At 38.8% G+C, this 116,401-nt stretch overlaps 4 protein-coding genes and 3 long non-coding RNA genes across 10 annotated transcripts; 5 read left to right on the top strand and 2 right to left on the bottom strand.

Moving 5' to 3' along the window:
• The first annotated feature begins 8,930 nt into the window (after positions 1–8,930).
• Positions 8,931–18,081, top strand: LOC134285284 (uncharacterized). The gene is made up of 2 exons (XR_009996265.1): positions 8,931–10,483; positions 10,552–18,081. It is a non-coding gene; the product is annotated as an uncharacterized LOC134285284 (long non-coding RNA).
• On the bottom strand, positions 17,776–45,949 carry LOC115266712 (V-type proton ATPase 116 kDa subunit a 1). 3 transcript variants are annotated; one of them, XM_029873239.2, is made up of 6 exons: positions 45,807–45,949; positions 21,912–22,066; positions 21,155–21,676; positions 18,512–20,099; positions 18,281–18,452; positions 17,776–18,120 (listed from the first exon to the last, which is right to left on the bottom strand). In XM_029873239.2, exons 1-6 carry the CDS (start codon positions 45,811–45,813, stop codon positions 18,024–18,026), a joined length of 2,541 nt encoding a protein of 846 aa, XP_029729099.1. In that variant the 5' UTR covers positions 45,814–45,949; the 3' UTR covers positions 17,776–18,023. The 3 variants fall into 3 exon arrangements, with proteins under 3 accessions (XP_029729099.1, XP_019546779.1, XP_019546778.1); XM_019691234.3 differs by lacking the exon at positions 45,807–45,949 and adding an exon at positions 34,167–34,402 and having other exon boundaries at positions 21,912–22,060; XM_019691233.3 differs by lacking the exon at positions 45,807–45,949 and adding an exon at positions 34,167–34,401.
• Positions 45,950–46,251: 302 nt separating this feature from the next.
• Positions 46,252–49,628, top strand: LOC134285285 (uncharacterized). The gene is made up of 2 exons (XR_009996266.1): positions 46,252–48,302; positions 48,426–49,628. It is a non-coding gene; the product is annotated as an uncharacterized LOC134285285 (long non-coding RNA).
• Positions 49,629–53,090: 3,462 nt separating this feature from the next.
• LOC109417110 (CUE domain-containing protein 2) lies at positions 53,091–73,065 on the top strand. The gene is made up of 6 exons (XM_019691236.3): positions 53,091–53,392; positions 53,608–53,773; positions 57,911–58,058; positions 58,118–58,343; positions 58,416–58,585; positions 68,797–73,065. The coding sequence occupies exons 2-6, from the start codon at positions 53,608–53,610 to the stop codon at positions 68,987–68,989; spliced, it is 903 nt and encodes a 300-aa protein (XP_019546781.1). The 5' UTR covers positions 53,091–53,392; the 3' UTR covers positions 68,990–73,065.
• A 12,853-nt stretch (positions 73,066–85,918) lies between these two features.
• LOC109417111 (deoxynucleoside kinase) lies at positions 85,919–103,734 on the bottom strand. Of its 2 annotated transcripts, none has more exons than XM_029872788.2 (5): positions 103,478–103,734; positions 102,538–102,880; positions 93,166–93,284; positions 92,946–93,097; positions 85,919–92,883 (listed from the first exon to the last, which is right to left on the bottom strand). In XM_029872788.2, the coding sequence occupies exons 1-5, from the start codon at positions 103,497–103,499 to the stop codon at positions 92,731–92,733; spliced, it is 789 nt and encodes a 262-aa protein (XP_029728648.1). In that variant the 5' UTR covers positions 103,500–103,734; the 3' UTR covers positions 85,919–92,730. The 2 variants fall into 2 exon arrangements, with proteins under 2 accessions (XP_029728648.1, XP_029728649.1); XM_029872789.2 differs by lacking the exon at positions 103,478–103,734 and adding an exon at positions 102,951–103,408.
• On the top strand, positions 93,294–101,585 carry LOC134288234 (uncharacterized). The gene is made up of 2 exons (XR_009997835.1): positions 93,294–98,942; positions 100,434–101,585. It is a non-coding gene; the product is annotated as an uncharacterized LOC134288234 (long non-coding RNA).
• Positions 103,735–107,200: 3,466 nt separating the features above from the next.
• LOC109417113 (U1 small nuclear ribonucleoprotein C) lies at positions 107,201–107,869 on the top strand. The gene has a single exon (XM_062847684.1). It carries the CDS (start codon positions 107,329–107,331, stop codon positions 107,761–107,763), a length of 435 nt encoding a protein of 144 aa, XP_062703668.1. The 5' UTR covers positions 107,201–107,328; the 3' UTR covers positions 107,764–107,869.
• Positions 107,870–116,401: the final 8,532 nt, after the last annotated feature.

The raw sequence follows: 116,401 nt of genomic DNA, 5'->3' as shown, positions 1-116,401 counted from the left end.
TGAAAGCGTGGGTATTGAGTGAAAAGTGATAGCTCGGGTTCGTCGGACCGTGCGTCGTCGTGTGTGTGGGCTTTTTTTTCTAGTTCCCTCGCATACGGCATTCAGGATGGCGGTGCTACAAAGAAGTAGTCACCTAGCCACACTCAGCCAAATAACCTTAAGATTTCCATAAGGCCCAACTTATGAAACGGCCTTTAAATAATTCATAATGATTCGGATGAATTTCATAAGGTCACTCTATAACGTAAAATCGTCTCACAGCTGTGGGAGCGCGATGTCAATTTGCATGCACACCCCTACCAGCGATACCAACAGAACGGCATAAAAGTCATCATCGGCGCTCACCGTCTCGGGGCACGATGCCGGCAGAGCTTGGACGCCGAGTCGACGCGCCTCTCCTCACAAGTGATCGACAGCGCGAAGGCATCGGTTCATCGTCCAGGTAAGTCCCGTGTTTCTCCAGCGTATATCAGCGGACTGAACGGCGGATTTCCACAATGGCGAACCTGCCAGATTGTGGCTGGATTTTTGCAGCCACAAGGTGCAGATATAGTGATTTTCTTAAGCTTTTTGGGAATTATCGTGAAAATTTGGCGAATTTACAAACGAATTTACACCCACGAGACGCAGTCTGGACGCGTCACAGAATTTTTTTTCAATCTTTTTCGCATGATGACTCGAGAAAATTGTGTTCAAACAAAAATGTGTGCACATTGGAGAGGAGCGTTTTAAGACAGAGTTGAGATGGCAATTATCAGAAGGACGGCGTCTGAAAGTGTTTTTTTGCAGAGCGTTCCTTTTTCAGTTGAAAAAATTGCGTTCGAATAAAAGTGTGTTTTTTTCTTTCCAATTAGAAGTCGCGGTAAACAAAATGGTGCCTTTTTTTCAGTGAACAATTATCAGGCGAAATCAGCAGCGGAACTTTGTTCAAACAAAAATGTTTACTTTCTAATTCAGATAACGAAATAGTTTTCTTTGTTTTCAAGTGGTTTACTGATCAAGGGTTTGGTTTATATTGCGTTGTTTTGGATAACCGCACATTGGATGTTGAATACTGCAATTTTTTTACAAATGAACTGATCCGGAAGTATTTTGTTTAGCCGATAGAACCAGAAGGATTACGGTGTCGGGACAACCGTGCATCAGATGTCGATTGTTATAGTTCTTTTTTAAGTGGAATACGGATGAAGAAGCATTTTATTGATGTTTTATTTAGCTTGCAAGAAAACGATTTTGGAGTAGCGAATTGTCAAGGGATAGCGTTGTCGGGACAACCATGCTGTTATTGATGAATGTTGTGATGCAAAATGGTTGGAAAAATGGATTTTTTTTTTATGAAGATGTGGATTGGAACAACCACTTAAGGAAAGATTAACGATGTTGAGTGACATTCTGTTTATGGGGTGTGGATCTGGACGTCCACTGTTTAGTTGATGGCAAGCAATGATTCGGAATGAATGACGACAATTACTTTTGCATCGCATATAATTCTAGACCTTACGAGTAGTACAAAGTTGTTCCAACAGCGTCATGCCTTGATATATTTGGGACAGAACAATAATGCTACGATTATTCAATCAAGCTAAGATTCAGTAACGATTTTGAGAGCCATAACCTAGACGGTGCCTGAGTACTGGATAGATTCAGGAAGATTATCATAGTTAAAATTGAAACCAATAGTAGTGTTGTTTTCTATGAAGAAATAACATATAATCAGTGAAGAAATAGCATTGTTATTGATATTTTGCAAATGAAAAATTATCTGTCTTGACTAAGCACTGATTGCAATTAAATATACAGGGTGTTAGGTTCGTGAGTGCAAACTTTTTAAAGGGTGATAGAGGACCATAAAAGGTGAAAAAAATTGTTCTACGGATGTGGTCAAATCTCAACCGTTACGTAGTTTTTGAACTTCCCATGTTTTTGACTCTTATTGCCTTAACTGGCCATATCTTGAAAATGGTCAAACTAATCGCAGTTTTTTGACCCTTATTCGAAAGATTATTGAATTTTTTATCAAATGGCATCTTTGAATCGATTGGTTTAGTTAATTAACTAAATTTTCTAGAACAAATAGCTCAAAAGTAGTGTGTTTTGATTTGTTTTTGTCAATTATCTTTGAAACATGCGTAATAAATTAAAATTCTTTTTTCGGCAAAGTTATGGTCCCTGTTTTACTCTACAATTCGTTCTTTGACATCAAACTTCTAGCTCTTATCGTTTTCTTGCAATTTTGATTTAAATGTGCGGCACAGTGCACAAAAAAGTACTTTCCTTGAGAATTGCAAATTTATGATCTCTAATGCGATGTTTAAATCAAAATTGCAAGAAAACAATAAGAGATAAAAGTTTGATGTCAAAGAACGAATTGTAGAGTAAAACAGGGGCCACAAATTTGCCTAAGAGAAAATTTTAATTTATTACGCATTTTTCAAAGATAATTGACAAAAACAAATTAAAACACGCTACTTTTAAGCTTTTTGTTCTAGAAAACTTAGTAATTTAACTAAACCAATTGATTCAAAGATGCCATTTGATAGAAAATTCAATAATCTTTCGAATAAGGGTGAAAAAACTGCGATAAGTTTGACCACTTTCAAGATATGGCCAGTTAAGGCAATAAGAGCCAAAAACATGGGAAGTTTAATAACTACGTAACGGTTGAGATCAACCCCATGAAACGGCTGTCATCCACATACAACTAGATTGAAGCCAAAAATTTGGTGCTGGACGTGGTGCTAATTTGAATTGGCGGTTGCATAAAGCTGAAAACATAGTGATTTTTCTGTTTGAGCTGGCGCGACATTCACATTTAATTGACTTAAGCGTTGTTTAACATGGGCTAAATATATTTTCATACTTGTGCGTCTTGTAAATTTAACAAAGTTCACTAAATGCATTGAACAATATGTGTAAATAATCGTTTCTCGATCACGTACGACAAAGTTCGCATCCGCACGTAGCAGATTGGCCAGCAGACTGAAATTCCGTAAACAAACCCGTGGCGCCCCACCAAAGGCGGCGGCTTCAAGAACTAACGCTTTCTTCAGGGGGTTGGTTGAGATTTGACCATATGCGTAGAACAATTTTTTTCTCCATTTATGGTCCTCTATCACCCTTTAAAAAGTTTGCACTCACGAACCTAACACCCTGTATATGTACATTTTATTTTCCTTCGTACATGCAGTATGGAAAGCGCGGTATTCAACAGTGATGCGTACACAGCAGAATATTTGAGCGAAGCGAGATATAGTGAATCACCAGAGATGGTGGAGCCTCTCGATATTGTGGAAACTGAACTCGGAACTACCAATCAAATAGATGAGAATGGAGCTGAAAACGTTTCAACCGAAGACGAAATAGTGGAAACGCGTCATTTGGAACATGATCACGGTAACGGACAGGCAGCAAATACCGAGAGTATCCCGCAGCGGACAAGCAACACCGAAGGTATCCCGCAGCGGAGTGATTCTATTCAAGAAGCTGAGGTTCGACTGGGTAGACTGGAGACCGCTTTCACCGATCTGATGCAGGTATTGTTGGACGAACGGCAGCAAATGAAAAAATCAGAGAACAAAGGCGATCCACTAGGCCGTACATGGGGCCATTCTAGTCTCGCTTCCACACATGGCGTGCACACGGGAAACACTGTCTTCAGATGGGACCAGCTAAAACCGATTCCCAGGGATCTTCCAACCAGCAGAATGTGGGAGGCTTGGCGACGGTTCATCGAAACTTTCGAGATATCGACCTCGTTGAATAGTGTCACCGATGCAGCGCGTAAATCACAACTTCTTTTTCTCTCTCTGGGAGAACAAATGCAAGGTATCGTGCGTGCTGCTCAGCTAAGACCAAGACTGGATGAGCCAAACTGTTTCGACAAGTTTGTCGAGAACATCGATAACTACTTAAAGTCGATGACAGATACTGCCGCAGAACATGATGCGTTCACGAGAATGCGACAGGAAAAGGGCGAATCCGCAATGGCGTTTCATTCTCGACTAACGGATAAAGTGCGGCTATGCGGCTATAGCGACAATGACCAGCTTCGATTCGTACGCGTCCAACTACTGAAAGGTATGGCCAACCAGGAACTTGCCAGAACATCGAGGACGTTTGGTTACGATGCTAATTTTATTGTTCAGGCAGCAACACGTTGTGAAGACTTTGAACCAGAGACAGCTGCCCAGTCGTGCTCCACCGAAAACCCTGTCGTTTTGGCAATAAACAGAAATAAGCGAACCTTCGAACGAATTCAGCATAACAACGATCGAGACAGAAACCGTGTCGCCCCTGAACCCCAGGAGAAACGCTTCAGAGGAGAACGTGCAGGAGAGCGACCTCACATTGGAAGGCGTGGACGTTGCTCACGTTGCAACTATTTAGCGCATCACAATGTACCGTGTCCAGCGTTAACACGGAACTGCAACACCTGTGGTCTGCGTGGTCATTTTTCCTCGACATGTCGACGCCGACGCGTATACAACGTGCAAAGCGGCGTACGTCAAGTGAATCACAACAAGGAGGATCAAACCACCGATAAGGTATGACTCATTTTAGCCATTTTTGCTTTGCAAAAACATTCGTATTTTTTAAAAAAAAACTTTAGAAATAAAGATGGGAATAGCCAGAGAAAGAAGGTCTAAACAGTGTATTTTGTCTTTTTCTTTTCTTTTCCTTAATCACTGTTAATAGCATATCAACTCGTTGTCTCTTGAGGATGTTTTGGTCAGCTGCCGTGTTGGTAATTCATCACCGATCACCTTTTTGATTGATTCCGGTGCTGATGTGAACGTGGTTGGGGGAAATGATTGGAAACAGCTACAAAAAGAGTTTCAAGTGGGTTTGGCGCACCTAGAACTACTTGAAGCGACGAATGATAATGACATAAGAGCATATGCTTCAGTTAAGCCAATGACGGTGCAATATGCATTCACATCAGTGGTACAAGTTGAAAGCAAGCCAAATATTGCCATTAAAGCGGATTTTCTCGTCATACCAGAAGGTCGTCGTTCACTTCTAGGTAGATCTACCGCAAGTGACATGAACTTGCTGAAAGTGGGGCCCACAGTAAATATCTGTGAAAACATGAACAAGCGGGAGAAGTTTCCGAAGATCCCAAATGTCAGAATTAAATTCAGCATCGACAAATCCATTCCCCCTGAACGAAACGCATACTACAACGTCCCAGCAGCTTTCAGAGAACAAGCAAAAATGAGACTCCAGGAGATGGAAGAACGTGGAATTATTGAGAAGGTTACAAAAGCACCCGAATGGATTAGTGGTATGTCGGCGGTGAGCAAAGGAAAGAACGATTTCCGCTTAGTTGTAAACATGAGAGCTCCCAATAAAGCTATTCAACGTGAGTATTTCCGACTACCCCTAATCCAAGAGATGAAATCAAAGCTACATGGAGCCAAATATTTCTCAAAACTTGACTTGACAAGCGCCTACTATCATTTGGAGTTGCATCCGGATTCTCGCGACATTACAACTTTTCTCACCGAGAACGGTACGTACTAATTTAGTGAATGTCCTAGTTAAGGTTTCAATATTCAAAAAAATTAAATTACTGTATTAGTTTTTGATGCGTTTTTTTTTTTGTGTTTCACACCATTAGTTGTATATACTATGTACACGTTTTTTTTCTCGTGTCTTTTATACAGGAATGTATCGGTTCACGAGATTGATGTTCGGCGTGAATTGCGCGCCTGAAATATTCCAACGAGAAATGACGCGTATTCTAAGGGATGTTAAAAATGTGATCATTTACATTGATGACATCTTAATCTTTGCCAGCTCGCTCGAAGAACTCCATAACATAGTTGCTCAAGTTTTGAGGATTCTGAGAGATCATAATTTGACGCTTAACTTGGAAAAGTGCGAATTTGATAAAACTCCCTTGAAATTTCTTGGACACGAGCTGGATGAAAACGGCTTTCATTTGGATAAGTCAAAGGTGAAACACCTACAGCAGTTCCGACAGCCGTCAACTGTTTCAGAATTGCGCAGCTTCCTCGGATTGGCGTCTTTCATAAGCCCGTACATAAAGAATTTCGCCCACCTCACACATCCACTCTGGTCAGTTGCGACTTCTAACACCTGGAAATGGGGCCATGATCAGATTACAGCGTTTGAGGAAACTAAACATCAAATCGCTCGATGCACAATCGCGTTGGGTTATTTTTCGGAAACAGACAAGACAATCCTTTATACGGACGCATCTCCTAATGCATTGGGAGCCGTCTTAGTACAAGAAGATGTGGATGGTCGCTCGCGGATTATCAGCTTCGCATCTAAGGCTCTGTCATTGACCGAGAAAAAGTATGCGCAAAATCAAAGGGAAGCACTCGGTACTGTCTGGGCTGTGGAGTATTTTTCGTATTTCTTGCTCGGAAGGCATTTCGTTCTTCGCACGGATGCCCAGGGGGTCATTTTCATTCTTAACAGATCACGAGAATCTTCTAAGCGCGCACTGACAAGGGCTGATGGCTGGGCCTTACGACTCAGTCCCTACAGCTATGAAGTAGAATATGTGAGAGGCAGGGATAACATTGCCGATCCATCCTCTAGACTGTATATCGGGAAAGATGATCCATTCGAAGAATCCATCAGCCCCTGGGAGATTGCTTCACTTGAAGTTAACTCTGTCGGATTGCTTACAGAAATGGAAATTCGAAAAGCAACAATGGATGATCCTGTACTCCAAGAGGTTGCGCAAGCCATAACATGTGACATTTGGCCCAAGAGTCTACGTGCTTTCAAGTCGTTAGTTAATGATTTATCATTGAATGATGGCGTCATTATCAAGAACGGCTGTGCAGTTGTTCCAGAGTCTTTGCGGCACAAAGCCTTACAGGTAGCTCACCGTGGCCATCCAATGACATCGAAGCTGAAAAGCATACTAAGGCAGCGAGTGTGGTGGCCCGGCATGTCCAAAGACGCTGAAAACTGGGTTAAATCGTGCGAAACATGCGCCACTACTGGCAGACCAGAAAAACCTACTCCGATGGAGCGTATATTTGCACCGCAAGAAGTGTGGGAAACATTGGCTATGGACTTCAACGGACCATACTTGAGATTCGGGGGCGTCTACGTTTTGTTAATAGTTGATTACCGCTCAAGATTCTTGATTGCTCGAATAGTGAAATCTACAAGCTTTGAGTACACCCGTAAAGTATTGGATGAGCTTTTCGAGAGGGAAGGATACCCAAGAATCATCAAGACCGATAATGGACCCCCGTTTAATGGATCTGAGTATAAACTGTACTGTGATGAAAGAGGAATCAAGTGCGTGTTTTCCACGCCTTTATTTCCACAACAGAATGGCCTAGCTGAATGCTACATGAAACTTGTGAACAAGGCTATGACAGCGGCTGCTTCATCACGCACAAGTTGTGCAGAGGAATTGCAAGCTGCAATCCAGGCACACAATGCTGCCACCCATGCTGTTACAGGCGTTCCCCCGGAGGAGGTTATGCTAGGGCGGAAAATACGAAGAAACTTGCCTTTGGTTGATTCCTCTGAAACCCAACACGACAGAGAAGCACTGAATACAAGAGACCGGGAGGCTAAACTCAAGGCAAAAGAACTTGAGGATAAGCGGCGAGGGGCTAGAGTATGTGACATTGCACCCGGAGACACAGTTATCATCGAGCGAACTGCCTATTCGAAAGGAGAAACTAGGTTCAATCCGAAACGATACACAGTACTGCAGCAGAAAAATGGCAACCTGCTACTCACGGACGAGAAGGGCCAACTTGTGAGACGTCATGTTTCGCAATCCAAGAAGGTGTACAAGTGGCGCGACGGTGATACTGCTTGCACTGATGATGCAAACCCTGAAGAACGCATAGTACCTACAAGCTCTCGTCCAGTTAGACAAACGAAGTCTCCGGCATATTTAAGTCATTATGTTCGAGAAATAGAGTGATTTCTTTTCCTAACTAGTCATAGAAATAAACATAATTTACAATGTAGTTCAAGTAGTATTGTTCATTTCATGAGATTACGAATATTTTTTTTCTTCTTAGTTCCACTGAGAAACTTGGGTGGAAGTCGTTTTTTTCTTGTTTTTTTCTAGAGAAGAAGTGAGATGTGGGAGCGCGATGTCAATTTGCATGCACACCCCTACCAGCGATACCAACAGAACGGCATAAAAGTCATCATCGGCGCTCACCGTCTCGGGGCACGATGCCGGCAGAGCTTGGACGCCGAGTCGACGCGCCTCTCCTCACAAGTGATCGACAGCGCGAAGGCATCGGTTCATCGTCCAGGTAAGTCCCGTGTTTCTCCAGCGTATATCAGCGGACTGAACGGCGGATTTCCACAACAGCTTGGCTTTTATTCATGTTTAGCAACATGATATTCTCAAGCGTTGGTAGCCGTGTGGATAAAAAACGGGCTCGGTGATCCCGACGTTCATGGATCGAATCCAGTCTGCATTATTTTTAGATTTTTTTGTTCTTTTCATAAGTCTATCTTATGAGATTTGTCATAGCAAGTACGATCAATTTTCATAAGGTATTCTTATGGCATCCATAAGAATTAGTTATAGCAAATTTTCATAAGCTATTTCGATGAATTTCGTTAGTTTTTTTTCGCTGAGTGCATCAGTGAAAAGTGATTGGCGATCAAATGTGAGGTTAGGTAACGCAAAATTTTCAACTTTGGAAGCAAAAATAACATATTTCTTGTCAATACAATGCATGAAAGTTATGAGAATCTGCAATAATTTCACTTTTCTTCCATTTGTATCATTAGTAATTCAGTCTAGGGTTCGTAATTCACTGATTTAGAAAAGCGCCACCTGCGCAATTTAGCTTTGCGTTTGATGGTCAATAGCTCGGGTTCGTCGGATCGCGCGTCGTCGTGTGTGTGGGCTTTTTTTCTAGTTTCTAGTTCCCTCGCAAACGGCATTTAGGATGGCGGTGCTACAAAGAAGTAGCCACCTAGCCATCAGTGAAAAGTGATAGCTCGGGTTCGTCGGACCGTGCGTCGTTGTGTGTGTGGGCTTTTTTTTCTAGTTCCCTCGCATACGGCATTCAGGATGGCGGTGCTACAAAGAAGTAGTCACCTAGCCATCAGTGAGTGAAAAGTGATAGCTCGGGTTCGTCGGATCGCGCGTCATCGTGTGGTCGTGGTGGGCTTTTTTATCTTGTGAGACTGTTCCTTGCTGCTTCTTTGTTAATTTCTTTCTGGATGTCTCTCTTTTCATTATTTTATTTATTCATTATGCACGCAGAAAAATTGATTGTTCGTTCAGCAAAATGTTGGGTCAAACTTGACAAACCTGATTGTCATCTGAGGGCTAACAAACATTTTTGTTGAATTCAACCCAAAATGTTTGTTGCATCTACAATTATGATTGTAGCTGTCATTTTTGGACATGATTGTTATCTTTACAAACAAATTGTTCGATCGACAAATCTGTTTGTTAATATAACCATCTTCTGACAAACATGTTTGTTATTTTGACATTTGCAGCTTAGGTTTTTCTTTGCTTTTTTTTGTTTATAAAAACGAATAAATCTATATTTTTTGCATTTATTTACCGAGCTTTTCATCATATGCATAACATAATCTCCTGAGACACGTTTAACATTGATTAAGAATACGCATAAAAATTCGCCAGTTTCTTCCCCGTTGAATAGACCATTCCCGTCAAAAATTTTTATGTTCTCTACGGCTTTCTGACAATTTATTGAGTAAACTTTCCCAAAGAACCCATATGTTTTAAAGCTTCCAACTATTGAAAAACAGCCAAAACAGTGCGAAGCTCCATTTTACACCACTTTCCCTTTTTAATTTAGATATGGTGAAAGTGCGGTTTATCCCGTCCGCCCCCCTTTGACATTTTGCATTTGAGGTGAGTTTTCCATCAGCTGATGACTGTCAATAGTGTCAATTTTGTTTTGTTTGGGTGCAAGCGATTCCGGCGATTACGTGAGCACCTGAAGTGGCAGAAGTTTTTACAGGACGATGGATTCCTCCGGTACGTACACGGTCCAGTACCGCGAACGGAATAAGAATATCCGTCGGCAAGAGGAAGAAGCTAAGGAATCGAACAGGCAGCGGTAATTGTAGGAGGAATGTGAATTGACGCAACTGCACGACTTCATCCATCGGCAGACCAACGAGGAAAATGTTTGCCAATAGTTGCGGGAATGCAGCGAGAATTTGAATCAAACTGAGAGCCTACGTGGACAAAACAATTTTCGCACAGACGGTAGATCCCGAAATCCAAGCAACAGCAACGGCTCGATAATTCGGAATGCATCTAATAGGGTAAGGGAGGAAGAAATGCAATCTGCGGACGGAATGTTGGGTCAGATGAAGACATAATATCAAAAAACACATCATATGCGCGGAGCTCCGCCGGGAGTAACAAAATCTTGTCCGAGATCAGACGACGGCTTCAAAGGGAACGATTTGTCGAGATTCATCAGAAATCAGAACTCCATAAGCAAACGTGGAATAATGTGTAATTATTCGGGTTTAGTTCTGATAGCGAAACCCTCATTCTAATCAGTGTTTGCTTCCGTTTTCCAGGAATGACCTGCTGACAACACCGGTCAGAAACGGAGGATACTTAGTACGGCAGCAGCAGCAGTAATGACTTGCATTTTTCGCCCAGTTCCGGAGGATGGTTTTTGTAGAATTGCGTCGGCTGGAACAACCGAGCCAGTATTTGGAGCACATGCAGGATATGCTCGCACATCAGTGCATTTTTCCAATTCAGCGACGAATACATTGCCTTTCCTGGCGGAAGCTGCAGCTCAACCAAGTTGAGTTGAAAGCATTCAGTCATCTGCGTTTCTATCCAAATTTCCACCCACCCATCGTGCTGATTGCTCTCGCCATATGAACCACCCTGCTGGGACTACATGTGAACCCTCATGATCAGCACATGCACCCTGGAGAATATTTGGAACCGTTTGCAAGCTGCAATGTATCTAGCTGATTAATGAATGGGTCCAAGAACGCCTGCATTGGTACATCGAGACGGCCTTGGCCGTTTCCGGCAACTGAAGATGCGCAAGGGTCACCTGAATCATTATCACCATTAGGACATACCAAACCAGTCTGTGCAGATCATTTGATCCTTTTGGAAACAACACACGCAACGTGCAGCGACACGCAGAGCATCGGTGATTGAAATTTCTTTATATTTCTTTTATTTAGAAACTGGAACTGCTCCTTTTTGTTGAATTTTGTTTTATATTCAAGATTATGTTCACTTTTATCCATCTTTAAAGCAGCGGCAACTACCTATACCTATGTATTGCAACTATGTACAATATTTTTTTACCTGCTTTATTTGTTTATTTGAAATTAGTTTGTCGCTATAAAAAATCGGTTGATTTCACCTAGAATTTAAGTGTTTTTACATTTTATTTCTCTGCTTGGGATTACTAACAGTACTGGGTATTTGCTTGGCCTTGAACAATATCAATTCAGTAGCTGTTTTAATATGAATGACGATATTTGAATACGTCATGAATATCGGCACAATTTTTAATAAACTGATGATTTGATACATATTAGTATAATCAAATATTAGATTCACAAGTTCGCACATTACATCATGGGTATATAGGTTCATTTCCTATTTGTTTTACAAACCCCAGAACCATTAATATTGTGATCACGCACTAATTTCAACAAAAGACATTGAAGCCCCTAGGTCTGGTGGCGAGACAAATTTAGTAACACTATCGGGTCAACTACCCGATAGGCGCCGTCCACAAATTACGTAATGCTCTAGGGGAAGGGGGGAGTATAGCCAAGCGTTACGGCCCATACAAAAATTGTCGGGGTTTCATACAAAAAAGCGTTACGGAGGGGGGAGGAGGTTTCGAAAAAGTTCGATTTTAGCGTTACGTAATATATGGACGCTGCCATAGTGTTACTAACTTCAGAGTCCATTTTCTCAATGCCTACTTTATACAGATGGGACTGACTTGCGATTCAAGGCAGATCAGCTGTCTTAAAATAAGGTTTTGGGAATCGAAATAACAACGTAGTGGGTATCTAGGGTATTGTACCATTTGGGCAGGTGTATCTATTTTGGGCACTTGCCGCTATAACTAAGTCAATTTCATTTCATTTCGATTGATTTGAATTTTTGTACAGAGTTAGATACTGTACGTGCCTAACTCTGTACAAAATTTCAAATCAATCGGTTTGAAATTGACTTAGTTATATTGACGTTAAAATTGCACATTGATTGCGAAAAGCCTGAAGATGCAGAAAATAACGTAGAATTTCAATGGAATCGTAAGGTATACCTTATTATAATATTCAGTTTGATTAAACTAAAGTAGACGCATGTGAATTTCTCGTAGTTAAATTGTCTTTATAGTATTATTATATAATGTCAAAAATTGCGTCGACTTCAACCGATCAACCTATATTTGATGAATAAGTTATTCCGTCTAATGTAACACAAACTTGGTATGCGTTGCTGTGCGGTAATTTGGGGGTTCCATATTACCTCATTAGCCAAATTGCTCCGACTGTCCCTATATACATATTTAAAGCAAAACTACTACTATTTTCAACTAGGCGAACTTATGCTATTTTCGGCTGTTTGTTCTGCTCCGTAAAAAGGTGCTTTCTAGAATCTGTAACTTAAAGTTTACCTCAAAACCTTCCCTAATAAACTGAGCTATAGGCGAAGTTTTAGTCGAATGTTGGCGTTCTAGTTTTTACTCTAGAAGAACTGTCAAACAACTTTCAAATTATAGCTAAGAACACGTGGGAATTTCTGGAGGAATTTCAATAAGATGTCCTTGTAAAATTCCTGGCATACATTTTACTAGATTTGCTGGCTAGTATAACTGCATTTCTTAGGGTCTGCTGACATATGGATCATATCCCTTAAGGACGTGGTTGGCTTTATGAAGCTCGGGGCAAAATCGATCACTTTTAAAAACTATTTGTATGAAAGCATGTTGTTCGTTATTTTATGAGTTTTTTATCGACTTTTAGCAAAGTAAACTAATGTATTGATGAGTAGGGGATGAAAATAAACCAATACGATTTGTATTTACAAAGTTATAATGATCCATCCTTATTATTCGACTGAACATTTCGTTAGGAAGCCATTTATTGTGGGATTGTGTTGCTCATTGCAGGCTCTCTGTTTATTTCAACTACTTCTAACATATGTACAAACAGACAAGATGGTTCACCAAAATCAAATCTGGAGACCACATTCTCGGTCTGCAACCTCCGCACGAACGGATCCAGGACTTCGAGGTACTTCAACCTCAATGGAATCAAAACAATCTGGATGTTCTCCTGATTCTCGATGTGCAAAATAAGATGACTCTCGATAATTCCACCTCAAGGTTTCGGCCCTGGAACCGCCAACTTCACTTTGTTCGCTGGGAAGTTCTGCAAGGTAAGTATTCGCCAAGAACAGCTGAGGAGAACATCCGTTCACTTTGCCAAGATCCGGTCCAATGCTTCCGTTGTTCTTTCCCTGTAATTTCCGCCGAATCTCCATCCGGAATCCCCATTATATTAAAAGAAATATTGCACTTTGCGCAGTTAAAAGTGCGACGAGGAAATGCGGAATCTCTAATAAAAGTGCGATTTGGTGTCAGATCGTTTAGGTGTCTTCACCGCACTTATTCATTAGCTCATGATGAATAAGTGCGGTGAAGACACCGGAACGATTTGATGCAATATCGCATTTTTATTTAACACTATTTAGCTGGCAAACGTCGTACTGCCTGTCTACTGTGTTTTTTGACGTACAGCCCCATAGGGACGTCCCGGCCCCAAAAATACTCACATACAAAATGTCACACCGATCGGTCCAGTAGTTTCCGAATCCAACGGTCAGACAGACAGAAATTCATTTAGATTCCGCCTCGGATTCCGCACTCTGTCGCAGCAATGCAATAAACTATACAATCTGCTGGTTGATTAGCGGCCGGGAGAGAACCCACGAAAATCATCTTTCCCATCGGATGTCACGGGTAAATATCAACGTTTGATGGGAATTTTGGCAAAGTAAACGGGTGTTCGGCGCTAAGCTCCAGCTGTTTCTGACGGATGTCAACTCACCGGGTAGAACTTGCAGGCAAAAGAGGTGAAATTTGCGATCCCAGGACCGAAACCTTGATGCGAAGACATCTCCTTCACTTCCGGTACCACACTTGGAATACACAGGGGATCCGGAACGGCCTGCAGTTTCAAATCAACCGGAAGTTGCTCGGATACGTTATCGTTTCGTTCTATTCTATCTTCGATCAACTGCTCGCCCAATTTTCTTCTTCGGAACCCGCGGATCAACACTGGCACCAGCAGCTTGAACCATGGCAGCAGCCACTGCGGCAGTTTCGGCTTTTTACTTCCCGTCTACAACCCGGGAGCTGATATCCGCTCCCGCATGTATGTGTTCAAGGCTGGACCTTCTAGCCCTGCGTGTAGCTGATCCGGCTGATGTCCGTGATGCGCTTCTGTGCTTGTGACGACGACCGCTGGTTTAATTCGCGCACAGCGCAAGTTATATTTTTTTTCCATTTGGCAAAGATCTTTATCAATCCAGTCAGTGGTTGAGATGGTCGCGTTGACTAATCCGTGGGATCTCTTCGCCGCCGATCTTTTGCTGACCCTTCTGGATGTTCTGGATGGAATCGGAATCGTTCGAATCGTTTGATTAGTTTGACGTTTCCGAGTGTAAACAAACATGACAGCATAGGGCTCCCATATGTTTCTCATTTTCTGAGAGGTGAAAAAAAAGTTCACCATGTACAGGGTTACCAAAAACTACTTCGCATGGTGATTTTATTTGAAAATGTGGTGAAATTCACAGTTTTTGAAAATTTGTAAGAAAATCAGGAGTACATATAAAACAAATCTGAAAACGGCAATAGTCATCAAAAGCAATTGTCTTTCGAAGAAAAATAAGAAACATAGGGGTTAGGTCAGACGGGAATGGTCTATTACCGTCAACAGCTGCGTTGAAGGCGGCATCCACACTAGGTTCTGTTGGGAAGACTGGATGGAATATGAATTCCTGACAGGATTCGAAACTGAAAGCGGGAAATAGATAATATAGATATTATATTGAAATGACGTAGCTACGGTAATTACCATGTGGAATTATGCTGATTTTCATCCTCTGAAAGTGGAACCGGGTTCAATTTTATTTTCGCCGTAAGTCCGTAAAGCAGTGCGCAACCATTTTCTATGAAATATAAATTGTATCATAGATTAAATTTCTTTGAAACCAAGGTTTACTTCAGTAAGATATTCGCACATATTTCGTTTATTTTCTTAAATTTGGCAGTAAGTCACAATTACATTCGGACATTGTTTCTTGTTTACTCCGGCAAAACAATACACTGTTAAATTAAAAAAAAAACCTTAACCAACAACATGATTATTGAATCGTCCAATATATTTGTCATTGCAACAAAAACTGATTGTTGGTACGACAAAACCTGATAAACGGTTCAACAAACCGAAGGGTTTGAATTCAACAATTCATTTTGTTGAATCGACTCAACCAAATTTCTGTGCGTGTGTGTATATGTATCTTTTGAACATTTTGATCAAATTTGTATAGTTCGTCACCATGAGTGTCGACTTGTTTCTTGTTGTCAATGTCGAAAGTTGCATCTTTGCATTTGTGTATATTTCTCATATGAGTCCGTCGTGGTTCGTCGTTGCATCGCGTCGTCGTGCTGTGTGCGTGCTTTTTTTTTCTCTCTTATTTACTGGCTCAGACCTTTTGATCCATAAAGCCAATGCGTGCTTTTAGAGGAAAAAAAATAGTTTTCGTGCGAGTCGGTTGTGTGATGCCAGCAGCGGATGACATTTCAGTCCGTCTTGGTTCGTCGTTGCATCGCGTCGTCGTCCTGTGTGCGTGCTTATCTTCGTACGAGGCGGTTTAGTTTGTTTTTGCAGGCAAAGTGAAAGTGCCGCTTTTTTCATTCGGATCGGCCGCGTCGTCGTCGACAATTTGAATGTGCACATCGTCGTACCCGTGTGTTGTTGTAGCGGTTCAGTGTGATTTCGAGGCCAGTTAGTGGAAGATGCTGCAGCATTTATGCACTGGACATTTCGAAGGATGTTTATTGGTGAGCTCGTTCCATTTTATCATAATAATTAATGCTAAAGGATGTATAAAATTCTGCTCTGGTTTTTGTGTATTTATCTAACAAATATTGAAAAGTTCGTCACGTCATGTGTCGGCGCTAGTTCCAAATGCACATTTAGTAGATAATAAATATTTTTCTTTCATTTTTTGCATGTACACAAAAATTTGAATGGTTCGTCATCTTCGGTGTCGACATTTGTAATATTTTAGTCTAAATGAATAAATGTTTTGACTCAAATAAAGGTTGCATGAATTTCTGGAAAAAAGAGAGGGTCGGTAAAAGATAGACGGTGAACCATGCGGTAAGATGTTTCTGATTTATTTATAACGTGTTATATTGTTAATACTTGTGAATTGATCGCGTTTAGCATTGTCTCGCGCGGAAACGCAAACTAAAGATGCGTCGGTGTTTAGCATTGTATTCTCCTTAGTTGCGAATGAATAACTTATGTAAGGTGAGTTTTGAGGCACAATAGATCGCGTTCGTCGTCCACGGTTTAGAAGGGTATTTCTTCTTGAGCGCATTATTAATCGCGAATCAAAACATGACATTCGTTTACCACGGTGAAATCCTCAACATATCTCCATTTCCCCTGTCCAAACTCCTAGTGATTTCTCGTAGTAACGTAGAGAATTCCTCGGTTATTGGCCTAAGCGAGAATCACGTCATCACTTCCTTCCCTATCCTCAATTGACCTGCATTCGGACGCGGCCGGCGCTGGTATTGCTTATTGAAAAGTATTGGGATTCCAGCATTTACACAATGAAGAGAAAGCTAGTCCCAAGCACCATTTGTTTGTTCATTATGTAAATGCAGTTGTCCTTGCAATAACAGAGGAGCAACCGCGGGCGGTCAATCATGCTCATGCTCATGAAATGAAAGCGTGGGTATTATGATTTCTTGCCTAATTTGATGCTGTTTGATCAAAACTTTAGATAACTATGTTGTTTATGTTGAAAGAAATGGAGAAAACAACAACACTGTTGTCCAAAGTTTTGCTCAAACAGCATCAAATTAGGCAAGGAATCATAAATACCCACGCTTTTTGCACCATTTGATTGCAGAAGCGGAGAATTGACCTTCTCACCATACTAAAATTCAGCTCATCACTACAAAATCTAGTACTTCACCGTGTAATAATTTCGTGTCATCTTCAAAAAGCTTTTGCTGAAGAAGAAGAAAGCAGAGATGCATTTTGAACGCTCATGATCTGTGAGCGTGCCGGCAGAGGTATAATGTTTTGAGAAGATCATATATGCCTGGGGCCATTATAAGCCTGGGTCGAATAAAGTGTAACGGTTGCTGATCATCAATCGCAGTGTGCGCACATGCTAAGAAGTGTACCGCAAAAAGGGGCCGGATCACAACGTCCGAGGGCATACTGTCCCGGTCGTTAAGTCGCGTTTTTTTTTGCGAAATAACGTCCAAAAGTTTGGATGCGTCATAATATCCTATGTACCTTTTTTCCTTGGACTTCGTGGTGTATTTGTATGCCCGGACGTTATGCCCCGGAAAATGCGCCAAAGAATCCCTGGGACATTATGGCCTCGGGCGTTATGATACTGCGTCCCGCAAAAATACAAGTAACGCTAATGCCAACGCCAATCGAACTACACATAATTCTCAATACATACTACGAATGAAACTCAGGCAGTATCGTGCAGTACTTTCTTTATTCAACTGATGCCTATGTACAATGAAACTACCGTGATTCGGAAAAAATCTAGATAATACTGGAAAATATTTATTCAAAGTGGAGATTCTGGATTCGAAATAAAACTTTTTACCAACTCAGAAGAATACCAAAGACATGCACACTACAATTTAAAAGTCGCGATAAAATACTGATCGATCACGGTGTATAGCTATTATAAAAATGGGATTGCAAAAGGATAAAGAAATTTATTCCACATCTTCATCCGCATCGAGGATCTGCTGGAAGGAGAACGGTTGGAAGACATATCCGAGGCCTTCGTAGAACTTGCTCATGAATTCGACCCTGTGGAAGATATAAATTGTTGCATTGGTTTGTTTCTGGTATTGGTTAGAGCCAAGTAAACTACACGTGTAACTATAAACGTTTCCTTGAAGCTGTTCGTGCATTTAACAGATCACATGGTTTGCAAATATCCCCTACCGTGTAGTTCATGTATACTTACCAATGGAGACGAAGCGTATGCAGGAACGCAGACAAACCTTCCATCATGACCAAGATGGCAAGAGTGAATAAGGCCCACGCTCCAAACACGAAATACAGCATGATTGCACCTTTGTAGGAAGATTGGCGTAAACCCATAGACAGCACCATGTTCCACAGCACTTCCGAGAGTTCTGTAATTATTTGAAGAAATGTTTAGACCAAGGAACAGAAGTTCATTCAAGAAACTTACGAGCATGGGCAAGCGATAGAGCCCACAGTCGGAGATACGATGCGGTATGTGATACCGTGCTGAGAACATACTCAATAGTGTGAATTGCTTGATGAATGAAAACTTCGCTGATCGGCTCGTCCTCGTGGCCTCCATGTCCGGAAGATTTTGCGCTTTCCGCAGTTTCCAAAGCTGTTTCGGTCTGTTGATTGATGTCACCGTTATGGTGAGCTGCAGCCATTTTCTTCTTGTTGAACATGATGTACAGTGGCTTGCCGAGAAGCATCCAAGGGACGCATATTAGAGCGATGAAGACGAAGGTGCGTTGCAAAGATCCTTGGAATGAATACATGTACTCATCGCAGCCATGCAGAGGAGGAGTTCGTTTGAACAGCATCATGTTGATGAACATAATAAGTACGGAGGGAGCACAACCGGGTGTATTCGGTTGGTAATCGGTCTTGGCCGTGTACTGAATCCATTTCATGAACATCATGAAAACCATGTACGCAAACAACAGAACTAAGAAAATGATTTGAGGCAAAAACTCCAACACAATGCTGATGCGTTTCTTAAAGAAGTTGTGGTTAACAACACTCATACAAACACCAAATATCATATGGACAACACCGAAAATGATGGACAGTTTCATTTTGTAGGAATTCAGGAAAATGATCTTATTGCTGGCAAGTTGCCATACTGGATCCAGCCCAATTGGATAAACGTTATCGTCGAGATCTGACGAACCTGGATTCAAAGTAAGATCCTTGTTGGACATTATAGTTGTGGTGTTGTAGCCGATAGACCAGGAACTTCCAAATATATTCATAGATTTTGAGAAGACGTCGTTATACACAAATCCCGTATACATTGAAAACAATCCCATCAAGAAGATTATATAACGCCCTCCAAAGAAAATGTTCCAAATTTCGTTGCTGGATCTCTTAGCGCCCAATTTTTTTTCGCCGCTAACCATCCAGAATCCAAACAAAGCCATTATCAATCCGTGACCCAGATCGCCAAACATGATACCGAACAAGAATGGGAAAGTAATAATCGTGTACAACGCCGGATTTGCTTCACGGTACGATGCAATACCGTAGGAGTCAATCAAATTCTGAAAGCCACGCGTAAATTTGTTGGTTCTGTTGAAAGTGGGCGGCTGTTCGCTTGTTTCAATCACATTCAAGAATGATGGAATTGTGCTGCCAACTGCGGCGGATCCATCGGACAATGCCTTCTGGACAATCGGGAGATCCAGAACCGGAACCCAGCATTCTCCGATCAAACACTTCTTCGTCACATCCATGTTGAACAGATTCAGCGTATGATAGATGGCTTTCATCTTCTTGACCATGATCCTCCAACGTGGCAGCTCTTTGGCCACGGTGGATAATACCCGCGATCGATGGTCTTGCGTTTGGTTTAGTACCATATTCAGATCTTCCAAACGTGTGCGAACTCCTTTCACCATTTCTTCGCGTTCATCCGCAGCGCTCGGGCAGGGATACAGGGACGCATGGTAACCAGTGCACACCTTCTTGATTCTCGTCTTCAGTTGCTCACCTTGGAAAAATGCGGCAAATACCGTTTTGTAAATTTCATTGCCCTGAAAAAAAAAATAACCAGGGATAGTACGGAAAATCTGAAACGTAGTTAGAAAGCTAATTCATGCCAACTCTCCTTCTTTAGTCAGATTCTACCGATTTATAGTTCGAAAAGTAGGAAGTTACTATAGAACACTACTTCAAAGGAAAAGTGTAAACAAGATATAAGCAGATGACCAAAGCTGGACAGGGAATGTTGAAACAATGACGGTATTTCTGGGACAAAAATATCTGATCACACCTTTCCTCTGATAGGAAGTAAAGCCGTAGGTCCCGGCCAATGTGTTGATGGGTTCGGATAGGGTCCTAGTTGTGGTGGCTGTCTCCTTCGGCGTCGGAATTTAAGGCTTAGCTCTTAGACCCAGCCGACGTAAAACACAACTGGCGCCGAACAGGTGCTAGTAATGGTTTCAAAGCAAAGTTTCATTGGTTTTACAATCAAGCTTCAACCCGCGGCATTGTTTTTAGCTTGTAATACTTTTTTTTAATTAAGGCTTTACGGGGCATCATCAGAATCATCAATCTTTGCTCTCAAACTTTGACGATGCAAATCTCGAGTTCTACTGCATCAAATGGGCTGAAAATTTGACCGTTTGTATGCTTACATATGGTAAACAATCGACTATGTTTTCAGTTAGATCAGTCCACTGGAACTGGAGATTTGCATCGTCAAAGTTTTTAGTGTAATGATGATGAAAGAGACGGAAGATAGCAAATTTAACACGGTGTCCCGTATCACCTTAAGTTATTTTGCAATTTCGAATACTTTGCTCAATACTGACGATTTGCATTCTCTAATATTGAAAACAAGGAAATATTTTCTTGATTCAACAAACTGCACGACTAATAAATGAGATATTCTTAAATTTGGTTTTAATATTTTATGTGTTATTTTTCCGCGTGCTGGAACGTCAAGAAAATGTTTCTTGTGAATATATCGTGGATGAGATGAACCTATTCGTACGAAAGCAATACACCACGATCGACTAGACTAGATATCATAATAAAGAAGGAGATATGACTGGAAAACTTATCCCTTCCTTCATTGTGTACTTACAGTAGCAGGATCCTCCAGCGGTTTTTCCAACTCAACCTGACGTAGAAACACATTGCCACGCGAGATTCTCCACAACATGCGCTCAAATCCAGGGACTTTCTCACGCTGGATAACTCCGGCAACAAATCCCAGGCGACCTCTGGCTTGAACGTTGGTGTGATCATCAATGATCAGATTGTTTCTCGTGGCATCCAGATTAACGGCACCTTCTTGTTCAAAGAAAAAACCCTGGGTGCGTTCCAGGACGTGCTTCAGTTCCGTCAATTCAAGATAGTTAGACTTCAAGTTGACCGCATTCTGCGATAACTCCAGGATTTCGCTTTCCGTTTTCTCCAGATGTGCTTCCAGATCGATTATCTCGCGAGGATTTGGAGCACGTGGCAACTCATCTCGAATGTCCGGAATTTTCACGTTATCCTTTTTCACCTCTGCCTCAACGTAGCGAAGCTTGCGTTCCATTTCGTCACATCGTCGAACTTCACTGACGAACTTGCGCTGAAAAGCGTTTACCTCAGAGTTCAGCTGTAAATACAAAGATTAGATTATGCTCGTTCTCATCCTTAGGTGTGTCCATTTTGGGGTCATCCATTAACTACGTCACGGTCCTAGGGAGGAGGGGGGGATTGTGAAAGCGTGACAAGCAATGTATTAAGTATAGCAAAAACCCGTATGAAGGATCGAAGGGTATGAAGGGTGGGGGGTCGAAAAATCTCCATTTTACCTTGACGTACTTAATGGATGCTCCCTTTAGACTTACATCACGGAATTGGACAGCTCCCGTTTCGCCCAACTCGGAAACGGACGTGTAAGCAGCTTCCGGTTGGATGAACATCTGGCATAGTGCCATTTCTTCACTTCTGAACATCGCCCCCATCTTGCTGGGATTAATGGACAAGGTTTCACCACCTGTAACTGTAGAATGTAATTGGTTAGATCAAGATCGTTGTTAAAAATTATTGGACTGTATTTGGAGATTCAATTTGCAAGATCAAACTTTTGCATAATCTAAGAATACACACTAGAATTTATTTGTTTTATTTCACGGCAGGATAGGATGCGGTACAAAAAAGCGAAAACAATCGATTGAAGATGTCACTGCAGGAATAGAATAATGTTATTTTTGAAACGCAAATCTGCATGGAACAAAATAATATGCGGTAATTTCACGCAACTGTCAATGACGTACGGAAAAGAACATTGCAGTATTCTGTCATATATAATGACAGAGTTTTTGCTTCATGGTGTAATACGGCTACATGCTTTACCATACCAAGGTCAGGGAAGGATAAGGGGGAGCTCTTAAAAACCTAACATCAAACGGAACCTGTGAAATAGCATGGCGCTCTCCACAATATTACGCCCTTACTGCGCTAGCCTCAAAACAACAGTGCAGTGGACTTTGTGTTTCTCCGAGGTGTTCATTAGAATCCCAAAATGGCCGACTTTTTAAACCACTCACGATTTTAGGCGCACAAATTCTATAGAAAATCGGATCTCTCAATTTTAAGATAACTAGAAGTCCAAGGGCAAAACGTCTCATAAATAAAAACAAATCAATCAATCAATAACTAGAAGTGAACAAGAACAAAACCAAAATTTATTTAAATTATTGAAATGATGTAATCTAGTTTAAGCTATCACATAGGGTAATTCATGTATTTTGGACAGGCTAAGGACAACGTTGGAAACATTATCCCTGTAATTCCTTTGAAACCAATTCAATATTTTGCAAAGTTACTAATACGCACATAATATGATTGCATTTTGCGTTCCCGTTGACAAAAATCTTAACGTAAGCATTTTAAGCTGATATTGAAGCATTTTAAGTTGATATTGAGAATTTCATTTTGGACACCGAATATATGTTTTGGGCACCCTCAGGGATATATAATTTGGACAGGGCTATTATCTCAATGTTTGCCATGAATACTGTTCAATCATGGAAGTAGTATAAATCAACAAGTATTTTCTTCACTTAACAGGCTTATATTTTGGTAACTAATACAGTTTTTGTTAAAATCAAGGAAATATATCGCCAGACCCACAGAATACGCCTCCAAGTATGCAATCGCACAGCATCCCCATGTAGTTTATCAAATGACCAAAATATATTAACAGTAGAAAACCCTTAATATATTTTGGACAGCACCTATTTTAAGCGTTACAGATGAATTTTAAGAGATTGGTAGCCCAATGCTTCTTTGTTGAATACTTCTCATTGCAATAAGGCTTTCATATTACTTACAATTACTAATTCAACGATTTTTAGATGCATATTAAATGTAACGGGGTAACGGTGAAGTGTATAGACTGTTTCAGAAATTATAAATACACTAACGATTAACTGCCATTTCCATTTGAGCACAATATCCAAAAAAGTTTCTTCTAGCTCTTATAGTAAACATGCTAACAAAGCAAATAATACCAATTTTGTTGACGTTTCTGGTAAAAGTTAAAAAATAGGGCTCTGTAAACAAGATGATTAAAATTTGAAGTTGCACAAAGTGGTCAGAAAACGTAACATAGTAGAAGAGGAAAAAATCCCACAGATAACATATTTAATTTCCAAACACAATAAAAATTGCTGTATCGATAATAAAATATATTTCTCGGTTGGTAAGAGTAATTTTTACTGGAATATTTTATCAAGAACCACCAACACGGGCCTTCTCAACACACATTTTTTTGTTTCAAATTTCTCATCAACACCAGTAGCAACAAACGTTAAGCAAACGAATGTCTTAATTACTGCTTACTGCATTCGTTTTTATGGTATGACATGCTTTGCCATCTGAAGGATCGAATGAGCTGAAAAAATAAGTTTGTTTAGATTAAATGCGTTCAGGAAAGCTAAGAAACTGTGTGGTAGTTCTTATGTTCCGTAGAAAACATTGAAAAATTAGAAACTTGATCTCCGAAAAAATGTTGCTGAAATGCCCAAATTTTCTTCAAGGCATTCCTTAGACAACTTGTTTAGAAAGCGAATGTGATAAAAATTTAGATATTTTTTGGTATTTAGTGATAAATAATGTTGAAATCATTAAAAAAAACACCTTTGTGCAAATGCAAATTTGAAAAATTTAGTTATTTGTTAGAGAACTCGACTGTTCTTTAAAATATCAAGATAATTGGAAGGAAATATTAAAATATGGAGTACGATATGCTATACTCAGAAAGAAGTTGGTAAAAATCATTAGAACAGTTCATTTAATTTAATAAACAAAGTGTATTTATAATTTCTGAAACAGTCTATATGTGCTCTTGTATACCTGCGCATTTGAGGGTTTTAGTGACACAGTTTTCATTTTCGATAATTTTGAAGTAAATTCCTATTTATTAAGCGTATTGCACGGGCTTAATGGTCTAATGACCATAGACGGGCTTGGTGGTCTAGTGGCTACCGCTTCTAATTCGTATGCAGAAGGTCATGGGTTCAATCCCTGGCCCGTCCCTTTCATCCTACTTTGTATCTTTCTCTCTCTCTTCTCTACATATACAACTCGTGTATATGCATATGTTCATAGCCATCGCTAGAACCAGAAACGAATTACAAAAATTCGTTTCCCTTTTTTCCAACTTCCACAGCACAGTGTATACAGTCAACTTTCGTTCGTTGCACTAAGCTCCTAGCTCAGTTAGTGAAAGACTTTCACTAACTGGGCTGAGATTTAAGCTGTCAAATAATCTCTAACAACAGAAATTCAAGGCTACCAACCTTGACAAATTGTGCTTTATGTCAAAAAACGACGTTTGACTTCGTATTAATTGAGCTATAGCTCACCTAACGGGCGCCCAGTTAAAACGTAGCCCACCTAAACGTAGCCCAACGACCGAAAGTTGACTGTATAACGCCTACAAGTTATGCAATCAAAGCGAACTGTGCCGCTTGTCCTTCGCCACACAATCTATCACCTTACGAACATCCCCAATCCATGGATCGCATCACCGACCCACCGGTGACTCTCAGATCTCCCATCCTTTCCGTCAAACAAATACCCCAGTCCGAGCTGGTTGTGGTGATGCAGAGGGGCTCTCGGTCTTTAGTAGCAACAACCAGCACACTCTAACATTCCTTTCCCCTCCCCATAGGCGCCAACTTAGGGGGGGCAAGCATGGTTTTGCCCCCCCAATATTTGACGATTTTTATTGATTTTTGGATTTTCCCATACAAAAAATCCGAAAAGCCAGTCTTTGCCCCCCCAATAATTTGACCAAGTTGGCGCGTCTGCCCCTCCCAACTGACTATAAGGACGTGGACGGCGCCGTTATTGATAAAAATGTATTAGCTGCTTAAACTGCCCTTTGAGAATAAGAGGAGTGTCCCAGCCCTTATTCATTTGGACCTCAGTGCAATTGGTACCAGCTTAGATCAATCACGGAGGAGCAATCATTGACATGTATAGCCAGATTTGATCGTTTTGATCGTGATCGAATTTTTAAGCGTATTTTCAACGTAAGTCTCCAAATTATATACATGTCCATTGTCCAAATTATATTTGTTACCCTATATCCCTAATAAAAATGTATTACAAACTGCGTTGTGGCATGACTAGGATAGATCAGATCAATTTTCAGCGTTAAATAACGACAGCAGTAATTTTTTTAGATTTATGTAAAATAGTGTAGCCCAAGCGACTCTACGTCAAAAACTTTATTTTAGTAGGATATTTACAGTATAGGTTACCTTGTGAATAGGGTGGCTCACACTTATATGAAAAACATGAAATTCGAGAAAGGCCGAGTCTTACCTCCTGAATCAGTTGTTTTAGACCCCCAAAAAATTTGAGTGAAATCGATTAAGGATGAGGGGTGAAACCAGTTTTGCATCTTTGATTATGTATGAAGTGACCTGAAGTAACGAATTCGCTGTCGTGTCTTGACCATGTTGGTCTTTAGAATAATGTCAAACACGTCTATTATTTGGTTCAATTACTGCATGTTGGCCCTTTCATTAAAAATTGCTTCAAGTAAGTGGTTAGAATCTTGCCGCTGATTTTTGGCAGTGATCCTACAATAACCACGTATCATGCTTTAGCAGAATTTGTCATGAGTTGACTGATTGACATATGTCAGATGAGTATACTATCACCATTGCTGCAAAATTTGTGTCCCTGCTCAACAAACTGGTAAACCTGTACTAATTTGGTTGCGATCCCATGGATAACTCACTTTCTATTGACACTAAATGCTTTTAAAGCGCGTTTGACAGGACTCCTGCTCGATTCGAATGTTTTTTTTTTTCATTTTTATTTATGTGTAAGATTGGAATGACGTTGACAGCAAATTTGGAATTCCAAATGGAACATTTCGTGTCTTTGCATATAGCGTCTTCAGTCGTCCACAATGGCCGACTTTGGCACCTACTCAAGATGTCGAACGCACAAATCTCTTCGTGAACAAAACCAGCGCACCTGATCTTTTTATTTTAAGCTTTATTGCAAATGAGCAAGAACAGAACAATAAAACGTGAAAATCAAAACAATAGATGCGCGGGTGTTTAGTGTTCAGTATTGTGTTGTTCTTTGCTGTGCATGCATCACTCCTGTGACGGGTGAGTATGGCAGCATAATCGATCGCGTTCGCTATTGTCTCGAGTGAAAATCAAAACAATAGATGCGCGGGTGTTCAGTGTTCAGTATTGTGTTGTTCTTTGCTGAGTATTGTGTTGTTCTTTACAGAGAAGAACATTAATCAAGACATTTAGATGGTGAGATCTTTCCAATATTATTTATTTATTTATAAATAATTCTACTTTAGTATATTTATTTTATAACTGCATATAAGTTGAAAATTCGCTATTTTCAACATCCTTTCATCTATTGGAAGATGCTTCAGTTCTGGGCTCTTTCTAAGTTGATGAAGGGATTTATAAATGCTTGCAAGGACTTGGCCAGGTGTGTGGAGCTGAGTGAGTCTATGACATTGTAGATAGTAGCGACATCAGCAATGTCAATGGAAATTCAACTTTGCAACTCCATCCAAGATTTGTGCAAGTATTCATGCTATGCTATGCTATGCTATGAGCAAGAACAGAACAATAAAACGCAGTGTTATTTGAAGCTTGCTTCTTGAGATTTGTGCGTCTGAATCTCTGATTCACTGTTGAAACGGGATTTCAAGACGTTTGTCCTTAAACCTTGGACAGACTGATGATATACGTATTATGGTACAATTATCTTGAAATGAGTTTCGTACTGATTGTTGTCTTCAATCAAGATAAGCTTGGAAAAACTGTTTTGACAACTTGTACCATAGGGTTCATTCAAATATTACGTAACGCTGAGGGGGGAGGGAGGGGGTCCAGCTCTGCGTTACGCTTCATACAAAATTTCAAAATTTTTCATACATAAGTTGTTACGTGGGGGAGGGAGGGGGTCTAAAATTGGCAAATTTTGCGTTACGTAATATTTGAATGAACCCATAGTACGAATATCACCATGTGTACACTCTAAAGAATTTTCACGTCCGATTTACGTGAAATATCACGTAGCTCAACCTTATTCTCAAAACTTCATAAGTTACGTGACATTAGTAACCTTCACTCGATAACTACGTCGTGTGCACCATCCTGATTGGTGGGATCCACCTGGTTTTCACGTAAATCGTTTTAATGCTTTGGTATTAGTGTACTTCCGACTTGGAAGTTTCCGCGAAACAAAAGTTACGTGAAATTCAGGTGTGAAAAAAATCAATATGGCGCCGTGAAATAGGTTCGTGTGAAAGCTAGCTGGTTGCTCAAGTGCTTGCTGATGTAGAGTTTACAAATTTGCAAAGCCTGAACGCTAGTTAAATTGCGTAAGACAATAGATGGTGATTTATTATTTGCACTTGTGAGTTGTGACTTTTTCTATTTTCGATCATTTCAGAAGCTGGACGGAGGACCATGGTTCTGCAGTTCAGCGAGTGTTTGGAATCGCTGGACTACGGAGACTTTGCGACAAATCTAGTTTATTTGAAATTATCAAATTTTGGGAGATCAGTTATAAAACATACTGTTGTTTTACAATTGTAGATTAATGAATTAGTCCAAATCAAAAGCCCGAAATATTTATCCTTTATAGTTGTTATATATTTGTACCAGCTTGTAGCGTATTTGAGGAGGCATGAGTTTTTAAATCCCTATAAAATGCAATGACATATTTAACGGTAGGTAAAATCTGCATTGCATGTTGTAATGATGTCAAATCTCTTGCCTCTTCAAATACGTTGCAACACGGAGACAAATTTCGTTCGTTTGAAACAAAAATATTCATGTTTATTCGGTAAACTGATAAAATATTTAAAACTAAAATATTAATTTTTAAAACAAACTCAATTACATATTGATTTCTACAATTCCCATTGAAGAGCCCCCCGTTCCGCCGTCGACAACATAAACAAAACTCTCAAGTTCCAGCTGCATCACCCAACAAGATTTCCTCTTGCAAAAAAGGCAAGTTTCACCAAAAGTTTCCACGAAATCCCATTGATTTCGGGAGCGTATGTGATATACATGATGTAGGCATTGAAAGTGCCACGCGGGAAGTGGATTTTCCTACAGAAGGAAATAATTCTGTAAATTTGATTGGAAAACAAATATTTCCGTAGGGCCGACCTGCCACAAAAAAAACAAAAATTTTTACATTTGTTTCTAACATAACCAGTCAGAAGATACATGTTTGTTTCAAAAATGGATTGAATTTGCTTCAAATGTGACGTTCGATTTGCTCCAAACAGTTTTATTTTTGTTGCCAGAACAAATTGACAATTTATTTGAGTTTACCTGAAATATTTTTGATTTTACCATGCTTTTTTCTGCGTGAAGCTGGTGCGGTTGCTTTATTTCTATTCAAAAATCATGCACTCAGGAAAATTGCCTCATACTTAATGGCAAATATCCATGTGCCAAACCACATCCAAAGTATATGCAACCAATACCCGATTACGCAGGCAAATTAGCACATGAATAGTATGTGCTCTAAATTGTATGAGTCGCTGCTGTATGGTGCCTCATCAAAAGTATGAGTCGCACTAATGGAAAACATTTGTTTACCCCCATTGCAAAAATCCATGTCCCGGACACATAGAAGGAATGAAGATTTTTTTCCCAGTGTGCATAAATAACGTGATCTTCGTGTAGAACTAATCATATTTTCACGTGAAATTTACCTTAGATTCCGGTAGCTCTCACCTACATTTCACGAGAACAATACGTAGATTTATGTCAAATTTACCTGACTCATCTCGTCAATTAGCGAAACTTAAATATTTCCAGCTACCTGAAACTCCGGTGAAGGCTACGTGAAAAATATGGTGGACGAAAACTACCTATCTTTTCACGTAAATCGGACGTGAAAATTTTTCAGAGTGTATGTCTCTGATCTTAAGGTGGTACCTCTGTATAAAAGTGTACGAATGTGTTGGTGCGAGTATGAAAATTCGCTAACACCACCATGAATAGTTCCGCCTTCATCCGTGGAATGCGCTGCTAACAGTGACTCCCGATTTACAGCAGCGCTGTAAATCGTCTTGATAAAGTGGTCTTGGAATATTTCCATAAAGAAAGATCCTGAACCAATCTGGAATCGAAACCGTGACCCCCATCAAGTTTTTGTTGAATAGCCTTGCGATTACCGCTAGCTGTATGGGCCGAGTAGATGAACGGATGCATAGTACAACAATTAATTTTAAAATAAAATGCACCGCGAGAAGGTCTGAAAATCTCTGTTCTGAAGTATGTCCTAGACAGGTTGCTGTAAAACGTAATGTAAGAAAATATCGAAGAAACCCCGAAGGAATTGCCCGAACAAACACTGCTTTAAGAATTTATTAAAAACAGATAAGATCTTTTCTAGAAGCAATTCCAAAGAAAAATAAGCGGTTAAATTTCTATCTGAAACCGAGTCAGGTTGTGACAGCGTGTGCTCCGAATAGTCGATTCTTTTCGAGGTTTTCATTTTTCCACTTTCAAAGTAACACTTGCATGTAAAATGAAAGATACACAGAGAGTACTGGTACTGACTACCGACGATTAATACATTAGTACTATGACGATATCAAATTAACATAGATATGTAAATTTAGCATCACATGATGGTAAGCGTTAGAAAAAAAAATATTTCAAGCTACTTCCATCGGTTATGTCCCCACTGACGTCAAACGCAGATTATGTATGAGATCCGAATGAATAGGCGACAGCCGCTTTGTATATACTAAACTCTTCCCTAATGACAATGAAATTAAAACATGCGAAACGAATTTCTCACATTACTTTTAACATCGGTCGATGTTTCTTATCACTGCATACTACTCGAATGTTTTTGACATCATTTGCAAATTTTCCATTTTCATTTCAGTGCAGCAACAATTGCGGTTTCCAGAAGTGGTGAGGATACCTGGGCTTGATTTCTAGTGCGCTTCAGGATCTTATGGTAATTCCTTTGAAAGAAGTATCTACACGTCTACACTGCACATTGGTCGGGCTCCATACAAAGGGGCGGCCAAAACTCTCAAAAAACGAAATTGATATTTTTAAACTTTATTTCACCTTATAACAAAGTTAATGTATTGTACTTTTATGATTCTTAATTAAAAGCATACCAGCTTTTGTATTTCAATTACATTTTCACTGCCAAAGTGGCCTAAGTCATAAAATTGAAAAATGAATTATTCGAAAAAAGTAAAATAATAATACTTTAAGACTGGAATATATGTTTTAAGTCAGCGTTTCTCAAACTATGGGTCGCGACCCACTGGTGGGTCGCGGGCTGATTTTTAGTGGGTCGCGAAGGTTTAGGCGTTATTTTAATAAATATCTTCCTTAACTTCCTTAACTTATATAGAAGAAATTTACAAAAATTCTCTTTAAAAATCGATAGAAAATTTTCTAGAAACCTGGCTCTTCTTTGATTTTTCCCATACTTCTGTATTATGAGTCACATTCGAAACAAATCGAGTATTAAAGCTATTCTGAATTCTAAAATCTATTTTTAACGATGAAATTCATTATTAAAAGGTCTAAAATTCTGGGAATGTTTAAGAATTCTCCAAATTTTCTGATCTTGAAGGATAAGTTCAAGTTAGATTGGTTCGTGTAGTTTACATTTAAGAGTATTTTTTTATTGATAATTTCAGTAGTTAGAATTACAAAAAGTCGGGATATCAAAAATCAGGCGGAAAATTAATGAATTTCGAAAACAAACCATCGACTTCTTTGTTATGTCTACGAAACATATGTATATTTATAAAGGCTTCGGTAAAGCTTACCTATAAAAAATAGCTAAAATCGAAAGAAAATTCTTATAGTTCTCCAGAAGGATTTAATTACAGTCAGGTAGCGTAAATGAAAACTGCATACAAAAAAAAATCATCGTCTTATTTTTGCATGATTTGTCGAGAAATGATGAGACTTTTTTTTACGCGGTTTTTCGAATTTTGAACTGAGTTTTTTTACGCGGTGCGTATCCCCCGCGTAAAAAAAAACCTGACTGTATTGCCATCATATCTTCGAAGTCTTTGTTGAAATTTTATATTTTCTTTATCCTTGAACATGTACCAAATTCCTAAAAATCTGTGGAGTTCCATAGTATTACATGGAGCAGAAAAGGTTAATTTTTCATTAGAAGCGTACCAGCTTATCTCAATGTCTGAAGGCACATGTTTTACAGAAGCATGTTTCTTGGGTATTTTAACCTTATTTAGATAATCATAAAACGAACCTTGTATATTTAAAAAAAAAAACTTAAACTATCATGAAGTAAATGTTACGTAACTCAAGCTTATCGCAACCTTGAATTGGTCACTTTTAACCCATATAAGCTTATCTCATAACCATAGCGATAAAATGTAATTAGTCCTAATTTTCTAAAATAACTTTTTTATGGAAAAACTTGCTGGTGGGTCGCCAAATTCTATTTCAATTCAAAGTGGGTCGCAGTCTAGAAAAGCTTGAGAACCCCTGTTTTAAGTTATCCATCATATGAAAGCTTGTTATTGGACTAGTTGAATGCACGTATGGTGCAAAATTAATAGGTCACAAAACTTTTCAAATTTTCATATATTGTACCTTAGAAATTTTGGTAATTTTAAAGTTAAAAAACGGTTTGTGTCGTCACGTGTCGCCGCAATTTCAAATAGTACATCTTAAACATCATGCTTAGAGCTGCCTTAAAACGTTTAAATATTTTGCAGGAATTTGCAGTTTTTCAAATTAGAGCTATTTAAAAAAGTCATGTTTTTTTTTCATATACTTTACGTTATTTTTCAATTTTTACTGAAATAAAATTTATCTTTCCACATTTTTCACACGTTTTGAACAAACTTGATTGGATTTGATCGAAAGATGATCATTTATTTATTTAAATTCGAATTGATTTTTTAACAAAAAACGCAAAAAATATGGTGTTTACTGATTTCCACCGTTTTTGACATTATTGAAATTACGTAATTTTTGAATACCCCTAAAAACACTAAAAACACTAAAAATACTATATAACATATCTAGGCAACCTATAGCTTCGATTAAACACATAAAAAGAGTTTTGGCCGAACTTTATCTGTTTCCGACCATTGTGCACTGAATGCTCGCAGTTAATAACTTGAGCGCTCATTAAGGTTGAAGGATTCGTCATCATTGAAAATACGAAAGCAGTTTACTTGCTCAAAACTTGATTTTTTTCATTGAAAATGTATTCACTGCACTCCATTCTCCACCCGCGAAACAGTGAATACTTTTTCACTGCAAAAATTCAGTTTTGAACGAGAAAACTGCTTTCGAAATTTCAATGATGAAGATAATGTCAATGAAGAATCCTTCAGCCTTAAACACCAAGATAGCATCCATCAATGACGTCGCGTTTTAGATGATTTTTGACACCCCACTCCCCATAGTAGCCGTGCCCATACCTAATACATGATTCGTAGCAAAATCAAAGACTCCCCCTCTCAAAAAAAAATATGCCATTTATGGACGATCCTTAAGCAGAGAAGTCGGCGGGTAAGGCCAGGAAAATAGACATATGAATAATAAAATAGCAACACCTAGAATATCTCTGTATGTAGGGTACTGGTTCCCTTATTAAGCATGTGGCTCCCATTTTCATCCTACGAAAATCAAATGATTGAAGCGTTATTTGTTTTGTTTCTTATTTTTGTATTTTTTTTTAGAAGTGAGCACCCATGAAAACAAAAAGAACGGAATCAATCGCCGTATTCGCTTGTTTTCGAATAGGATGGGAGCGTGAGATTACTGATGGCACACATACCCTATTCTTATGTTTGCAGATCATCACCTTCAGCCACGGAGCCAAGTCTTCAGCATAAAGGAAGACTATTCTTCTGAGCGACGTACAATTCAAATGCAACTCATGACAAGCAATTCAAAACATTTTACAAAAGCAATTCCAAAAAATGACTACTATCCTCTACATACTTGCGATAAGCACCGATTGCCGTCTTTCTTAAATCCCTGATACGGCACGGAAGTCCAATTGGCCGTGATTGGTATTCCTACGATATTGATGAAAACTGGATAAAACGAGCATCAGTTAAGAATTATAAGTCTGCTCTAAAATCAGTGTCAATAAAAACAAAGTTTTAGTATAAAACCAAAGAGATAACAAATCTAGTGAAAATGTTTAAAATTTTTGGTTCTGATCAGTTTTCCCTTGCTCTCTACATAAATGTATGCAGATAGATGTGGGTCTACATATTATATTTTTAGATTAGTTTACTCTCTATTATACTCGAAGAGCACAAAGAATGAAATAATTTACTGCTATGTCAGTGTTCTCGTCACATGACCTCCCTAGAGCTCATTTTTTTTTTGCTTCAGCCAAAGTGAGATCATGTGACACGATCATCAAACGATCGAGCATCATGTTCAATTATCCGCATTGTCCATTGGACATCATCCAGCGCATACTCGGCTGTATACTCAATTGATCAACCTTTACCACGTGTTTTGAATCTTTAATAATCTCCGCTCGAACAATTAAAACTTGAACAAATGGCCTCTGCAGATATCAGTACAAACCGTCGTATGTGCAGCCAACCGCAACGATCAACTCTTCTGTGTCGGCACTCTTTCACTTCGTCGATAACTTTCCGGTAACGTCTCCGAAATCTTCGGGGTGATGTTACATCTGCGAACCGCAGAGCACTACTGACTTACCGAACTGAACGAATTATTAAGTTTGATAAGGGAGTAAATCGCTGGGCTGTGCACGATCGACTACAGCACCCGCACCAGCAGATATGTGTTGTATGGTTATTATTAAACACTATTGTTGCCATATGTCACACAATTTCGATATGGGAATTATAATACAGAAAGTTCTCTATGATCCGATATAGAGAGTATAATCGTGACAAAAACATGAATATAGCACCTTACAATGTACTCTGTTAACTCGACATACTGCATACAGAAGCGATCATATAGCGGTGTCTGCGATTCTAGTTTTCTAAGAATATCCACTAATAGTGGTTTTACTGTGCACATTAACGATATTTTTTACCGAACGTTCTTCGTATATACATATACCGGGTAAATACACGCGTAGTGCCTATAATAACGTCTATATGTAGACGAAGCTACTGATCACATGGTGGTCGAACGGAGCGTGATAGTAGCAATGCCACGATCGAAGGAAATATAATTTTGTAAACAATAAACATCGGAAGGAAAGATCATTGCGAGTCTGTGCGCTCTCTCCCGTTTCTAGCGCTCATCGTTGGTTCACTATCTTTTTTCGCGATATTCATAGGGGAGATTAGGCAGTAATGGGATAGCAGAAATAGACTACTATTTATTCGTTTGGTGGAGAAGAGTGAATACAGAAATTCAAGAATATTGAACAAAGGACTCCATCCATGAATGGCATGGTAGACCTGGACATCGTTATGCGATCCATGAATTGGAGCGCCTAAAGTTAACGAGTGGCATCGTGGATTGAAGATGACTCGTGAAATTTGTCTTTAATGAAAGTGCTTCGCTTTAAAGTTATGATGTTACAAAGAAAACGACTCATATAGCACACTTCCCCCAAAGGAGGAGCACAGGGAAAATTTAAAAAAAAAAATATTTGCAGACCCACTTTCCCCAAGGGGGACCAAAGGGAAAATTTTCAAAAAATTAAAATTTGCGGACCCACTTTCCCCAAAGGGAAAAATTCAAAAAAAATTAAAATATACGGACCCACTTTTCCCAAGGTGGGACCAAAGGGAAAAATTTAAAAAAAAATGAAAATTTGCGGACCCACTTCTTCCAAGGGGGGACCAAAGGAAAAAATTCAAAATAATGATAATTTACTAACTCACTTCCCCCAAGGGGGGGGGGCCAAAGAGAAAAAATTAAAAAAATGAAAATCTGCAGACCCACTTCCCCTAAGAGAGGACCAAAGGAAAAAAAATCAGTAAATTTGCGGACCCATTTCCCCCCAAGGTGGGACCAAAAGGAAAAATAAAAAATTTGCGGACCCACTTCCTCCAAGGGGGGACCAAAGGGAAAAATTCAAAAAAATGAAAATTTGCGAACCCACTTCCCCCAAGGGGGGACCAAAGGAAAAAAATCAAAAAATAGAAAATACATATTTTTTTGGGAATTTTTACGGACTTCGTAAATAGTTTTTCCGAGTTTTCCAACCGATTTTCCTCAACAGTTACAGTGACCGGCACAAAAAAAGATCCACCATATAGTGGTTTCATTTTCTAATAAAAACTACATGCAAAAATGATAAAATATATCTTCCAATGAACGCACTACCCAAGTAACCACAAGCATTATATCATTGCACGAATTAGACTGAATATCAACCTTTGTAATGCGAAATGCAGTAATTCCACACTTGTTATGCAATAATGCTTTAGATTGGCATTATCAATGTATTGATGCATTACATTTTTCTTTACATTCGGGTACATTAAAAGGTGATATAAGATAATTCAATAATTCAACACTGCAAAAACTGAATAAATGCAATGTGCAAACTAGCAAAGTTTGCTCTAATAATACTGTTTCGTCTAGGGCCAGGGCTACGTTGTGTGGTAGGAAGGGGGGGGGGGACTCCAGGCGACGAAGAACAACCTTTGGATTTTAACTATATATTTGCCATAGAGACAGACGGCGTGTCTGCTCGATGGGGAAACGATGAAACTTATGGCTACAATACAAAATACTGTCGCCTTTTATAGGCGACACAGTACGGTGGAATAAAATAGAGCACAATTAGATCTATTGCGCGCGCACCGCAATGCGCTGGATGGAGCATGCACGGCGCCTACCGTGTCGTCGGGCTGACGACGAGTTTAACCATACAATGCGCAGCGCGGTTGAATGGCACGCTGTTGGATGTGACAATAGTCAGCGTTTGCGCCGCTGCCGGTGCGAGATACAACATCCCGGCGCCTCAAAACGAAATGTTTTCGTTTTCAATTTTCGGTACTGGTCTGCGCCTGTATACCTCACTTGGATGCTGTCGATCGAGTGGATGATCATTGCCTATTACCGTCGTCGAGGTAGGTTTCCAATGCTCGTTGTTGGGGCGATTGATAGGAGCTTCGATTTAATTAATCACCCGGTGCGTCGACGACTCATTTTGGAATGGATTGTGGTGCTGGTGTTTCTGATGCTGGGCGTTGGGAGGTTCCTGTTGCCGGATGACAACGTGACCTGGCTGCGCCAAGTGACAGGTCGGATTTCCCAGTTGCCAGTGGATACTGCCGTTGGTCGAATCGGAGGGAAGCACTACGCTTCGGAGGTTCCGCGCGCCGGTGAAAGGAATGACCAAATGATTCGACCAGTTGGATGGATGGATGGGCCGTCGAACTAGGTGCCACTAGCTCGATTTTGGACGCGCCGGTCCGGAGGGTGGATTGTTGGATGTGGACACGCTGGTCCGGAATTTGATACGATGCGGAAATTGCACTGGTCCGTATGGAAGATTCGCCGATCCGTGGAATGGACACGCCGGTCCGGGATTTGCTTGACTGAGCTCGCCGGCTCGGATGGACATGCCGGTCCGCAGATGGATTCACAGTTCCGTTGTCTTCATCGTCTTGGCGTGGGGTCCCGTCGGAATGGAATGATCCGTAGTCGCTCCGTAGCGACCGGTCCTGGAATTGTCGGTTCGAGATCGCACTTGGCGATCAATCCTGGTCACGGCACCATGTTTCGTCTAGGGCCAGGGCTACGTTGTGTGGTAGGAAGGGGGGGGACTCCAGGCGACGAAGAACAACCTTTGGATTTTAACTATATATTTGCCATAGAGACAGACGGCGTGTCTGCTCGATGGGGAAACGATGAAACTTATGGCTACAATACAAAATACTGTCGCCTTTTATAGGCGACACAGTACGGTGGAATAAAATAGAGCACAATTAGATCTATTGCGCGCGCACCGCAATGCGCTGGATGGAGCATGCACGGCGCCTACCGTGTCGTCGGGCTGACGACGAGTTTAACCATACAATGCGCAGCGCGGTTGAATGGCACGCTGTTGGATGTGACAATAGTCAGCGTTTGTGCCGCTACCGGTGCGAGATACAACAAATACAATTATAAAAGCTTGGCTCTAATGGTAAACAAATGGAACCAAGAAGAGTGAACAACTTTACGGTCAACTCTAGCGGTCTTCAACACTTCTGGTTCGACTCCCGACCAACTTAATCCCCGTTTGAATCACTGATCGACGACTTTCTTCAGAAAAATCTAGAAACCACAATTAAACCACCGTGTGCGAAGGGTGTTTTAATTTTCTTATATTGATTAGATGTCTTCTAAAATACATTATGTATTCATCAGTGATTTATCAAAATGTGATTACGGGGATTCTATTACCTACATATGATATAGTTGTTTTGCCCTCTACTGCAATGATTGAGACAGAAAAATAGTTTCCTTTTAGTTAATGAAATATCTGTTATTATCACTGCAGCAGAAATTGTCCAAGGCGCCAGCGCATATGGAAGTCATCTAGCAGTCTTCAACACTTCAGGTTCGACTCCCCACCCGGCAACAAAAAAATAATAATGGTTAAAACATTCATGTGTGAGGGCATTAGTACCGTCGATAACGAATCGGTGCTAAAAATAGATTTTTGTTTTGGTTTTTCGTGTTGCATGTATTAAGCATGTGCAAATGCAAATGTACAACACATGCATTTATGTTACTTTAGCAATGGCTGTTAATGTGCTGTAATATGTGATGTGGCACTAATTTGATTTTAGTGGGACCCTTTTCGACTTTAATATTGCTTCAATGAGGTGTTTAAAGTAATGCAGCATTATATTCACAATTTCAAATATGAATATAGGGCAAAATTGTTGCTTTTATATACGGCTTCGTGGTTACTTAAAATACAATGTAACCATGACGAATAATAACTTAGGTAATTTTAAAAGATGATTAATCCACCTAAAAGCAGTGTTGCGAATACTCACTTGCAAGAGTGATACTCATTTGCTTCTATCTCAGTCCAGAAGCATGCTATCAGAAAATGATGTTAGAAGGGCTTTTAGATTGTTGTTTAATCTAAAAGTTTGCCGAATAAAGTAAAGGTCGCAGACGCATACCAAAGTTGTGAGAGAGCTGTGAGTACAAGGTGAGTAAAATTCGTGTAATTTATACTCACCTTGTACTCACAGCTCTCTCACGGTTTTGATATGCGTCTGCGACCTTTACTTTATTCGGCAAACTTTTAGATTAAACTACAATCTAAAACCCCTTCAAACATTATTTTTTGATAGCATGCTTCTGGACTGAGATAGAAGCAGGTGAGTATAATTTTTTGCTAGTGAGTATTCGCAACACTGCCTAAAAGGGCTAATACAATCGAAAAAATGGTTGAAATTTGATGAAATAAAGTTTGTATGTTGTATCGCCATTTTTAGCCACCATAATCATCCTGATTTAAAGTTTCAACCTCCATGAGAGATTTATTGAAAAAAAAACATGATATTTTTCGTCGTTCGTTCGTCTTCTGATATTTTGTCATGTTACCGGTTTCATGGCCCCAGTATTTCCTGAAGGCCACTACCGTCTGGTAATTTCACGATATTTCTTTAAAATTTAATAAAATGAGTGGAGAAGAAAAACGCTATCAAGTCTATTTTGTGAGCTAACGATATTGCAGTACACTAAAGATTAACTGATGATCAGAGGAGCTGTCCAAACGCATGGGTTTATTGTTATACTGATTTTAGGCACTAAACGTATGAACACACTCGCTTGACACTTCCTCGACATATTTTCGAAAAAATCGTGCTCTTATGGAGATACTGTAAACATGGCACCACACTAACGTCAAATGGGGACTGGATAACAAGTTGAATTTTTGTTAAGGTTATGTGCACTCGATAACTTGCTTGACCCAATCTCACCCCCACTCTTAATATTTAGACATAGGGTCGAAAATATTGAATTTTTGAATAAAAAGTGCAAGGACAGCCCGCTTTTTTCGTTGCATCAACCAGGTAATACCTACAGCTAACCACTTTTAAGATAATTTATGGTTGGGTACTTGTGTGAAACATTACGAAAGAGAAATTTTTTAAGAGTGAGTTACTAGTAGTTTCACCATATAAGTTTAGCCACAAATTTAACAAAAAAAACGATTATTGCTAAACATCTTATTCTGCATCGTGACGTGTAAAAACATCTTATCTTTGAAACAATATAAACAATATAAATTAGCGATAGTTGATGAGCTATTTCCAATTTAATGTTTCTCCGTTTTGACCCAATCTCACCCCCCAGACCCATTGTCACCCCCATCGACGGTAAATGGAAGTAAAATAAAACCGGGATATGGGATTCGGGAAACATCTACGAAAACTGGGAAATTCGGTAAATAGTAGTAAACAAATAGGTTACTGAAAGCCGGTAAAAATTTCTCTACAAAAATTACCGACAAACTCAGTTGTTTTTGACAGATCATCAATTTGTATGCTTACTGACTATTCGGTAATAGAAAATTTACCGAGTATTCAGCAGTTCAAAAACCCAGTAAAATTTTACCGGAGTCGGTAATCTAAACTAGCTGTGTAGGCCATTTTACCCCATCTTGGCATCTTGAACTTAGTTGGCGCCTATGATGATGAGGAACAGTAGCAATCTTATTAGAGATCATTATGAAATGAAAATGAATTGCGTAAAAACAGAGGTTGAGGTCTTTTCTCGAAGCTAGATAACATATCCAACGGGATGCCATGTGTAAACGTTGTTCACACCCGATTCTTATTTTTCAGGTTGTTTTTTAGTTGAAATTCAAATACAAATACATTGAAATATTTTGGAAATGAGTTTTTGCATGCATAAGGATAATTCTCGCTGAGACCGGCCCACTATTTACACCTTGTCTTCAAAAATGTTTAAAGTGCTGATTTTCTGAAAGCTCTTGCTAAAAAAGTAAGAAAAATGCATTTGGTTACACAAATTGATGGACCCCCCATTAGTTAAAGCCACAACAATTTTTGCAGACCCCTCGACTTTGGTCAAATGGTGGCTCACTTACACCGTTATAACTTAAAAGTTTCTCCAAAACCCACCTCAAAACGAATTGTTGTTGAAAAGAGGAAAGATAGGGCTACTATTTACAATAATAAAAAGTTGGGTCGGCCATATTGATTTCGGCCGCCATCTTGGATTTTTATACCAAAACATTTTTTTCACCATGAGGGCAACCACTGATTTTCAAAATTTTTGCATCAATTGAAAGCTGAGACATTTATACATAACATATAAAAAAATTAGAGATGTATTTTTCTTCTTTCAAAAGTACCCAGGTAACCACTAAGCACTGTTCTGAGCATTATAACAGCCATTTACAGTTTTTCAGTGCTAAATAGCTCTATATAAGCATTCCTAATGCTTATGGGCACTATAACCAGTAAGAACTAAATTAAGCCCTGTAAGCCTATATAAAGCCTACAAGCTGTAAAGAAGTTTGTCAGTGCTGTCACAGGGCTTGGAGCACATGACGTTTATATCAATCAAAATACATTTCGACCAAAACAGACTCGAGTCGGTCATGATCAATACATTTCAAACATCCATGTTGGAATGTTTATCGGAATGGTGTTGTTAAATAGATAATGGAATCTGGTTATGTTAATTATTCCATTTTTTTTTTTTTCAATCAAGACAAACTCCAGCTCGTTTCCCTATTCTTCTGAAACGTTTCCCGAAAATTTATATAAACATTGCTTCTCCTGCTTCATTTCCTGCGTTCGTCACCACCAAGCTTACCACTGAATCATCCTCATCCCATATCATTTTCAACCCTCGAAATGCCCAAACTGTTTTGTTTTTCATGGTTTAAATACCAGTTTGATCACACCATTCCCATGGTGCATTGGTGGAGCAGATGAGAAAGGGAACAGACTTGGACTTGATCAGGAACCCGGAGGACAACAGCTAGAATCTGGATGAAGTAGCAAAAAAGCAACTTCAATGGAAGCGAAGGAAGTTAGAAAAGAACAGGAGATAAACAAAATATTTTTTTTCTTTTTTCTTTGTCTCACTTTTGACAACTTTCGCTCCAGAAACTTGGTACGATATTTCAAAGTTGGCCGTATATCAGCCGAATAATTCGCCAAAAGTGGCTTTTGAGCAGCTCTATAAGAGGATATAGAACCAATTAGCTCTGTTAGCCAGGTTCTACATTCGACTATAGAGCCGACTTAATGCCATTTTTACGGCTTAATGGTTACTTGGGTAATCTGCCGTTTTGTTAATCATGCCACTTTTGCGCATTGGGCCCGGTGCCAGCCGTTTACATAAATGCAACGATATTTCGCAGTGTTTACGAACATGAATTTAAATTCTGAGTCCACTAAAGGAAAGCTGAAGGTTTAAGCTTTTCAATACACTACAAAAGTTATGAAAACAATTCCCGCATCATTGAGAAACAGTCAAAAACGGAAACGAACCTCCGATTTGACCAAATTTTGCGGCACGCGCCTTTGTGTATACATGCAGGCGTAAACTCGGATGCTGTTGCATGTCGTTGCCGGTGCGCATGGAAATGTATGGAGAAAACGTGGCATAATTTACAAAACTGCAGATAATTTTTTATAGGAAAAAAAGACATCTCTATTTTTTTGATATGTAATGTATAAATGTCTCAGCTTTCAATTGATGCAAACATTTTGAAAATCGGTGGTTGCCATGGCGAAAAAAATGTTTTGATATAAAAATCCAAGATGGCGGCCAAAATCAATATGGCCGACCCAACTTTTTATTATTGCAAAAAGTAGCTCTATCTTTCCTCTTTCCAACAACAATTCGATTTGAGGTGGTTTTTGGAGAAACTTTCGAGTTATAACAGTTTAAATGAGCCACCATTTGACCAAAATCGAGGGGTCTGCAAAAAATATTGTGGCTCAAACTAATGGGGGGTCCATCAATTTGAGTAACCAAATGCATTTTTCTTACTTTTTCAGCGAGGGCTTTCAGAAAATCAGCACTTTAAACATTTTTGAAGACAAGGTGTAAATAGTGGGCCGGTCTCAGCGAGAATTACCCATAATACACATGTACTAAAGTGCTTACAGTCGTGCTTAATTCAGTGTCCATATTATTGAAGATACATGCTTAAGAAAGTGACTTGTTACTAGGCCTGGATTTTTTCCTTTTAGGTGCATCACATAAATCACTTACAAATAGCAATGCAACATTTCTAAACCTTACAACCTAAAAAAATCCAGTGAAACTAGATCCAAACTATCACATGTTCTTCGATTTGTAGGTATGGGAGTATAGGTAAATCAGGCTAAAGCTATAGAGGTTCACGGTCGACAAGATTTCTTGGCAGGCACACGGTGATAACATTTATATTATTATTTTTATATTACACTATAGCCAAACCATAGACAAACAGACGTACCACTTGGAACAAAGTGCGATTAAAATCATCGTCATAAAAGTGTAATCGCCCAGTAGATGGCGGTAGTGAGCAAAGGTCAAACACAAGAGAAACGATGGAAAGTGGATAGAGTAAGACGTCTGTTTGTCTGTGGCAAAACTGTATCACTATTGTTTGGAAAGGTATCTAACAAACAATATTTTTCGTATGCGTATTTATTTTCAAGGGACCATTTCTAATATTCGTCGATCTATGTATAAGGGATCATGCCAGACATTTTTCGAGACCACTGATCTACCGAAAAATCGATCATCAGCGGTGGGACAATATTGTTTTGAAGAATTTTTACAAACAAAAATTAAATAAATGTTTTCTTATGGGGCTGTTCATTTATTATGTATGTGAATTTTCACGTTTTATCAACACAAACCCAAGATTTTTTGTATGAGAACCCAAATATTTTTGAAAAACAAAGGATTGAAGCGCTGTTTGATTTGTTTCTTATTTTTGTATTTTTGTTAGAAGTGAGCACCCATGAACACAAAAAGAACGGAGTCAATCGGTGCCGTAATCGCTTGTTTTCGAATAGGATGAAAATGGGAGCATGAGATTACTGATGGCACACATACCCTACGTCACATTTCTCAAACGCCTCTCCCCTCATAATTGATAAACAGTACCGTTTATTTACATATTCATTTATCAAATTATGTAGAATTAATAATTGCTATATCTTTTTTTTTTCATAGTGATTACGGCGGTAGCACACTGTGCTTATGTTCTAACACCGCACCCTTTCCCTACGTTTGCTTCTATGAGCCTCTATTTTTGTTTCAACACACAGAAGTACGTAGGCATTAGCGTGGTTCAAAAAATCGTTTTTGCTCCACACCGCTTATTCGATTCCTAACCAGATTAAATGCCTTCTCCCAAAATTTGAGCTCATTTGGATGAAAATTGAGACTGCACAAGCCCTTCAAAGTTTGTATGGGAATTACTATGGGAAAACGATGTTTTTCATTCAATCCATCGTAGCAGTTCCCCAAGTTGCCCAGTGGGTTAGTTGACCCTTGGTAATCCTAGGCTACTTTATCAGCTACAACTTTGCCGAAGACCGCATTCTAATCGGACGCTTCATTAGTTAGTTACCGATTTTAATCCAGAATCGAAATCTTTGCTCATGATGGTTAAACTATTTGGTGGGCATCACTGCATTTTGCAGTGAAACATAGTAGCCATGATTTCAGTGTGCTATCTTTGGCGCCATGTGCAGCAATGTTGCCTGCTGGGAAGCTATCGGATCACTGTTAAAGTTTGCCCAGTTGGATGCAAATCGATAACTAATTAATGAGGCGTCCGATTTGAATGCGGTCTTCGGCAAAGTTGTAGCTGATAGAGTAGCCTAGGATTACCAAGGGTCAACTAACCCACTGGGGTACTTGGGGAAATGCTAGGTTAGATTGAATGAAAAACATCGTTTTCCCATAGTAATTCCCATACAAACTTTGAAGGGCTTGTGCAGTCTCAATTTTCATCCAAATGAGCTCAAATTTTGGGAGAAGGCATATAATCTGGTTAGGCATCGAATAAGCGGTGTGGAGCAAAAACGATTTTTTGAACCACGCTAGTAGGCATATCGTGGCCCAAGTCGACACTGTTTTGGCCTGCGTTGAACAAAAATAGTTTTAATAAAAGTTTCCCCTTTTTTTCTTTTTGTCAAATGGTTTTTTAGTATGGTCCATGTAATTAGTTAGGTTCTTGTCAATTTGTCAGTTATTCGAAGTAGATCTCCAAGGTAATAGTCAATTAAGTCATTCTGATCTGTTCTATCATAATCATAGCAGCTTTAGTCTTTGCTTTATTGAAGTGTAGTTTTATTGGAAATATGCTGAAAGATACGTCTAGAACTGTGTCCTGCTAGTTGTTCCGTCATGTACATACGTCATGTCTTAATAATGCCTAGGAGATTAACGAAAACACGTGTGTTCAGTCAGATGTCCACAGCGTAGAAAGTCAAGGAAAATAGGTTTCTTTATTGTCAGTTGTTATGTAAGCCTCGCTTGAAGCACTGCCCGTGAGAACCCTGTCATCTGTACACCAACCAATCCGTATCTTCGTACACAGCTAAATACTGTACTGTCAACCGGCGAAAAGCCTACGGGTAAATTAAAAAAAATGAATAATAATGCTGTCTAGCGCATTGTTTCCTATCGGCCATTATTGTAGTCTAGTCCCAACTGCAAGCTTTTTTCCAATCTTAGCGTCAATTGTCTTCTAGATACTTCTAGATAGATTCATCGAATCAGTCGAACCCGTATGTTAAAATATAGTCGATTCTGTGTCAAATTGTTTTCTTGATTTTTACTTCTCTGTGTTCATCTCTTGTGTCCTTAAAATGTCATCGGTCCAAAACCTACAGAAACATGTAACTGAACTTCTGATATTTTTTCTGTTGGTGTCATAACATCATCTAAGAGATAAACAAAAATTGCTTGTCAACTATTATGTATTCATCCCCCTACAAATACTATGAAAAATATTCAAATTCGTTCTGTCCTATCGGTCCTATCAAAATAAACCATGTCATTTTCTCATGCGTGGCCTAGAAATGTCAACCTAGTCATACAAAAGTAACGTTGTTCAATTAATAAAAAGCTGAAAAAGTCTCAGATAAAAAGCAGTCAGTTTTTTGTCCAGTCCAAACTGTCACGTCAAGTGTTCGCACGTTAGCTTAAATAATTGCTATATCGATTCTAATATTTTTTTTTTTATTTTCGTGGTTGAATATGCTAGTTAATATAAAAACTTACGCCTCATGTTGTTATTGACTTATTGATAGTATTTAACTCATATGTAGTTATTCGCGCCAAACGATCATGTGGGTAGAAGCAGAATAACAGCAACCAGATGAACAGTCACGTGACTTGAGGATCTTATCCACAATTTAGATCGCCAGGCGTCAAGCAGTGGCAAACAATCTCCACATCGATTTTATGTGAATCGTCCCAAGAAATCACTTCGATATATTTCGTACTAGTACAGATTCACAGAAAGTAGGAATTTTCATGAAAATTAACACTATTAATAATTACGATCACAAGATCATTGATCACACTCCACAACAGTTGAGAATAAACTGTTTGCACAGAGAAAACATCCAAAGCAAAGCAGTAGCTTGTGACCAAGCCGGTTTGCACACAATGGTATAGGTAGAGGTACCTGTCATGTAAGAGAGAAGAGAAAAAAATATTGAATGATTTTCTGCGCCAACGGGCATTTACCTTTACCTATACACGACGATCTACTTCTCTCTTGTGCTGAAGTGACCTTCTAAGCAACTTAGTTAAAGCAGATTGCCCTACGTATTTGCACAAATGTAGGTGCACGCAGTAGGAAACTGCGTTTCCGCAATGTTTAAAGTTTGGAATTAAGGCATATTGGGGATGACTAAGGGTTATTTTTCATTTATCAAAAGGCATTATTTCTAGGTGATTACACTAGTTTACAGCATTTTTGAACTCGGTAAGCTGATGATCATTTTTGGTGTAGAATCATGCCCTGAGTTCGAAAACGCAAAGGAAAAAAATTACAGTAGAGCGGAAATTTTTTTGACTTTCCATACAAGGTTGATGATTTGAAATCAATTTTTGTTCTATTTTTAAGCAACATCGTTCACTTCACACATCTCATTCTCCGTAATCAATGCTCCGATTTAGCTGATTTTTTTACTGTAACTCGCCTACATATGTAATGTCAAATAAACGATGAGAAAGAATTTTTAGATTGTTTTTTTTCTTATTGAAAAAAATATATTCCTTCAATTTTTTTTGGAAATTTGGCTAAAATTTAAGGAGATTGTCCCTAAAACTCGCCAATATCTTGAATTTCATCTATCTGACGCAAAACCTGCATTCAGAGGATCGAATGGTATTGTATTCAGCTTTTAATTTATGGAAAAAGAATTGAAATTGGTTGAACAAAACGCAAGATATTTAAATTGTAGTAAATTCCATATTTTTAAAAATTGCAAAACTCGATATTGAGCTAAAACTCAAAACTGTTCTACTTAAAAAAAAATGTAGCACGGTTTCGAAATCAGTGCTAAATTGTGCTTCAAAAATGTTGGTCGTTGTCAGAAGTTCACGAATTTCGTTTCATTTTGTAAACTAGTGTTATTCAACCTTTTCAACAATAATTGTTGATAGTTTTAAATAAATTGTATTCTGGGAACAGGTATGTTCACCCAGAGCATAAATCAAGGGTATTTAAAATCAACAGGTAAACGAATCTAATGTCACTAATTTATTTGAGATATGCGGCAAACTTGTAGTGTAATGTTTATCCAACTCGTACATTTACAACCTGAGAGTAATAGGGTACTAGTACTTCCTATTCATACAAAACGATCGTATTACGCGTTGCAAGAAAAATGATCGCGCAAAGTTGTACAAAAACGCTAATAGATATGCGCGGTTGCATTAAATCGTTTCGGTATCTTCCCAACTAATAATCACTCATTCAACAAGCACCTTGATGCCGAATTAACATTAAGATAACATTCAGGTACAATCTTTGTTCGGGATTTGTTCACACAAATTTGGAAAAAAAATATAAAGCAAACTGATGTGTAACAACTGAACTGTTTGTTGTTTTTTTTTTTTTTTCATAGTGATTACGGCGGTAGCACACTGTGCTTATGTTCTAACACCGCACCCTTTCCCTACGTTTGCTTCTATGAGCCTCTATTTTTGTTTCAACACACAGAAGTACGTAGGCATATCGTGGCCCAAGTCGACACTGTTTTGGCCTGCGTTGAACAAAAATAGTTTTAATAAAAGTTTCCCCTTTTTTCTTTTTGTCATTTTTTTTTTGTAGTATGATCCATGTATTTAGTTAGGTTCTTGTCAATTTGTCAGTTATTCGAAGTAGATCTCCAATATGTAGTCAATAAGTCAATTAAGTCATTCTGATCTGTTCTATCATAGCAGCTTTAGTCTTTGCTTTATTGAAGTGTAGTTTTATTGGAAATATGCTGAATATCGTTATTAAAAAGAGACGTCTGGAACTGTGTCCTGCTAGTTGTTCCGTCATGCACTAATAATGCCTAGGAGATTAACGAAAACACGTGTGTTCGGCCAGATGTCCATTGCGTAGAAAGTCAAGGAAAATAGGTTTCTTTATTGTCAGTTGTTATGTAAGCGTCGCTTGAAGCACTTCCCGTGAGAACCCTGTCATCTGTACACCAACTAATCCGTATCTTCGTACACAGCTAAATACTATACTGCCAACCGGTGAAAAGCCTATGGGTAAATATTAAAAAAAAAAATGAATAACAATGCTGTCTAGCGCGTTGTTTTCTATCGGCCACTATTTTAGTCTAGTTCCCAACTGCAAGCTTTTTTCCAATCTTATCGTCAATTGTCTTCTAGATACCCCACGGAATTGATGAGTAGTGAGTTCAATGCAGAGATCCCCCCCCCTCACACTCCCAAATTGTGGTAGGCCCCCGCTAAACCTGCAAACCAGACCCACTCCCAGCCAAAAGCTCTAGCAGATGTGGACAAACCGGTGCTCAACGTGCTCTCCCATAGTGGCAACATCAAATATGTGGACTGTACAACAATAGTAGTTTTAATGAAATGAATACTAAGAATTTAGGCCGACACTCGAAGTGACGAACTTTACAGTGCTAGTTGAGTAAATACACGAAAGATGGGTAACAACAAATGTGCACAAACAGATGCATAACAATATGCATGCAAAAAAAGGCCGCAACTATCCATGGTGAATTTAAAATAATGACAGCGTAAATATAATGGAACAGACTCACCGAATTTAGCTCCAAAATGCCCCCTAGACGATGGTATTGTTCACTCTTTGTAGCCACGCGTTGTAGAAAATGAACCTGAAATGACAAGAAGACAGTGGGCCGCCAAACTCCACAAAATGGCGGCCCGGAAATTTTAGTATTCTGTTTATAGCATTGTTGAGCATCATAGAGAGCATAATTTATATTCAGTTTTAAATATAGTTTCTTGTTACTATGCTAAGAAATAGAGAGATTCAAAAGTTTTTTTTTCTACCTGCACCAGTGAACTTCTTGAGTGGACAGCATTCAACATCTAAAATATTCTAAATTGTTCATTCACTAATGCGATTTTCTTATCACCCTGCCCTGTCTTAATTAGAAGATATAAGTAATGCAGAGACATCCCATATGCACTCTTGCATTACATAATAAGGTTGGACCCTGCTGCAATCAATGTCGTTATGCTATCCACTCCTGAGTTTATAGTTGCTATAAAAATAATTTCGAAGAAGTGAAAAAGAATAGTACGAATCAACTTGTTAATAAAATGCTGCTACTATTACTATTACTACTACTCTTACTACTACTACTAACTACTACTACTAATACTATTATCAAAAGTGCAATGAGTGATCGTTGGCTTCCCAGTCTTGTTAGTAGTTAGAGGGTTAGTATAGACTGGTAATAAGCCCTGTCGGTCCCCCCAGCACTGCGCGTAATCAACTGTTGTTAGATCATGCGACAGCGATTAAGCGTATGCTGGAGGCATGACAAATCAAGCGTTTAAATTAAAGTCAATAAAGCAATGGTATGATTATTCAGATTCTATTTTAGTTTAATTTTGTAAAGAAATGCTTTAATTCAAAACCTAGTTACTTTCAAATACTATTCCATTTACTATTTCACTAATTTTCGTTACTATATTTAATTTAGCTAATCTATAATTATAAATGACTAAAATTGAAATTATTTAAACACATTTTCACTATATGACGACGCTTGATAAGCCATCGTCAAACCCATCACTCTTGGACAGGGAACAACTGAACTGTTTGTTGTTAAAAGCGTATTACAAAGATATAGTAAAGCTGTTATTCAGCTTAAGCATAATAAAAATTAATTAAAATACTAAATTTTTCTATTACCACGAGAGTTTGCCTTGAAGTAGCATAAGATGTGCTGCTCAAAAGCTTTTGGCAGTTAATTAGCATTTCAACTGCTTGAGGTATATCCGCTTAAGAGCATTCATTTTTTTTTTCAACTGCTCTTCAAATGCTAAGTGCAAGGAGTATGGGGGATACAGGGGATAGACAAAATGATCGGGACAGGCAAAATTTTCACTTTTCAAAAAATGTTCAATTAGCTGTAACTTTTCGAAAAGTGCACCAAATATTCTCAAATTTTTACTGTAAGTTCCTCAACTAGTTGTGTATCAGTGGACAAAGTTTGGAAAAGATCGGACAATTCTTCACGAAGTTATAAAGATTTTTGAAAAAGGTAAAATTATCCGATAGCCAATTTTGAGCTGTTATATCTCCGGATTCAATGAACCGAATGTAATGAAATTTTGACCATTTATGACTTATATAATGAGCTATGAAAAACCATTGACTTAACTTGATATTCTTAACACGGAAGAAAATTATAACGATTAGATAATTTTTCTAATAAAACACCAAATTATCCAAAGCATCAACATCGTTTCAAAATTCAAGATGCAAATTATAGTTCGTTTAGTTTCCCTCTAATTGACTTATATATAAAAGTGTTTTGAAGGAAAGTAACAACATAACCGCCAACAAATTGAAAAAGTAATGGGATGCATATTAAAAATAAACCAATTTACTAAAAAATCGTGCAAAAAAATAAAATCGCTATAACTTTTTCGCTTGTTAAAAATTTCAAGTTAAATCAAATGTTTTCCAGAGTTCATTATATAAGTCATGAATGGTCAAAATTTCATTGCAATCGGTTCATTGAATCCGGAGATATAACAGCTCAAAGTTGGCTATCGGATAATTTTATCTTTTTCAAAAATCTTTATAACTTTGTGAAGAATTGTCCGATCTTTTCCAAATTTCGTCCACTGATACACAACTAGTTGAAGAACTTACAGTAAAAATTTGAGAATATTCGATGCACTTTTCGAAAAGTTACAGCTAGTTGAACATTTATTGGAAAGTGAAAATTTTGCTTGTCCCGATCATTTTGTCTATCCCCTGTATGTTATATGTTTGAGAACGTATGCGATCTCTCTATTACAGGGTCTATAGCTCTGTTGACATTTTTTTACATTTACAAACCTGGAACACATATTGTCCGTTCCGTCAATGTTTGTGTTTTTTTGACAGTTTTTTCTTGGGAAATGTGTCAAAATATTGTCACGCACACTCAAACGTATACATTGTGTGGGCACTTGATTTGCTTATTCGGTTTACCAACATCCAAAAGCTTCGCCGCGAGCGTACCCAACAGGTACAGTTGTAACAGCAGTCAAGTGGCTAATCCACTGCGTCCATACGGTGAACAGATATAGATCTGTTCAGCACCCGTGGCTCAACCCATCGGTTCACGATCGTTGGGATAAGCAACGACGACGGATCAGGAACAACAACAAGTAGGGAAATTGTTCATATGCAAATTTAGTGTACGATAACGCGCGAAACAGTTGACTGTTATATCGACACTGATTTTTCATTTGGGCCTCACTAACATTTTCGAGTTCTCTTCATCGTTCTTCTCTTTGTGTTATCACAGAATGTGTATTGAGTTTTCCAAAGATTTTTTGGTTGAAATGCGAAGAAGACGACCACATGTTGCTTTAGAAACAAAAAGAATAACGATTTTGTTTGTTTTGATCAAGTTATTAGCGGAAGAGAGAGTCGACGAAGAGAAATCGATCAAGTCAGTTAAGCCCTTATGAAAAATCATTGTCGATATGTTTTTTTTGTTAAATAAAGCTTGTTTGTTACCTAGTTTCTTCCGTTTTTCGTCGTGTTACAGCTTGGCGGCTCAACCGGGATTGGAAACAATCTATCTTTAAAGCCATGTTCTCAAATAGTGAACAACAATTTAATGTTCATCGTGTAAATAATATGAACTTGGAGTGCTACCACCGACGAACCGACGTGACAGTGGTGTTTTAAAAACTGTCCTCCCCAAATTTAACGGTCGACTAGCAAAGCGAGCGAACGGTTCTGTCAAATCAGCGCAGGCACGAACCTTTTCCTGTATGAATACACGGGGGTTTGGAGCCAAGCTATCAAAACAACGCGAATCGTTATAGAGGAGGCGGTAGTGTTCGGCTATTTTTCATCATGGCGTCGGGGACAACAAATTTAAATTTATTTGTTCTAGCTCATTGCCACATTGGCTCATAAATTACTCCCGTACAAGCTCAGTAGCATGAGACCCCTCGAGCTGGGTCTCAGGGCCGGCATGCTACTCGGTAATCGGGGGGGGCTTCGCGGACAAAATATGAAAACTAAGAATATTCACATTTTTAAAACAATTGTGGAGCAACATTTGAAAAGGGCCCAAGAGGTCTTGTATCTTTTTTCGAAAACGTTCCGTTGAGTGTAATCAGTATCCACTGGATAACTGACACAGAGGAAGATTACACGTGGTAGTCGAAATACGCGTATCTGTCGAAGGATAAGCAAAATAGGGCGGAATTAAAAGGTACGAAACTGATTATACTCATTCGAACATATTTATGATTCCAAACGTCTAGATAATGGCCCTGTACAAATTATATTCACCTTAGCGTGCCCAAAACATATAACAGGTGTCAAAAATGCTTTTCAATCGCTTTTATGTTTTGGATCACCAGAAACGCAAAACACAATCATAGTACAAGCGTAGTACTAACTTTGAACCCTTTTTAAAATATCATAATTTCAACAGTTTATGTTTTACAAAACTTATTACAGTTGATTATAAATAAGCAGATATTGCTCTTTTTTTGTTTACTGATCCTCTGTAGGCAATTTCAATTACATTTTACAAGCTAACTGATGAGTTTTTTTGTCTTAAGAAGATATTCAGAACAACTTCATCCATCATTATGTTTGAGAACCGTTTCCCAGGTTGTTTCTAAGCATTCATGTAGTGTATGTAATGAAGCTTTGCTCACTTTATTGTGCTCACACCTTATGAACCGATTTATAGCGTGAAACTGCGCATACAGATGCATTCGCAACCAGCTTCTTGCAATATACGTAAAGTTGACGTCGGGTAGCTGTATGTATGTGTTGCTTCATGTTGCCGACCAGAACTGTAATCAAAAAATCGGCTTTTGTTTGAGACTGTCCACCGATCAGCCTACCATAGTGTAGTTCGAATCTGTATCTTGTTACTGGATGATACAAAAATTGGGTGTACAGAGCAAAAAATATTTCATTTGAGTGCGTGAACCCGTTTCTTAAGTTAATATCCGGTGGCAAAACCTTAACAGTTATTATCGTTTCTGTTGAAAAAAAAGCATTTAAACCATTTTCGTTAGAACATCCCAGAAGTTTCGTGAATTAATTTCAAATTTCTCTACTGGGCGTAGTGTCAGAAATTCGCGAAAAAAAAACATCAAAAGTAAGCAGTTTATGCTTAAATATTAGAATAGCAATAGCAATGAGGAGATAATTCTCAATTATTGTAAAAACTTCACAAATAGAAAATCTCAAGATTGCGTTAGAATAAAATATCATAAAAATGCTTGACATATTGCATAAAACATAGCACCTACAGGAAAAATCGATATTTCCTTCAGCCTCATATTAACAACCGAATATTTTCTTCATTCCTAGATGACAAACATTGCTCAACAGCACGATGTGGTGAAGAACAGTCTGTTTCAGTTCATAAACACCCATATTCCGGGTGCCGATCTTAACATTGTCGACGACATAGTACTGTCCTATGTGATCTCAATACTAGAAGAAGCATCGCAGGATCCGTGCTTTGATGTGGAAGGTAAATAGATGTTATTATGAGTCCGACTTATGTTTCATATTGGCTACATATCAATGTAGTGGCAACATTCATATCAAATTACAGGTAAAAGCTGTTTACTCCTTCCGGAGACGTTCGATTTAAAATGCGATAAATTTAAGATTACACCAGTCAATTTAACTAATTAAAATATTTCAGAATTGGTAATACTCGCTAAACTTGTAGATATTCTGCATATTTTTAGCTATAGCTGATTCTTCACTCATTCCCTGCAAAACATATAATCCAAGATTGTGTAGCGTTCAAAATCTAAAATCTGATGTAACAATAAACTAACAGTGTAGTTGTATAAGACTACAATAGCAGTTTCACTTCCCAAGTTGAAAAGTTTGAAAATTTTATTAGTTGAGTGAAGAATTAACAATAGTTGATATTCACATAAATAAATATTTGACTATTTTTGAGTTAATTTTTGACCAAAAGTGTACTAGGCAAAAAAATATGTCACTGGCAAAACGAATAGAGACAAACAGAGTTAAACAACCCGCCAATATTTATCTGTCAAAAGTGGTCATATATTTGGCTTGTGGTCAAACAGTGTATCAGCACACAGCACCTAAAGATTTCAGTACACAGGGTCAAAAGAAACCAATGCTCAAACATCTTGTTTGACTCAATCGAATTTACATTAGTGTCATACATTGACGTTCGATAACTGCAACATGTTTATGTTTCACTTAGCGAACAAACGTCACGTCAGAATCGGCTGAGTTATAGCAGAAAAGTGCCCAAAATAGGACCCCTGCCGAGGTGGTTCCACTTCCCTATATACTAGTAATCCTACATTATAGAGATCTGCGGAGGCAGCCATTGTGAGCCAATCGTGCAGAGAGAACTGTCAAAGTGTAAGCCAAATGAACATGCTTATCGTTCGTAGGAAGGCGTCGTTTGAACGGTATTGCAATCGGAACTAAATAAATTAAAATTATTTATTTTTAATATCGAGAAATTGGTGGCATATGTAAGTTTAGTAAAAAGATAAAAAATTATTGATTCTGCTTTCAAAAGCTCATGCTTATGACGACACTTTTGTTGCTGCACTTGTCGAAAAAACATCCATTGCTACTTCTTGCTTCACTTCTGCCGATATGATTAGGGTAACCCTTTTGCAATAAATTTCAGATTTCTTCGATTGCTCCGCTATTTCAACAACATTTTGAAAGAAATTTCTACCATATTTAGAAAATGTAAACAAAACAACTTGAACCACAACGAAGTCACGCACAAAGTTTGAACATCTTGCTTTGTAGCAAGTGTTGGCAGCTGTTGTAAACAAAACAAACAGCGTTGCCGAATCGACATACGTAACTTCCGCTCATCTCTATGTAGAGGATTTCTACTATATACTATAAGTGTCGAACACGCATACAAAATTCGTGAGTGAACTATGAATGAACTATTAGCGCATTTGCCCAAAAGTTCACGCGACCTATCGCCGTGGAAAGGAACAGCCGCGTTTTTTTGCACCTCGTTTACTTCATTCTTATGAGAGATAACATTGCGGCGTTTCCTCAAGTGCGGCCGTTCCTTTTCAGAAGGATTTGCCGCGTGGAATTTCGTGCAAATGCGCGTTTGTAAACATTATTATCGTCGCAGCACCAAATCGAAGTCGCGACTCGCGCGACATGTGAAGTTGCAGATTCAGAAGTAAATTTGAAGTGATTGCTGGCATTGCACATCATTCAGCTAATTAAGAGCTACAGTATGCACTAGGGCGGGTCAACGTTGTATGGGAAAATTTAAAATTGATCAGATTCAATCAGATTAAAGTTTTCAAGATGCCCGTTGTGGTCCCAAATAACTGTGCAAAATTTGGGCATGATTGGTTTAGCCTACATTTTGCGCATCGAGATTGAAGTTTGCCAAAATTGTCGCAAAAAAGTTGGTTAAAGGCTTTCCGTAATATAATCTAGTAGTATTGACTACCATTGAAAGCATTGAATGAAGCTTTTTTTCCATTGAAAATAGAGTAATTGAAAAACCATTGCGATTTCACCCATTTTCCCCCAGAGGAGGCACATTTTCGGTGTACTCGTACACTGCCCCACTTGCATAACAGTCCCATATGCATAGGAAATCCAGCAACTGTTATGCGAGTGGGGGCAGTACAGCTCACGCATCATTGTATCACACACAATAAGTGAATACGTTAATTGAAAACAAATTCATCGTAGAATCGACCAACCGAATAATAATTCACATTATTTGTCATAAAATTATCAAATTTACGTAATTATTACTTGGAGAATCTTATCTTGAATTGAACCATTTGTAATCTAGGTTTGAACTAGTGAATGGAGGCGAGCTTCCAGTGTTGGCCTGCAGACTGCGCTAGTGGCTGCTTTGTTTACTCTTGAGAGGTGGAAAATTCCAAATTTAGTTTCCACACTCTTGAAGAATTCCGAACATTCTGAGTTGAAATTCCACTGCACAATGAAAAATAGTTATGAGAATTAGCAGATCCATGTGATTTTTAGTTGTTTAGAATGAAATTGGCTGTTGTGGGAATTGCGCGAGCTGCTGCCGCCAGTAGTTCAAATCTAGATTAAAATTGGTTCAAATAATGATTACGATGGTTCAAATTAAGATTAAAATCACTATTGACAAATAATTGAATTTTTCAATGAAATTTGGTGCAAATGTAAACTTTTTACCACTTTATGAAAAGCTAATATCCGTGGCTTTCATATACCTGAGACTTTACCGTAGTAAATTATTTCCGTGTGGGTGAAAAAAAAACAGTCAAAATTCCCGATGCATCAGAAAGCCGCCAATTGGTTCAACTCATGATTACTTACCCTACACCATATAACCGTTAATGTTAAAGTATAGCCCAGGATGTGTCAAAAAACTTTGTCGAAGACCGCAAAGCGATCCGATGGATGATGAAAAAGATACACTCTTCGAAAACCAGGCCAAAAATTTAGATTTTATTATTGATGTTATTCCTTTACATGTTAAAGATAAGCACACTCATGCGATCAGTTGCGGTTATAACTTTTGTTACAAGACTCGGATCGCTGTTCAGGACATCTGAGGCTATACTATTACATAATCGGGTCAATACTTTTAGGGTAGTTTTATTCTTTTATAAGAAAAATGCAAAAAAGTGAGGTTTCCCATACAAAATCCCATACAAATTTCAATCGCGATGCGCAAAGTGTAGGCATGACTGATCGTGCTCAAATTTTGTACAGTCGTTCAGGACCCGACATGGAGCAAAAAAAAACTTTGATCTGAAAAACCGACCTCTATGACCCACGCTAATATGCACTCATCCGAATCGGGTTGCGACTAGGGGTGTACCGATATCGATAAATCCGATATTATCGATAATTATCGGGTCTAAATTATCGATACGATATTCGATAATTTAAAACCCGATATCGACGATATTCCTTGCGCGATATCGAACAGTCCATCAGTGCTACGAAGCTTTGGAGTTATCACGAATGGATAGTTCAACACAAGGTTCAACCATGTTCAACGACATATTTAGGACTCATCCTTTATTCATTTTATTTTCAAGGTCCATAAGGGCAGCCAAAGGGTGAATCTGTACAGCAGCATTTTTATATACTGGTAGAATTTTAAGTGTGGATACCCGCTGTTGTATCAAGCTCCAAGAAAATTAATGATTAAAATTGCAACGTCAGTTGCTTCTGAGCGTTTGTCTCCGGAAAGGCTTAATAAATGAACATGGTGTTAATTTTTCACTTTGAGGAAATTGACTGGCAACTGAAACCGTCAAATATGAATAAAAAGTGAATTAAAAAATAAAATATCATATTTTATTCATTATCGGATCCGATATCGATATTTGGAAACCGATTTCGTTTCGATATCGATAATTGGGTAAACGGATATCGATAATATCGATAAATAAGGTCCCGGCACACCACTAGTTGCGACACATAAAAGTGGGTAAAAACTCAGTTTTCGCACCCCAGATCACTTCGGGAATTCAACCAAAAGCATAATACAAAGGCCGCGCGGTGTATCATTTACAGCGCACCACTTTCGTGGAGAGTCGTAAAAGAAAAAAAATCTTCGTGTGATGTATTTTACTTATGTTAAGAAATATCATGTATTTTTCAGGTTTCATTGAAATGATGTCTGCATATTTCAATGATTTTTCCAACATCGAACCGGCAACTGTTTGTTCCTGGATATTCCAGCTGGAAAGCCAACTGTCTGAAAAACACAACAAAGCTTGTAACAACGATGTACAAAACCTATCACTGAAGTATGCTTCACTGTGATATTCCCCGGAAAAAAACTCTAACATTAGTTCTTATTTTTTAGCTCGCTAAGTTTGGCCGACATACTACCGGAAGAAAAACTTCGTGGTCGACAGTCATCGATCTCTGAGAATGAACCAACTGCCAATGGCGGCGGTTGCCATCCCAAACGAGTTCAGCATCTCTCGGAAACGAGTGATGCGGGTTCTACTGACAGCTCCAATTGTGATCTTTTCAGTGACGAATGCGAAGCATTGCAAGAAATGTTTCCGGAAAGTTCACTTATTGAGGTATGTTTTACATATTTTTTGTTTTTTTTTTTTGCTTAGTTTCGGCTAACATCTATTTTTTTTAATTCTCAGGTTAAGCATTGCATTTTGATCGCAAATGGAGACATTGATCGAGCTACGCAAATATTGCTTCATCGCCAAGAAGCTGGGCAAAGCCTAAAAGGAAATCCGAACAATCTGCAATCCAACAAATCGCTTCCGCAAATCGACGAGACTGAGCTGAAGAATAGAATTATATCAAGGTAATTGCGTACGACATACCTTGTACAGTGAAGCAAAAATGTCTAAAGAAATGCATTAGATTGGTCTTGTACGCGTTCTCCGATCTCGACGTGCCTGGTTCGATTCCAGGATGCGACATTTTTTTTATATTGCGCAAAAAATATTTCATAAAGTGCCTTATGAAACGCTTTTTTATAAGATTTTTTATGGAAATCAAAACTTTTTCTTATGTCGAAATTTCATAAGACAATCATATACCTTAAGATGAGTTTTCTCAGTGTAGATGATCCTTCGAAAATTTACACCAAAAGAGACTAAAAGCAGAATAAACAACAGCAAGCAAACAAGTAAGAGTCACTGAAGCGAATTTATTTAAACGATATCTAAAGAAACAAACAAAAAAAACAATAGAAACAAGTAAAACAAAGCAATTGAATTCATTTGAATGTATATTGTCTTTCACAAAACGAGCGTCAAAATGAGTTGTGTACGTATGTGTGTTGTATGTGTGTGTGATCATGGCCATGAATAACGTACCTGCGCAGGTTCTTGGTCGTTGACGATGCTCTCTTCGTGGCCAATCGTCGACGATGGTGGGCTCTTCCGATTGTTCGCCGGTCGGCGGTCCGCTACTCTGCCCGATCATGCGCAACCGCACGCAGGTAGGCCGGAAGTTCTCCCTTTACTCCGTTTGGCTGCCAATAATTGGCGGGCGAGGAAGAGCACCAGTAGAGCACTGAATATGGCTTAAAGCCCGAAATAAAAAGCGTCTTTTGGACGCTAGGGTCCAAAGACGAACACAAAATTAAAACAACATACACTAAAACTAATTCAATTTTAATAATTACCTTTTTAACAACAATTAAACGCACAGGGAACAGAGCGTCTGCCCCTGGCGACAAAAACCAAAATTTAAGCCCCTACAGAACGAAAATCAAAGACAATTAATGTTAAATTCACTTCAAACGGCACTACTTAACAAATTTACAATACTATAAAACACTACACACCTTAACAAAAACTTAAAACTGGCAGAAGGTCGCCGAAGCTCGCTTCTGTTCTCCAGCCGACTCAACTATCAAGTGATGGAGTCAGTCGAAATCTCTAGTCAAGTAAATTTCCTGCTATTGAAGCAGTCGTCTATTCAATTTACAAACTATTATATACAAGTGTGCCAAATTTAAATCGCACATGGCCGTAAAACTATTTTGCGCCATCGAAAAAGTCCTATAAGATATGTAACATGAATCGTCATTAGCTTAGCCTGGACACAAACCTTACATGAAACGGATAATCTCTACTAAATGGAACGGTTCAAACTTAAAGACAAATTCAACAAATCCAATTTAAATAAGATTTTACTTAAAAAAGATAAAAACGTCAAAAACTACAAATTAACTAAAATACCGTGAGGTCGCCATTCACCGCTCATTTAACGGCATTTTCGTAAAGTATATGACATTAAAAATCGACGTTTGCGAATATTGTACTTTAATTTACGTTAACAACTCAACAATTATGTTGTTATTATAGAAAAAATATAAAACGATTGTAAAATATGTTTACAGCCGAAAAAATAAAAATTGAAATGTGTTATCTCTTGGCTCTTATTACCGCTCATGCATCCATTCACCGCTCATAATGGATCCATTCACCGCTCACTGGATTATTTTATCATGGAATCACAGAAACTATTCATTTATAAAAACAAAATAACTTATATTTACCTAAGTATTGATGATTCATGACGTTCAGTTCATCCTGTTTTGTCAAAATGGAATGGAGTCGAGTCAAGTACAAGACACTGAAGACGACCTTACAGTTGAGGTCGAAATACGTATCTGTCAAAGGATGCAAATTCTTAGTGGAATTTAAAGGAACCGTACTTAACCCGATTTTCTTTTATTTAAAATGGAATCTTTAACGGATTTTACCTGTTGGACATTTTTCCGCTGTTTCCCCTGAACAGTTCCCATATTGTCCTGCAGCGCAGTGTGAGAAATATTTTTTGAGAACGTGATTTCAGGTACACCCATATAAAAGCTTGGTGAAATGAAAGTTTTTTAATGTGGCAGCATGTTACATTCACTTTTGTTACGGTACCTTACTAACATTTGATCATTTTTGTATGATTGTCCCAAAATGAGCGGTGAATGGGGCATGAGCGGTGAATGGCGACCTCACGGTAGTATGTAATAATTTAAAGAAACGAACTTTGAATTAGAAATCTTAAATAATGAAAAAAAATACATATTTATCCAAGTTCATCGAACTCAATTCAAGTTTTATTTTACTTAAACAGAATAAAAACGTCGAAACGTTACAAAGGTTCTTAGCGTCCAGAAACTTCAAGGAGATTCTCAAAATTTCAAGAAGTTCAATACTCCAAAACATTCTAGAACGTTCTTTTTCCTTTTTTTCTGGAGCCTTTTTTTCTTTGCGTTTGTCACTAGTGTGACAGGCTGAGGCCAGGGTTGGCCCATCTCGCCTTTCTTGAACCTTCAGCAACTTCCAGAAAATTCTAGGAATCTTTAGAATATTGATGTTCCGGAACATTCCAGAAGGTTTTTCTTAATATTTCTGGAAATTCAAAACACATCCAGAAAGTTCTCGTAATTTTTATAAATTTAAATTTGATACAACTATGGTGAAACATTTCAAAGTGTTACGGACAGACAGACAGATAACGCTGGGCTTTTATATATATGATCATATGCAGGGGTGTACATTATGCCCTGATGGGTCTCCATTTCGCCCCGTACTTTTACTGCCAACCCGAAAATACACACGGTTTACAAAATCATTATTTACTCAAAATCAAAAGAGATGGCTCTAAATGATTGAAACATATAGTGCACAAACTTAAGTTGCAAGAACACTGATAACAAGTTGAGTTTTATTTTGTTTTATATGCCTAACGTATACATTTGCTTAGGATGTCCATTATGTCACTAACTGCCCCATTTTACAAAAATGGATGACGCATGATCCCCTTTTGAGCACATGATTCATTCAAATAGAAAACAATTTTAGAGGCCATTCATTCAAATAGAAAACATTTTTAGAACGAAAAAAGTAGCTAAAACCCGGGCTTTACCGGTTTTTTTTTTTTTTGGCTTGCCAAAACTAGTTTCGCTCCCCCTGGACCTCTTATCAATTTCCTTATCAAGTTTCCTTGTATTTTTGATGAATATGCCATGTGATAGCTGAGTTGGCAGTGGCCAGTCAATGCTTTGACCACAGACAAACAGACGTAACACTTCGAACATTTTTCGATTCAAATCATAGTCACGCAAACATATTCGCTCAATGCTAAAAGGACTATGTTTGGCCGACCACCAACTAGGTGGCGGTAGTGAGCAAGCGTCAAACTCAAACAAAAACTATGCGAGCGCCACGGTTGACTAGTAATCCTACATTATAGAGATCTGCGGAGGCGGCCATTGTGAGCCAATCGTGCAGAGAGAACTGTCAAAGTGTGAGCCTAGAGTGGCTTTAACTTAGAGTGGCGTCAATGTCAAAATTGGAACAGCGGTCATCTGTCAAATCCATACAAATTCCTGTTCCAAACGAGCAGGAGACCTGTCAAAATGGGAACATGACGCCACTCTCCCTTCCAGTCACTCTATGTGAGCCAAATGAACATGCTTGTCGTTCGTAGGAACGCGTCGTTCGAACGGTATTGCAATCGGAACTAAATAAATTAAAATTATTTATTTTTAATATCGAGATATTGGCGGCATATGTATGTTTAGTAAAAAGATAAAAATTTATTAATTCTGCTTTCAAAAGCTCATGCTTATGACGACACTTTTGTTGCTGCACTTGTTGAAAAAACTTCCATTGCTGCTTCTTGCTTCACTTCTGCCGATATGATTAGCGTAACACTTTTGCATTGAATTTCAGATTTCTTCGATTGCTCCGCTATTTCAACAAAATTTTGAAAAAAAAATCTACCATGATTAGAAAATGTAAACAAAACAACTTGAACCACAACGGAGTCACGCACAAAGTTTGAACATCTAGCTTTGTAGCAAGTGTTGGCAGCTGTTGTAAACAAAACAAACAGCGTTGCCGAATCGACGTATGAACCTTCCGCTCATCTCTGATTTCTACGGTTGACCAGTTGGCCAACTATCAAATTTTAAAAAAGATCGTTAAATCGGTTGATCGATTGGTCACCCGCTGGTGGTGACCAATCGATCAACTTTGGCGCCATGCACAAATTACGTAACGCTCAAGGGGGAGGGGGGCGGGGAGTATCCTCGAGCGTTACGGTCCATACAAAAAAATTCGGGGTTTCATACAAAAAAGCGTAACGGTGGGGGGAGGGGGGGGGGGGGGGTCGAAAAATGCCGATTTTAGCGTTACGTAATAAATGGCTGCCTTTTCATCGCAATTCATCATTTGGTTCTTCAGATTTGTGCTCTTGAAAATTCGAGGGGTGGCTTTGTAATATATTCACCTTAACAGTTTTGGATAGAATGGCAGTTCATCGATAATGTGACAGTTCGACCCGAACAAAAAAAAATTTCCCATACAAACTTTAAATGATTTTTAAAAATAGTTCCCGGACTCTAAAAGTTATGAAATGTTGGATTTCGACTTCGGGACTTTTTGGGCGGAAAATCCGATTATGAAATAATCCGGATACCCCTAAAGAATCCAATTAAGTCATGTGATACTCCAGTGCGAGCATTGGCCAATTCATTTCCAGCGATGGCAGAACGTCCAGGTACCCATACAAGGTGAACAGCGTTTGCTGAATTCAGCTCCCCGATTTGAGTTCGACAAGCGGTTACCAACTTCGACCTAGAGTTGGCCGAAGCAGGTCCATTAATAGCAGCCTGACTATCTGAACAGAATCAGTGCATGGAAGTTTCTGTTCCGGTTTACAAAATTGATTTCAATTTGTCGAAACACGTTTCGCTAAGAGATCCAAAGCCAAATTTCAATGGGGCACGTTCGGTGTAGTACTAGATTTGTAGTAATGAGCTGAATTTTTGTATGGTGAGAAGGTCAATTCTCCGTTTCTGCAATAAAATGGTGCAAAAAGCGTGGGTATTATGATTCCTTGCCTGAATTGATGCTGTTTGAGCAAAACTTTGGATAACTATGTTGTTTATGTTGCAAGAAATAGAAAAAAACAACAACACTGTTACCCAAAGTTTTGCTCAAACAGCATAAAATTAGGCAAGGAATCATAATAGGGTAAGAAATCAAACTTTGAACTAGTCAAATTGTAATCTTAATTTGAACCATTTTGAAATTCATTAAAACGACGTATTTTTAGGCAAATATTGTCCCGAAAAAGATGGTAAACAGCTTTCCATAATATAACCTGATAACATTGACTTTAAAAGCATTGAAAAATGCGTTTTTGTCATGGAAAACAGGTAATTGAAAAATCACTGAGATTCCACCCATTTCCCCCCAGAGAAAGCACATTTTCGGTGCACTCGTACAGCTCATGCAGTGTATCATACGCAATAAGTGAACACGTCAAATGAAAGCTTATTTATCGTAGAATCGACCAACCAAATAATATTCCGCATTATTTATCATAAAATTATCAAATTTAAGTAATTCTTACTTGGAGAATCTTATCTTGAATTGAACCATTTGAAATCTAGATTTGAACTAGTGAATGGGGGCGAGCTTCCAGTGTTGGCCTGCAGACTGCGCTAGTGGTTGCTTTGTTTACTCGTGGGCGATGGAAAATTCCAAATTTAGTTTTCGAATTCCTGAAGGATTCTGAACATTCTGAGCTGAAATTCCACTGCCTAATGAAAAAGAGTTATGAGAATTAGCAGATCCATGTGATTTTTAGTTGTTTAGCATGAAATTGGCTGTTGCGGGAATTGCTCGAGCTGCTGCCGCTACTAGTTCAAATCTAGATTAAAATTGGTTCAAATTATGATTACGATGGTTCAAATTAAGATTAAAATCACTATTGACAAATAATTGAATTTCTCAATGAAATTTGGTGCAAATGTTAACTTTTTGCCACTTTACGGAAAGCTAATACCCGTGGCTTTCATATACGTGAGACCTTACCGTAGTAAATTATTTCCATGTGGATGAAAAAATCGATCGAAAGTGCCGCTGCTTCAGAAAGCCGCAATTTGGTTCCATCCATGATTACCTACCCTACCCACACTTTTTGCGCCATTTCATTGCAGAAACTGAGAATTGACTTTCTCACCACACACTAAGATTCAGATGTTCCAGCTCAGTAATTTTTTCACTGAATTCAGTATTTTTTTCATCTTTTTACTGAGTTTTCAACAGCAGATTTATCTCGGTACGCTCAGTAATCGTATTTACCGTTCATCAGTAACGATATTTACCGTGCATCAGTAACTTTTGACAGTTTCTTAGCTGAGCTCGGTAACTCATTTACAGAATATCCGCAAAATAAACAACCGAGCGTACCGAGTTTAATCTGCTGTTGAGAACTCAGTAAAAAGATGGGAAAAATACCGAGCTGATCTTAGTGTGCATACTAAAATTCAGCTCATTACTACAAATCTAGTACTTCACCAATCTGTCCTATTCTACTATGATTCGGTAGATCGAAAATAAATGGCTGTTCAATGAAAAAATAGTAAAAAACAGTTGAGGAGCAGATTGTTGAAATCATAGCCATAAGTCAACGCCTACTTATGAGTGTAAAATTAGCAACTAGTTAAAATACACAAAAATAAAAAAAAAATAAAAAAAAATAAAAAAACGCCTACTTATGGCTAAGATTACAACCATTTAGTAGAAATACACTAGAACTCCAATGGCGCTGTAGTCATTTTTTTCTATTTAATTAAATTAATACCTTTTATTGTAATCATTGATTGTTTTTATGTTTCCGGATTGAAGGGCATCTTTTGTTTTGGTAAACAAAATTTATTTGACACTTCTAGTACCGCTACTGACGCTGTAAGGGCGTGGCAAACTAGATGTTAGTCACACGAACAGTCGCGACATTGGACTTCTGTGGCTAGTTATTCTAATAACCATTTTCAATTGTTGTCGCAAAAGTTACATATAAATTCGATGTTAATGAAAATACCTCTAAAGACAGGCAGTGTTGGTAAAAACTCAAATTCTCAAATCTCATGGTTGAGTTGTTTCACACGCGATTCTTGACTCGCCGTTTCACTCATTGCTTTATTTCTTGGTATTCTTATTATTTACGTCGAAGTTTTTAGGATTATATGATAGAACAAAGGCTAATCTAGCGTACAATAACATTGAATGGCGTTCAAATTGATTTGGATTCTTTTTACAAGCGGATGAGATTTTGGCGCTTGACTCGTGAGAGCGAGATTTTGCATGAAAATCTCGCGCGTGAGAAAATGATTTAGCACCGCGCGCGAGTTTGCTCACGCGGGAACGGTTTATGAGTCTGCTTTGAGCAGAGAGTAAAAAAATCGAAGATTGAAAGTGAAGATTGACATTCTCATTTTTTTCATTCGTGTTTGGCCACATTCATTGTCAGCTGAATGCCTCTCTTTTTTTATTCAATTTTCTGTCACGAATATGTTTTCGCACGTCGTAAAATGTCCAATTTCTGTTAACAGACGCACAATCAGACTTAATGGACAAATAGAGAACATAATTAATATTCTAATTAACTACTATACACAAGTTTTGAGGAAATTTGAAGTATAATCGGGAGTTACGGTCCAGTTTTATTTCTCAGTGAAAATTGTCAGTGACAGAAAAATGAATGAATAGGTGAAAAAATTCATTCACCAAAATGAATTTTATTTTGATCCCTCAGTTGAGAATCTTCAAAATTCACGTTGAATTTCACTCATTGAAAATGAAAATTTTAAACTCTGGCTTTGAGTATGATTTTACCAACACTGAAGACAGGTTGTCATGCGTACTTTTATTCTACGCAGTCTTTTACTTAAGGACAGACTTGTTAGAATCCCAAAATAGCCGCCACAATGGCCGACTTTGGCACCTAGTCACGATTTCGAGTTCACAAATCTCTTCGTAAACAAAACCAACGCACCTGATCTTCCTATTTTAAACTTATTATAAGTGAGCAAGAACAGAATAATAAAATGCACTGTTTTGTAAAGCTTGCTTCTTGAGATTTGTGCGTTTGAAGTTTTGATGCACTGTTGAATCGGGATGTCAAGACGTTTGTCCTTAACTGCTTAGCAGAATCATAGTTATTAGATAAAATATACATTGCCTGCCGCACTATCAAAGATTCCCTATTCGCCTATCTACAAATGTTACGTAATATATGGACGCTCCCTGATCAGAGACACGGAGAAAAATGGTTAATCATTTTAGTTTATTATTTATTAATAATTTTTCATTTGCCTGTTTTAAACATTGCCATGCATGAAAAATATGCATTGCTTCATTTATAATATGCAATCCGCGGAATTTGCGGTATTTATTGGTTACCGTGAATATCAAGACCCTTATAGTACTCTTAGGACTTAATAAAATATTCAACTTGACCACCGCCATTATTGATAGGAAGTTATAAAGTTATCCGCGCTCATGTTTTTAGTTTGTCCGCGAGTTCCTCTAGTGTCCTTAGGGAAAGCCATGGCGTATCACAAACCGCGATCGCGATTACTACTCCATTGTCGGTAAGTACATCTAGAATATGTTTCTTACAGAGGCTAAATTGTATGTTTTTCTTATTTACAACAGCTTTCGGCACTACCGGAAAGATCTGGACTTAACAGATACTGGCACCACCGGGAAGATGCATCGAACCAGTTCCTGCTAGAAAGATGATCCGAACTAGACAGTTCCTGCTGCAGAAGTGGTCTGATCAAGGATCGGACTCCGGCTCCGGCGCAACAACATGCAACGATGAACGAACCGTAGGAGTCTCCGTGCAATAAGCCTGGTGCTAATTATCTCCGACTAATATAGTTCAGAGTAAGATTTACATGTATTTTAGATAAGGATAAAGTTAATAAATTTATTATGTGAACTGTTTTACTCCACTAAACTTATTACATTTTTCTTATTCATCGCAATTGAAAAAAAAACAAAAACAATTTCAAATATGCATTGACAAATATATTCGATATATGCATTCCAACGCAAAACTCCAATGTATGCATTGAATGAATAACCACCAAAATATGCATTCGAAAGGGTGGGCAGATCGAATATGCTTTTAGTAAAGATTTTATGCATTTTAGCATTTTTCAATCTCTCCGTGGATCTGATATTTAGGGTAATTTTCCAATTGTTGCAAGGCTAAAAATTCGCCAATTGTTACGCCTCATCACACTTAAAACGGAATGCCGAGATCGGCTGTGCAAATCTCGGTTAAAGTTCATTTGTTGAATCTCGGCTAAAAACTTGACGTTTGAAGTTTGATGCCAGCGGCACCCATAGGTGCTGCTATGAATAAAATTGATTTTTTGCCGATATTTCAGTTAAATTTAGGTTGCCGAGCACTCGGCTGTGCGGATCTCGGCAAAAGAATGGAAATTAGCCGAGCTCAACTAACACGCAGAAAAAAGCATGGTAAAATCAAAAATATTTCAGGTAAACTCAAATAAATTGTCAATTTGTTCTGGCAACAAAAATAAAACTGTTTGGAGCAAATCGAACGTCACATTTGAAGCAAATTCAATCCATTTTTGAAACAAACATGTATCTTCTGACTGGTTATGTTAGAAACAAATGTAAAAAAAAATGTTTTTTTGTGGCAGGTCGGCCCTACGGAAATATTTGTTTTCCAATTAAATTTACAAAATTATTTCCTTCTCTAGGAAAATCCGCTTCCCGCGTGGCACTTTCAATGCCACATCATGTAGATAACATACGCTCCCGAAATTAATGGGATTTCGTGGAAACTTTTGGTGAAACTTGCCTTTTTTGCAAGAGGAAATCTTGTTTGGTGATGCAGCTGGAGCTTGAGAGTTTTGTTTACGTTCTCGACGGCGGAACGGGGGGCTCTTCAATGGGTATAGTAGAAATCAATATGTAATTGAGTTTGTTTTAAAAATTAATATTTTAGTTTTAAATATTTTATCAGTTTACCGAATAAACATGAATATTTTGGTTTCAAACGAAAGAAATTTGTCCCCGTGTATTAGCTAATTTTCCAAACCTATTCAAGTATATCCAACATATCTAATATTATGAACGACGAACAAAAGATAAGGCTGTTTACGTTATTTCTGAATTTTTTTACTTATTTTATTATAGAAACTAACTATAAATTACTATGTTTCAGATACTCATATGTTGACAAAGAGGATCACCGCGAGTACAAACCGGTTGCGCCAAAGGTTGAACCGAAAAAGCTTATTCGTTATCGAGACAACAAAATTGTTTCGCTCAAAGGCGAACGTTATACCGAAGTATCACGCCGTGGAGGTGATGAAGAGACGGAGCTCAAAAAGCCCAAGAAACCTATTTGTCCGTAACTAAAATGGATCCTGCTGCTGATGCTATTCATAGCCAATACAATAGCTACAATTATCAGCTGTTGTACCCGTAAGAGTGGGGTACAACACAGTCATCAACCGACATTACTATTATTCGTCGTGTGTGTAGTAATCGTAACCATGATATGCATTGTAATTTCCCTGAAAATGTGTCACAGATTAACTAAGAATAGTCAAGAACACCAGCAGCAAAAAGACAGACTATACGAGTTTGATGACGACTATCTAATAGCGACTAGTAACCGAGATCATCGTATTGGATCCCATGTTTTTATCATATATTGCTCTGAATCTCTGCAACGAAATGAGAAGTTGGCGGAATCTCTTGTGTCTAGCGCTCAAGCTGCTTGTTTCTCCTCATACATTCAAAATTGTCTCAAAAGACTTACGCTTAGAACTGTATTATTAATTTCTTCCTATAAACAACGTTTTTGTTTACAGAGTCGAAAAAGGACACAAATCTCATTTCACAGTTTTTATACAAACCCTATCCTAGATGTTCCTAATTATCATCATTATTTCGAGTTTATATTTATTTTAGAGTTACTTTTTCGGTACTTATTATTCACAATGATCATGTTTATTAATGTATTTACTAGTATTAATCCAAACATAACGAGTCGTATGATTTATTTCGTTTATTTACGAATATATGGAACCTCACTTATACTAGATTTATAGTTTTGATTGTATCCGAAATTCTATATGGTTTTTCTTTTTAGTTTCAGTATTATCGATGTGAAGAATATCGTTGAAGTTGGTGCAATCACCTACAACGTGTGAGATTTGATACGACTTTAACAAGAACGAATGTGATTCGATTTGTGATAATTTAGTTATCATTTAGTTAAAAAAATAGACCATACTTAAAACTATGTGAGTAGGTGTTTATAGGGATTTTCGCAGGAAGCTATGTTGCCCCTTTTGGCAAACTTACACAGTTATTTATTGAACACGTTTTATTCTTGGATCGATAGTCGAGAGTAAAGTAGGTAGCAAACATTTCAACGGTATTCTGATCATCGTTTAATAGGCTGTGCTTTTTATTTTTGATTTTTTTTTTCAATAATCTATATAATTTAGTTTAAAATTGCATTGGGTTGAATGATTTATCAGTAGTAAGAAGTTAACCATACGACGATTTTAAATTCATGAATCGACCGAGCAGCAGAAGTCAAGTTACTGTCCAATTGACTTTCTATGACTTTGTAGTGAAGAGATGAACCAGCCTAGGGCTGATAAACCTCATTAATAAACAGATAATAATAATAACTTCGATTGTAAGCTGAAGTCCTATCATTACACATGGACATCATTCTAAGATTGTCAAGATTCATTTTGTGTTTAGCACTTGACTTGTTGTGTCAGCAGGTTGTATAGACAGTAGAAGCATGTTCAAAAACAGGTGTTTGCAGTTTTGCTACTGGGTATATTTCTGGTTTTAAGAGTATTATTGTTGTATAGTTTGCCCCAAAGAATTTCACCTCGATTTGGCCTTTTTTCTTCAGAAATATTGAGCAATTAGTTGTGTCTCCGTATTCCGCATTGCAATTGAAATTGGTATGGGCTTTTGTATGGGAAAACGTACTTTTTCCATTATAACTCATAGGGTAACCAATATAATTTGGACGCCCTGGGTCGTATTATCACAATTTTCATAGATTTGATGAAGAGATGACGACAATGTTTAGAATCATTCCATACATTAGATTGCTCCGCACGGGCAGAAATCATTTCCTCACTGGAAATATCATTACGTGCCTTGAAAAAAGTTTTGTCAATGTCGTCATCCGTGCGAGTGTCGCAACATGTTTACAAAAAGAGATTGCAGTGCTGAGGAAACTTGCGGATGTAAACAAAAACGTTTATCATTCTAGCGCATTGAATTCTCAAAATTCGTCTGATCAGCCTTTGTCGATCAAGTAATAAGGATGTGGTCCAGGATATTCAAGTGGCAGATTCTTCGAAAATAGTTCCAAACGGGTTTATGTCAAATATATATATAAGGGAGTCCAAAATGTATCGGGGTGTTCAAAACAGTGAAAACTAATGCTTTAAATATCAGGTATTTTCATCAAATTTTCAGCCAGAAATGACCTTGTGGGTATTTTTAATGGACAGTGGAGGCTTTGACGATCATACTAACATCATTATGATATGTAACACCCTCTAAATCGAAACTGTTTTTTACTTCAATTTAAAACCAATGTCCTCCACCAGGGGTCCAAAATTCGAACCGTTACCATATTCAAGCTCGTTGAAGAGTGTTCGTGAGAAAAGATTTGAATTTCACTGAAACTTCATAGTGACAAAAGGAGCAAATGCAGACAATAGCACCCGACCTTTTTCAAGTATGTAGGGAATGTGTTCCATCATTAATCTCACGCTCCCATATTCATCCTATTCGAAAACAAGCGATTACGGCACCGATTGATTCCGTTCTTTTTGTTTTCATGGGTGCTCACTTCTAACAAAAAATACAAAAATAAGAAACAAAACAAACAGCGCTTCAATCCTTTGTTTTTCGTAGGATGAAAATGGGAGCCACATGCTTAAGAAGGGAACCAACACCCTATAAGCTTTTCCGTTGAAGTTGAACCAGTCAACCGTACACTTAATTTCGATCCGTCAAGCGTCGCACGAATCTGTTAGTTTCACCGGAAAACCATGTTCGATCATAAACTGCCATAGCTGCCGTTTCTCTTCACCGATGAAACCAATAAACAGATGATGGATCTGCAAATTTATCGAGAATCTGTCGCAGGGTGAACATCTGATCCGTCGTTGATTGTTGAAGATAGTAATTAAAAACAGGTATGCCGGCCACAATCGCCGTTAAATTGTATATATCTTTTTTATTGATATTTCTCGGTGAACGTTTTTACGTAAATCGAAATAGCAATAACAATGTATACATAGATTGCGTTCTTGCCGTTGACTGTCCAAAAATGTTAGTTGATATGTACATCAGCACCCATTTCAATCTAATGCAGAGTGCTCTTGAGATAGTTTGAGGATTTTAGTGACCAATATGACCTTTCGAATATTCCAAAAAAAACATCCATTATTCTTTTCACGGAAAGGTCGAACCACAATGGTGTTAGACCTTAGCATCTTTCAAATTTTTATATCAATGTGACTGAACAGCTTAAGCACGTAGGAGTCATCATTGATTCTATTGGTCACCTTACATTAATACGCTCTCAATGAAAAAAAAAAATTGCATGGTGCCATCAATGGTATACTACTGGCGCCGAAGGTCGTGCTGGTGTATCCTCCCGTGAGTCAAAGCTATATTAATTTTAATCGCTTGATAGTTACTGCACTGTTTTTCAGGCTGAAATATTGTGTGCGGATGGCAATCAGCACGTAATGTGCAGAATTATCCCTGTGCACCCAATGTTCGCAAAAAGTTACAACTTATGAAGAATTTAGAAATATTTGATTGTTAATTTTTTTCATAATATTTTTTTTACAAATTTCATGATTAACACATTTTGGTGAAAATTATTCAAACACTTCGGTCGGTACAAGAATTTGAAAGAACACGTTATGATATTTAATTTTAAGTTAAATAATCTGATTTTCATCTATTGAGATAACAATAATGGAAAGTGATACTTTTGAGATGCATGTAAGAAACCGGAGGAGCTAATTTCTACTAAACTCAGAGTGTCAAATAGCAAATTGAGTAATTGAAGATTTTAAATTAATTTAATATTTGTTAAAAAAACGCATAAGTCATCATTAGAACCGCCAAACTTAATCAAAATAAATCAAGGCCAGAATTCATTTGTTGTCTACGAACTACATTTACCACCGTGAATTAAGCCTTTCTTCTGTAGACACATTATAGCAGATTCAGTTTTTATTGAACCAATGGAATTTACTAGTCGTATTGTAGTCCGAACGAAAACTTAAGCATATTAACAAATACCCGATAGTCAATACTGGAGCTAAACAGTGGAATTCAAGTGAAATTTGTCGAAAGTGTTTTAAAATTGAGATGTAGTTTTCGTGAGCATAATATTGAATAAAACTATGTGAATCAGAAATAGGCGTTGTTTATTAACTAATGGAATTTTAGTTGACTGAACGTGGGTTGGGTAGATCACCTTAGAATGGTACGTTGCGGCGTAAGATCTACCACAACTTCACATTAAATGTGAAATTTTCAGATCATGTTACAAATTTACCTGTTTAAAATGACCAAGCAGTGGAGAGGAGACACTCCAGGATCAAGATTAGATGCGCTTTTTTATGCATTTGTTTCTTTTTTTTTCATGAGGATTCAGGTAAGTTCAACACGTATGAATAACTGCTAAGCATTATCTATCATATCGTAAATCATATGCACATAAGTATTACGTCTGTTTATCTGTGATACACGTCTCTGGCGTTCGATTTGAAAAGGTAGAATCTGCATTGGAATCACTTGCGACCTATTCAAATCGACCAATTCTTATCATATATTGAGAAAGGAGAGACCGTCAGGGCACTCGATTGAAACGATTTGGACGGGAGCCTTAGGCCAGTAATACACAGGGTCAAATATTTGACAAGGAAAGAACTCAAGAAACAACATCAGTTTGACGCTAATGAAAATTCGATCGAGTCAGATGTTTGAGCATTGGTTTCTTTTTGGACAAATATTTGACCCTGTGTACTAACAGCTTTATACTGCGTGGTTGAGGGCGGGCTCTTCGACCCCATCTATTGGCATTATTCTGTAAATCGAGAACTTGAGTTTGCAGTTGTTCGTGAGAACTTATTTCTGGAAGGATATTTTTCCCCTGACGCGGGATTCATGCACTTGGGTTGTTTAAGGGTATCTAGATTATTTCATAATCGGATACTCCGTCCAAAAAATAGTCTCAGTCCAAAATTTCATTATTTTTGGTTTCCGGGAACTATTTTTAAATTGCTTTTTAAGTTTGTATGGGGAAATGTTTTTGTTCGGGTCGAACTGTCATTTTATCGATTGAACTGTCATTCAATCCACGGAAATAAAAACTGTTTTGTTTATTTAACCATCAAAACAAAAGAATTGGAATACAATAAAATCACATTATACTCAGAAAAATGAGCTCTTTCGATTGGGCTATAAAAATAGCAATATTTTATTCACTAAACAACCCAATTGTCCCTGCTTGCGGCTCCGCACAACCGTTTTGGCCCTTTATAAAGGAGAATGACTGAAGACTCTTTGAAGTAAAAGAGAACCATGATATCTCAGTAATCTCATTTTTGATGGCCTACTTTCAGGTCATTTTGGGCAGAAAACAACTATCAGATCCTATAATAGGAATCGTTCCCTAACCGGTACATCAAAACGTTAACGTCTCGTATAGGGCACTGCATGAAATTCTCTCCTTCTCTTTCACTCTTACAGAAATTTTGTAAACAACAAGGCCAAGAAACGTCAAAATCCCATACAAAATCAAAACAATGCAGTGCCCTATTGAAAGCCGAATCAGATGCCCCTTAGGACAAAACTATGAAAGCAACTAACGCTGTAAACAAAAAGGCAACCTTCCAGACAAAACACGATTACATAATTGACTGATGGACCCGAGGTGGACCAACAAAAATTATGAAACCTCAAGCTCGTCATCCTGCCATCGGAACTGGTTATCCACTAGGATAACAGAGCAAAATTTATGTTCTGTGTTGTATTTGTCCAAATATGAATAATCTTCTTCTTCTTTATGGCTCGACGTCCCGACTGGGACTAGGCCTGCCTCGCTTCAACTTAATGTTCTTTGAGCACTTCCACAGTTTTTAATTGAAGGGCTTTCTTGCCTGCCATTGCATGAATTTGTATATTGTGATGCAAGTACAATGATTCACTATGCCCAGGGAGTCGAGAAAATTTTCCCGACCGGAACAGGAATCGAACCCGCCGTCGCCAGATTGACGATCCATAGCCTTAACCATTAGGCTAACTGGAGACCCCTTGGTCCAAATATAATGTTTAGTTGATTACGCATTTGTAGTGTTCCACTATAACGTATATTTCTAATATGCATATGTAGTGCTTCATCGTTTTTTCATTTTAACATTTCTGGACTGGAACAACGTGTTTGATGAACCATTCATCGGGTTTCGCCACAGACAGTTTGGTCAACATCGGTATTACAATGCGGTGAACCCTCTCCACTTAACCGTTTCCTCGAGGAACACCTATTATGAAGCCTCCACAAATCGACACTGATTTGGGCCTAACTGACATTTTCGAATTCTCTTCATCGATCCTCTCTTTGTGTTATCACAGAATGTGTATTTAATTTTCCAAATATTTTTTGGTTGAAATGCGAAGAAGACGACTACATGTTGCTATAGAAACAAAAAGAATAATGATTTTGTTTGTTTTGATCACAGTTAGGCCCTTATGAAAAATCATTGTCGAAATATTCATTTCACGAATAACAATGTGAAACGAAGAAAATAAATAACCTGTGCAAAAACAAATCTCTTGTCTGGCTTTTTATTTGTTTATTCGTCAATAGGTGAAATCCCCACTCCAATGACGATAGTTCATCTTAAAACTTACAAAAAATATTAGTTTCAAGAGACAAATTAAAATTATACATACAAGCCTCGGAAATGTTCTGCTATTATCAATGCACCCCCTGGCAGGCAGCACCGACAAGCCGATCGACTGGAACCAATCGAGCAAACCCCTCAGCGAAAACCGGCACCGGCTCTCCCGACCTGCGCTCAACAAATCCGAGGTACGACCCAGCCATAGTTGCCCCTTACAACTAAAATCTAGATTACAGAGCACAATTCTTTCACGCAGAAAAAAGCATGGTAAAATCAAAAATATTTCAGGTAAACTCAAATAAATTGTCAATTTGTTCTGGCAACAAAAATAAAACTGTTTGGAGCAAATCGAACGTCACATTTGAAGCAAATTCAATCCATTTTTGAAACAAATATGCAGGCCCCTGACACGGCCTATATCAATGCATTGGAATCATGGTAGACAGGATGTCCTGGGCGCTAGTAAATAGCGCCCACTGTCAAATGCGAAAACATCAACAATTTTTTGTTTAACGTTTATTTTGGTTTGTTGATCAATTTTAGGAATCATTTTTTCCACCTCTTATGATCGCAAAACACTGCAAACTCGCTTCAATATTAATGTACGGTAAGAGGAGCATGCGATTAGTTGAATAAAGCAACCCAACAAACACGCATTGTGAATGTGATTTCGTATGTGGCTCACAACATCAAACAAAAGCTGCATTTGTTGATTACACGCTCGTTTTAATTTGCACGAATATGAGTATATGGCAGTTAGATGTTGGCTACGATAAATTTCATTCATGCCAGGGGCCTGCAAATATGTATCTTCTGACTGGTTATGTTAGAAACAAATGTAAAAAAAAATGTTTTTTTTTTTGTGGCAGGTCGGCCCTACGGAAATATTTGTTTTCCAATTAAATTTACAAAATTATTTCCTTCTCTAGGAAAATCCACTTCCCGCGTGGCACTTTCAATGCCACATCATGTAGATAACATACGCTCCCGAAATTAATGGGATTTCGTGGAAACTTTTGGTGAAACTTGCCTTTTTTGCAAGAGGAAATCTTGTTTGGTGATGCAGCTGGAGCTTGAGAGTTTTGTTTACGTTCTCGACGGCGGAACGGGGGGCTCTTCAATGGGTATTGTAGAAATCAATATGTAATTGAGTTTGTTTTAAAAATTATTATTTTAGTTTTAAATATTTTATCCGTTTACCAAATAAACATGAATATTTTTGTTTCAAACGACAGAAATTTGTCTCCGTGTTTCAAGTAATCACACAGGTCGAGCCGTAAAATACGCACAACACGGCACAAATAAGGCAAACGCTGCCCCGCATGCATAACCGACACCGACCTAGGGTTGAGAAGGAGCCCCTCTCCACCCCAACCCGTCCTCAACAGCACACACAGGACAACGCACGCCCTAAACACACCGCACCCACACATGCATCATGTCCCGAGCCACACGGTCACCTGAGTTGTTTCTATCTGCATGACCTCACCCAACCTATAACGCCGAGTTTAAATCCCTCTTTTACATTACACGCAGAAAAATGGCGCTTGTTTAAAACAATAAAACGCATGGTTGATTTTCAAACTGAGAATTTACTTATTCCAAAGTTATATTTGATTGTTTTCATTTAGAGTTTATCGATAAAAATAACCGACTGCCATCATTTCATATAATGTCAAAAATTTCATTTGTTTCAACAAAATAAAAACCATAAACATGGTCCGAAAGCACTCACACATCTATAAAATGCTTACCCCAACATCGGCACAACGAAGAAGGTGCAGCAAATCCATCACGCCAACTTCTAAGTGCAGCTTTGGCCATGATGGATAACGCGCAGGTACTCACGACAGCATCCACAAAAAGTTGATCGGTTTCGCCTTTTTTGTCTTTTTTGTAGTCGTTCTCCTCCCCATCCGCTTACCGACGGTCTAAAAATAGATTTCCGAGCTGCCGCAGTTGTTGCCGTCACCAACACAATCACATTCCGGGTTTGTTAGTGGCAAAAGTGCAATCGTTTGAATCAATCCATTATTTCATGTTGAAAATACCATATCTCTGTTTGTTTTAACAAACTGTCAAAAATTTCGACAAATGAAAATATTTGTATTATTAAACAATCGAACAGTTCAGTTTAAACTAGAAATCAGTTTGTCGCTATAGTAAACTGAAAAATCGATTGATTTCAACTAGAATTTAATTGTGTTTACAATTTCTAGATTGAGTTTAAATAAGGGCGAAAGTAACATGAGAGAGTTCTCTTCATCGACTCTCTCTTCTTCAAATCTAGATTGAGTTTAAATAAGGGCGAAAGTAACATGATCGATTTCTCTTCGTCGACCCTCTCTTCTTCAAATTAAACTGACAAGGTGCAAGATTGAATAATTTTTTTGGCCATAAAACGCTAGGTTGGGATGCGATCTAGCGTCCAAATGTAAAAAAGTGTAATCAAACTTGCATCTTGTCAGTTTAATTTGATGAAGAGAGAGTCGATGAAGAGAACTCTCTCATGTTACTTTCGCCCTTATTTAAACTCAATCTAGATTTATTTTTCTGCGTGTACAAAGCGCTTCCTCTACCCAAAAGTCTATGCGTGGTACAAATTAGATTATTAAAGCCGAAGAAGTCGTCAGGGGTCGTTCATAAACCACGTAGACTTTTTGGGGGGAGGGGGGGTTCTGACCAAAGTCTACGCTCCATACAAATTTCAAAATTTTTGTATGGACAAAAGTCTACGAGGGGAGTGGGGGGATCTGAGAATGCCAAATTTTGGTCTACGTGGTTTATGAACAGCCCCCACCAACACAACCACAACCACTGATCACTCAATAATGGTGTCGGCCATACAAACGACGACCCCCTCAGTCCCAAACCCATGAGACAGTCGCAAAAGGTTGTAGATAATATGCGAGGTAGTATGCTTACTGTTCACAACTATGCGGGCAATTATCCCAAAGTACCCAAAAATCATCAACCTTGTATGGAAAATTGAAAAAAAAATCCGCTCTACTGTAATTTTTTTCTTTCGCGTTTTCGAACTCAGGGCATGATTCTACATCAAAAACGATCACCAGTTTACCGAGTTCAAAAATGCTGTAAACTAGTGTAGGGTGGGGCGGGGCAAGATGGGTCGCGGGGCAAGATGGGTCAGTGCCATTTTCGGGCGCATTACTCATGTTTTGATTATGTTAATAATTTTGTTAGATGACCAGCATGAATATACAAAAGATTGGGGCATTGATTGAAAAATTATTCACTCTCATTGGAAATAAAAAATAAAATGGTTTTTAGCCATTTTTCTTATGCGATACGTCCCATATAATCTCCATATAAACGGCCGCGGGGCAAGATGGGTCACCTTCAATTTTGAACGTATTTTTAGAGCATTCAAAAGTTATTTATTTTTTATTACAAGACTATCTCATAACTGACTTCAATCAAGCGGAATGAACGCTTAAAATTATAACATAAAATTATGATAATTTTTTAGTGAAAACATCGATTTTCAAGTCGCCTGAGGACCACTCGAATGGTAAAGTTTTTTTATATTCCAAATAAATTTATAAAATGTTTACTAGTAGCTCTTGTTTACTCAGTATGGATTTGGAGCATATATGAATGCGGAACAAATCTTATATTTTGACGTTTTTCGTAGAGAAAATGTTAATCACCTAAAAGGTGACCCATCTTGCCCCGCCCTTTTTTCACGGCGCAAAATCGATCACTTTTTAAAACTGCTTGTTTAACATCATATTTTGTATTTAATGATCTTTTTATCGACCTTTAGCATAGCTAACTAGTGTATTGAAGAGTAGCGGACGAATACAAACCAATACGATTTGTATTTACAAAGTTATGGTGATGCATCCTTAGGTGACCCATCTTGCCCCGCCCCACCCTAATATATAAAAACCCGATTTAATCCACCTATGGTGAACAGAACCCTTCTTACACTTATTAAAATTATTGTTGTATTATTTGTATTTAACATATTTGTTTTGTGGAATTGACCAAAAGTTCTAGAAAATATTGTGGATTTTGGCATCTAGTGGATTTGTTTCCAAAATAGCATCATGGGCCATGGACTAAACTACCAGAAATGCCAGACACTTCCTAGAGTATTGTATGGAATGTTTAAAAAATTGCTTAAATATTCTGGAATTTTGTATTTTTTATTAACTGCTAAAAGATCTTGAATCGATTAACAAATGGGTAAGAAAATCAGCGAGATACACTTTGTCTGAATCAGTCAATTAAATTAGCTCCGAAGTACTTGGTATTCATGGTTATGGTGTAAAAACGACAAAAATGATATATCTACTAAGTTAATCAGTTTTGGCATTAGCTAGTTATTTTGGCTGTCTGGTTCTTCAAAGCTTTCATTTAACATATTGTTAGTTTCCATAAAATTCCTGTGTATTTGTAATTTGTTATTTATAATTTTGTTGAAAACAATAACCTACTACAGTATTGTTCCGATTTTATCACGCCCCTTTTCAAAAATGCTTTTCAATATTCTACAAAATCGATATGCATTTTCAATATTTTTAACGTTGCAGAGCACGCCTTCAACATTCATCTTGAAGAAGATGGGAAACACTTGCTCTCAAATGTAACAGCAAATGAATGAAAAATTAAGGACTGACGCGTGGAGGGCGTGATATAATCGGAACATTACTGTAGTATACACTTTGTATGAGGTCTGCGTCATTTATTGAAAAATAATTTCCCATAGACTGATCAAAAACAAATGCAAGATAACAAGTGAATATAATAAAAAAAAGAATTTATTGAAATACTCTTCGTAAGATATCTCAGTAATCAAATGTCGAATCGAAATTAATTTTCAGGGCCTTATACAAGCATATTGTAGCTTTCATTTGGTGCTTAGAGAACCCAAATAGGTTCACAGACGGCTGAGATATTTATTATGTTACCCTTGGTCAAAAATCTCTCAAAAAGTTAACCTGTATTACTCCCAAGTACTCTTTGAAAGATATCTCGGTAACCAAATGTCCAATCCTAATGAAATTGTATAGGGTTCTACTAGAATGTTGTAGCTTTTATTTGGTGCCAGGATAACCGAAATCGGTTGACAGACGGCTAAGTTATTTATTATGATACTTTTGGTCAAAAATCTCAAAAGGTTTAGTTGTATAAATCCGAAGTACTCTTCGAAAGATATCTCTGTAACCAAATGTCCAATCGAAATAAAATTTCTGGGCGATCTACTAGGATGCTGTAGCTTTCATTTGGTGCCAAGAGAACCCAATTCGATTGACAAACGGTCGAAACACATACACACATACACACACACACATACAGACATTTGCTCAGTTCGTCGAGCTGAGTTCATTGGTATATGAGACTCGGCCCTCCGGGCCTCGGATCGGAAGTCGGTTTTTCGAGCGATATTTATACCCTTCTTATGAGTGTACGAAGGGTAAAAAAATGGATTTGTTTAATTTTATCTTATTTTTTTTGTTTTCTTCACTCGGAATGATCAAAATATTGTCGATTTACTGCAAAAATGAGTTCCAAAGGGAATTTGCTTTTTTTTTTTTTGAGAATTCGACAGCGATTTTTCATTAGGGCCTAACTGACATTTTCGAATTCTCTTCATCGATCCTCTCTTTGTGTTATTAAAGAATGTATATTGAGTTTTCCAAAGATTTTTTGATTGAAATGCGAAGAAGTCGACTACATCTTGCTAAAGAAACAAAAAGAATAATGATTTTATTTGTTTTGATCAAGTTATTAGCAAAAGAGAGAGTCGATGAAGAGAAATCGATCAAGTCAGTTAGGCCCTTATGAAAAATCATTGTCGAATTGTCGTTTAACTTTAAGGGGCGTTATCATGCGAAAAAAAACGCTGAATCTCCCAAGACCGCAATTTACCGCAGCATTTCGCATTGAAAATCGTTAGTGTAGACCCAAAGTTTGACCTTAAACTGGTTTTGAGCCTGGGAATGTGTGGGAGAAAAAAAGATGCCGATTAACAAAATTCGAATTTCATGCCTTTTTCAACTTCTTATTATTTTACCGTTTTTCTTACAATTCGACATTGATTTTTCATAAGGGCCTAACTGACTTGATCGATTTCTCTTCATCGACTCTCTCTTTCGCTAATAACTTGATCAAAACAAACAAAATCATTATTCTTTTTGTTTCTAGAGCTAGATGTAGTCGTCGTCTTTGCATTTAAACCAAAACAACTTTGGAAAACTTAATACACTTTCCGTAATAACACAAAGAGAGGATCGATGAAGAGAAATCGAAAATGTCAGTTAGGCCCTAATGAAGAATCAGTGTCGAATTGTTCAACTATTTCACAAAACCACCTGCTTGTTGGAAAGCTTGCTTCATTACCTTACCAAAGATGTATTGAAATCAATAGATAATGATGATACTGATTAGCAAATATCGATTTGAAATGATATGTTGTTTTTTAGCGAAAATCGATATTTCTAGATTGAGTTTAAATAAGGGCGAAAGTAACATGAGAGAGTTCTCTTCATCGACTCTCTCTTCTGCAAATTAAAGTGACAAGATGCAAATTCAATCGAACTTTTTTACACTTAGACGCTAGATTGCATCGCAACCTAGCGATTAATGACCAAAAAGTTCAACCATACTTGCATCTTGTCAGTTTAATTTGAAGAAGAGAGGGTCGATGAAGAGAACTCTCTCATGTTACTTTCACCCTTATTTAACCTTCCTTTTGCATCACGTTGGCAGCAGCTCGCTGACGTAGTGTACGGTTTGGGTCAAAAATGACCCTAATGCCAAAGGAAGGTTAAACTCAATCTAGATTTTTAGCTTTAGTTGACTTTGATGCACAATATCTTTGTAACTAGGGGTTGTGTGCTAGTAGTGGACCCTGCGCCTATAGTGGACCCCCCACAGAAAAACTCAAATATGAATGCCCAAATCAACTGATTCGAGGCAACTTCCACCGGGGGAACATCAATTACATTGTTCCACAGCAGTTCCTGACAAACAAATTGCAAAATGGTCACAAAAATGGATTATTTTAACTATTTAATGAATGTAAACACTCAAAAGGGTCCACTATAGGGCACATTCAGGAGGGTGCACTATACACGGAGAAACTAAAAAACTCAAAATTAGGTACTTTTAAACTCAATTTTGAGTTCTTTTTCATGTCCCTTTTCATGCACTCTTTCTGTTGTTGTCAGAGAGTGAAGAGAGAAACAGCCCAACTTTTGCAGTTCCGTGCGTCAAGCCAAAATTGAGTTTCTAGCACAGTACTCAAATTTGAGTGAATACAACCTAGTCAAAATTTCGGTTGGGTGGAAAAAACTTAAAATTAGGTATTTTTTCACATGGAAGCAAGCGGGAACAACCCAACAAAAACATCGATTCCATCAACTCAAAATTGGCTTGACGCACGCAACCCCGAAGTTGGGTGGAAAGAACTCACTTTTGGGTAGTTTCGTCTCTCCGTGTAGGCTCCGTCGGCAGCATGACAGATAACATGGAAATCAAATGGGGGTCCACTATAGGCGCCGAGATATTGCTTATCCAGAGAAATCTTCCAACCTGGCGGAGTGAAGAAGACAAAGAAGACCTGTTCCGCAAACGTCAAACTGCTGCACACTTCAAAAAGTATGCACACAACCTTGAAACAAAAATAAATAGTTGAAAATCTAAATTATGTTTAATGGCGTACAGCTGCATACCTAAGTGCTAAAACTACACCTAATATAGTTTAGAAATAAGTTACATGTTGTGGCAGCAATTGCGATTACATAAACCATAAATGAAACAATTTTCATTATTTTTGAATTTTATGGCAACCAAGTGAGTGAGAGCTTTTTAGCGTGAACCGACCACTTTTGACGTTTGCGGAACGACTGCGGCGGTCGAAACCACCGCAACCCCGTTGGATTTTTTCTATTTTACCGCAGTATGTGTAAACAATCCTATAGTGGACCCCGATGGGGTCCATTATAGGCAACATCGATGCATATTTTCAAATGCGTATTTCATTGGAATAATTTATTATTGTTGTATGTTTGACGATCTCAACATAAAGAGGGGACATGAAACTTGGCATAAAATTCCACTTTAGAACAATCCACTGACGTAACATAGCTAAAATCCCGCAGAAGTAATTATCGATGACTTAGGGGGTCCACTACTAGTACCCAAACCCTACATCCGCTAGAAACTTGAAATTCTGGATTTCTCTTAGTTTATATGTTTATTATTGATAGAAAATTTCAGTACAAGCATTGGTGAAAGTCACTTTTCTGATTTTTATCCGCCTGATGCCCTATAGTGCAAGGTAGGCCTAATGCAATGAGAGTATATTACAGGTGGGGAAGAAGAAGCAATGGCAATGCATTAGTAAGGAGAGAAAAATTTAAACACAAATGATGACGTCACTATTTGATACGCGTTCTTTTCTTATGGGAGCTCGCTTTGCTTGTAGTAGTGACATGTTTTGCACCAGACACGGATCTCACGCACACGAAGTATCGTCTTCCCCACCTCCGTTAGACTCTCATTGGGCCTAATGCTCATCTTTTGCGAGTGCGTCAGTGTCGACTGCACTGGGAAAAAAATCTTCATTCCTTCTATGTGTCCGGGACATGGATTTTTGCAATGGGGGTAAACAAATGTTTTCCATTAGTGCGACTCATACTTTTGATGAGGCACCATACAGCAGCGACTCATACGCTTCAAAGCCCATACTATTCATGAGTTAATTTGCCTGCGTAATCGGGTATTGGATGCATATACTTTGGATGTGGTTTGACACATGGATATTTGCCATTAACTATGAGGCAATTTTCCTGAGTCTGACAACACGACCTGGGCCTGGTCGAAATCCTGCTCGGAAATCGGTTTGTGTTGCCGATGGGAATGGTCCGCGAAATCGCATTGTGTTGTTTGGGACAGCGCTCGATGCATGTTAGGTACACTCAGGAAAATTGCCTCATACTTAATGGCAAATATCCAATCCATGTGTCAAACCACATCCAAAGTATATGCAACCAATACCCGATTACGCAGGCAAATTAACGCATGAATAGTATGTGCTTTGAAGTGTATGAGTCGCTGCTGTATGGTGCCTCATCAAAAGTATGAGTCGCACTAATGGAAAACATTTGTTTACCCCCATTGTAAAAATCCATGTCCCGGACACATAGGAGGAATGAAGATTTTTTTTCCCAGTGTAGGCGTAGTTTGCTCGAGTTTGACGTGCCTGCATCCTCCCTGATTTTCTCTTAGAAAATGGAATTTAAGGGAATTCAAATTAAATGGGAAGTATAAGGAATGAAGGGATCTAGACTTTCCCTGGATACTTTTCAACTTAAGTGGAATTATGCACGGAAAAACAAACAAAAACTAAAAATTTTTTCGTTGATGTCGAAAAATTTTAACAATTTGCAATAGCTTCTGTTCAAGCACGGAAACGCTCTTTTGGCATAGAAATAGTCACTCAAATTCATGGGAAGGAAATTTATTAGCTGTGTGGAACGCTTCATTTGTCCACAATGGATTTACTGACCTCGGACACAACCAAATTTTCATGAATATGAATCAATTTTGGACCCGCGTCAAATATGATACCTTTACGGTGGTGTACCTTATATCGAAGTAAAATGTACGATTTATGGAAGCACAAACGAAATGGATTTTCGTGGAAAGTAATGTGTTTCATTACAGTGGTTTTGTAAATTTTTCCGAAATCATTATTTGGGACTAATTTCACGTCGAATTCATCAACACTAGCAAACAATATTTGTATTTCTGCTTCGCTGCCCTGCTAAGCACATCTGTCCCATGTTGTTTTGCATTGTAGCCGCGTTTTTCTCAGTAAAAGAGCCATTTGAAGTTAATTTGATATTTTTTTCCATTTTGCATCACAAATAAATATTGCACGATACCGTTAAGCATCTTCCTGACATTGATTTTAAGATTGAACTTAAATTAGAGCAGTGGGACAGTATGCGTAGAAAAACAACATGGTACAGATATGCTTAGAACGGCAGTTCGTATAACGTACACTTGTAACGTATACAAAAAGGAAATTTATTAATACGTTATATCGAAGAGTAGCTGTATATATGCTGCCCCCACTCGCATAAAAGTCCCATCTTTGCTGGGATTCCTATCCATATGGCACAGTTATGCGAGTGGGGCAGTATATAAGGAAGAAAATAAGTGATGAATTAGCTGTAGGTTAAATTCGAAAAAAAAAGTAGATAGCTAAAATATACAAAGTAGGAAGAGAGAGAACGAATCAAAAATAAAAGCCAGCACCTTCTGAACACGAAGCCGGCCATACAAGACTTTCTTTCGTTTTTCCATTGAAATAAGAAATAAAACTTAGAAGTTGATTTTGACATTTATTGTAAATCCAATTCAACCAACCAAAAGTGTACCACATGTACATATTGCTAATGCTCAGATATCAAAAGAGTTATATATTAAATATTACACAAAGTTGATACCATCATTTTGGGTGAAATTGATAACTTTTCGCGGGTCTGAATAGTTAATGATATAATTGAGCTCAATGCTGTAAAAAAGTACGACGACAGATTTTATCAGTCATTAGGGTTCAAAGATTCTCTATACAATGTAATAAATAAGGTTTGAAGTAAAGAAATACATACGGTGTAGAATCATTTGGGAAGGGGATTAAATTTTTGACACTTTCTTCTATAACGTAATTAACCTTCCTTTTACATCACGCTGGCAGCAGCTCGCTGACGTAGAGTACGAATTGGGTCAAAAATGACCCAAATGTCAAGGGAGGGTTAATTTCATATCATTAGGACATAATCGGTGAAGTACTAGAATTGAAGTAATGAGCTGAATTTTTGTATGGTGAAATGGTCAATGAAATGGTGCAAAAAGCGTGGGTATTATCACAGACAAACAGACGTAACACATTGAACGATTTTCACGGAAATCCATCGCCCAATTCACACCTCCATCACCTGGTGGAAAAGTTGCACGAATCACTGTGTTGTGCAATATCGTCAACAGAAGGCGCTAGTGTGAAACGTCAAACGCATAGAAAAACGATGCGCGCGCCTCTGGTTGTGAAAGCCACAACTATGAAAATTTAAAATGATCGTTAAAAGCGTGGTCGATGGAAATTTTGCAAGTGTTACGTCTGTTTGTCTGTGGTATTATGATTCCTTGTCTAATTTAATGCTGTTTGAGCAAAACTCTGGGTAACTGTGTTGTTGTTTTCTCCATTTCTTGCAACTTTAACAACACGGTTACCCAAATTTTTGCTCAAACAGCATTAAATTAGGCAAGAAATAATAATACCCACGCTTTTCGCACCATTTCATTGCAGAAACGGAGAACCTTCTCACCCTACAAAAATTCAGCTCATTACTACAATTCTAGTACTACACCGAACGTGTCCTATTGATTCAATTTTTTATAGTGAAAAGTGCCCAACACATGACCCTTGGCATGTGATAAGCTTGTATGGAAAAAATAAATCCTCACTCCAGTCGACTTTTTAGATCCCATTTAGGTCCCATATGAACTCTACTAAATTTCAGCGCAATCGGTGAAACTATAATTTAGCGCAAGCGATTCAAAGTTTGCATTGGATTTACTATGGGAAAAGTTACACTTTCAAACAAAAAATCCCAGAGGTCGCCCTTTGTCTTTTTAAAACAAATCGATCAACGCTTCTTGTAGAAAAATCATTTATGAAACTTTCCTTCGAAGATCGCAAAACGATTGAATGCTTGTGGAAAAAGTTATTGATTTATTACCGATTAGTGATCCAACGAACGGTTTTTGTTTTGTTTTATCAGCAGCACTGCTGCTTCCGTTGTTGCATGGGGTGGTGGGAGGCATCACCACCCCCAGAAACAGCAGCAGCCAAGGCAACAGCCACTTAAAACTTCGCGTTTCATCTTGCCCCACCCGTTTCAACTTGCCCCGATGTACCTTAGTAAATCCTATGCAAACTTTGAACCGCTTACGCTAAATTATAGTTTCACCGTTTGCGCTGAAATTTTGCACAGTTCATATGGGACCTAAATGGAATCAAAAAAGTCGACTGGAGCGAGAATTTAATGTTTGTCCCATACTAATGACCCTCTGCACAAGTGGTTCCACACCCTAAATCCACTTTTAGGGTAAAAATGATCAACAACGAAAAAATAACATGATTTTGAAAATGCTGAAAACAGCTTCACCAAAATGTAACAACCCAAAATCCTAACCTACAGTGTTAATAAAACGCATGAGAACGCTAGCAAATTTATGGTAAAGGAACGTACAGGGGGTGGCCAAAATGTTAGGGAAAGACAACTTTTTTTTTCTCACAAAGAAAGATTTCAACAAGCTGCAAATTTTCATAGAGTAGGTACATAAAAAAATCTCAAATTTTGATTGTTTGTCAACCAATTATTATATGTGCATCATAGATACACATTTGTGCTCGATTGATTGATCTTTCGCGAAGCTAGAACCGTTTTCGTAAAACAATATTTTTAGTCAACTAATTTTTGAATTTCCACATCTTCGAAATCCAAATATTAACCCTCATGTGGCCGGTAGGATGCCCGGGTACCTTTTTCGATTTAAAATCTCGATATTTAAATTATTATTGAGAGTAGGAAGTTGACACTATGCTAGATCTAAGAAAACGTGAATATATATCCATTAAAAGGGTTGACAGAATTTTCAAATGAGGAGGATCAGGGGGAGGGGCTTTTGATTTTTTTTATTACGTGGAATGCCGGCAGGGTAACCAGGTACCCACGAAACTGGATTGATCAGATCTCCGTCAATTTTCCACCGATTACAATTTTTTTTGGCTTATTTAAGGCTCAAGCATCCGTCATCATTTTTCGGAAAATAAAAAGCAGTTTTCTCGCTGCAAATCAAAACAAGGATCATGAAAATATATTCATTGCATTATATTCCTCATGTGGAGGACAGTGAATATATTTTCATAGCAAAAACTTTTGTTTTGAGCGAAAAAACTGCTTTCAAATGTTTGATGATGACGATGATTTCAATGACGAAAAGTTCAACGTTAACTCAAAAACTCAATATCTATTGAGAAAATATTTGATTGCACTGATCCACCGTGGTTTTCGAAAAATCCGGATTTTCGGGACCATGTCCTTATACCATATTGAAGCCCACATTGTTGAGCTTGGGACACCGTAAAGTGGCCATGGCCAGCCAGAACTCCTACGGGAAGCCTGATCTGGAATCTCAAAATCAACACGTTTAATGATCCCAGACTGATCAGATACTATATGCTGAAGAAATAGAGAGAGGATTGATAACGATATTGCTACTAACCCGAGCATTGTTTTGTATGAAAACATGGGCCCGAAAATCCAGATTTCCGGCACCCGGACCGGTCCAACCAAATATTATCTCGATAGATAATGAGTTTGTGAATTGAATGAGCCAAAAAACAATTGAAATCGGTGGAAAATTGACGGAGATATGATCATTTCAGTTTCGTGGATACCCGGGTACCCTGCCGGCATTCTGCGGGTGTTTATTTTTGCTGGCCACACTACGTCTAAAGATATCTTGAGAACCATATAGAGGAAAGTAAGGATTCAAAAAATGTCAATCCGTCATAACCTTTTTCAAAGTTCAAAAAGTGCCCAACGATGATAAACGTTCAAAGTTTTATTCGATTCGGTTCACTGGTTTCAGAGATCCATTCATTCATTTATTTAGTAGGTATTACATCAAATTCAAGATAAAACCATAGACAAACAGACGTATCTCTTGGAACAAAATGCGATAAAAATCATCGTCACGCAAACATAATCGCCCAGTGCTAATTTTGCTGTGGTACGCAAATCCACTGAGTAGATGGCGGTAGTGAGCAAACGTCAAACAGGAGCAAAAACGATGCGAGCGCCATGAGCGAGCGATTTGCGAACTACGGAATATTTGAATAATCCGTTAAAAAGGTAAACGATGGGAAGTGAGTAGAGTGAGACGTCTGTTTGTCTGTGATAAAACTGTATCAACAATATTTCTCCATAATACACGGTTCGTGGCTGCCGCTCTCTATCCTCGGTCGCGCCCGATGCTCGCCAAGTCACGCTCCACCTGGTCCGCCCATCGTGCTCTCTGCGCTCCACGCCTTCTTGTGCCAACCGGATCAGTTGCAAACACCAGCTTTGCAGGGTTGTTGTCCGGCTTTCTTGCAACATGCCCTGCCCACCGCATCCTTCCGGCTTTGGCCACCTTCTGGATGCTGGGTTCGCAGTAAAGTGCAGCGAGCTCGTGGTTCATCCTTCTCCGCCACACACCGTTCTCCTGCACACCGCCGAAGTTCGTCCTTAGCACGCGTCGCTCGAAAACTCCGAGTGCTTCCAGTCCTCCTCGAGCATGGTCCATATCTCGTGACCGTAGAGGATTACCGGTCTTATTAGCGTTTTGTACATGGTGCATTTGGTGCGTGGGTGAATCTTTTTCGACCGCAGTTTCTTCTGGAGCCCGTAGTAGACCCGACTTCCGCTGATGATGCGCCTCCGAATTTCACGGCTCACGTTGTTGTCAGCCGTCAGTAAGGATCCGAGGTAGACAAATTCCTCCACCCAGTGGCGTAGCCAGAAATTATCTCTGGGAGGGGTTTTCGATGTTCAATATTGCCATTTTTTATTTGACACTCAGATTTCATAAATATGTAAACTCAATTTGAGCCGTAGGTTAAAAATAGCGGCGCAGCCGAAAATTTTTTTTGTTGTAAGGCGTTTTATACTGGAAATTTGTTCCAGAAATTTTGGCTCTGGGAGGGGGGGGGGTTTAACCCTAAAATCCCCCCCCCCCCCCCGTGGCTACACCAGTGCCTCCACCACCTCGAAAGTATCCCCGTCTATCGTAACATTACTACCCAGACGGATCCGGTCGTTTTCGGTTCCGCATACCAGCATGTACTTTGTTTTTGAGGCATTCACCACCAGTCCGACCTCTGCTGCTTCGCGTTTCAGGCGGGTGTACAGCTCTGCCACCCTTTCAAATGTTCTGGCAATAATGTCCATGTCGTCCGCAAAGCACACAAATTGTCCGGATTTTGTGAAAATCGTTCCCCGGCTCGTCGCATCACACCTTCCAGAGCGATGTTGAAGAGTAGGCATGAGAGGCCATCACCTTGTCCCCGGCGAGATTGGAATGAACTAGATAGTTCACCCGAAACCCTTACGCAGTTTTGCACACCGTCCATCGTTGCTTTAATCAGTCTAGTCAGCTTCCCAGGAAAGCCGTTTTCGTTCATGAATCTCCATAGCTCTGCGCGGTCGATACTGTCGTATGCCGCTTTGAAGTCGATGAACAGGTGATGCGTTGGGACCTGGTATTCACGGCATTTCTGGAGGATTTGCCGTACGGTAAAGATCTGGTCCGTTGTCGACCGGCCGTCGATGAAGCCGGCTTGATAACTTCCCACGACCTCATTTGTTTTAGGTAACAGACGACGGAAGATGATCTGGGATAGCACTTTATAGGCTGCATTCAAAATAGTGATCGCCCTGAAGTTCTCACATTCCAAATGGTCGCCTTTCTTGTGAATGGGACAGATTACCCCTTCCTTCCACTCCTCCGGTAGCTGTTCGGTTTCCTAGATCCTGACTATCAGCCAATGCAGACAGGTTGGTTTCAGAGATATGACAGTTCAAAAAATAGTTGACTTAAAAATAGTGTTTTACGAGAACGGTTCTTCGCGAAAGATTAACCAATCGAGCACAAATTTGTACCAATGAAGCACATTGCACACATAATAGCGTGGCAAACAGTCAAAGTTTGAGAATTTTCGATTGTGAGAGAACATGAAGATCTCAAACATTTTGGCCACCCCCTGTATGAGTCCCTTTTTAACCTTCCTAATGCACCACGTTGAGAACAGCTCGCTGACGTAGCGTGCGGTTTGGGTCGAAAATGACCCTAGTGCACAAGAAGGGTTAACATCAGATACACATGCACTAGAAAGTATGTTCTTAGTAGAAAAATGGTAAAACCTATACAAAATGTTGACGATGAAAAATTTGATCTAGTGAATTTTCTATTAGTCAAACACATTTACACTGAAACCTCCATTTAAGTCGATGCATGGCTGATCGAAAATATTTTTTACCGTGCAGGCAATGACTAAACTATAGAGTTTAAAATTTTTTGACAGATCTCCTTTGTCATGCGAATTGTTAAAAAATATAAAAGTCTTTAGTTTTGTCACTGTTTGTACGGTAAAAAATATTTTCGATCAGCCATGCATCGACTTAAATGGAGGTTTCAGTGTATTCCAAAGCTCATTAGTTACGTAAGCGATGCTTCCACGCTGCCACGACAAAAAAGGGTATCTTTCAAGATTGCTAAGCACATGGTTGGAGAAAATTGTAATTTTCCACAAAAATATGGAAAAACATTGTAACTTTTCATCCGGAGTCAAAGATAAATAATCATCTTCACATCGCGTAAGATTTAATTATTAATTTTGGCAAACAAAAGTATGCCTCACGTCGATCAATTTTACCCCAGTGATCAACATGACCCAAAATCACGGTACCTGTTAACCAAATTATTCGCATTCATTCATTGTTTTATGTGATGTGGAATTAACGGTAATCAGACGTATCCCGAGTAACCATTGAGTCACATACCAGTATTAGTTGGGCCTTTTGAAAAAGACCCTTATAGGACTAATGTTTCGCAAGACGGTTACTTGAGATGGTCAAATCTCCGTTAAGACTCGCACGTGCATCTTAGAAGCAAGTTAATACTAATAAATAGCGTTCAGTTACCTATTACTGTAGAATATGAATTTAGTATAGCTCAGTCCGAGCATCGCTCGGACAATGTCTGCTGTTACTATTTGTAATTTGGAGATACCATTTTAGAAAGCTGATTCGGTTTCATATTGAAAACTGTTTTAACACGGTTCGGATCTATATTGTTTGCCCGTCACGATAAAAACGGGCATTAATTTTCTTGTTTCTTTGGCCTACAATATTGTGTGTTCTGTGTGTGAATGTGTTAATCGTATTCTACAATCGTAATAATATAACATATACACTTGTGTACACTAATCTTATGGGCTATGTTAAGTTCTATTCGTCTAGGTATATCTTGTTACGTTGATAATTAATAATATGAAAAGGAATTAGTAAAATATAATTTATAATTTACTAGAACTCTGTTCTCGATCGTTTACTGGGTGATGCAAGAATGGGATGCTGATTGGTGTTATCTATAAGAATGGGCTTGAGAATACTTGTTTCGGACCGCTTGTACTCCGAGCTTATGTTGTGCAAGTCTAAGTCAGCATCCAGAACGAGAACCTAGAAGTAAATATATTTTTATGATAATTTGAAGCCCACACATGATTGTTAACATTTGTTACCGGTGCCACTCTCGGAAAAGTTCCGTGAATCAACCAGTTCTCATGCAGCTCGTGCAGTTCTTGTAGGTATTTCAAAGGAACACAACTTTCTTCTGATCTGGCGCGCTTTTTCATTCTTTCATAAACAATTTCCGGACTAGTTCGTAAGTACACTGAAGTAAACAAAAAAAAACATAGAAATAGATTTCACTAGCGATAATGTTCATCAATGGTAACTCACCTATCAAATCAGCTTGAATGTGTATATTAGCATGGATGAATTCGTACCACTCTTGTAGAATATTGTACATTCCCTGATGTAAACTTCCAGATGCGAGCATGTTTTCCACGAAACAATATCTTTAAAAATATAGACATGAATGTGTAATGGTTAACTTTATTATATTTCTGTTACTAAACGCTTTAAAATTTGAAATCAAGTGCATATAGGGGTTGTGGGGGTAAAGTGGACAACCTAAGCATTTTGGTCGTTTCCAGTGGAAATGCGACGAAATCCATCTGCTTTTCCGATTAACATGGAAGATATTGATATACCTACTCTAGAAATCTTCTAAGGGATAACATTTTAAAAATATTGTTTTCTTTGATTATTTTTTTCACCAAAACGAGCATCAAAATATCGTGAAAAAAAAAACGGTGGGGTAAAATGGACAATCGATGGGGTAAAATGAACAAGTCGTTAAATGTTATATAACAGCATATTGTTTCTATGCTTTCATTTACTATCAAATTTCATACGAAACCTTTATTTTGTTGTTTCCAAACTTTTAATACAAAATTTGAAATACACTTAAATAATTATTGCAAAAACAGTGTAAAAACTAGCACTGTTTTGGATGAAAATTTTATTTTGTTGATTGTTGGGCTGCAAAACGGTGAGTCGATAAGGAGAGCGTCCAACATAGCTCTGGTCCTCACAAGTTCCTACCTCATGCTTCCACGGGTCAAGCGATGACAAAGACCGCCAGCTAAGAGTTGTGTGCCTAGCTGGTAGTGCAGCCTGGGCACTGTTGTCCTTCTGACTTCAGCTAGATTGAGGAGGTACGATCCGAGCGTCTGTTCACCAAGGAGGTGCGGCTCAAACAGCGTCTGTTCTGGTATCCAGCGGCTGAGTAAGAAACGCTGCACCACGCCCAGCTAGATCCAAGGTGGTAGCCCCATCAGCGCGGTCGTCCCAGTGTTGGTTGGGACGTTAAACAGAACTGGCACGATGGCCCTCCGGCGAGACAGGAGTGTTGGCGTAGGCCCAATAAGCCACCCGTAAAATCCTCATTGCGAATAACATAGGAGAAAATACGACTCGATACAATCGGCAAAGACCCACGCGACGAAATAAGGACTACGTTTGGAAACTTGGAACATGGAATTGCAAGTCACTAGGTTTCGCAGGATGTGACAGGATAATTTACGACGAACTACATCCCCGCAACTTCGACATCGTGGCGTTGCAGGAACTGTGTTGGACTGGACAGAAAGTGTGGAAAAGCGGACATCGAGCGGCTACCTTCTACCAAAGCTGTGGCACCACCAATGAACTGGGAACAGGATTTATAGTGTTGGGCAAGATGCGACAACGTGTGATCGGGTGGCAGCCGATCAACGCAAGGATGTGCATATTAAGAGTTAAGGGCCGTTTCTTCAACTACAGCATCATTAATGTCTACTGCCCACACGAAGGGAGACCTGATGACGAGAAAAAAGCGTTCTACGCGCAGTTAGAGCAAACATACGATGATTGCTCGCCGCGTGACGTGAAAATCGTCGGCGACATGAACGCGCAGGTAGAAAGGGAGGAAATGTACAGACCGGTAATCGGGCGAAACAACCTGCACGCCGTATCGAATGATAACGGCCAGCGATGCGTAAACTTTGCAGCATCCTGTGGCATGATAGTCCGAAGCATCTTCTTCCCCCGCAAAGATATCCACAAAGCCACCTGGAGATCACCCGACCATCAAACAGAAAACCAAATCGACCACGTTCTAATCGACGGTAAATTCTTCTCGGACATAACCAATGTCCGTACATACCGCAGTGCGAATATAGATTCGGATCACTACTTAGTCGCTGTATGCATGCGCTCAAAACTTTCGACAGTTATCACCACGCGTCGAAGTCGAACGCCGCGGCTCAACATCGAGCAGCTGCGTAACGTAGAAGTGGCGCAAGACTACGCGCAGCAGTTTAACTAGACTGACTCTACAGAGAAAATAGGTAGAGAAGCGAAGAGTGAACAGCCGTCTGAACGGCAACACTTTTTCTGTTTTGATTTCGTAACTCGGATGTTGGCAACTGTCGAAAAACAGATTAATCCACCTATCGAGGGTAGTGTCTTTCTCGTGTACTGCAATAGAAAATGATTTATGCTGTTGAGTAATTAACAAGAAATCATCTAAAATGTATACCAAAAAGGATCAATTTTCGTCAATTTAAGGAATCAATGTTATTTACAGTAATATCCTTGATGCTGTTGAAAATGCTTTGACATCCATGTGCACAACAAATATCCTTGATATTTAAAAATATTGGTAAAAAAATGTTTCGAATGATCGCAATACTTATCATGAATTATGCGGCAATCGTCAAGGTTTGTTGATTTTGTTCGATAGGATACCAGTTTGACGGTTCGATAAGGTTTTTTTGGCTTCACACTCTTCGCTTCTCTACCTATTTTCTCTGCACGCTCGTTGAAAACTACTCTAAAGTGAGTCGTTTTCGACTCACTTTGGTACAAAGTGGAACAGCTCAAAAGAGAGTAAAGTCCCGTTACTCACTTTTGAGTAACGGAGGAATTTTAAAAATTAGAGTAGCTTCAACTCACTTTCTTTATTTGGATAAAAGCAAAAGTGAGTAACTGCTACTCACTTTTGCTCATTATTTTTTAGAAAATATGCTTATAAGAATAACAATAAAACGAATTTAAATACGCAACTAATCAACTTTATTAATTTAAATTTCGTGGACATTAAACATAAACATTTACAATAAATAAATATATAAAAAAAATCATGAATCAGCTTCCTTCGGTCTGTTCCTTGCAAGGTCCATGATCTTTCCTTTTTGGATCGATCGGCATCGTTGACGACCCACGGGCGATCCTTCTGCTCTTTTGAGAGCTAGCAGCGATGTGAATGATAATCACATAATCCTTTCGAACCGATTTCCTCGTAACGGATCCATGGATGTCTATCGGCTTCGGGTATCCTTTTGTGCAATTCCTGCAAAATATTTTCGTGGCCATTAATGAGACTATTCCATTATATTGCATTTATTTCTAGTGGGAGACTTACCTTGCTGTTCTAATAATAGTTTTCACTATAAACAATTACTTAATCTGATGTATAAAATAAACTATTTGGCGAAAAATTGCAACTTTTCTCATTTGCATGAGCGGACTTGAAATTTTTACAAGGTTTTGCCCGTTACGGGAGAGTAGGATTGTACAGCCATTACTCAAAAGTGAGTAAACTTAAATTTTCTTCTGGGAGAGTAGAAAGCTACTCAGTTCAGTAAAAAAATGTTACTCACTTTTGACAGTTTTCGCAAAAGTATTGAAGTGAGTCGAAAACGACTCACTTTAGAGTAGTTTTCAACGAGCGTGTGTGACTCTAGTTAGCAGTGGCCCTACCAACGGAAGAGCAGCTTTGCGGAGCTACACTTGAAGATGGCTGGAGGGACATCCGATCCGCCATAGGTAGTACCTCGGCTACAGCACTAGGCTTCGCGACTCCGAATCACAGAAACGACTGGTACGACGGCGAATGTGAACAGTTGAAAAGCGAGAAGAATGCAGCATGCACGCAGAACTCGATGTACACAGCGCAACCAGTAACTTTCACGCAGCGACCGAAAAGACAAAAGAATTTTCACGCAAATTTGTGTAACACTGGATCAGCACAAATTTGTGTTGATCTAGTCGTACACAAATATGAGTGAAAAATCCTTTGTCTTTTTGCAAGTTACTCGTGCGCTGTGTACTTTCGTTTTAGGGTGTGGGCAAGAATGCTGCAACACCGTACGAGAGCGAATGAGCAGTGATGGAATCACTCTCATCGTGAAGCAATTCGCGAGTGTAAAGCCAACACAAGGTTTACTCACGATGCCGAGAGTAAACAGTGTGTGAGTTTATTCGCACCCGCCTGCTTCGTGAGTAAGAAGCAAAACAAAACGGAAACACTCAAGAGTTTTTATTCGTGAAGAACTAGTAGAGGTGCGGGAAGTGCATTTTATTGTGATTATAATAGCAAATCCAGTGATTATCCAACATAAACTAAGGCTTTATGCTTCATTGTTCCTGAAAAGCAGCACTGCTAGTCGTTAAAATGCGTTTTTCGTCAAAATGCAAAAAACTCACGAAGCTTCGCGAATCACATGCGAGTGCTTGCCAGCTTCGTTTACTCACGAATAAAGAAGTGTGAATATTCTCGGGCCCCGGTGCTTCACGAGTATGTTTGTTTTGGTTTGTGTCTGCTCAACTGCAATCTTGACCATTTTCCATCTCTCCGAATGAGGCACGTTACAGACAGGCGCGGAACAGGCAGAACTCAGTCTTCCGGATGAAGAAGCGTCAGCAGGAAAAACGAGATCGCGAAGCGATGGAAGAGCTGTACCGCGCTAAGGACACACGAAAGTTCTACGAGAAGCTGAACCGCTTGCGCAGAGGCTTCGTGCCACAAGCCGACATGTGCCGATATAATCACGTGAATATTCTCACGAGCGAGCGTGAGGTGGCGGCAGCATTACGATGAGCACCTCAATGGCGACGTTGCAAGTACCGAAGGTGGCGTGGTAACAGATCTAAGAGTATGTTTGGTAACAGATCTAGGAGTATATTTGCTGATTTCCTATTCATATGGGACAGTTATGCAGTTTATTTGATTTTAATGTTAAAGATCAGCAAAAGTATAATGATTCATGCTTAGGCATAATCAATCGTTAAAACATGTTAAAAAACAATAAAAGCCATGAAATTATACCCTGTTCATATTACCCCCACCACCCCTACGCTGAAGGAAAACACCATCCTGAAATCAACTAAGGGTCTGTTCCAATTGGCGAATTAAAATTAAGTTTTACTTAAATTTGACAGTTCGACACTTTAACTTGACAGTTCTCCTAAGGAAATAATTATCGAACTGTCAAGTTTAAGTAAAAATTAATTTTAATTCTCCAATTGAAACAGACCCTAAGAAGTGATACAGTGACACGAACACGCTCCAGTTTGACGCTTTGTATTAGGAAAACCCCGTACGTAAAATCATTTGGTACAACTATTTCGGAAAGGAAATTGCTTGGACTACCTTGGGCATTGAGTAGCTTCGTGCCTGCCACACGATGTACACATACAAAATGGTTATTGGCAGATGAAACTATCAGTTAATAACTGTGGGAGTGCTCATAGAATACTATGCCGAGAAGGGTGTCAGGCCATTCGGCCGAATGGTCATCAGGCCGAATGGTCATTGGGTCTTCTTCTTGCCGTTACGTCCCCACTGAGACAAAGCCTGCTTCTCAGCTTAGTGTTCTATGAACACTTCCACAGTTATTAACTGACAGCTTCCTCTGCAAATGACCATTTTGCATGTGTGTATCGTGTGACAGGCACGAAGATACTTTATTGATGCTGAATCTACTGATATTTTACACATGAATTTTTCCTTCCTTTAAATATAGCCTGTTCTTTCTAGTATCATTGCTAAAATAGTTTTTGGCGCTGAAACTGCTGATATTCAATTCATAAATTTTTCCTTCTTTAAAACATAGGCTATTCTTTCTAGTTTCATTGTTAAGCTAGTTTTTGGCAAAAATTGTTGGAAAAGGTAAAAACAACGGTTAACTTTCAATTCGTCCTGATGGCCATTCGGCCTAATGACCATTCGGCCTAATGACCTTCGGCCCAATGACCCAGCATCGCTGAGAAGCAGGCTTTGTCCCAGTGATGATGGTACGCAAAGAAAAGGAGAGAGGATGTATCTACAGGAGTGCGGATAAAACAAGGTATTTTCAGTTTATAGCCAATCATCGCGTACGTCGGACGTGCTCTCGCTTCGCTTACATCGGCAATCATGTGTGGTGCAAGAAAAAACACCCTCGTAGTGGATTTCAGCGTTCTACCGGTTCGCCCGGATTTGAGAAAAGTGCAGAATTTTTTAGAGGATGAAATACACCTCAAGTACTCGGATGTTGAAAGCATACAGTTGCACCACCACCGCAACTGTGTGCTGATCGAGATGAAAACTTACGAAATCGCCTCGCGTTATCAATAGGAAGCAATCAGTGAAGTACTAGATTGAAAGTAGTGAGCTGGATTTTTGTATGGTGAGATGATCAGTTCTCCATTTCTGCAATGAAATGGTGCAAACAGCGTGGGTTATATGATTTCTTGCCTAATTTGATGCTGTTTGAGCAAAAGTTTGGGTAACCGTGTTGTTGTATTATTTATTTCTTGCAACTTCAACAACACAGTTACCCAAACTTTTGCTCAAACAGCATCAAATTAGGCAAGAAATCATATAACCTACGCTGTTTGCACCATTTCATTGCAGAAATGCAGAATTGAACATCTCACCATACAAAAATCCAGCTCACTACTTTCAATCTAGTACTTCACTGATTGCCTCCTATTGGAGAACAATTGTAAACGTACAGTGCTTTGTGCGGGAAAAGAATTCCGCATCCCCGTTTATGTAGATTGTGACTTCGTGACCGTTCGAATACACGATCTCCCTCGGTCAATGGATAATGCCATTATCAGCAACCATATGCTGAAGTATGGGGAGGTGATTTCCATACGGAATGATACATGGAAGCATTATTTCTCCGGTATTCCAAACGGCGTGCGAGTGCTAAGGATGCGATTGTTGCGTGACGTCCCATCGTTCATCACCATCGATGACGAAAGGACAATGGTTTCGTATTTGAATCAGCTCAGATTATGTCATCAATGCGGTCAACCGGCCCACCCAAATGAAAAGTGTGCGGGTTCCAGTACTTCAACTCGAGCTTCAAACCAGCGCGAATCAACTGAGCCATCCGGCGAGCTGTTCAACTTAACTGATTATCCTCCTATCAACAACATTGAGGAGTCGTCACCCGTCACAAAGCAACCTACAGCTGAAGACCAAAATCAAAAGAACAACGAAGAATGGACCGACGTTGAAGACAATGGGTCGAATGGATCGAGCACATCATCCGATTTTCATGTTGTGACAAAGAAGCGTCGGCGATCCACCAAACAAAAGGACTTGCAAAACGGGAACGAAATCAAAACAGTCTGTTCTGAACAGGGGTCCCACAACACGGACCACGATAATGCATCAGTCGGCACTTCGTCGACGGGAAAGAATGTTTTGTCGAAAAATAAAAATCGAAAGGGAATAACATTTACTATTTATAATCCAAAATAAATATAAAGAATGTTGGCTCTGCAAAGCTGGAACCGGCGAGTGAGCCTAGAAATAAACGATATGGATAAAAAAAAAAAACAAGGTATTTACATATTCTAAGGTAGTACAAGATGTCAAAACTGGCTGAGCGGCCATTATTTTTTCACCGTGAGAAATTCTGAAAACAAATCCCCCGCCACCTCAAATTCCTTTGAAATTTCGCTCCCTCTGCTTTTCTCCACAAACTAAACGTCATGCTTAACCTTACAATATATAAAAACCTTGGGATAAATTACGTGCGAAAGTAAATATGTCTATGGAAGTTGAAGGATATAAAAATGGCGCTAGAATGTGGCGTTTCATAATAAGATTTGAGTTCGTTCACAAATTTAAAAAAGTCAAAATTTGCAATTTATGACATTCGCCCACTTCATGACACTTTTTGTATGGGGAGCTTAATTTTCGGCTTAGGGACAAAACGTCAAATGCAAGAAAGTCAAAAGGGACAAAATGTCAAAAATTAGTAATGGAGGCAAATGAGTTGTTTATCTTTTTAAGCCTGAGGCCTTTGGTTAAATGGACATTTGGTTGAAAAGTAATTTATTCGAGCATACGTTGTATTACCACGGTGTTTCTTCATATTAGTAGTTGTTTCCTACACTTCAAAAAATATTCACGTCCGATTCACGTGAAAAATCACGTACCTAACTCCACAATTTTATTGTTTATAATCAATTCACATGACTCATGTGAACTTTAATTATAATCATGTTACTTTGACTTTAGGGTAAAGTTACATGATTTTCCGGTCTGAAAAAAAATATGAGTGGAAAGAATCTTCAAAGGGAGTAGACAATCCCGAGCAGGGAATAAGAACTAATTGAAAACAAATTGAGTTATTTAGATATCACGAATTTTCTGTAATTCTCAACGTACCCTCTGGCCCCGATCTGGCCGATCTGCGCTTTAACCCCCGCTGAGCGATACGTCTACCAGACGGAGTATGACGATGTTACAAACTCTGGAGGACTTCATGAAAAGTGAGTTTCTAATACCGTTGGTCTAGCCTTCTAGAACCTACAGCTACGGTACAAATGTCCGATTCTTATTTTTTCCGTTTTTTTTTTTTCAATGAAACAAAGGCTCCATTCGATGTTTATAAAGTCAATGCTACCAGGTTATAATATAATATTATTACGGAAACCCATTCACCAACTTTTTTGGGACAATATTTGCTCAAAAAGTGATAATTTTACTTCAGACTCTAGTTTAATTTAAAAACGCTTCACTAATACTTCACTTTTGCAAAAGAAAATAAAAAATGAATAACTCTTTTAAAGAAAAACTAGAAAGGACGAGCAAATTCCTTTTAATTCTACTACTGTGCTTATCTTCGGACAGGTAACAAGTTCTACTAAAAGCTCTAAAGTAAGGCTGACACAAATTTCGATTTTCTCTAATGTCACCCCCCCCCCCCCCCCTCGGAAAATTCTGGTCGGAATTCGACATTTTGAGGGGGGACATGAATAAATTATACAAAAATTTAAAAATTTTGAACTGAAATTAGAGTTGTCGAGAAAATTTCTTAACAAATCCGATGAGTTTTTCAATTTTGCCTAATTGTTTGGCTAATTTTTCAACAAATACATTTATTATTTATTATCCACCCCCTTGACGAGTCAACGAGCAAAGTGACAAAAGAAGAAAATGAGATTTGTTCCGGCCTAATAGTAAAGTGATAATTTTAATTAATTTCGAAATGGTTCAAATTAAGATTACAATTTGACTAGTTCAAAGCTAGATTTCTTACCCTAATACCACAACGCTGGGCACACTTATCCTAGTTGTTCACAAATGAATGAAATATACACACCGAGTCGTACCCACTGTCCACTGATAGTTTTGTCTTCAGCAAATTTGTGGATACGAATGAGCCATTTTACGAAGTGACAATAATGTTGATGATGATATTGATTTTCACGGGTTATTGGACGCTACCTCCTGCCGAAATTCATTCATAAAATCGGCTCGTAAAATTTGCTATACTGGCGTTGAGCGAAACTTCTGTATAGGGCTGATTAAGGGTTTTGAACCCCTATGTTAACTCAGAATTTTACAAAAGACCCTCTGAAGGCGTGACGGTCTTATGGGTATTACATACCGTTAGGTTTGCACGTAGACTATAATTAAAGAATTAACATGCTTACCTGGCACTGAACATGGACCGCTCCATTAGCTTCACACTCTTTTCCGTTTGATGCGTATGCATATTAAGCATCGTCAGTGTGACGTAGGTCTGGAACGGCATCGCCCATCGGTGCGGTTCCTTATACATCAGATCCAGCAAGTTGACTCCCCCGCAGTCTCGCCACTTTTCCACAGGTTCTGTCAGCAAGCACACTCTATCCTTAAATTTCTCGAAGTGGTTGAGAAAGGTAGTTTTTCCGCTTCCTATGTTGCCTTCGATGAACACGGTGAATGGCTTCTTACCGGCCACGCCAAGCCTTTCCGGTCCGATCGAAGCCGCCGCCATATTTAGGAAAGTACGTCCTGGGGAGCGTAAGTGTAACAATTTCGTAAGGTTTACCTGAATTAACACGATTTAAAAGTACACACTCACAAGAAATACAGAAATGCTAACAGACACACAGAATTAAACGGTAAAATCTAATGACAGAGCCTTTGAACCCTTAAAATTATATTTTTTTCAAGCGCCGGAACACTTTCGTCAAGAAATTTAGAGCAGAACGCCAAGGAAAAGAAGCAGTTGACTGTTTTCGGCGGGAGTTAAATCGCGAATACGCGGGCAGTGAACTGACACGCAACTCGAACGAGTTAACGAAATTTTAGCGCGAAAAATCAAAAATAAACCGGCACCCCACTGCTAGTTGGTGCGGACCCAAAACAAATCAATAATTTTATGCGTGCTGAAAAAAGTGGTTGGAGTCTTCGATGGCGAATGATAACCAAAACAGAAACCAAACCATACAGACAAAAGTTTAATGTTTTGCTATCGCTAAAAGGTTTTTGCTTGCGTATTGCAAAACAATTTAGTGGATTTATAGCTTTAACAGATGATTTTCAATTGAATTTGTTACAATTTGCACACTTTTCAACTCAATATATACCGGGCATGATGATACTTACGAATAAGAATGTTGGCAAACATTGTTGCTTTCGTTCGTACCGAAATAAAACCAGAGCGATTATCTTTCGATCCTAGTATAAGCGTGGCAATTCAACCGCACATTTCTTTACCATACGCGTAATATATCAACTTCAACCATTCGTATTTGCGCAGATCTTGTCGATTTCGCACATTAGCGGCGTTTAGTTCCATAAGCACTGCTTTACTGCGACTGTAAAAATGACAAAAAATCAAAACAAACAAAGAAACATGTTTCTTCGATGGATCAGAGCGCATGTGAGTCAACTGACGTTAGAGCACCATCAACTGACAGAAGCATTCTGAGCAACGCACACGGAGAACTAAATCTACCTATTTTTAGGGTTTATTTTGGTTATAAAAAAAAGTATACATCGAATAAACTTTCTACCCAAAATTAGGTTGTTTTCTCTTTCTCTCCCCACCGATGTTGTCAAAAACAAGAGCAAGCTGCATCAACCCACCGGGGATACTTTGTCCCAATAAGCCTATTTTGGGTAAATGCCGTTTTTGTCAAAATAAAGTTGTAAAAACTCACGTTTGGGTTGAATTTACCTAGTCTTGAGTACACTGAAGTTTTTTTTTCTACGACGGTAATGGTCCCGCGTAAAAACAACCGCGTTATTTAAAAAAAAAGTCGTAAAAAAACGCGTTATTTTATTGTTCGTGCAGTTGAAAATCGGAATTTTTGACACGCGAAAATCGATTTTTCTCCTAAACCGTGTGTCGGACGTACGTCGTAAAAAACGCGTTATTTCAAAAAACGTCGTTAAAAAGTCAAGTCACGTTATTGTCGTCGCGGTTGAAACCCGAAGTTTCCCCACACCCGACAATCGAATTTTCTTAAAACTCATACGTGAAACCTAACGTCGGACGTAGTGCGCTGGACAGCGGACCTGGCCCTCTATCCAGCGCACTGTGCTCGACGTACGCCCGACACACGGTTCAGGAGAAACATCGATTTTCGCGTGTCAAAAATTCCGATTTTCAACTGCACGAACAATAAATGTGATTCTAACTATTTTACGTGTGTTTTTTAAAAAACCGAGGAAAAAAACCAGGGATGTTTCCGCGAAAAATATGCGAATAAATGACGGAAAACAGAGACATTCTTCCAAGGAGAAAGCATAGAATCTGGTTAGGAATCGAATAAGCGGTGTGGAGCAAAAACGATTTTTTGCACCACGCTAGTGCACACATCTTCAAAGTGTGATTGCAGCGCAGAGCCACGTCGGATCGAGTTGAGGTCTTTGTAAATGGAAGAATAAGTGCACCGAAGACGTCGAGGCGATCCGAGGCAAATGTGCACTTTTATCACACTTTTTAGGCGTACCAAAAATAGTGTGATAGTCCAATTTAGGATGTAGTCTGCAATAAATACTCAGAGTAGAGTAACTGAAGTTTTGCTCAATCTGGGTCGCTTTGACACCAATCTGGGTAACTGAGGGTTAGCGTGTAGAGCATTTTGACAAGTTGTCAGTTGCCCCAACGAACAAACACGATTCCCTAATCGAGGCGCAGTCGTGACCCAACCAGCGAATCCGGACTGTATATATATTTATATACATGCAAAGACGACTTCTTTTGACTTGTTCTTCTTTGTTTTCATAACTTTGCTGGCGTGCTCGATGAGCCATTTTACAAGACGTTTCGGATCAGCTGATCGCTCATTTCATGAATGAAAATTTGACAGGAGGTTGCGCCCAAGCCCGTGAGTGTTAATATCAATATCAACACTGTTGTCGTTTCGTAAAATAGACTATAGGTAGCCGATTTGACAGTTCGATAGGTAGATTGGGTAATATCTGCGGGTTTTTGATATAGTGGTTTCACTGCGTGGCGTCACAAACACTAATGCAAATCTACTGGTTGAATAGGGTATCGGGATGCTTCGTTGGCATAGTCCCCTCGTTCGGCCTATCTCATCGTAAACCGAAAACTCAAACAAACACACATAACTGGATATCGGAAAAGCTTTGTGCCAAACAACTGTAACATATCGTTTTTATTTTAGCACCTTGGAACATTAAAATTGCCATGATTCTTCAGCTTAGTGGGTAGTCTATACACATGATCATAAATGGCATGATTCTGGATCATTTCGAAATGACTTTTCAATAACTGAACATTTGATGCGACGGTCAAAGACGCTATTTTGAACTTGTGTATTTGTTTTCAACGAACAATAACTATTTTACAAATTGAATGTGGGCCGAATATTAAGGACATGTTTTGCACTATGTACCCAAATCTTGGCCCATCCGTAAAGTGACGTCAAAAACACCGATAAAAAGACGTCAACAACATTTCTTACGTAAGAACCAGAAAGAACCAACAGGAAGAAAGATTTTGTGTGCGGTGACTGTAAAAATATAACACAATAATGGGGTTGCGTTGTTTTCGTTACTAAATTAAGAAAGAACTTTACTTTAAGTGCTTTATTTATAGTTTTTTGAAAATTTGGATCCGGGAATGTAATTTAAAAGTAAGATTGGTGATCAAACAGAGATGATACTTCAGCAGAAATATTGAAAAAATTAGATAATTAGTGGTTCTAGTGCATTGAAAGCAATAGGCCAACGTTGTATCCACTAATAGGCCAATTTTTGTACCATAGACCAACGTTGTATACCATCGCATCGAATCTTTTCAACTTAATTAAGTAAATTCTTGAATATTTACGTTAGTTTACTTCCAAGTGATGAAATATGCATTGCTTAGAGTGCGTAATAGGGTCAACATATTATTTCTAGTGCTATTAATTCATGAGTTATGGTCAAAATTGTCAAGGCGACTTACAAATTAGGCCAAGGAATGGTACATATACCCTATATGCCTATTTGATTTTGCCGGGAGCAGCTGATTTTTGTTTACTATTTTCAACCAGTAACTCAGTAACTTAATTAAGTAAATTCTTGAATATTTACGTTAGTTTACTTCCAAGTGATGAAATATGCATTGCTTAGAGTGCGTAATAGGGTCAACATATTATTTCTAGTGCTATTAATTCATGAGTTATGGTCAAAATTGTCAAGGCGACTTACAAATTAGGCCAAGGAATGGTACATATACCCTATATGCCTATTTGATTTTGCCGGGAGCAGCTGATTTTTGTTTACTATTTTCAACCAGTAACTCAGGTAGTGTTCGTGTAATGCAACGTGTACCGTGGACGTATACACGCAATATGTACCACTAAAAGCCAGGGGGATGACGAAGGGCCCGAATCATCTACCCAGCATTCAATTCAACATGGCGTCCAATGTTTTTGTTTTGATTGCTTAATTCATGGAAAATATGCGCTGGAAACATCGACACTGCTTCGCTGTTACATATAATATCGTGCAAAGTGATAAGGAAAGAGAAACAATCATCAAAAACAACGATTTCGTTTGAAATGTGTAATTTCTGAAATAAGCACTAGCAACACACGAGCCACACACCCGAAAATCAGGAGCAAGTTAGGGTAAACCGACCAGAAAGTGGGTACCAAAACGTGCCGTACCAAAAATGATGTTGGGTGGAGCGGCGATGTACCGAGTTTGACAGCCGTGTCACCCCACTGCTAAAAGCAGAAACCACTATATAAACAGTCTCTATACCCAAAACGTGTTCATGGGTAGTTTTGCGATTAATCTCAGAAAGTGTGACTTCCACATTTTAGGCAGATTTTTTTATCGTGTCTCGTGTCCAATCGTCAAATGACAATTTTGTACCTAAAGTAAACAAAACAAGAAGCGCATCATTTTGGTGGAAGCTTCTTGAAAGTCTGCTCAGTCTAGCATCAGCTTGTTCCAGGTTTTAGCAGGAAAGATCCGCAAATCACCACATCATGCCGAAATATTATTGCGATTATTGCGACACGTACCTAACGCACGACTCTCCCAGCGTCCGGAAAACCCACTGCACCGGCAGAAAGCACAAGGATAATGTGAAATTTTACTACCAAAAGTGGATGGAGGAACAGGCACAACATCTGATCGATGCGACTACAGCCGCTTTCAAGGCAGGAAAGATTGCACAGAATCCGTTCTCTGCCGGGCCTCCGAAACCGAACGTCGCCATTCCGCCGCCTACAATGGGAATGCCTGCCAGACCAGGGATGATTCCCGGTATGCCCGCCGGGGCGCCACCGCTGCTGATGGGACCAGGGCCAATGGGAATGCGCCCTCCCATGATGATGCCAATGGGTATGCCACCGATGGGAATGGGAATGCGGCCTCCAATGATGAATGCTCCTCCGCCCCAGATGAATCAGAAAGTGTAAGTACATGCAGCTCGTCCATGTATAATGTATGCGTAGTCTTTTGTGTCCAGTAATTTCTGAACATCGTGTTACAAGTCTACAGTTAATATAAGTTCACTCCAATAAACATTGGTAATTTTCATTGCCGTAGTGCGATCACAAATCCATATACCTACGTCACTTATTGGTTTGGCTGTCGTGTGCAGCATATTTGTTTTAGGTATGTGATGGGGAATTCTATTAACATGGCCGGGACAAATATGCTACACTAGACCGGCCCACATTTGTATGGCGAGAAAAAAAAAGTTGTCAAAATTCACGGGGCACCCTCTAGAATCGTTAAAAACTGAGCAGGCTGCGAAGAGACGAACCAACCAAGGGCTGAAAGTTTCTTAAATAAAGACAAATCAATCTGAGCAGGCTGAAATGAGTTGAAGGTTTGTATAGGATGTTCAGCCCAAATATATGGGAAATTGTATGACCTGAAGTCTCTAATTCAGCAGACTTACGCTGGTTTGACGAGTTCGATTTGGCTCATAATTGAAAAAAATAGCAGTTGATATCCTGAGGAACAACTTTGTAGAAGACCATATCAAAACTTAATTTAGTTGCGGCTTCTGCTTACGAAATCAAGATGAGGACAATTGCCCACGTTTACGCTCGGTTGTTAGGCAGCACGTGTTTGCCGTTGCGCACTACATCATATGTAGGTGGCTATGTTGTCCTTCATTTCAATAGCTCACGCACGTGGACAGCTATCGGAACAATGAAAAATTATACATTAGCTGCCTATGATGTAGTAATGTATAATTTTAAAATTCGTGTTGTAAATTTTAAAATTTGCATGGTGTCGGTGTGTAGACTTTGACCACACCCCTTCTCCTCCTAAAAAGTATATGTGGTTTATGAACGTACCCTTGCCAGAAATGTTACAGTAGCCACCCACCCACAGTAGGCACCCACCGTGCTGGGAAGTGAAAGCTGGATAATCCCTTGAATACATGCATGTATGCCAAACATTGTTTGGGGACTTGTGACAGCTGCTAGGACAGTCGTGGAATCAGACAGTAGGACAAGAGGTTTAGTCGATAGTTTAGTTGTTGCGAATACCGGTTGCCTCAGCGGAGAATATCGAACATTGACTTGACAGTCCTAGGGCCGATTTCTTCACCTCGGCTTAACTCGTAAGCAAGGCTTACCCATATAGTTAAACCTGGCTTAACGCCTACGCCTGGGTGAAGAAATCGACCCCTAGACTAATATTGAATTCACTGTCATGAATACCAATTCCGGTACCGAAAGCGATAAAGAGATCCGTCAGTGTATCTATGCTAATAGACGCGGTATTTAGTGTTGGGGAGATCAAGGACAGTCTGGTAAAGTCTTGCTGAGCTTTCTCCCGCTCTGGAATTGTCCTTGATCGAGTTGCCAATTTTGAGGTTTGGAGATTTCCAACCTCTGTCTCCATATCAGTGAGCGTAAGAGCGAGCAGAACAGCCTCGAGAAGGGAAAAAAGTCTTCCATAGTACCGCCAATGCGGAGCTTCCTTACTGCCAATTTCTTCACCCTGGCTTAAGCGTTAAACCAGCGTCAACCCATATAGTTAAGCCTGGCTTACCGGATAAGCCGAGATGAAGAAATCGGCCGTAGTGGCTTACGCTCACTGGTACGGAGATAGAGGTTGGCAAACTCCAACAGCACAGTGTCAATCTATTATATTATGGATTCGGTTGGAAATCAAAAAAACTTTTTTCCTGCACGGTCAGAAAATTCACTCATTTTTGAGCTAAAGTAGAACAACTCCAAAATGAGTAAATTGCATTTCCAACGCTAGCGCTGACCCAAGTGCGGAAATCTCATCAATTTAAGCCGTATAATATTCTTGATTATGTCAAGAATATTATACGGCTTAAACTGGTTGGATTTTTGCACTTGGGCCATAATGAGATTATACTCATCACTCCCACGTGTTCGGTTTTCTTATCGGGTATTTCGGCTGTATTATTTGGAGAGAGAGATGGATGAACACAAGTGTTAAGCTTGTGTTACGTTTGTAAATAGTTGTGAACATTTTGTCAGTTGATTTTCCATTTTATACTAAGGTTTGTACATCTGTCCCTGAATTTGAATGTGCATTTGTAGTGCTCCAAACATTTTAGGAGTGATCCAGTACAAAACACACAAGCCGTCCCCTAACACGGACATCAAATTGTAGACGGTCTTGTGTTGTTGCTCAAATCAGGATGCCCCCTTAGGATTAGAAATTCCTAGACCAAAACAAGCTATGTAAGCAAGTAACGCTGCAAACGAAAGGCAATCCGCCAGAAGAAATACGATTACAGGATTGACTGATGGACCAAGAACAAAAATGAAACCTCGTCATCCTGGGTTCGGACTAGTTATCTATTTGGATAACTGGGCACAATTTATGTTATGTGCTGCATGTTTGTGTTTTGTGCGTTTGTAATGTTCCATATTACTTTTCGTATCCCACTAGTTTCAAAATGTGGGGCTCGATGCGGAAAATAAAATGCACATTTGTAGGGTTCTATTAGCAGTTGTCTACATTGTGGTACCCATCGGGAGCACAATGCATTTGTAGTGTTCCGCAAAACTTTTTTTTTTGTTACATTGGCTCCCAACGTGGGGCGTTGTGCATTTATAAGGTTCCAATGTACTTTTCGTTACATTGGCGCCCAACTAAAAAACCCACGTTCATGTTATAGTTTATTGTTTCTTTGTTGATCCATCTGGTTTAGGTTACGTAAACTTAGAGTAGATCAGATATGAGTGTCCGCAACAGTAAAGATGGATAAAGGGTAAGTGCTTGGTTGATGGCAGTTCTTTGGCTGTTGGTTAATGGCGTTAGATCATACCCTTTGCCAGGATTCGCTGGCGTTATTAGTTTTAAGTTAGCCTGGTGGCAATTAGTTTTAAGTTAGCCTGGTGGCAATTTAACTCGCGGAGTTATCTGGTAAGCGTTTGGCTTACGTAATTTAGTTAGTCTGGTGACACCAAATATAATGATCATCGCTGCCATCAACCGACCACTTGGAAGGATGGTAAATAGGAGTGTTTTAGAATTTTTCAAGAATCGCGATTTCGATTCTTGAAAAATTCTTCCGCTGTTGCTGGTGTTGTGTTACGTTTGTAAATTAGTTGTGACGTATGTAAAGTAGTTTTAAGAATTTTCCATGAATTGGACAATGCAATTCTTGGAAAATTCTTCGATTGTTGCATGGAGTGTGTTACGTTTGTAAATAGTTGTGAACATTTTGTCAGTTGATTTTCCATTTTATACTAAGGTTTGTACATCTGTCCCTGAATTTGAATGTGCATTTGTAGTGCTCCAAACATTTTAGGAGTGATCCAGTACAAAACACACAAGCCGTCCCCTAACACGGACATCAAATTGTAGACGGTCTTGTGTTGTTGCTCAAATCAGGATGCCCCCTTAGGATTAGAAATTCCTAGACCAAAACAAGCTATGTAAGCAAGTAACGCTGCAAACGAAAGGCAATCCGCCAGAAGAAATACGATTACAGGATTGACTGATGGACCAAGAACAAAAATGAAACCTCGTCATCCTGGGTTCGGACTAGTTATCTATTTGGATAACTGGGCACAATTTATGTTATGTGCTGCATGTTTGTGTTTTGTGCGTTTGTAATGTTCCATATTACTTTTCGTATCCCACTAGTTTCAAAATGTGGGGCTCGATGCGGAAAATAAAATGCACATTTGTAGGGTTCTATTAGCAGTTGTCTACATTGTGGTACCCATCGGGAGCACAATGCATTTGTAGTGTTCCGCAAAACTTTTTTTTTTGTTACATTGGCTCCCAACGTGGGGCGTTGTGCATTTATAAGGTTCCAATGTACTTTTCGTTACATTGGCGCCCAACTAAAAAACCCACGTTCATGTTATAGTTTATTGTTTCTTTGTTGATCCATCTGGTTTAGGTTATTATGCGTTGCGCGAAAATTTGTACGCGCAAACGCCCATACATCTCCGCCTGTAATAAAAGTCATTTCGGTGTTTTCGGCGCAGTATTCCTTGGCCAATTCGCGCACTTATTGTAGAAGACACCATAACGATTAAACATACCAGCGGAGGTCTATTAGCGATTTTGCACCTTTTTCGCTCTCTATTTTCTTGCAACGGGTAATACGTAAACTTAGAGTAGATCAGATATGAGTGTCCGCAACAGTAAAGATGGATAAAGGGTAAGTGCTTGGTTGATGGCAGTTCTTTGGCTGTTGGTTAATGGCGTTAGATCATACCCTTTGCCAGGATTCGCTGGCGTTATTAGTTTTAAGTTAGCCTGGTGGCAATTAGTTTTAAGTTAGCCTGGTGGCAATTTAACTCGCGGAGTTATCTGGTAAGCGTTTGGCTTACGTAATTTAGTTAGTCTGGTGACACCAAATATAATGATCATCGCTGCCATCAACCGACCACTTGGAAGGATGGTAAATAGGAGTGTTTTAGAATTTTTCAAGAATCGCGATTTCGATTCTTGAAAAATTCTTCCGCTGTTGCTGGTGTTGTGTTACGTTTGTAAATTAGTTGTGACGTATGTAAAGTAGTTTTAAGAATTTTCCATGAATTGGACAATGCAATTCTTGGAAAATTCTTCGATTGTTGCATGGAGTGTGTTACGTTTGTAAATAGTTGTGAACATTTTGTCAGTTGATTTTCCATTTTATACTAAGGTTTGTACATCTGTCCCTGAATTTGAATGTGCATTTGTAGTGCTCCAAACATTTTAGGAGTGATCCAGTACAAAACACACAAGCCGTCCCCTAACACGGACATCAAATTGTAGACGGTCTTGTGTTGTTGCTCAAATCAGGATGCCCCCTTAGGATTAGAAATTCCTAGACCAAAACAAGCTATGTAAGCAAGTAACGCTGCAAACGAAAGGCAATCCGCCAGAAGAAATACGATTACAGGATTGACTGATGGACCAAGAACAAAAATGAAACCTCGTCATCCTGGGTTCGGACTAGTTATCTATTTGGATAACTGGGCACAATTTATGTTATGTGCTGCATGTTTGTGTTTTGTGCGTTTGTAATGTTCCATATTACTTTTCGTATCCCACTAGTTTCAAAATGTGGGGCTCGATGCGGAAAATAAAATGCACATTTGTAGGGTTCTATTAGCAGTTGTCTACATTGTGGTACCCATCGGGAGCACAATGCATTTGTAGTGTTCCGCAAAACTTTTTTTTTGTTACATTGGCTCCCAACGTGGGGCGTTGTGCATTTATAAGGTTCCAATGTACTTTTCGTTACACTTGAAGATCGTAACTGAACTGATCTGATCGATCCGTCCGTTTATTCACATGAGCTAGGGCAGTAGCAGTAGCCCGAAGGCGATACATATAGTGCCACAGTTGATTTAGAAAAAAGGAAGGTATTCAACAGTTCTTCCCCTTTTGAGAGTTCAAAATTACAATTGAAAATTTAAAACTTTATCGATAGCTTTTTTTACGAAGCTCAAACCTAGATTATAAAATTCATTACGAGTTCGAAAGCTCTAACTTAAAGGTAGTACAATAATCATAGTATTCCAATAATTCGAAAGTGATATTCATCACCAACCTGAAAATCATTTGCTTGATCTTTTTACTACAAGGATCGCCGATGGCTTCTCAGAATACCAAAAATCTCCAGTTTTGGTTGATTTACGCTGGCGCTTGGATCTCCTCAATTCACCATCTATCTCTCCACTCTGCACATGCTTCCTCTTTCTACTACGGCTTGCAGGCAACGGTGCCTCTTGACCTCCCACCGCGTCCTCAACCATCCCATCATCGCGATCGCTTAGACCGACCGGAACCTCTTCCATCCTCGACCTTTGTCGATTCCTCCTCTGTGATTGTTGCTGCGTAGACACAGTTGACTCCGATGAGCCATAGTGGCCACGTTTCCAAGCTGTACCTGAGTTATCATCATCGTCCTCATTCGTCCTCAGATACTGCATCCGTTCGCAAAGATCCTCGCTGGGCCGCTCGAGTTCCTCAGCATCCACATCCTCTGTGAAATGAACCGCGTCACGTGTCATGTTCTTCAGCCTGAAGCATTTACGCTTAATGTGGCCCATTATACCGCAGAAGTCACCCACTATATCCGCCAGTGGTCGGCCTGGATTCCTTCTCCACTCCATAGCCCTTGAGTTTTTCCCGCTTCTGCTATAACCCTGCTCACGTCTGCTGTATGCTCCTCTTCCTGGAGGCCTATTGAAACCCAGTCTGCTTTTCACTGGCCCTCTACCTTGCCCTGAATTGTTGAAACGATAAACTTCCGCTAGCTTTGCTAAAGTCGAGCCACTAGGAGAACGGGTTGAAGCTATTTGCGCGGCGTTTCCCACATCTTGCAGCCTTTGCGCATTGTTTCCAGCCACCTCCCAAGTTGGGGGCCGTCCATATACCACGTGGACAACTTGGAGGGGGGAGGGGGTTCGAGAAAAGTCCACGCTTGTCCACGGAGAGGGGGGTGGGGGTTCGTCAAATGTCCACGTGGACAACATTGACATAAAAATTAAGAAACAAAGATTTACAAACGAGATAAATTATGTCGCATTATTAATAAGATTTTCTTCAACAACAGTTCTTTACATTTTATATTATTATACATTGTTTTTTAGTTGGACGTGACTTCTTCAAGGAAAAAAATCGTGGTATTGACTCATTGACTAATTTGTTTTTAATTATCACTACTTCTAATTACTTACTTTTTTCATCGAGGAATAATCCGGATATTTGAAATAGAGTGTAGACCATGCAAATGTTGGTGATTCAGTCAGAGAGTTTTCTTTGAATTTCTGTTTGGTTATCTCGAAGTTCCATATCAAATTTTGTAAACTTCTTCGAAGTTTCAAAATACATGTGAAGATTTGCAGGTTTATCTAAAACATTTTTTGAGCTTCCTTTAAAATTTAAGATGTTTCTATAGGTTATTGAAGTCTAAATCTTAGTAATATAATTAAGTTTCGACTATACTCTACGCGTGTTTTAAAAGTTGCTGTTATTCTTGTTTTTGTAAGATACTGAGAAATATGATCTTATCTCAACAAAAATCTAAAAAAACTTTATCTCAAGTTAAGTTAGGTTAAGTTAAGTGAAGATTCTTAACATAAAAAAACGTTTTAAAAACCACCGTATTCAACCAGGGATTGAACAAACTGAGCAATCACTTACATTAGGCGATGGACATTACACGAAACACCCAATGATCACACGAAACATTCAGTGGGGAATTTTGACGAAAATTTTTCACCGACTGGAGCGGGAATCGAACCCAGTCTCCCAAAAACATTAAGCTCATTTAAAAACAATGTTGAAAACTTGCAGCCACCTATTTTGTTCCTCTTTGAGAAAGATTTTAAAATGAAGTCACTCAAAAAGTTTCCTTCCTGTATTTTTTATTTTTTGATGTGTTTGTATTTTATATAACTCTACAGAATCTTTGTTATTCATAAAGTAATTAATTATAGGTATTAAAGGCGAAACTGGAAGCATTTCCTCACTTTTTGATTTTTGATTTTTTATTAAAGAACGAAGCAATATTTTCAAAATCGGTTTTCGTGCACATGTAGAGTGTGGATCAAGGCATCTTCTGAATTTTTTTAGTAGTGGAAAATGTTTTTCGTTTTTGCAGAAACCATTTTTGAACAAAATTTCACGAAAAAATGGTTTCTGCAAAAATGGAAAACCTTTTCCACCTCAAAAAAATTCAGAAGATACCTTGATCCATACTCTTAATGTGCACGAAAACCGATTTCGAAAATATTGCTTCGTTATTTAATAAAAAAAAACAAAAATCGAAAAAATGAGAAAATGCTTCTAGTTTCGCCTTAAGGCAATGTTTACGAAGAAAAAAAAACAAACATTATTCAAAGCAACTTTTCAAAATAAATTTTCCGTTTATTTTAGATATATCAAAAAAAATGTTTTTCGGAAGTCACGTGGACATTGGGGGAGGGGGGTAGGGGTCAATAAAAAGTCCACGCTTGTCCACGGGGAGGGGGGAGGTGGTCAAAAACCATGAATTTTCTGTCCACGTGGTATATGGACGGCCCCTTGTACAAATGTTTTCCGTTGAAGCTAGAGTCAAATTCTCCTCATTGAAGAGACGTTGTTGCAATAGCTTATCACGCACACCCGCCACGATTCTATCTCTAATTTCTCTGTGCTCTAATAGCAGAATTTTTGAAATCCGCAAAATACGGCCTGCAGCTTGACCGATAAAATAAAATCCTCAATCGATTCGTCTGGTTGCTGAACCCGATTGTTAAATTTAAACCGCTGTATTAAATCAGTTTCTGTTTTGTCAAATCTCAATTTCAATTTGAACACCATGTCTTCATAAGAAGCATTTGTTAAACCATCATTGGGAAACAATAGCTTTAGCTCTGTAAAAACTGTTGGACCGCTCATTGTCATGAGATGGGCTTTTTTCATGTCGTTCGACACATGGTTAACCAAAAAGAAATAGCCAAGTCGTTCAACCCAGTCCGTGAAAGAATTGTCTCTACGATAAGGTTCAATTGTCAGCGAAATGTTGGCTTGCGCCATTTTGTTTAAGAAATCACTATAATCACTTTTCTATTCACTTTTATAATCGGCCGGGTTCACAAAAAAAAGGAAAAAGTG

Source organism: Aedes albopictus, chromosome 1, assembly GCF_035046485.1.
Source record: "Aedes albopictus strain Foshan chromosome 1, AalbF5, whole genome shotgun sequence".
Taxonomy (NCBI): domain Eukaryota; kingdom Metazoa; phylum Arthropoda; class Insecta; order Diptera; family Culicidae; genus Aedes; species Aedes albopictus.
The sequence above is the reverse complement of the archived record's forward strand: the minus strand, read 5'-3'. Positions and strand labels throughout refer to the sequence as shown.

Coding starts and splice junctions, on each gene's coding strand:
- LOC115266712 (XM_029873239.2), bottom strand. Junction 20,100..21,154: donor CGCTGGAGGATCCTGCTACT/GTAAGTACACAA, acceptor TTTTTTTTTCAG/GGCAATGAAATTTACAAAAC. Junction 18,453..18,511: donor TCTATCGCTTGCCCATGCTC/GTAAGTTTCTTG, acceptor AAATAATTACAG/AACTCTCGGAAGTGCTGTGG.
- LOC109417110 (XM_019691236.3), top strand. CDS start 53,608: ATGACAAACATTGCTCAACAGCACGATGTGGTGAAGAACAGTCTGTTT. Junction 58,059..58,117: donor GTACAAAACCTATCACTGAA/GTATGCTTCACT, acceptor CTTATTTTTTAG/CTCGCTAAGTTTGGCCGACA. Junction 58,344..58,415: donor CGGAAAGTTCACTTATTGAG/GTATGTTTTACA, acceptor TTTAATTCTCAG/GTTAAGCATTGCATTTTGAT.
- LOC109417111 (XM_029872788.2), bottom strand. CDS start 103,499: ATGTTTGCCAACATTCTTATTC. Junction 93,285..102,537: donor CGGTCCATGTTCAGTGCCAG/GTAAGCATGTTA, acceptor ATATTTTTAAAG/ATATTGTTTCGTGGAAAACA. Junction 92,884..92,945: donor CTTTTCCGAGAGTGGCACCG/GTAACAAATGTT, acceptor ATTTACTTCTAG/GTTCTCGTTCTGGATGCTGA.
- LOC109417113 (XM_062847684.1), top strand. CDS start 107,329: ATGCCGAAATATTATTGCGATTATTGCGACACGTACCTAACGCACGAC.